Genomic DNA, 142015 nt, shown 5'->3' on the forward strand with positions numbered 1-142015 from the left:
ATTGTGCAGGGCGCAAAGTTTGCCGCTTCAAAGTTGTTCATAAGTATTTTGCCAAGGGTAAAATAACTTTGATATCAACTTGGCAAGCAAAGTCTCTCAACAACTGCCACCGCCCCCTTTGCAATGCTAATCAACTGTGGGCTTGGGTTGCCATGCCAGGCAGATTTGCATAAAGTTTAAAAATTCTAAGAGTGGCCGAAGTACAGAACAGTGTTTGATTGCGTCAATGCAATTATTGACCAATCGACTGACAACTGCCGCAGAGATAGAGCAAAAATATTTCAATAACAATTCAATGTGCTGAAAATATACACAGAACTTTTTAATTGCATGTGATAAATGCCTAACATTACATTTCATTGTTATTTCTATTTTTCGTCCTCTGCATTGATTGGTTGTATATTTGTTTGGTAGTAGCTCCTGACACTCTCTAAATTACCTCAGCTGAAAAAGTTTTTGCGGAAAAACTTTTTATCATCAATTTATTTTATTTAGAAATCACTATTACTTTTTTGCCAGCAAGTTGATAAACATAGTTTAACTGAGTCTATTCCATTCCTTATGTCAAAATTTGCATCCGTATGAGAAATAAACAATACGGAAATGTTTATATTATATAAATTAATCTTAAAATGTAATTATTTATATTTATACTTTAAGGTCTTATTAAGTAACACACTTGGCAATTCTTCATAAGGACCATTGCTATGGATATCTAAGGTCTGTCAAAACAAAATCTAAGCAAGAGAATGGAATATTTCTGAGTATTTTGTCCCAAGTCCTACATGTCAACTCAGATTTTGAAGAGCTCCCATTATAGCCTTATGAAATTTAACGGCATTTGGCATTCGCTGGGCGCCCTCAGCTGTGGATCCTTGGCGACCTATGTTAGCCTGAAGCTGCTCGATCGGCGACAGACACATGAGGTATATAGGGAGGAGGAGACATCGTGCAAAAGCAGCTGGCACCACGACTGGGACCGCCGGAAGCCGCTGACCAGCACTCTCAAAGGCCAGGCGAACATTATCCACGAGGAAGCTGTAGCCCTGCGACACATTGTGCTAGTGCGGCATGGCGAGTACACATCCTCGCCAGATGGCGGCCATCTCACGGAGCTGGGGCGGCTGCAGGCGCATCGCACGGGCCAGCGCCTGCACGAAATGGGCGTGGCCTGGGATCATGTGGTAGCCTCGACAATGACGCGCGCCCAGGAGACGGCCATGATCATACTAAAACAAATCAACTTTGATCCGCTCAAGATGAAACGCTGTGAGCTGCTGCCAGAGGGCACGCCCTGCCCAGCAGATCCGCCACAGAATCGCAGCGTTGCCAGTGTGGAGCAAGCCTTTCGCCGAGACGGACCGCGAATTGAGGCCGCCTTTCGACGCTACTTTTTTCGCGCGTCGCCCGAGCAGAAGCACGATTCGTACTTGCTGATCATTGGCCATGCGAATGTCATACGCTATTTGGTCTGTCGTGCCTTACAATTCTCGCCCGAGGCCTGGACGCGCTTCAGTCTGCATCATGGCTCCATTACCTGGCTGACCGTCTGGCCCACTGGCTACGTGACGCTCCGCTGCCTGGGTGATGTGGGCTTCATGTCCGTAGAGGAGCTGACACTTCGACGACCTAGGACCTTAAAGGAATAGGTCCATTAGGGCATATTTTACTGGTGTAATATATAAATTGTCTTAGCGATATTAAATTTGTATACTATTGGATGTTTCTTAATCAAAAAATTAAACAGTCTATAATTATATAGAGTGAGAAATTTACGTACATTGCAAAGTTAATTAGATAAAAATGTAAAATAAAAGCTCCAATTAACAAATCATTTTAATTAGTGGAATTTAAATAAACTTGCAACAGTATCAACTCTAAGGAGTAAGTAGTGTGTAATATTAATTTAACTTTCCTTTAAAGTACAACTTTTATATACTATATTTAAAAAGGTTGCAAATTTGAGATTTTATTTGCCTCAAATATCTATAATATACTTATTAAGAAAGTTGATCGTTAGAGTTTAACAAAAAAACAATATGCTGTTAATCAAAAGAATTGAAGGGTTATTAAAACAAGCATATATATCTTTTCAAGCTGCTGTGAAAGTTTGTAAAGAATTTTATACAACGAGAGGAGTTATCGTTAATTAAAAATAAAAGCGTTATATTCGAAATTAAAGATGAAAAGTTGAGCACATTCAGCTCTCATTGGCTCTGAAATCCGAGCGTTCATTAAGACATATGGCGTTCAAATATTTTTATTTTTGGGCACATATTTAATGGGATAGTATTTTATTTTATTCAGCATCCAACCGCACTTGAGGACTTAATTTACACACAAATTTTCGGCACGCACTTATGGTCGACTGTATGAGTAAATGTATGTGTGCGTGTGGGTGTATGTGTGCTGGCTTCATTTGTCGCCAGACTTTTTGGCATTATAATTTCCAATGGCTTTGCATACTTACCAACCGGAACGTGACTTTTATGTCCATTTTGTGCCATGTGAATGCCGTTGCAGCTGGCAATGGCAACGGAAAAATCTCTATAACTTTCGGCAAAATCACTTTGGGCGACGCCTGTGGCTGCCACGCCCACAAAGTGTCAGCCCAGCGTAGTTACCACATTTGTGCACTCTTTCGGCATTGTCCCTGCTCATTAGTGCGGCTTTAATTTCGCTTCCCTGATGTTCAGGTTTGGTTTCGGGAATGGTTTTGCTTTTGGTCTCGGTTTTGGTTTCGGTTTTGGATTTGTTTCTGTTTTCATTGCTGGCTGTCGTCATTTCATTAAATTTTCATCCTAACAATTTGAATTTAATTTTCGCGGCCACAAAATTGCATTACTTTTGTCTGTCGAGCAACTTCAACGCCTGTCAACTATTAGGTATGTGCACATTGTTGCTGGAATTTTAAAATTAAAAAAAAAATAGAAATGTTTTCCCTTCATGCTGATGTGCGTCGTCTCTGCTCAGCCTGTCCAAGTCCTCGACGTCTGTTTAACCCACAAAGGTTATTTCTTCTTGCTGTCCCATTGTCCACCCGCAGTCTGACTAGTCTGACTATATCGATTTTCTAAATATAAGATATATTTAAGATATTTACTCTGAACCGCACGTATGGCCAGCTGAGGGACAATAGAATTCCTTTACAATATGTTTATGTGGGTTATAGATATATAAGTTTTAGTGTAGTTTAGGACCAAAGGACGCTTTTTTTAGATTACCGTGGTAGTTTTCTTCTTATAGTATTCAAAGCATAATAAATTTGCTATTCTCAATCGTCTTAAGATTGTTTTATTTTATTACTTTAATATATTTAAGAATGTAATGATTTGAAAGTAACTTGTTCAAGTTTCAATTAAATATCCTCAACCGCATTTACAAACTTAAAATAAAATGTATACAACTATATTATTATCGACTGACTGAATGACTGATTGACTCACTGACGCACAGCCCAAGCCGTAAGAGAAAGGAAACTGAAATTTTCACTGTAGTTACCTTATGTGCTAAAGGACGTTAATAAGGGTGTTCGAAAAATGCCATCCGCATGTGTGGAAAATTCGCGAAAAACCTTTGTATGAATTTTTTTTGTTTACCATCCTATCGATCTCAAACTTATTTTCAAATATCTGTGCTCAAATTTAATTTGAGAGGTGTTTCGCACTTTTTGGAAAATTCATCCCTCCTTGGTGAAAAAGATTCACCGCAAGTCTAACATGGGCAGAGACCGTTGATTCCTATATTTGAAGCATATTTTTAAGTAAAAGAGGATATCAAGATGGGTAAATTTAGGTTTTGTGGAAATTTAATATCTTAAATTTGTAGCATAAAACGTTCAATGGGCAAGGCCGGGAAATGCCCGCTAGTATATAATAAAGTACAGTAAATAAAAAAGTTTCTCTTTCAAAAAACTTAAATTTTTGATAGTTTGAAAGGGCAAGCGAGATGTGGAATACCAAAGCCTCCAATTATGTACATACAATATATAGTTGAGAATATATGTGAAAATGTAAGCAAACACGATCAGAGCCTCACGGCTCAAGTTGCACTTGATCCTGTTCCTTTTGATCCTGCGAAAATATGTGACGCATGGCCTTGCGCTTACGCCTCTGACTGCAACTGCCGCAAATGCGCATCGAGAAGAAATAGACAAGCTCTATAAAGCTTAAGCTGGAGATGCCCATGAACAGGCCAAAGATGCCACCACAATTGGATATTAAAGTGGATACGCCAAATAGAATCGTACGCTTAATGGCCGTAAACTGGTGCTCCTTAAAGTACACGGTCAGACGAGAGCCAATGGCGCTGCAAATGTGTGCATATAGAAGCCGCAGATCAGATACATACATGTATACGTACTCTGTGTGCTCGTACACCTCGCGAAAGGCGCGAATTGTCTTCTCTACATTGTAGAAGGCACGAGAGATTTCAAAGTTGTACTCCAGCGAAGTGCAGGCGGGCATACAGTTACACATGACCTTGGCATTGGGGTCGAGGCTCTGCTGTATCGTCTGGTTCTGAAGCAAGCTGTAGAGCTCGTCCTGTGCAGCAGTGTAGCAGGCAATGCTCTCCAGACCGCAAACTGGTACATCCAAGGGCTCTGCAAATAAGTCACGGCTTGAATTATGCACCATAAGATAGTCATGAGTCGATAGTCACGCACTGGGCATCCAGAACTTGACGCAGCCACATTTAGACATTGTAAAGTTGGCCAGACACTCGGTCTGGCAATTGCTCTGCGAGTAGCTGCGGAAGAACCTAAGAGCGCGTTCATCATCGAAGTAGCACTGACGTCTGTTAAATAAAACGAATGATATGAATACCAATTGCAATGAAACAAATGTTATGCGTGTTATAAATATTATGAATGCTATGAATGTTTTGAGTGCTATAAATGTTTAGCTGAGAAAATTATGAATATGCAAATAAAATGGATAAACATGTTATATTATGTAAAATTATGTAAGATACTTATTAACTGATAAAAATATGGAAATGTGTTGAATGTTTTGCTTGTTGTGAATTTTTTGAAAGCTATGAATGTTATTACTGCTATAAGTATTATGAATGACTATGAATATGAATGCTATGAATATTTTGTATAAAATTAATGTTATGATAAGCATTTTGTAATCACAAATTTTGTCTTATTAATATTGCAAATGTATTGGGTTGAACGTTAACATTCTGTACGTATTAAGTGTTTTATAATATTCGTATACTTACTTTTCAAGGTAATTTTATGCTTGATATGAATATTTTGAATGCTATGCATGCTATGAATGTTATGAGTGCTATAAGTATATTGAATGAGGCGATAAATATTGTACGAAATTAATTTTGTGAATATGGATGCCATGAATCTTATGAATGTTTCAAAATATTGCCTTTGACGTTATTAATTAACGTTTACTATAAACACCTAAAGGTCTTTTAAATGCATTGAGTGTTATATTAATATTATTTTCATCATGTGCTGTAGGTGTCTCTGATGTGCTCACTTTTCAGGGCTAATTTCATGCAAATTATCCGTGGACACGACATAGTTGGGCAGCACGCTAACCATGACTTCATGGCCATGGGGCACTAGTATGTAATTGCCAGAGGTGAGCGGCACGCTCTCCGGAGAGTTAAGAAATACCTGCAATGAAAAATTGATGAGCACACCCAGAACCGCATATGACGTATATATACACCATATATTACGCACCTTATAGCCTTGCTTAAAGCTGCGACAATCGTAGTCGTAATTGTGCTCCAGGCCCTGCAGAAAGGCAAAGAAGCCGTTGCGAACCGAAGACGCCACCGTGCGCTGTGGATACGAGTTCTGGCCTTGATTTACGAAGCCCGTATCCAGCGACCAGTTGCCCTTTATTTCATTAAGTCTGGGCAAGTCCTGGTCAAAGTAGTTCTGAAAATCAACCTCATCCGGATCCACGTAGCTGACGTAACGCTCATCGCGATATATATCCCTGGGCCTCAGTCCATTGAACTGATAGCAAATGCCCTCGTCCGTGGCTACAAAGTCAAACAGCTTGTCGCAAAAGTAGAAGCGACCATTCCAGCGGCAAAATGGGCCCGTTTCATTCTTCGATATGCTTAAACCCACCAGCGTCTCGGTCACATCCTGCGGTTCCTTGTTGCGCAGGTTCGACAACAGCGGCGCGAATTTGGCAGCCACATCCGAGTCACATATGTGCATTGTCGCGGCCAGGCGCTCCAGACTGTAAATAAATATATTAAAATGGGTGTTTTACTCTAAACTTCTATTTAACTATTTCCACCCATTTCCCGCTAGCGAAAGTTTTCATTCTTGAATTGGTGAATAAGGTAAGCAGAAAAAAAAGGTTTTCAAACTGTTGTGCTTTCTATCCCTACATACCTTAAACGTATTTATTTTGTAGGATAATACTCAACTCTTGCTCATCCACGGCGGAGAATTGATTGTTTTCCTTAAAGTTCTGCCAGATCTGTTGTGAGATGTTCGCATAGTCGAAGACATTGCGCTCCATTTTGATTTCCGGGCATATGGTTATGGTGGGGAATGGTATTTTATGCACGGGTACCAGCGTCTCGTCGAAGCCCAATATGACCGGCGAGTCCTGCCACTTCAGGTAAGTAGCCCAAATGAGCGAAACCGCAAAGTAAACCGATGTGCAAGTCAGAACCAGCCAGTATAATCTGTGAACACACACAGACACACATTTAGCCGAGTACTGGACAGCTTTAAGGACACGCACGCACTTCTCATAGATGGGGCGATGCACCTCAAATATGTAGCGTATGCCGTGTATGGTGGTGCTCTTCGAGTACTCCAGCAAAAGACCCTTGCAGGCGGACAGACGACTGCCGTATCTGATCCGAGATTTGATAATCACATCGCTCGGCACATCGCTAAGCGCCGCTGAAGTGATGCTGGCGCGTTGATAGTCGAATCCCGGCAAGGCCAACAGCTCCGGACCCGGAAGCAAGCAGCTGGGCTTATCCTCTTGCACCACTGTTGCGGCCATGTTCCAAACGCCTCCACGCACGTCGATGCCTCAACTAAGCTGGCCCGTTATGCGACCTGCGGTTTTATAGCCAGCACACAAATGGGTGTGTACACAGCTCATTCCTGTGGGATGTCGCACTTAGTGCATGGGGACTCGGGAAGCCCGCGTTGTCCATGTACTTAGTCTAATTGCTTGCTTATATGTGGGAGAAAATTAAGTATAGTTCAGGCACTTTTATGTAATACAAAGCTTGCAAATTTTAAAGAGCACTTTAATGCTATAAGGTATTTAAATTGACGAGCACATGTGTTTCTAAAGCTCTTCATATGACTTTTCTCACTTAAGTTTGTGTGAATGTAGTATTTAAGAGTGCTATTTTAAAGGGATAGAAAGAAAACTTATTTCCAATACTTAGTCATTTTTACTTAACTTTTGAGAAAGAAATGGAAATATTTGAAAAGATATTGCTTTACAGGGTAATATAAAAATCTGTTCAACTTGTATATCAGTGTGTTAAATATTTTAATGTCTGGAGGAACAGAAATTCCTCCGAATGGATAATCAGATAAGCTTTAGTATAAAAAATAAATATTTAAGAAATGTGCTTATAGAGCAAAGTGGTTGTGTCAATTCTGGAATGCTTTTAGGGAAGTTTACGTGAGTAGCAGCCGCAACTGTAAATGTAACTTGAATTGGAACTGCAATTGCAGATGTTGTCAAGTTTCGTTTGATGCAATTTCAGAGTTTAAGTTTTAAATTTGGAAGTATTGCAAGTTTGCGGCATGCTTGCGGCTGCCGTGCAAATCCGCAACACAAAATGCATAAATCAAAGGAAAATTGAATTTTAGCCATGAAAAGCATTGCATACGCTGAGGCGCAACGACATTGTCGTCGTTGCCGTTGTCGACACACGCTGTGAGCCTGTGACAATATGTGTGAAACGGCATTGGGTGGCAGCCAGCCCAGCTGTCATCCGCCCATACTTTTGAACCCCAGCCACCCAGTCAGCTCAGCCCCCCACAGGCACTGTCAACGCTTGGGCACGCAGCGTAGCAAAAACTTTGTCCGGCTTGGCGTTGATGCGACTTCAAAAACAAAATCTTCGAGTGCTTTATGCAAAGACCAAGGCACAAGCAGTTCATAAATGCTAAAAAATAAAAAAAAAACAGAAAACCCTGTTTTTTTAATACTTATTGGATCATTTTAAAGCTCCCAGTAGAAGTATGAAACTATTCAACTAATATGCAGCAAACTAACTTTAGGCAAATTTATTTAACTGACAGAAGCTGTAGTTAGAACTCTGAAATGCTATTAGTTTTAATATTATAATGCTAAATAAACCACTCCAAGTCTAAGTTAATTCTTGCTGTAACATACATAGCCATCCTATTATACGATTAATTTAAATTGAAACAAATTTGGCAATGAAAGTATTTTAAAAACACATACATGCATCTAATTATGTATTTTTACTATAAATTATTTATAAAATATTCATTTAAACTAAAACTTAAGACGTATTTCCTATTTACATACAACATACATACCTAACATTTATTCATACATATTCATAAATAATTGTCAAAATAAATATGTGCCATGAGAAATTGCTTCTTTAACACTTCAATCTATATCAAGCAAAAAAACTGTAAACTAATTTCATATATAGAGATAAATTTAAAATTTGTATGTATATGTATCGTAAGCATATAGAGAACACAGATAGGCAATACTTCCCGCCAATAGCTCAGATTAGCACGTGCTGGTTGGGTGAGTGAAATGAAGGAATGGAATTCACCACTGTTTATGGACAATTGTACCATACGCTTTTGCCGGTTTTTACATGCCTGTTGCCACAAAATAAAATAAAGAGAATTTCTAAGTTTTCTTTGGCGATTATTTGGGCTTCGAGCCATTTGTAGTTCAGTCTTGAGAGGGCGCTTGACTTTGCAAAACGTGTCCAGCTTTGTGCCTGTTGAAATTAAAAAATTCCTATACCATCTATGTAAGCCCTGATCCCAGGACACTGCGTCCAGATCCCGGGTGCTGCGCATGAATTTTTGTGATTGCAGATTTCAAAAAAATTACAGTAAAATGCATCAACTCTCGTGGAAAATGTAGGCATCTAAAACAAATTACAAATAAATCAATAAAAATGACTGGGCAGGTGGAAAATGCAATTTGGTGAAAAATTCCGCATATGCAAGCAAATATGTGCAGACTGTAATCGATGCAGTTATTTAATTTACAATATGTGCAAATAAATTCATAAACTAAAAGTGTGGCTAAATAAATCGGCATAAAATTGTTGGAATTTGCATTTTAATGAGTTTCAATAAAAAAAAATACCCGATGGAATTCCAGACAATGTGCAACAGCCAGCCTAATTAAAAAAACAAATAGTAAAAGAGACACAAATATAAAGTAAAAGCGAGAGAGAGCGAGAAAAAGAGCGGGAGAGGGAGAAAGAGAGGCGCTAGTAAATCAAACAATTTAAACAGCAAACGAGGTAAGTTTATTTGGTATGTAATTTATTAATTAGTAGCTTTTTGCGCATTGGCAAGAAGTGGAGCGTTAAGCATTAATACCACGACTCATTCACGTCAAAATCATTGACTCCAATTTACATTCACATTCACATTCACACTGACATTCACTCGTTTATATGCCGAGTTTAACGACCACTGAATGCTTTCAATAGCAATTAAATTTCAAGCAGATGCAAACTTCAATTGAATCGCATAAATTAAATAATTGACAGAAAAAAAGGGAAAACTATTTTTTACTCTGCTTCTAGAGGTGTCAACACTCGCTTTAACAAATAACTTAAAAGCTTAAAGAGCGTTTTTTTATAGAAATTAAATTATATAAACAGTTTAATAAAAAATCTCTTAAAGACTTAAGGCGAGAACATATGAAATTTTATACAATTAATGTTAGATTGGAAAAAATAAGATTTTAAAGTTTGAAGCATGTAAACATTTAATTCATTATTATTATAATAAATGAACAATCTGAAAATATCTTTAAATTGTGGAAAACTATCCCTTAAGTATTAAGATTGCGCCACAGTCAAGTAATATTTCTTAAAGCTCTTCATAGAACATTCAAAATGTAACCGGTTCGTATATATCAAAGCCTTCATTCAATTTCTAAACCGAACCTTTAATACTCAAACCTTAAACTTTACTAAACCATATTATAATGATTATATTCAAGAAATTACTAACCTATAATTATTGGTTTTGTTTAAAGCTAAAAGTAGAACATTCATATTTATTATAATAAGAGCGAATCAATTGATGAGCAAGACAGATCCATGTTGCATGGATATATACTATTTATATGAGATCACAAAATTCCAAAAAGATATGTCAAAATCATAGTTAGCTCCTGCTTAATTTGAGTTCAAGCGTATTTTAAAATTGTCAATGCTGTTTCAATAATAAACCTTTGTTATATTTGTAAATTTTAATATTATATTAAAGATACGTACTAAGTAGCTTAACTTGCTAGTTGCTTGCATTTATTTGACCAACCCTTTTGGTTGTGCACACAATATTTATTATCGATTCATACTAAATACCCAATATATTACTTAGTAAAACAAAGACACTTTTGAAATTTTACTACCTTATCTAACCCCGTGCATGAACTTTTGCACCTCATGCCATAAAGCCAAGTACTTATCATAAAACGGCTTAAACTAATGTGCTCCGAACAAACACAATAACAACAATGAACAACTGCAGCAGTAGCAATAATAACAGCAAAAACATGTCCGTAGCACCTTTCAGTGCGATGCGTATCGAGTTGCCTTCAGAAGAGCTTGGCAAGCAACTCGAGCGCCTTGACTTGTGTCCATTGAGCTCACATAATCGCACAGACACAGACATAGACAGAAACTAAGAGAGAGAGTGAGAGAGAGAGAGAGAGAGAGAGAAAGAGAGAGAGAGAGAGAGAGAGAGAGAAAGAGAAAGAGGGGTCTGAGTAAGAGACCCTGTGAGTAGAACCGAACACCGCCGTACCCATGCCCTGACTTGCGGTATCGCATTTTAATGACCCACTTTTGTGCTCAAGACTATTTAAGTTTCTCTCGTATTGGTTTGTTCTAATTCTGAACAGTGCAAATCCCAGAGCAAAGCAATTAGTGTGGCCATTGGCCAGTACTGCGGCGTATTGTCAAGGAAATTGTGGAAGAGTTGCCGAGTGCTTGCGGGGCTTCGCCAGCGACCGGGGTTGCCGCACTCACAACAGCGCGCAGAGAGTCGAAAGTAGAGACAAGAAATACGTGAATCAAATACATGAATTTATATGTGCAACAAAAATGTTGCAGACAATGAAAGTCATTACCCACGAGGTGTAAAACAATTCTCTACTGTTGACGGCAGTTGAAAGGCCAAAGACAGCGAACGAAAACTCAAAAAGACACAAAATAAATGAAAAATGAAATTAATAGAATTAACGAGTGGAAAATTCAATTCAAGGCGTCACAAATTCAGGGACAATACTTGGCGTCGTGCCGTGAATACGATTGAAACAAATGTGCCTCCAATTTGGGACAGCACCTTGGAACAGTGCGAATGGCGTACAATGGAAAAGTTTAAAAGTTGAATAAAACACGAACTTGGTCAAGGCAGAAATTGTACTTGTGTACATCTATGTAAGGAAAAATACAAGAGATGTGAGCCACTTGAGGTTTAGGAAAGGTGTGGTTAATTCGATATAAATATAATTATTTTAATTAAATAATATTCTTTTGTTCTATTAATATAAATGTGTAAATATTCTTGCTCGATTAAAAATTCGGAGTATTATTGTCACATTTAATAAAATGCCTTGAATCATTTCCTCCTCAACTCAATAATGTTTAGTTTGTTATAATTTAATTTTAAATTTTAATTTTATTTTAAAACTCTAGAAGCTTGGTTACTTGCATTAATAAAACACTTATTATAATTTTGCATAGTATGTTATGAAATTCAATCCTTTGCAACTCAAACTAACTTCGCACATTATCAATAATTTTCATTCATTAAAAAATAAGTAGGAGATATTTTAATTACCAACGCCTTACCCCTTCACTTTTTTGGGATCCACTTTATTTTTTATGAAATTATATTGCGTTTATCACACAAATATTTCTATCATAAAATATATGTTTGGTACAAGAATTTCTCTTTTTTGATTTCTTTTAATAAACATATTAAATAACATGAAGAACTTTAGCCGCAAATTAATTTCTAGGAAAAAATATGTGAAAATTTCTCACAAGCGCAATAATTATTAATTTATATTCGTGTGTGTCATATAATCCATGTGAGTTACTTGCGGCTGGTTCGGGCATATATATGAATGCATAATTGGAGCACAAAATTCCGAAAATATTTTACAACATCCTGCACCCAACACACAACCCATGACTGTGTGTAGGTGTGTGGCTGTGTGCCGTCCATTCTTGTCGGGTTTCCAGGCATTCATTGTGCTCTTATCCCATTTATTCATTTCAGCTACACACATACACACACAGACACACACTTAGGCAAACACACTCATAGGGAGTTGTGGTCACACACGGATAAGCAACCGGCCGAAGATGGACCTACGTATACGTAATCTAACACTGCCAACGCCAGCCGCAACAACAATTATGTTCTCGTCAACAGCAACAACAGCGACGGCCGCAGCAATGTCTAGTGGCACGGCAGCAACAATCGCCCCAACAACAATAGAATCAACAGCAACAACAGCAACAACAACGCCATCCACATTTTTTACATACAGCATACCAGGCATGGACATTGCGCCGGGACCATTTATATTCACCTACGTTAGTGAATTTTTATCGCTTATCACGCCCGAAGAATTGCCGCTTGGTAAGTTTCTGGAAGGGGTTTTGTCTTTCCCATATGTATATATCTATGTTTTGTGGAAGTGTGTGTGTGTTTGTGTGTGTGTGTGTGTGTGTGTGTGTGTGTGTGTGTGTGTGGGTGTGTGTGAGTATGTGCGAGTGTGTGTGGCTTGGTAACTAGTTTTGACTGCCTGCCAACAGCTAAGGAATTAAATAGGACAATGCACAATTTTATATCATTTACAATGGTAAAGAACAATAAAGTTATTCAATAAAATATATAAAATGTATAATCCTGGACAATATTCTGCAATACATGAACTAAGGTTTAAAGCCTTATATAGCTTCAAAGATTTCACCTATTTTTAAGTAATACTCAGTGTATTATTTGAAGATAGATAAGTCTCTAAGCCCAACTGCTTTTATGCAATTTTCGATTTATATATGCATGTTTATATATAAAAGTTTGAGCATTAAAAATACACTTCTCAAACAAATCTTATATAAAATAAACTTGTACTTATAGTAGAAATTCTATATACATATATATTTGAGTTCTAATAACTTAAATATTAAGATTTTCAATAGCCACAAAAACTTTCATTAAGCTGCATGCATTTCAATTAAATTGATATATGTTTGCTCAATTAATAAGTAGGGCGATGAAGCCCTACTATATTTAAGCTGTGAACAAGTTCTTAATCATTTAATTTAATATTGCATAAAACCAATATATTTTAAGCATTCGATCAATCCCAGACATCTTTCATTTCCCATTTAAATGAAAGCATATCTCGAAAATTTCCATATAAGACCCATTAAATCGGGATAGAAACACAGGTAGATTTAAAAGTTTTACAATTGGAAGCCCACTGTTCGCTCTCAGAGTGTGAATGATTCCCATGGTCACAGCTCGGCCATGCGTGGGGCATTGTGAATGCTGCACGCTGTTAGAGATTGGATTAAATCATGACACTAAATTCAGTTGGCGTATAGTTTATGGCTCTTAGTCGTACATACATTATGCCATGTACTACACGGTTTTCGTCAGTGCCGAGTCCTTATCAAATATGCAAGTCATCGCGCTGGCCATCAAAACAGGTTTCAGGCGTTGAAGATTTAAAGCAAAGTCAGCTTAGACTAAGCTGATTAGAGAACAGTATGAATTTATGAAAATTTATTTATCAAAATTGGTCAACAAGTTGGAGGAGGAGCCACAGGCTAGCCGCAGATGTCCGATGAGCAAAAGCTAGCCAGCTTTATGAAGAAACATGGCGAACAGGAGGAGGTAGCGCGTCATTACCTGACGACCAACAACTGGGCCCTGGAGCAGGCTAGCCTTAAATACGAAGACGACAAGGCTAAAGGGCGGAACAGCAATGCGACTGAGGCACAGGGGCTGCAATCCCTACAGAGCCTGCTTAGTCGTCAAACGACCAACCGTGAGGATGAGCCCGAGGCTTACTTCGGCGGCACCTCCGACAGCTCCATGCCGCAACCACCCAGAGACGGCATCCAGACGTCTAAACGTGTGCAGATTGAGGATTCGACGCCTGCGCTGACCACGGCGGACAGCGATCGCAGTTTGCGCGCTTGGGGCCGTGGCGAGCGTCTGGGCAGCGCTCATCCCATAAATCCGCCGCCAGCACGCGATGATGATGAGCTGGACTCGGATTCCGAGCTGGAAGAGAACGAGCACAGTCTGGTTGTGCTGCATCTCTGGTCCGAGGGCTTCTCACTGGACGACGGCTCCCTGCGGCTCTATGAGGTGCCCGAGAATGAGCGCTTCCTGAGTGCCATTATGCGCGGCGACTTCCCTGATGAGATGCAGGAGTTTGGCCAACGCATTGAGCTGAGCGTGCGCGATCACACAAACGAGTCCTATCGCGAACTATCGCGCAAGCAGTTCATGGGCTTCGGACGTCCCTTGTGCAGTCCCACGCCACGCATCGAACTTGCCGCACAGGCGACTGAGCAGCAGACGCCGCTGGAGCTGCAGCACCGCCACGAGGAGAACGCACAGAACACGCTGCAGCTGAACGGACAGACGGAAACGACCACCATTCAGTTTCGTCTCGCCAATGGCAGCCGTATCGCCGCGCGCTTCAATACCACCCACAATGTGGGGGATCTTTACAGATATGTGCGCATGGCAAGGCCTCAATATAGCAGCCAAAACTTTCTGCTTATGACTGCGTTTCCACGTTACGATCTTCACGAGAGAGATCCCCGCACCTTGGCCGAGGCTAATCTGCTCAATGTGGTGGTCATCCAGCATATCAGTGAGGATTCCGACCAAGCTGACCAGTCGACTGACTAAAAGTTATATTAGCGGACAACACGAAATTTGTTTGATGAATAGTGTACGATAGATATGTAATATCCATATTGTATAATAAATCATATACTTTTAATTCGATTTTTATACACAAATTTATATAAATTTATATTTACTTTTATTATTATTATTACATTATTTGGCAGATTCCATACGAGATGTACTACACAAAAACGTCAGCCTTATTGACTTCGCCGCCAACGTGAGTAATAATATTTCTCCAAGATAAAACATTCCGTTGAATCTCTGTAAATATTCTTAATTATATTTTGTAGGCTATTAAGATCGAATCCGGTTTCATAGCGCTGATGAGTATTTTTGCCATACTGGCGCTGGTGCCGCTGATTGCCACCTGTGCGTGGTGCTGTGGCCGTCGCGCCACCCATGATGAAGTGGAGCTCATACGGAAGGCGCAGGTTCACATACGCGACGAGTCGCTGGAGGAGAATCTGCGCTGTCGCAAAAGCGCCGGGCTGGTCACTCTCTGGATTGTCTTTATCCTGCTCACGTATGTGGCCAATTGGAAAGTTTTACTTTGGAGTTGACTCAATTTAATGGCACTTTGCAGGCTGAGCGACTTTAGCATATTTTATGCGAACAGTCGTCTCTCGGCGGGCATTGAGATGACGCCAGAGATGGTCAAGTCCGCAGTGCACGATGTGGAGGTCTTTCTTAAGGACACGCATCTACAAATCAAACACAAACTGGATAATGGCTTTCATGTTTCCGTTGAGAGAGTCGTCAAAGACTTGGAAGGTCAGTGGGTGGGCACCTAAAATAAAAACTTTTCCTTTTGCCAACTTTATGACCAGCCGCGTCGCTTACATTTATAGTTTTCGATTCATGTATTATGCTAAAACTTTATGCATTGCATTGTGAGTTATTGCAGTGACTGTCCCACTTCCCCTACCCGTGACTGCAGTAAATGCCCCTGTGCGCACTCTATGTGAACTCAATAAACTGTCTGTCTCTTTTCTATTCCCGTAGACGTGGATGTTCTCCTTGGCGAGCCAATTCAAGCGGAAATATCCGCACACACTGGCCTCGAGCTGGCATATGATTCATTGACGACACTTAGCCTGGGTGAGTCTTTTGGTTAAGTGCTCCACTGCGATTGTCTGCCTGAATGCGTGCAACTCGGACTTGACCCAGATCAGAATTGTACTTCTTGTTTACGGTACGACAAATCCATTTAGGTCTTGACTTACAGAAGTGTGACATTTTTCACAATCAAACAAACGGAGCATCATCATATAAAAGAAAACAATAAGAATGTAGTTATTATTGAGTAATAGAATTAAATAATATGACCCAAGATAAAATAATTATGTTTCCATAAATCCTTTATTGTAGTAAGCTCAAGTTTGGCTATAATTTTACAGGCCGATTTAAAATTCATTCTTATTTCAACGTAGAGAATAGTCACATTCTGGGATTCCATGAGAGACCTGACTGTTAGTATAAACATTATTATAATTATACATCACGAGCTCTCTAGAAGCATCAGAACTTATTTTCTTTAATATTTTGACTTTTGGCAAAACAAAACAATTGCTCCCAAATCTTGTCATATTTCACAATAAATATTGAAGTTCGCCGAGACAAGCGATTGTTTGCGCCCAATTTCATTATGGGGAGGCCAATCGCAAATATAAAACTCGAGAGGATGTCGCGTGCTACGATATCAGAGGCTCAGTCAGGCTGGCAGGCGGCATCCACATCCGGTGGCAAGTTGACACAAGCAGAGCACAAATGTCAAGAGGGAAGCTGCATTAGATTCGCACACAATGTGTAATTTAGAGCAGGACTCATAACCTTAGCCTGCCCCTGCACAGGCCACACTCCCTGGTTAGCCCAAATAAATATGCTACAATTATGTTTTCGTGGATTTTGTCGCAGCGAATGCGGAGCTCATCTATCGCGTGCTCATGCTCCAGGAGACCGTCGGACGCGCCTTGAAGCTGTCACAGGAGGCCGCCGCTCGCATGGAGGAGCTGCAAATACAGTTGTCCGTGCTACAGCGCCAGTGCACGTACCGGGATCGTCCGCTCTGCGACACATTGCGTATACGCAGCTTCGAGGAGAATGGCGTAGTCGACGCACTCAAGACGGTGAGTTAGTTGGTCAACTTGATTTTCGCCTTATCCGTTTAATTTTCGCCCCTTTCATTTCCAACTGTTTTCCAATTCGTAACGCAACTGCGGCCATATCCCATTTCGTTGCGATTTGTCAGCTGCAAGAGGACCAGAGCATCTTTCGCATGCGCTATTTGGGCGAAATTGAATTTGGTGCCACTGTCAAAAATCTAACATCGGAAGTTGGCGTCTCACGTTCCATTTTCAGCAATTTCCCGCAGCAAGTCAAACACGACACGGCATATGAACGCAACTGTAAGTCCAATCATAGCTCACACAATAATATTGTACGGGGGAGTGAAAATACTGTGAGCTCTTAAGAAAACGAAAGGAACTTATAAAACCGTCAAAATCTAATCCAAATATCAAACAAGAACTTATTAAATTTTAAACAGTTTTCACCAACTGTTATGCAGCATATTTTCTATTCTATAGCAAGTTTTATTAAAAGAATTGTTACATTTTTTTTAAACTAAATAATAAAAAATAAAATAGAATAGCTGATGGCAAAGATAAAATGTAACCGGTTTACTTGCGAAACAATTTTTTATAACAATTTTTCAGCAAAGCTAAAATAATATAAAAAATTCTTTTCCTTTATGATAAAATTCTGACGAAAAACTGTGCAAATTTATTCTTGATCATCAAATATTTGTCCAGACACAAAAAATTATGCATATTGTGAAAATGCGAAAATCGGAGAAGAATTTTCTTAAATTTCTTAACATTTTCTTAAATTTTATATAATTGAAAGGCCAAACACACGCGCACACACTTTGTCAACAATTATTTAATATGTTTATTTCTAAAACATCCAAAAACTTTCTCAAACATAAACAAAACTCGATAATGGCCTCAATTTAAATGTACAATTCAATCAATAGCACGTGTCAGGGCCAATGGCAACCAGTGTCAAGAAGTGTGGGGCTTGAAATTTGCCGTAACAAACAGAGACCACAATGGGGCGGCTGTTGGGTTTGGTTCAAGTTTAACACAATATTAATTACTGTCACCTGGGCCGCAAAATACACTAATTGAATTTCCAAACTTGTCCACAGATACGCTGGAGCAGCTGGCCAGCATCAGGCACCGGACAACGGCCAATGCCCAGATGTTAACGTCGACAATTAATGCCCTACTGCAGCGGCTGCAGCGCATGTGGCCAGCCCTGGAGCCCGGCTACAATGAGCTGAAGGAGTGGGCGAACACATACTGGAGCATTGGCTGGATAGCGGCCATGGTGATCGTTTGGGTGATGCTCTTCATGTTGATGTCCTACTGCTGTTTCCTGTGCGAATCGAATGTGAAGTCGGGCGTGGTATTTTTCGTCGCCGTATTGATAATATGCGTGGGCAGCATTTGCCTCACCTTCTATGGCGTCTTCTCGCTGGCCATTGGTGGCAACACGGAGGTCTTTCTCTGTCGCTCTCTCAACGACAATAACTACGAGATGCTGGGTAAGCTATTCGATAAGCCCGGCTATGTTTATGCCGACGAGCCCCAAACGGGCATCATCGGTGAGCTATTGCGCCCCGCTGGTGTCAATCGGTCTGTGGTCAATGTCAATCTGGGCACTGCGCTCCGGTGAGTTGAACTTTGCACCTTGAACTTTATTACCTCTGCCCACTAATATGCGTGTACTTAGACTCCCCAGATAACCCAATATGTACATATAACCAACTCAAGTCCAACAAGTAACGAATTTTGTTATCCAATTACTTTGATACTGTACGTGCCTGTAATTTTGATAGCCCACAAACTCATGCGCAACACATATTTCCTACTCACAGACGACTTTCTGGGGAGCTGTCAATATTTTACTCTCTCAAGCCCTCAGTTCGCTTTGAAGACGAGCAATTTAGGTAAATACTTATACATTGAGTATTGTTGGGCATAATAATGTATACATTTGTCATAAGCTGCCCTTAGATAAAAGTTTAAACTTATATTAAAGTTCCTTAAACTATTGCATCGCCAAATAAAAAAACAATTTTCCAGATTTTTATTTATTAAAAAAAAAAGTTAGAATGAAAACTAACTTCGATAATATTGATTGAGAACTAAGATATTTAGCACAAAAAAAAAATTAATAAAACTGTCACAGCGCAAAAGAAAAACCTATCCAAAAACCAAGAAATATAGTTTATATTTAAACATTTTCAATAAGAATTTAAAATGCTTTTAAATTTCAAGAAGTCAACTGCAACCGCTTTGAATGGTTAAACGACAGCTTGACCCTGAGTTTGTTCCATTTATATATTTATTTCAATGCTTATTCTTATGAAATAAAATCTGTAAGTCCAAATAATATTTTTAGTTTTGCCCAAAATATGCACAGTGCATTTATTTTTCTTACATTTTTGACAGATTGGTTTGTCAATAAAAGTCCATTTTAATCTGGGCTCTTTTCATGGAGGGGATAGTTGATAGTTAGGCCAATAGGATCACAGTTGAAAGGTCAACGCACCCGATAAACTTGCCAAAGCATGAATTGAACCCTGTTAACCCGCCCGAAACGTGTCTATTGATTGTTGCCAACCCGCTTGAAAGCCACACTAGATTACCCAGAGTCCCTTGAAAGCACTATCACAAGTTTGCACTTGGCGAACGTTGCCCCAAGTAGAGATGACCAGCAATCAAATATTTTCGTCACCGTTCAGCACTTATTATTCAGGCCGCAGAGCACAGTCCATGGACAACATAGAATTTAGATACCCGTATAGCCAACCAAGCCGCAAAGTTTTCAAAGCCCAATGAAATTTGTTAGCCACCGCACGGCACTTAATTTTACGCAGAATGCGAGTGCAGCAAAACACACACGCACACACCCCACACACACACACACACCACGCCTAACCCAAGCAGCAGCACCCACAACTCATGTAGCCGCAAATTTTAAGCCCAATTCCAATTATCTGCACAGCTACAAATGCGCATGCATGCGATCCCATGCAACATAAGCATGACCGCATGCTCGAACCCACAGTCCTGCCCTCAAATACCGCTCCAACTCAGGCCAGCTAACTATATGCAGTATGTGTGTGTGAGCGTGTGTGTGTGTGTGCGCGTGTGTGTGTGTGTGTGGTTGTGGCAAAATCCACGCATATTGAAGCTGACATGTTCGCATGAATTCAACTAAACTTTATTTGACATTTCTTTGGTACGAACCACTCATAACTCTGCCCGACACACACACGCACACACACGCACACACACACTCACATACACACACACAATTGAACAATGTCACACCATGGCGAATACGCAATCAGGGGCTGCGAACAAAATCAAGCATCGTACAATGTCTTTCAATTGGATGCGTTCGTAAATACCACAAAAATAGCCGATTTAAAACAATTCCCAAAAGTCTCAACGGCCATCGATGCCATTTCCGTATCGGAACGCACACTGCTGTCGCTCACCCAGTCCATACAAAACATATTGGAGAATATGCTGCAAACATCTGCATTCAATTTGACCACCTACCGCAACAGTGTCGGTGCGCCCACGCCCGAGAAGGACTTGGCCACATTCATCGATCAAATGCAGCGCGTTGCATTACAGGTGAGCTAACTTCACATCCATAAATCGATTTATGTGCCTATCGATTTTATATTACTGCACTTCGGGTATTATTGATACACATCATTTCGAATACAGAGCGCAAAACTGAAAATATACATTGAAGCTTTTATTTTTTGATTTTTTTTAATCCGAGCATTATTTTTGCTAACTGCAAGACATTTTTTTCGCATTGTAAAAGCTGATACAATTTTGTTACCTCTATCCACTTAGTTCCGTTTATTTTTATTTCAGTGTACAAACTAAGAATATCTACTTTGAACTAACTTATTTGAAGTGCTATATGCAATTTAAGACAAACGTTTATTTGATTTATCCTAGCTATGTGAATCATCTAATCCAATCCTTTGCCATCTACTGATGCCTTTCAGATTCAGGACGTAGCCACATCGTCTCGCATGACCACGCTGGGCAGCCGGTCGAAACGATTGCAGGCAGCCATACTGCAACCGCTGGAGAACCTACAGAATGAGATACTTTACCATCTGACAGCACTAGAGCTGCAGAGGGATCCCTGGGCAAAGCAGGTCAATCAGACGCTCAATCATTTGAAAAGCATACAGGGCTATTTGGAGAACAAGGCCGGCGAGATCTGTCACAATCTGACGCGCGTCTACACGGAGCGGTAAGTGGAGTGGGCCACAGCAAGAATGGACGCATGCAACATGCATAGAGGCATGCAAGAAATTGTCGGGTTAATTGCATTGAAATCTGAGTGATTTTCTATGGGGCACTCGTTTCATCTAGCCTGTGGCTGACCAAGTCCTTCTGGTCTGTCCTTGTGTGTGTGTGTGCTTGTGTGGTTGTTTTATTGTTGTGTTGCTCTTTTCTCTAGAGGCAAACCAACAAACAGGCAAACAACCTCAACTCTAGGGCACTGCACATAGCTTTTACTGTTTTATCAGATAATTGAAAGTCGTAATCGTTTGATTAAGTTTGCCAAGTGTCATGATTGCATTTCTGCTTTTTGTTGGTTTCTTGTCTGAAGTGTGTGAAGGACAACTTGAAATGAGAATGCAAAACAATTCAAAGCTGCAATTGTTGAAAGATGGTCTTAACCCTCTGTTATGGTAAACACTTCTGAGTAAGCATAAAAGTCACTTTCTAATTATAAATAGGCAGAAACAAGTCACAATAAAACAATACTAAAGTGTTCGGCTGGAAGATTCCCTGTGCACAGATCAGAAGTTCTTTATTCAAATTAAAATTTTTGAAACCAAATCAGTCTTACATAGGTAAAACTCATTTTGTTCAACATCGGATTACACATTCGTAGACCTGTGCCGGCAGAATCGGAGGAATAATTAGCTTTGAATGAACCACTTTTCTGTGGCACTTTAATATTCTCCCAACTTATTTGCTTATACTTAAACGGTAAGAAAATAAGTATGTAAGTTAAATAAAAAAAAAAATAAAAATAAGTACTTAATTCCAAAACCAGCTCTCAATATATATTCCTTTGACAGCCTCAAGACCTATCTGACCAGCAGCCGAGCCACTATGGAGTCACAGCTGGGTGATACGACAACCAAGTGCCGCCCGTTCTACGATACGTTTGATGCTAGTCGCATATTTCTGTGCCGCAATCTGGTGGACTTCATCAATGGGCTGTGGTTCTTCATATTCCTAACACTGCTGCTCTGGGCGATCGGTACGCCAGTGGGTCTCAATCTGATCACCATAGAGACGCGCCTGAATGCGATGCAGAGGGCGCAGGCTCGCAGCAAGGGCAAGCATCGACAGCGCAGCGACAGAAGCGACAGGAGCGACAGAAGCGACGAGCGGTCACGTCGCGGCGACAGTCGTGGACGCCAGAAGCAGCGCACGAGCAGCTCTGCGAAGCGTGATCAGCAGAGGGAACGCAGCACCAGCAGCACGGCAAGAGCCAGACCGCCACTGTGAGTAGCCAGAGTGAGGTGTGGGCGAGCGGGAAATAACAGAACTCTTGCTCATAGACGACGCACTGCCACCGAGGAAACACTGGACATAGGCGATGAGGATTCAACGCCATCGAGACAACCGCAGCATCAGCAGCAGCAACAGCAGCAGCATCAGCGTCGCCAGGAGTCGGAGCAACGGGAGCTAGAGCGGGAGCGCGCGCGTGATCGTGACCGGGAGCGTGATCAGCGTAGCCGAGAGCGTGAGCTAAGCCGTGGACGCGAAATGGCGACCATCAATACACCAGTGCGCAGTCGCCAGCAGCTGTGAGTAGAGACGCCCACAAAAATTGGCCAAGCCGCACATCTTCACCAGCTTCCACTCATCGCATTTCATGTTGAAACCCAAACAGGCGTCGCGGTGGCACTATGACCGAGGATGATAATTGGGGTTCATCCAGTGCGCCCAGTAGAGCCAACTCCAATGAGCGCGAAAGCAGTCAGTCTAGAAAGATCGTCAACATTTGGCAGTCCAGAAATAAGATCAAGACGCCGCTGTAAGTTTAGCTAAGGTCCCCCACCACCCGTGCCACACTTTTAAGTACCCTGACTCTGACACTCTGTTGTTGTTGTTGCTGCCAGTCACCGTCAAAGCACTGAGGAGCTTGACTTTGGGGATGAGCCGCAGGACAGCGGCTGGCGCGCCAAGAACAGCGTCAGCCCCGAGCTTCGGCAGCAGCCAGACATGCGCCGCCAGCAGCCAGATAGCCGCACCCAGCTGCGTACTAAGCCAAAGTTGTGAGTCTTGCTTCAGTGAAAAGCTACGCCCCTAGCCCGCTTGCAATTGACCCTCTAGTGACTCATTTCTCCATTCAAGACGTGGTACCAATGTGGACAGATCTGGCAGCGAAGCGGTACGTCGTCCGGTTACGCCCGTTCTGAGCGTCAATCCGGATATACCGGCTGCCGTGCCCATGCCCCGAACGCCGATGCGTTTGAGGAACAAAGTCTCGCTGACTGCCCGAGCCGTGCAGGACATTATTAACAAGCGGAGTCAGCTTCTGTGAGTTGTCCCTGTTGTCTCTATATCGGCTCACAATTCTGTGTTCCTTTGCCTAAAACCATAAAATTTCTAAATTTAGTTTTATTTTCAATAATATTGATGGGTTGAAAATAAATTTGCATGTTAAATTTTCCTATTTCCAATAGAAATTTAACAGCGACAATGTTATCTTAAAATTGTTAACTACAAACTTTAACTATTGCTACCCTCTTTACCATAGATGTGCCTAAAACTTCGTATATTCACCTAAACCATTTCAAGCGTTATCATACGAAACTATCCTTTAAAGCTTCCACTGCTTAAGGTTTTGTTAAACTTGAAATGAATAAATTGTGTTTGCAAAATGTTACCAGAAATGTCAAGAAACTTCTGTTATTATGTTATGTTAATTAACAGTCATGTAAAGATAACGTGCAGTAAGAGTAATTTTTAAAAATATCAAAAATGTAAAATACATTTTTTTTTAACACTTATCTTAAAAAAAAATTTGTTTGTTTAAATTATTATAAAATCCATATATAAAATGAACAATGGAATATTCATTGATCACGATATTTACGGTGAAAAATTTAAATTCCATCTGTTACTGTCGCATTTATTATGAACAATATTTTCTGTACAGCGCTCGTTAAGATAACATAATGTTAGTAACAGAGCGCTATTTGCAAACAGTCTCAGACAACATACAAAATGTTAATAGAATAATAAACTGTAATAATTGTTAATTAAAACGCATTGGACGCTTTACACCCGACCGAATTGTAGCTGCTCATGTTAAATTAAGAGTTAAATGTTAAAAAAAGGAAAATGAAATATTCTACCTCTCTTTCTTCCAACAGCCAACGCACTGGTACCGATGACTTTGACATGGACGAGAGCGATATGTACGGTACTGGTGCACATATGGACGCTGACGTTGTTGCGGCGTAAGACTAGCATACTCCCTTGATGGGTAACATTTTGACACACTTTATGATTCTCATTTGCAGAGCACGTCGCACTCCTCCACGCAGCGCGCCGCCGCCTCCGCCTCCACCAGCGGCCGGCTTGAACAGGTTCTACCAACGTTATTAAACAATTATCGAATGAGTTTGCTTTTTGGTTTCTTTTGATTTTTGTTTTGTAATCGAATACTGTGAACTTGACAGAGATTAACAAACAAAACACACAACCAATTCTTATGTGTTCACAGCGACAAAGTCTATATATTCTGAACTTACTTTTTTTCTCGTACTGCCAACCGATAACTACCCCCAAAATGGCACGATCGTGTATACCCTGCAAAATGCAATAGAAATAGCAGTGGGGCACGCAGCGTGCGTTGGAACGAAGAGGAGGACTTTGTCTTCGAAGATGCTGACACACCGAATCCGAATCCCATGTACTTGAGCCGTAATATCCACTAAAGTTGCCCACATGCAATTATGTGGCCTACGCTTAGTTAACCTTGTTTTGTATTTGGCTTACGATATTTCTTTTTAAGCTAAATGTAGTCTAGTCACAAGATTGTAGCATCAACGATTTAATATTTATTAAGCATTTACGGTTGCAAGCAATCACAAATAAAGAATAGAGCAACATATACAATCCATATAGATATATTTTAATATGGGTGGACTTAGAAAATCATGTAATAAGTACTTTAAAGGGGTACTTAAAAGGGATCTATTATTTCAAGCAACCACAGAGCCTAGCCCTTCGCCTAGTAAATCAAGAGATCAGGAGCTCAAATCCCGCAGAAAACATTGCAACATCCAATTAATGTAGATCGCTTTCTGGAATAAGTCTGAGATCTAAGACTCGGCATCTGTGTCAAATATTTATGCTGAAATCGGAGACTTAATATATATAGGTAGAAATTTCTGACGATGCTGGAATCTAAAGCTAAATTATTCTACCACTATCAAAACTAATGATTTGATTATATAACTAACCCCCCTAAAGGAACAGATCTTTAAGGAATACAACCAATTTTATCTCAGCTTTGAAATCCTTTTTAATATAAATTATACATTTCCTTCGGTATTTTTCAGAGTTTATTCAGTGTTCAATTAATGAAAAGGGTGCAGTTTTAGGAATATGCTTTTGTCAAACAGTCTACTTCTTCTTCAGGAAGGAGCTGATGACAGCTGGAGCAGCATAGGTGGCAACTGGGGAAGCATAGGCGGGTGCAGCATAGGTGGCCACGGGCGCTGTGTACGCCGGCGCGCTGTACACGGAGGCTGCGTATGCGGGCGCGGCAGAGTGGTAAGTGGAGTAGGCGGCGGGCAGGCCGGCGGCCGAGTAGGTGGTCACAGGAGCTGCATAGGTAGCTGCATAGGTGGGTGCGGCGGCATACGTGGCTGCATAGGCAGGTGCCGCGGCATAAGTGGCCACTGGTGAGGCCAGGAAGCCAGCCTGGGCGACGGCGAAGCAGAGAGCCAAGCAGATGAGGAACTGAAAAGTCAAGAGATCAAAGGATTAGAGATCGAAGTGCGGCACTGATCCTGCTACTTACTTTCATGTTGTTGATTTGGGATGAATGGTCAGCGACTGATGCTGTTGGCCAATTAGCTGGACTCTTTTATAGCCAAACGCGGCTCGAAGCTTGCGACGCCCCCAAACAAGTTTACGGCTTAAGACCCAGACCCAGACCCAGACCCAAATAAAAAGCTGAATTAGAACACAATGTGGACGCAGTAAGAAATTTTGTTGTACTCTATTTAACTTTTTGCTGTTGTTTATTTATTTATTTTTTTTTTTTGCTTGGTTACGTTCAATGAACGCGGATGCCGCGCCTTGTAGAGAACCTCAGTGCCATATGTTTGTCGCTCGATTTTGCGGCGTGTCAAATGGATTATATTTCCCATTTCATGTTTCCAGCTTTTGGCGACAACTGAGATTTGTAATTAAATATTATCAGCGATTATTTGACAAGCCTACGAGCAATCGCCACAGTCAAATAAAGTTGATAAACAGCTTGCAAAAGTTACCTGGTTACCAAAATGAGATTTGATTCTCAAGCAAACTTTTACAATATCTTCAAAAGTTGTTTAATAATAAAAAGAATGATTAGTTTTTCGAAAAAACAAGTTGAACTATTTTCTAATTTCTTATGTTCAATCAATCAAATAATTGAAGTATATATTTATATCAGCAGCAAATCAAGATTTTCTACCACATTTCTTCCATAGAAACAATTAGTCAAAATATTTGTCGAATAAAATAAACTAAACAAATAATAAATATTAAATTTTATTTACTAGTAAATAAAGGGAAATTAGTACATTATGTATATTTTCCTCAATAATATCCAAGTTAATTATGCAGCTTTGAAGAGCCAAACGTTAATTTTCTTAAATATATTTCTATATTTGGATAGTGAGATCTATTAGATCAAATGTGGAATGCAGCAAACTTTATTTTTGATGATCAATAAGAAAAATATTTGATAATTATAATCAATATATAACCTTAATACGTTAATAAGTATAGGAAATTTGTCGATAATTTGTTTCTTTTTTTTATAAGCAGGAATGTGTTTAATTTATATATAATGTTTTGCATTAAATAGTTTGATTGATAAAACAGAATATTTATGATGCGTTATATGACTAGAGCTGCAAATATTTCATGCCAACAACAGATTAATTAAATGTTTAGCTTAATCTTTGGTATAAGACACACTTTGGACAGCAGCAACAGAACCACGCCCGCCGCCTTCTACTATTACGACGAGGATTCGGGCAGCGGTGTTGCTGGCGCTGTGTCCAGGTCCAGCGTGTGCTTAGCTGCACGCGGCTGCTTGCGCCGCACATCGATCTCGTAGAGCGCCAGCCCAAACTGATGCACAAAGGAGCTGAACTGACGGCTCAGGTAGGCAAAGCTCAACGTGGGCGGCTGCTCCACGGCGCAAGTGCCGCGCAGATCGTCGTGCGTCCAATGGGGCGCATCTACATCGCAGGGATGGCGACCCTGCAGGCGTGGAAAAGCCTCTGTGGACAGATGCGGATAAAAGACAGAAACCAGCTCAAAGTGCAAATAGCTGCTGGCATTGGAACGCTGCAGTGCCTCGTGCAGCTCGCCGCTCAGTGCAGCGGGTATGGCCAGGTACATCTTGTAGCGTAGCCGAGTTGCGCCATTGCGCTTCAGCTCACAATTGCCCGAGATGAGCTTCACCTTGTGCATAACCGTGTCCAGCGCCAGGCCGCCGTACTCGTACAAAAAGAAGTCGCGCTGGCGTCGATAGCGTTGATGCGTCTGCGGATTAAAGTGCAGCACACGCGAGCTGGGCACATTAACCAGATGGAGCGGCAAGCTGTAGGTGTGCGAGGTGAGCAGATGGACATGGGTGGCCGCCGGCTTGGTGGCCACCACATGCGACATGTGCTGTGCTAGCGGAAAGATGCCAGCCTGATGAATGAAGCCAAAGAAGAGCGTGAGCAGCACATTGCACACGTACCAAACACGCAGCAGATGCGGTGCTGAGGCTCTGTTGCACAGCAGGCGATCGTAAAGCCAACGCAGCAGCGGATGCTGCGTCTGGAATGGATATGTGGCGCTAAATCCAGTGATGAGCTTGGGCGCATGCAGCAACAGCAATGGAAATGTGAGTGGCAGCAGAAAGCGCGGCTCCTGGTGATTGATCAACGAGAGAAAGAAGAGCGGCACAAAGATGGCACCTGACATCAAGGACACAATGCTCTGAAAGCGCGGCAGCAGCTGATATTCGGCGCAGAAGAACCGCAACAGCAGCTGGGCAAACGCTACCAGGGCGGCGAGGCCGAGCACATTGAAGAGCAGCGGCATGTTGACCAGCAGATGCACATAGCAGGGATGGACGCCATGCGTGGCCGTTTGGGCAGAGTCCAGGTTGTATTTGATAAAATTCCAGGGCGTAAACACAAAGTTATCAATGCCCAGCTGCAGCATGTGCAGCTCGCCCACGGTCAGATGCTGATAGTACAGCGAGTCGCAGAATATAAACAGCAGCAGCGCAGGCAGCGCACACAGGCAGAAGAGTCCGATGCGCAGATTGAAATCACGAAAGCTGACGCTGCGTGTGCCCATGCCGCGCAGCAGCCAGAAGAAGACCATGGGCGCGCCGAAAAGCAGGAACGTGGGCCGATTAAAGACGCCGGCCACACAAATACTGGACATAGCGAACAGATGCTGCAAATTGTGCGCGGGCAGCGCATTCTTCAGCTTCCAAATCTTGACACGTTCACTTATCGAAGCCGCCTTATCATATTTCTCCTCCAGGAATTCCTTTTTGTACACCACCGTATTTGTGCGCAGCATGCACTCGGCCACCAGGCAAAGCAGCCAGGAGCACATGGCCAGCTCGAGCGTGTTGGAAAAGGTGCGCGTGCCGAAGACCAGCAGCACCCAGCTGCTGCCCAGCGCCAGCAGGCGGATCTCATGGCGTAGCCCGTAAAGCCGGCAAATCCGATACATGCACCAGTCGTTGCTGTACGAGATTAGCGTGTAGATGAGCCGCGGAAACACCAGATAAGCATAGCTATTGATTAGCTCCACCTGCCACCAGCCACGCACATATAGCGCCGCAAACTCATAGAAGCTCCAGGGCACGCGAAGTAGCGCCCAGGGCAGCGTTATGCTCCGCACCGGCATCGTATTATTGAACTCCCAAGTTCGCGTGTGCTCCAAACGAAAGTGATCGCCTAATATGGTATTAAATAATTAAATGAAATACTGTGACCTGGCCGGCATTTTCACTTACCCGTCATTACCTCGACACTCTGGAAAAACTCATCTGGATGCACGTAGCCCAATTGGGGCACAAAAACGAGAATTAAGCGGAGCAACGCAAAGAAGAAATAGGTACTCAGGTGAACGGCCGTGGGGTTGCGTTTTTCCCATAGCTGCGCCAAGTGTCGGGTAATACGCATTATTCGGATAAATGAAATAAAATTTAAAAGTCAACTAACTAGCTTTAATTTTGGATTTGTTTACAAAATACAAGTACATAACTGAAACAATCTGGCAACACCGTGTGAGAAAGACAGCGATGGTAACTATTCGATATATCGTATGTTATACTCAAAATGGCAATGTGCGTTACAGTTTGAGTGCCACTGCATGACAACACGGCGCCAAAGTGGACAAGATGTTTAAATTATATGATAAGGAAAGATATTGCGAATCAACATAAATATGTTTAACATTTATTTGTGCTTTTATCAGAAATGTGCTCGAACTCATTTATTTACGCGACAATTAGCAAGCAGCATGTAAATTTCATTTGCATCTAATTTCAACAACTAGGCAGACGCGACTGTTGCTGCAGTTTCTGCTGCTACTGTGTCTCTTGGTGAGCCACCTTCACGCCGATGACGTATGCAAGCAGCTTGTGGTCGTAGGCGCTGGCTAGGAAATTCGATATCCGATTACAATTATATAAGTTTCGGGGCGTGTAATAGCTCATAAATGCATAGAGACGATGACGCGACACAAATTGTCATTTGTACAATAATCGCCAATGAGAAATGACTTGTGCTCAGGCTTAAAGCGGATCCAAATGCCCATTGACAGACGCGACGTCTGATCACAGCCCACGCCAAGAAATGGCAACAATAACAGCAAAGTCCTCAATGTTCTACTCATGTCATGTCTAAATGATCAAAAGGTTGCGCCACAATGCCTGCGAACAAAACCTTATAGCGCGCGTGACGTCACAGCTGTAAGCTTCATGATATAAGCCACGCTTACAAAAGCTCGCAGCTGTGAGGTAAGCATCAGCGAGTATGAGCGCAAATATTGGGCACTTGCTGGCGTTACCTGTCGATCGCCCATTTGCGAATCTCACCTACCTCAACCGTATAAAACGTGCGCCGCGCAAGGCGCGCACAATCAGTATTCATTAGTAAGCCCAGAAGTAAACGTCGCATCGCCCGCGCCAAGCTCAATTGTAATTAAACTGATTTGTTTGACTTGAATAATTGGAACGAGCAGCTGCATGTGCTCGCAATATTTGCAATGAATTATTTCTGTAGCAAAAATTAGCATCGGCATAAAGTTCAGCCACATTAAAGCCGTGTACGAAATGTGCTATTTATAGTTTTTCAATAAATAAATAAATTAACAAATTTTATATTTTTTATGGTGAAATGTGAAGTGCTTTGATTAGAACTGTTTTCCTAGAAGTCTTGCGAGGGTTATGAATAAATTCTTATCATACATAAATTAAAACATAACGATAGTATAAACAAAGTCTGGGTATAGTACTGTACTTATCTATAGAGTCTAGTTTTCATATTTAAATCGGTACGAAACTCAATAAACCTTGTTGTAAATGTAAAGCACAGAAAAGAAGATTTTTTTCAATTGCAATTTGGGATCTGAAAGAAGAGCTTGGACACTGTAGGGTATCGCCTAGTCGAACACTCTCAACTGGAGCTCTGATAAGTTTTTATGTGTGTACTTATGCATTTATATATGTGTGTGTGTGTCCGAATGTTGTCATATAATAATTGCAGACCAAAATTTACTTAACTTTTCTGAAAACATACTCCGCCTTACTATGCAATTCTCATGAATTATTCCTGGTCACTCTAACTTAAGATTTTGCATTTCTTTCTCTCCCCCATTTTATTCCTGTTTCTGGTTTAGTTAAAGTAATAATAATATGCCAGCACAGCTTTTAATCAATTCGAAACCCGTTTTTCAATCAGAAACTGTTTTTGTTCCTTGGGATTTGCGCCATGTTTCAAGATTACAGTAACACAAGAGGTTCAAACCAAGAAATTATAATAAAGAGTTATTGTTATAACAACATCTAAGCTACCACTACTTGAAATGCTCCGTTTGTCTTCCCATGTATTTAACAGCGACTAACTTTTTCAAAAAACAGCCCACCTCCTGGCCAGTCCCGTGCCATTCAATCAACTTTGGCAAAGCAACAGTTTGCCGCAATTTAAGTTACAGTTGCCACCTGTCCGGCTCAGACTGCCACAGCAGCCCTGCAGACCCCGCCGCAAGCTCAGCGAAGCCCGCATATATTTAAGAAAAGAACACATACACACACACACACACGCCCGAGGACCACGAAGGACAACAGTTCGACTCGGCTGTTGTCCTGGCCGCGAGTCGTCTTCTCGGCCTGCGCATCGCGTGTATAAAAGGAGGCGCCACGCTCGCAGCGCCAGCAGTTGCCACAGCGAAGCGGCGCGCGCCACTCAAAGTTTTGACTAGCTCAGCTTCAGTAGGAAAAGTGAAAGTTTTCAATATAAGTATAATAAAAGGGAACCTAGACAGAATAAAGTGTTGCTTTCTCAAGTGGTTTTCAATATGCATGACTTGAAATATCTGTGGATATTACGAATGGTCTTGTAAAATATTTAAATATATATAAAAAAAAAAATACCTTATTAAAAGTAAGTAAGCTGTTTGCTGAAATATTTGTAAGCTTATAAAATAATAATATTAAATTTATATTATTTATTACATTTTTCCATCTACTTTTTCTGGAAGCTCTTGATTCCCCAATATATTTTTATTTAATATTATTTTTCAAAATAAAATTTGGCCTTAAAAGTGAGCAATAAGTTATCATAAATTATTTTATTTTACTTTCTTATTTATTTATATGCTCAACATATATTAAAATTTAAAATTTCTTCCATTAATCAGAAATTAAAATATAATAGGGAACGAGGAAAAATCACAACCATATAAAAAATGTTACCAAGAATGCAAATTTTTTGCAAATAACAATTTCCTCTGTAGCGGAAGCTACACCTAATATGATAAATTATAATACTATATTTTTGTAAAATTAATTTGAAAGAATAATTTACGCATAGTTTATATATGTATGAATGATATGAATATAAAATATAAAATATAATATTTATAAAAATATAATATAAAATTCTTAAAATTAAGTACACGAGTATATTATGTTTATTGGCTTATAATAATTTTAATATCCGATTCTTGATTAAGAAGATCCGATTTGGATTTCAATTTTCTTAGATAAAACCCCGTGATGCTCCGTTTACTTTTGTTTTTATACTGTAAACAATTAATTTATATTTTGTTTTTATCTCAAATTAACATAGGCAATTAATTTGCGATTCGCACATGTCGTTCGTTTTGTCCCTATCTCTAAGTGACTTTTAATTATTTCGAATTCGCGCTGTGCTGTTTGTGTTATCAGAATTTGTTATGAGGCAGCTTCACCTACATATAGACAAGGTATTTTGAAAGATATGTGCTGTGAATGCGACAGGTGCAAGGCGTTGGCTAACATTAAATGATAATTAAAAGGCAATGCAAATGTCTTCATCTAACGATTCAAGAGTGCAATAAATTAGAGCTATACGAGACAAGAAAGATAAAACATGACTGACCCCACAAATAGGAATACAAATCCTATGCAAACAATCCAACAGGTTCAGTTCAAGTATTTTCAATCGCTGCAATCCAAACAAATATTTTAAATGACAACATTTGCGAGGACAATAGTTTTAAGCCCCGCCGTTGGCTATGCTCGCATCGCAACGGTAACTGATAAGGACCAGAATAAGGCCAAACAATGTCCATACAGGCCAATATGTAGCCTATTTAAGTCCCATATGTATTTACAGCATTGACATTGAACATCGCCAATTTGGCCAACGATGCGCACCAACTGGCCGCCGTCGGCCCCAGCGCGGCCCGGCCCAATCGCTGAGCCATAGATTACCAGACAAAGGACACCTCAGGGAATCCAATCTGACCGAGTGAATACAAACACATTTGCTGAGAAGTGCGTATGTGTGCGTCTGGTCAGGGGCAGCCATTAACAAAAAATAACAGAAAGTATCTCAAAACATATAACAACATATAATTAGTAGTTTTTTAAAGCGCGACTTTAACTAGTTTAAGTGAAGCTTCATACTATTTAAAAGTAACAGAAGTTAAATAATTAATTTTTTTTATTATTCTTATTTTCAGTATTATGTTAAATATAAACAAAATACCGAATATAATAATAATAAAAGTAAATAAATACTATTTTATATATTATTAACAATACTTTTAATTAATTTTTTATTTATTAATATTAAGTTAACCATTCTTATTTTTATCATAAAATGAAATATTATTATAAATATTAATAATATTTTTATTATTTTTGACATTTTTATCGTTATTTTTTTGCATATTATATGCTCCCATTTTCAATCGTCTTGAAGCACCCTAGTATTAGCTCATAGCTTTGAATATATAAGTTTTCAAGCACCTGTAATCCACCTTATACAACTGTTGCAATGCCACTGCCGATAGGTATTTCTGGGCGTGTATGCGTGTGTGTGTGTGTGTGTGTGAACAGCGATGGGGAGGAGTCTCATTAGTTGTGCATCCATTGAAGTTACGAGTAATCCTTTAACCGCTTTCAGTTAATGGCAATCGCAATTGCAGTTTCAAGGTCAGCCACCGCAGCCATTGCCACACCCACCGCCAAAGGATGCGCCGGCCAGCATGTAAACACTGAGGGCAAAGTGCAAATTTGGATGCACAGCGAACGCTAAAGAGGCCTAACAGCAGCACACAGTAAGCGATTGAGCGAGAGGAAGGGAGAGAGATAGAGAGAGAGAGAGAGAGAGAGAGAGAAAGAGGTATATTGGGTGCACGAGCCTTGGCTCTGGCTCTGGCTTTCGGCTGTGGCACAGCCGCAAACGCAACCCGTGGCGCAGGGCAGTGTCCGGCTGGCCTCGCTAGTGCCGCGATCGCCGTACTCGGCAACGTCGCCCGGACAGGCACAACCAGAGATTCGAACGGTTGGCAGCAACATGGATCGCAGCATGAGCAGCAGCAAGAACAATAGCACCGAGTTTGGGCACAATGCGGCGGCAACATCGGCGTCAACGGCAACGGCCACACCGTGGAGCAACAACAAGGAGTCGCCCAACAATGAGGATGACTCCAACGAGGATGATGGCGATACTGCGACACCTGCCAAAGTCACCGATCCGCTGGCGCCACGTTTGGCCAACAATGAGGCAAGTGGAATTCATTTTAATTTCCGTCGCAGCTGCAACTGCAACTGCAACCAGGCATCGCAACCCAACCCCACTTGGCGCTAACTTTGAGTTTTTCTCCTTCTTCTTGCAGCGCGTTTTGGTCGTTTCCGTGACGGAGCGACAACGCGAGACTTGGGGCCAAAAGGCCGAGTTCCTGTTGGCCGTCATCGGCTTTGCCGTCGATCTGGGCAATGTCTGGCGCTTTCCCTACATCTGCTACCAGAATGGCGGTGGTGCCTTCCTGGTGCCCTACTGCGTCTTTCTCATCTTTGGCGGCCTGCCGCTGTTCTATATGGAACTGGCCCTGGGTCAGTTCCATCGTTGCGGCTGCCTTAGCATCTGGAAACGCATTTGTCCGGCCTTGAAGGGTGAGTCAAGCGAGCTTTCTTTAAACTGCCTTTTTATGGCCTTGTACTTTTGTCACCATTAAGTATATACATTCTAGATCAGCATCAAAAGCCTAGTAAGTGCGAGCTTGTCTTTTTTTGGCAGGCAGTACATATGTACTATATCATATAGCTGCCATAGTAACGATGGTAGGTTCTTTTATGAACAACTTTTTTGCTTATCAAGATATCTTGACTAAAGTCGGCAACTATTAATTTTACTATGCTCGTATAAGTGCATAATCTTAGCAACATCTGACTACTTTATCGTATGCAGCTATGGGAAAGATTGGTCGAAAAGTAGGCACTTCAATTGATGTTAAGCTTAATTGAAAGAATCGTTGGAAATTTGCACAGTTTTTATTATTGCAAATGGAAAAGTTAATAAGCCTTGTATTGCTTTCGTTAAAATGTAATTTACATGTTCTTTTTAGTAGTTTTTATTTTGATGCCCTTCACCCATTCCATGGGGAAACATGGAAATCATAAGGATGAGCACATATATTTTATCAGATCTTATCTAAATATGTATTCACCAAATATATACAAAAAGTATTTTGTTTTTATTTTCATTTAATGCTTTAATTTGATAGACACATCTTATACTAAAAACCACCATCAATGCCTTATGCCATTTTTAATCGTATCTAGTCTACATTTTCCATCCGCAATTCCCACATAATACCCTTAGGTGAACGTGTTTTTGTTACCTGTAATTTATGTTTATGCCTGCTTCACATAAATGAATCACAAATATTGAATAAAAGCCGCGAGTAAAATTGCATATTGGCATCTATTAGGCCGCCCAAATAATCGCTCAATATTTACACAGTTGAATGCCTGCAGCTAAATGTCATAAATTGTATATAAATTCAATATTAATTTTAAGAGCTTTAATAACACATATTATTTAAACGCACATGTGATGAAGGCCCTGTCTGTAAGTCTGTCAGAAATTTTGTGATGGTCGAGTTTCATGCTGCTGATGCTTGGGCTGCGATAAGAGCGGACCGAACCGGCCCAGTTACAGAAAATTCGGGTGGGATTTTTGGAGCCGAGTGGCCGAGCCCGCAGCTTGGGGGCAACACATGTCTCCAAGGACGTGTTTGCCTTCATTGTTTTGTCCAACTCGTGCTGCTGACGACATTATCAGAGTCGGCCTGGAAAGGACACGCACTCGGCTGAACTGAGTTTTTGTGCTGAGAGCCAAGTTAGCTGATAAGCCAGAGTGAAATTTGTTGCAACAATTAATGCCGCATTCAAGTGAAATTTATATTTGAATAGCGCACAAATCAGGCGCAATATGAGCTGTAATTAAATTGTGCACCAGGGCGGCGCCTCCTAAAATTGACTTATCTCCGATACGAAGACACTCGAAAGTTTTTGCGTATCAAGTTGATAATTTCATTAAATGGCAAACAAAATGCTGCCAAATGGATTTTGCTTCCCATACAAGTGGATTTATTCTGCGGCTGCCAGCGCTTTAAACTTGCACCAACTTTTTGCTGACTCACTGCCCTGCACTTGGGCACCGCTCCACTTCGCCTAGCTTCCGGAGCCCCGACCCCTGAGCTGAACGGCAAACATTACTTTGTGGCAGTCATCATTTGCTCAACAAGTGTTTGCTCTACGAAACCTTTGCGCCAACTTTCTGCCAGGCGATTAAAATTGAATAGAAATGGCAAAAGAGAAAACACAAGTTTGTAAGAGTGTGTCAGTGGAGAGTTTTCGACTAGCGTCTATCCTTTACTTAACTAACACATCTTTGGTGTGCTCCTTACTATAAATAATAAACATTTATCTCCCGAAAGATAGCATGAAGATACTTTAAGAGACAGTATAAAGCTCTTAAACTCATTAGCATAGTCTTTCTAACTTCTAAGCATACCTACGCAAAAATCGCATTTTCAACTTAAAAAGTTAATCAAAAAATAAATAGAAGTTTTCTCAGTTACCAACCCTATATACATAACATCCAGGATATTTAAATAATAAAACGTTTCAAAGAAAATACTTTATCTTTTTTATTTGTGCCTAAAATGTTTGTTAAAGCAAAGAGAAAACTTAAAAAATGTACCAAATCTAATAGGGGTATTTTAGTAAAATGAACGTAATCGAAGATAATGGCTTCTGCGCCCTATTTCCCAGTAGTTCAATATACCCCGCTCTGCTACCCACTTTCGTTTCATACAGGGTATTAAAAGTGTATAATAAAAAATGCTTGTGGCAAAGTCTGAGTAGAGCAAAGCAAAGCGAAGCTGCAAACCAACTCAAAATCACGTGACGTGTCTTATTGGCATCATCAAATAAATCGTGTCGTGGAACGGCTGGAGAGGGGAGGGTTTTGGGCGCCAGGCAGGTAAGTGTATTTAGATGCCCTGCATTGGAATCCGTGAAGACATCTCAGTTAACTGTTCGTTCGCCCCGTGTCCAATAAGCAGGAATGTGTAAAATGTCACGTGGGAATATTTCAACTTGATGATTTCTCTCATCGTTATCAATCAGAGATTGGCATTCCCATGTTGCACGAACACACGCAAATACACACACAGACGCAGGCATACAATGGCTACCTGTTGATACAAAAGATTTCAGATTTAAACTGTGCCATAGAACTGGTTTAGTAGGTTGCACTTGAAGTAGGATTAAATAAACTCGACAACTTCTTGGGTAAAATACTTGAATTTGGGTATAAATTTATAAATTTTGAAAAACAATCCTTTAATTTTTAACAAGTAAATGTACTAGAGGTCGGGATTGCCCGACTAAGGGAAAGATACTTGATCTGTATATTGATCTGTAATTCTATTTTCCAGCTCTTAGAAGAGATTTTAATAATACATTTTAGGGATATAAGATATACTAAATATAAGAGAAACAATATTATTACAATATAATGTTACAAAATTGACGACCCCTTAAATAGGTGTTGGCTATGCGATTTGTCTGATCGACATCTATATGGGCATGTACTACAACACAATTATTGGCTGGGCGGTATATTATTTATTCGCCTCATTTACCTCAAAATTACCGTGGACATCGTGCGATAATCCGTGGAACACACTAAACTGTATGCCCGTGACCAGCGAGAATTTCACGGAGCTGGCCACTTCGCCAGCCAAGGAGTTTTTCGAGTAAGTGCCAGAATTGGAGGCAAACAAGAAAATAAGCAACTATTTGAGAAACTCTTTATAACTCAGGCGTCGAGTTTTGGAGAGTTACAAGAGCAACGGCTTGGATTTCATGGGTCCTGTCAAGCCCACACTGGCGCTCTGTGTCTTTGGCGTATTCGTGCTCGTTTATTTCTCGCTGTGGAAGGGTGTGCGTAGCGCCGGCAAGGTCGTCTGGGTTACCGCCCTGGCACCATATGTGGTGCTCATCATTTTGCTGGTGCGCGGCGTCTCGTTGCCCGGCGCCGATGAGGGCATCAAGTATTATCTGACGCCCGAATGGCATAAGCTGAAGAACTCCAAGGTGTGGATCGATGCTGCCTCACAGATCTTTTTCTCACTGGGTCCCGGCTTTGGCACGCTGCTCGCCCTGTCTAGCTATAATAAATTTAATAACAATTGCTACAGGGATGCGCTCATAACCAGCAGCATTAATTGCCTGACTAGTTTTCTAGCTGGATTCGTTATCTTTTCGGTATTGGGGTGAGTAGCTTATCTAACCATAAGGTTTTCCATATAAGACTCTGTTTGGGCATTTGTCAATTTCACGTACTCCGGTGGAAAAGGAGTGGAAAACTGTTAACCTACTTCGATCTATGTATATCTGCTAACCTATTTTATCATTTTACTAGCTACATGGCCTATGTGCAGAAGACATCGATCGATAAGGTGGGCCTGGAGGGGCCGGGGCTTGTCTTCATTGTCTATCCCGAGGCCATAGCCACGATGAGCGGTTCGGTCTTTTGGAGCATCATATTCTTTCTAATGCTCATTACGCTGGGACTGGATAGCACCTTTGGCGGGCTGGAGGCGATGATAACAGCACTGTGCGATGAGTATCCACGTGTGATTGGTCGACGACGTGAGCTTTTCGTGCTGCTGCTGCTCATGTTCATCTTTCTGTGCGCTCTCCCCACAATGACCTATGTAAGTAGCTGCTGTCGCTTATCTATCAGGCGAAGTGATTCGTTTAATTAACTGTTAAGTGCGTGAGGACGCCTTGGCTGCTCCATATGCATGAAGCTGCTGAAGGGCAGCCAACACACATGGCTCATTAAACGCAGCCACTGCCATGACTGGCGATTGTCTTGCGGCTGGACGGACGTAGGGTGGGACGGACGAATGGACAACTGTTTAAATATGCCAGTTTAGCTGAGGCAAAAAACGATGGATTGCCATGTTAAGTGCTTTTTATCGTTCCTTCAGTTAATCTCACATACTCAGCTTCAGTCAAGTGCCTGCCCAGCGTCCAACCATCTTTCCGCATTTGCTCCTGCATTTTTATCACCTGTCAGGCTGGTGGGTCGAACGCTTGTTTGCTTTTGGCCTGGCTGACCACACACCACTGCCAACCCGTCAAGGTGGTTGTTGTTGTTCTTGTTGTTGCTGCCTTTGCTCTTGGCCAAACACTTGACGCCTTGGTTTGTCCATTGCCACTTTGCCTGATTACATTTGAAATTGTAATTTAGTATCCTCTATATACACATATATATTTAAGTTGGCCACTAGACTTGTGTATCGGTCAACGGATCAAGCTATTCCATTTCTATGCATATCTTAACCGGAACACCGCCTGCATCCATTAATCAACCGCAACTCGCAAAATTGCATCCATTTTTTTGGGTCATTCTAATTGTTTTGGTTTGGGTATGATGCTATCAAAGGAGCTTGAGCTTATAGAGAAACATAAAAATATATTTCTGATAATAAATTAAAGCCATGTGAGATACTTTTCAACAAGTACATTTTGAATAAAGGGTCTTTTCGGGGCATCGCCCCGTTGGCGGAATGGATCAAGGAATGAATGCAAACGGAGCGAAACGGTCACCTCCTGAAGGACTGTCCTCAGTATTAAGCGTTTCCCGGTTCCGGTTTCTTATACTTAATCTTATAAAATTAACTTTGTTTCTGATATAATTATCTTTCTATACTTCAGGGCGGTGTTGTTTTGGTCAACTTTTTGAATGTCTACGGACCCGGTCTGGCCATACTCTTTGTGGTATTTGTCGAAGCTGCGGGCGTATTTTGGTTTTATGGCGTTGATCGCTTCAGCTCGGATGTGGAGCAAATGTTGGGCTCTAAGCCGGGCATCTTCTGGCGCATCTGTTGGACCTACATAAGTCCAGTATTCTTGCTGGTAAGTGGCAGTCTAACGAGACAAGATATTGGCTATAATTTTTGCTCTATTGCAGACAATATTTATATTCTCGATACTGGGCTATAAGGAAATGCTTGGCGAGGAGTTCTACTATCCGCCGTGGAGCATTCAGGTGGGCTGGGCCGTTACTTGTTCGTCGGTGATGTGTATACCCATATACATGATATACAAATTCTTCATTGCGTCGAGGGGCAACTGCAAGCAGCGAATGCAGCAGTCGTTCAAGCCGGACGTGAGCTGTGGTTCGGTTGTGCCGGGTCAACAGGGCACTTCGGTGTGACATGACAATGCTGTGCATTTGAATATACACACCAGCAGAAACTATAATTTAAATTGTAAAAGCTTTTCACCAACAACAACAACAGCAACGGCCAATAAAACAACATCAGATGTTGGCAGTAGCAGTAATAAACTGCTAGATTTCAACAGTTACTACGCTTACCACACAAATAATCTTAGCTACATGGAGGCAGATGCAGGAGACGCATTCGATGTGGATGTGGAGGAGGACCGGATGGCATACACAAACTTACGGAATAGCAATGATATTATTACATATAGTGCTAGTGCTAGTCTTAGCCATAGTTTAAGTCTCGGCTCGGTCAACGAGAAGCGCTATCCAACAACTGCTGCCGAGGACAATAACTACGCCCTGAGGATCACCAGCTGCAAGCCGCTCAAATTTCCCCTGGCCAGTGAGTGGTTGGTTTAAACAAGATGATGATGAAGAAGACACAGTTGTTAAAATAAAAATAAATCTCTGCAAACAGCCATTTGCAGAGCTTTTCTTTTTGGCCAGCTGCTCACGTTATATTTTTTACTGCAAGTATTTAACGTATAAAGTTATAATAATTGTAATTGTATACCGTATACCGATTGTTAGTGCACAACTCATTGTTTAAACTAGCCTAAAATACTCGCCCAATCTACAAGCTATCTAAAACTTACAACTTACTATATATACATATAACATACAATATCAAAAATATTAACTAAGTATTATAGTAGTTCAGTAAAGAAAAGTAATTCAAGCTGTTCCATTTGCTATTAGAATATAGTTAAATAATAATTGTATAATGTGAAAGTAAATTGGTAACAAATGCTTTTTAATAGCATTATCGCAAGATAAATAACACTTTAGCTACACTCGTTAAGAACACCCTGTACAATGCATATGCCTAAGTCTATACTCTCAGAGACAACCTTCTTCTTCTTGGTCCACTGCAAAAAACAATTGTACAACAGCCATTTACAATTGTTTTTTGATATTAAATATAATTTTGGTAGTAAAAAAAAAAAAAGAAAACTGAGAAAATTGTTTATTTTTAGGATTTATACTGCAAAGATATGTACATGTAAAAGCCAAAGACAATCGGAACTTCCTAGTATTGATTTAGCAAAAATATTCTCTCATTCTCAAAAACGCTACATTTGACGGAAAACGAGTGGAAAGAGTATCTGCTGGCGCGACATGTCAATACACCTACAAAAACAAAGCAGAATGATTTCTATGGAAGCTCGTGATTAACCATAAAATAGATGTTCATTGCAGATCTAGCACAATAAACCATCTTGATTGTCGTACCGCCCATCCCTTTGTAAAACCCCATTACTTTGAAATCCGAGCATTGTTCCTGAAATTTAACGCAATATTCATATGCACAAGTAAATAGTTGTTCCAGGTTCGTTCTACAGTTGTCGACATCATTCCAATAACTGTTCATTAAATGATATATTCGCATTTAATTTTAAATTAATTAAGTTTTAATTACATCAACTTGCTGGTTACTGTTTAGCGTACTTAGCTACACAAAATAGTTAAAGAGGATTTCGCTGCGTGTATTTATATATAACTAGGTACGATATTTATGTGTTATGAAGAGGAATATGTATGCTATTATTTTCGACGTTTGTTGACATGTGTAACAGTCTCCGCTAAGCTGGCCAAAATATGTTCCTATTGTTGTTGTTGTCGCTGCTGTTGTTGTTGCTGTGGTTGTTGTTGTTTGTATTGTTTACGGCTCTGGCGGCTGCTTCTTGCGTTTGCGACGTGATTTCCGTTTTTTCTTTCGCTCCTATTTTTTAGAACTCTTGCCGCCCTCGTCCTTGCTCTTGTCTGATTTCTCATCAGTCTTCTTGTCCTTGCCATCCTTATCTTTAGTATCCTTGTTCTCCTTGTCTTTGCTATCCTTATTCTTATCCTTGCCATCCTTGTCACCCTCGACTATCTTCTTGCCCTCCTCAGCATCCCGATTCGCCAGCTTGTTGTTTATCAAATTATGCAGCGCAATTATGGAGCGAACCATCGACGCCAAATAGACGACCAGCATCTGATCATTGGTCTTTACGTACATGGTGCCCGTGAATTGATCGTTGGTTATGTCCGGCAGCAGGTTGAATATGTCCTGCAGCTGGTAGACAATCTGATAGTTGATGGGCATCTTGCCATCGCCTACGCGCTGCAGATACTGTTTGATGTCGCGCAATTGCGCGTTTAGACCCTTCAGGCCCATTAGCTGGTTGGTGATCTTCTGCGACAGGCTGCCAACGGTGGTGTCCTTGATGTCGCGCAGAAGATGCTCAACGCCCACTTCCTCCGCCTCCTCGGCACCAATTTCGCTGGGCACATGCTCAAAGGTTTTGCTCGTGGGTGAGCCATCGTCGTGCACCTCCTCGACGGCTATGTAGGCCTCAGTGGGCAGGCCCAGATCCTTGGGCTTGGCATCGATGATGACCAGCACCGAGTTTGGACAGTAGCGACGAATAAGCTCATTTATGGCTATATCGTTCTGATGTAGCTTCGGTCCGGTATGATACCAGCCGACAACGCGCTCGCGTGCATTCACCTTCTTGAACATGCTGTACATATTCTCCAGATAATCGTGATCCAAGAACCACACCGACTTGTCCTTGTCATCCTCATCAAATGGCACTGCAGGGCATTTATATATGTATTGCACCTTAATTGGGTTTTTAATATATTTCTACTTACCCGCAAAGCTATTGGAGACATCCAGCACGCCCTTGGAACGCCAGCAGCCAAGAAGCACGCCAACGACGCGCTTCTGGTTGCCTATTTTGCCCATGCGATTGAAGTGATCCACAACCGATAACAGAACCAGCGGGTGGACAATTACTTTGTTTACGCTTACCTCCAGCGACGGCATTTTGAATTTGTGGCGTTTGGTTTGTAAAGTGTTGGGGATTTGCTAAGCACAGCGTACTATGCTTGTGTTTTCTTTAAAGCGTACTTGCGACAATTGCAACAAATGTTTTTTGTTGCGGATAACAATTGAGCGAAACACCGAAATGACAAGCAGATTCTTCTTCTTTGACGTGGGTCTAGAGATGGATGCTTTATCGATATATATATATTGGTCTGTAAATGTGATAGTTGTAAATGAACTTCGATGCACAAGCAAGACAATTTCTGTAAGTACAGCTATCGATAAGTTTTACACAACACAGCAAATCCATATATTGTTGTGATTCGGATATTCTTAAATACTAAAAAACAAAGTAATAAAATACCAAGCGTTGGCCGATACTACAAATTATCAAATTTTGACATATACATCGATGTATCGATATATTTGTGTGAGCCGTACATTTCGATCAGGTGTTACAATTTTTAACCATCATTAGTACGCACACATAGAGCAAAGTAATTAGTAATAGTTTATAACATTCGATTCCGTTATCGCATTAACTTTGGGTGCGTGCATGTGTAGTTGTAAAGTGCTGTTTCTGTTTGCCCTTGACGGCACTGCATACGCATATCGGTGGTGCTCTTCTGACACACACGATACGCCATTTTGGTCAGCAGAATATGCAATGCGCGTTGCCATATCGTCACAGTGGAATTTAAGAACTGGTCACACTGGCTGGCGTTGCGCGAGAGAAATTGACAAAATATCCAAAGCAATTAGCAATTTGAGTGCAAAACGTTTTTTATCTACGCGGAAAGTTTAGTAATGCCATAAAATTCGCTGGGCACGCTTGTCGTTCGTATTGTGTAGCCGACTGATATGATACAATGATTGTGATGCGACGATGAGGTAATTGTTTTTGCTGCTGTCGCTTGCTGCGTTCGTCTACAGTTTCACACACACACATACGCATACGTCCAGTTCGATGGGCGGCCGCGGCGTAATCATCAATGAGCAACTGTAAAACGAGGCTGAGGCTTTGAGTGCGCGTGTTGTTTACAAATTGTGCATTGCATTGTTTAAATTTGGGTGCTTATCACATATACGTAAAGCCGCTGGCTTTGCCAAAAAACTGTCGAAAGGAAAAAAAAACGCGACCAGAGCCAAGAAAAAGAAGAGCCAAGTCTCAGCTTCAGCTCGTAGACATACGCATACACATGCAAATGCACACACGCAGAAATACATGCACACGGACAGACAGTCGTTTTACGCTCTTTTTGTCTACGTCTTTTACTTTTCTCGTTTGTAATCATTTTCCAGCCATTCGTATGTGTTTCTTTCTATGTGGTGTACAAATATTAGAGCTCGAGAGCTGCTAATTAAATTATAAACATACAGAAGCGTTAAGCAGTCGTCAACCGAGCCAGAGCCAGAGCCAAACCCACGACCCCAAACTAGCTGCGCTGCTTTGGCCCATTTTCATTTGAACTAAGACGAACAAGAAGCAACAGCAGAAGGAGACGAAGCAGGTGAGCGACAAGAGAGTTTAAATAAAAAGCAAGAAAGAAAAAAAAAAACGGCAGCTACCAAAGCTCAATCAATCAATGAAGCTCAAGCTCAATCAATGATGCATGTTGTTGTTTTTGTCGTTGTTTTTACGCAGCTTTCACCAAATTCGAATCTAGTTTAACCTGGCGGTAGCCGCTGCTCCTTGCAGCATGTAGAACAAGGCACAATAAAAACAATATTTACACACGCGTATTACTGCAAGACGAAGGAAGAGCAGCAGCTGTAGAAAGTTGAAGAAGCCCCAAAATGTCCTTCATAACGAACCTGAAGAAGGTCTTCCACCTTGGCGGCGGTGGTGAGGCCAAAAAGAAACGCCTGTACAATAACATCAAAATGGACACCGATCCAAAGGAATTATGGGAAATGGTCGGTGAACTGGGCGATGGTGCCTTCGGCAAGGTCTATAAAGCCCAGCACAAGGAACACAAACGCTTTGCGGCCGCAAAGATGTGCACGCTTGAGGATGAGGAAAATCTGAGCGATCACATGGTCGAAATCGATATACTCTCGGAGATCAAGCATCCAAATATTGTCGAACTCTACGAGGCATTCTCTATAGATGACAAACTGTGGGTGAGTCATATCAAATTCTCATAATTATGTGTACATAGTAGAAGTTTGTGCGAGTCATAAAGTACGTACATTCCCTTTACTTTGTAAATGATTTGTCAATGAAATAGTTAAAGATCTAAATATTTGATAAATGGCAGTAAAATATTTGAATATAAAAGAAGTGTAATAATATGAAAACTTTATCTCAAATTTGTTTATTGAATTAAATATGAATTAAATAACTGGGGTAGAATGTGAATTTAGGGAGTATATGCAAGTTTAAATTATTTAAATAAAAATGATTTAATCCCAACTAAACAAGATTCATTTCACATATAATTATTTAGAATTAAGTGGATATTGAGATTCTCTTAAAGGAATTTAAAAGGGTTATATATCTTGAAAATACGTTATTATTTTATTAAATAAACCACGTTTAATGTTTGTAATGTTATATTTACTAAATTACATTTATTTCTCAGATGCTTATTGAATATTGTGACGGCGGCGCCTTGGACAGCATTATGGTGGAGCTGGAAAAGCCACTGACAGAGCCACAAATCGCCTATGTTTGCAAACACATGACCGAGGGCCTCACATTTCTGCACAAGAACAAGGTCATACATCGAGATTTGAAGGCCGGCAATGTGCTGCTCACCATGGAAGGTGGCGTCAAGCTGGGTAGGCAGCCTAAATGAATTAAGTATGATCCCAATTAAATGCCCTCTGCTATTTTGCAGCTGATTTTGGTGTGTCGGCCAAGAATAAACACACAATGCAAAAGCATGATACGTTTATTGGCACGCCCTATTGGATGGCACCGGAGCTGGTGCTCTGCGAAACGTTTCGCGACAATCCATACGATCACAAGGTGGACATTTGGTCACTGGGCATAACACTCATTGAACTGGCGCAAATGGAGCCACCCAATAGCGAAATGTCGCCCATGCGTGTGCTGCTCAAGATACAAAAGAGCGAACCGCCCAAACTGGAGCAGCCAAGCAGATGGAGCAAGGAATTTAATGATTTTCTTAAAAAGTCTTTAGTCAAGGTGAGAGTTGGTGGTTTCTGTCAATTATACCCTGTAAAATGTAACTATTTTTGTATACTTTTGCAGGATCCACAGCAGCGTCCCTCCACGGAAGTGTTGCTGCAGCATGGTTTCATCAACGGCAATTTGGATGCAAAGCCAATTAAGGATCTGCTGCTCGAGTACAAGGCCGAGGTTGTCGAGGAGGTCGTCGATGATGAGGCTGAGGTTAGCTATATTTTTAATTACACATTCTGCTTCTCGTTGTTGCCAGCACAATATGCACCTGTATTACAGCCAGAGCTAGAGATGACACTAACTCTCTCAATCTTTTGTATATCTCTCTTTTACACGCTGCCTCCTCGCCCTGTCTACTATGCCCAACAAAACCAAACCGAAAAAATAATTGCACTTTGCGATAAATCTTTTCATTTGTTTGTTTTACTCTCCGTCAATTTGTCGGCCATAAATACGTTCTTATCATTTTCTGTGTTATTATTATTATTATATTTTTTGTTTGTTTGTGTGTTTGCCTGCCATTGATTTAGAAGCTTAAACGCCAAGTGAAGCGGCGCTCGCTCTATCAGAGGGTTGGTAAGTCGTTCTACAGCAACACCCCGTCAGCCGTCCCTCCGTCCAACACACGCTCCATTTATTCAAGTTATTTTACTTATTTTTATCAGCATTGTCAAAAGTTTATCTTGCTTTATGTACTCGCCTTCGAGTGGCTACTTTTTAGTTGTGTTGCCTTTTCAGTAGCCACAAACACATTGTAGCGTATCAAAGCATTTTTAATATTATATACATATATATTTATCAATATGTGTGTAACGTACGCATATTTGCTTAATATTACGTATCATAAAAAACTGTCCAAATATTTGTTTTATCGAACTTCACAGTTCTTATATTTATTGCATAATCTAGTTATATTAAATTAGTTAAAAATATATCATTTTCTGTAATTATCATATATTTGATAATTTTCCCCCTATCATTTAGCGGTAGTAAAAAAATTATTTGATCTGCCTTTTCTAAGAATTTGACGGGTTATAGAGATATTTTGAACATATTAGAAAATTGCGCATCTAATTAGAACGATTTTTTAATGGGATGTCAGTTTTCCTAGTAACATATAATCTTTTTTGTCTTAAATTAATGAATCCTTAAAAAAAAGGGTTAACATTTCTCCTAGGTATAACAGACATAAAATAACATTTGTCTAACATAACATACAAGTGTTTTTTTTAGTCATTTTGTTTACTATTTTTAACAGAATGCTTGTTACAGGCAAGCTAACATTACAGTAAAATGTTAGTTACAGCTTACTCTATGCTGTCTTACATTACAATATCAAAAATAATATAATGTAATGTTGCCTTTGAATCGCGGGTTGCTGTAGACATATAAATGAAAGTCAAAATATATCTATAAAAAAAGTAATTGATATTGATTTAATATAATGTAATAAAACGCAATTAGCTCTACAGCTAGAATAATAAATTATTTTGAGGTATTTTACTAACATTGCAATTTTGTTTTTTTCTTGGCCAGGAACCCCGCAACTCGGCGCTCCAGCTCGACCTGGACGATGACTCTGCTTCGCTGCAGAGCCAAGACATTGATAAACGTAAGTGCTAGCTTACCTTATGACATTTCAATTGTTTAACTTTTGTTATATATAGTTCCAGGTACACCTACATCCATATCGCGGGATTCCAAAGAGCAATCCCAACCAAGTAGCAGTCTATCAACAGCAGCAGCTGCAGCAGCAACTGCAACTGCAACTGCAACAACAGCAACAAATAAAGCAACAACATCAGAAAAACCAAACCAGATCAAGGAGGAGCATGCGCCGGGAGTGGCCGAAACAGCAGCGCCGCATACCAAAGTGCCCGCACCAGCGCCGCCAACGCCACCAGCGCCACAAAAACAACAGCAACAACAACCACAAGCAGCTGCTGTGCTGCACAAATCAAGTGAAGACGTTGCAGAAACAAATGAAAAGTCTGACGCAGACAAAAAAGTGAGTTTGGCAAATATAAAACTATTAAATCTGATTTGATTCCTAAACATCTTTTTGCAGCAGCACTTTGTCAAAAAGGAGAAGGGCAAAGCGCCTCCACCGCCATCAGCAGTCGCTGCAGCTGCTGTCATAGCTGCCAGACCACAGAGCTCCCCTACATCGGATGCGGAGGCAACATCATCGCCCAAGAAGCTGCAGGAACCCACAGCCGCCATTGAAGTGAGCATTGGTCAGGATGCTGTGGAGTCTAAACCGCAGCCGCCCTCACCGACCGCTTCTTCCATCATATCCGTGCAGTCGGTGGCCTCCACGGGCAGCAGCTCGGGCAGCGCTACGGGCGCTGTGCTCAGCTCTAGCACCTCGCTGATAACCATCAACAGCAGCGATGCTTCGCCGGCGCCGCGTCAGCAGCAGTCGGTGCCGCCGCCACCACCGCCAACGCAGCATTTGGTGCTGCCGAACAGCCTGGATTCGGTTAGTCAAATCACAGTAGTGACGAGCACCCATCCGCCGGTGATTATTGACAATTCACAACAGCAGTCGGCGCTGCCGCTGGCGCAGAATGAGGTCATCATTGTGTCGAATGATTTGAATAAGAGCACGCATTTGCATGAGTCATCCACTGACGAGGATTTTCCATCGCTGGATGACAGTCTCGGGGATCAGGTTAAGCAATCATCCATGATACTAACAGTAAATGAGCATCAAGATGGCAGTGCAGGTGGGGCATCTTCTGCAGCAGCTGTTCATGCTCGCAAGCTGGACGAGAGCGAGGTGCTGATTGTGAGTCCGTCATATGCGGACGACGATTCGGCATATAACACGGCATCGGGTAGTCACGATCACAGCGATCAGCTGCTGCTCATGGACACCAGTCACGTGTCTGTTGTCACAGTTGGCGATGAGGTCATTAAGGTCAAGGACAGTAGCCATCAGCAGCCCAGCGATGGCGGCAGCGGCAAGCAACAGCAGGCCAATGGCGTTGTGCCCGAGGATGTGAGCATCATTGTGAATCGCTTTAAGCCTGGCCAGGAACAGGAGAAACGCATCTCGCCCGACAGTAGCCTAGGCTCCGGGTCGAGCGAGAACGGCTCCGTGCGCGGCAGACGCGGCGTTGAAGTGCAGATAACCAGCGGGGGCGGCGGCGGCGGTGGCGATGCGGACAGCATTGGCACCAACACTAGTCAGGACAGTCGCAACGAGGTGGATAACAAGCAGTCGCATGGATCGATGTTGCCACCACCACCTCCGTCGGTGACCAATAATAGCAACTTACATCATCAGCGGCTGGCGCTGGCCATTGACGAGGAGGAGGAGGCGGACGTGGTGGTCATACGGCAAAAGCCGCGCGTACCCGCAGCCAAATCCTCCGGCGTTGGTGGACTCACTAAGGAAGAGATCGAACTGCGCAATTTACGCAAAAAGACGCGCAAACGTACGCGTAAATTCGAAATTGATGGCGTGCAGATGACCACAACGACCAGTCGGGTCATCTATGGCGATGAGGAGAACGGACGTATCTATGATGATCACGATTTCCGCAAGCAGGAGCTGCGCGAACTGAAAATGCTGCAGAAGCAGGAGAAGAAACAGCAAACCGAGCTGCATGTCAAGGAACAGATGGCCAAGGAGCAGCAGGATCGTCGATTTGAGCAGGAGCGCATCTCGCTGGAAAAGACATACGAAGCGGACATGGATACGCTGGCGCGTCAGCACAAGCAGCTGGTCGAGAAAACTGAACAGACGCAGGAGAATGAGCTGCGCAGCTCCTCAAAACGCATACGCTCCGAGCAGGAGCAGGAGCTAAAGATTTTCCGCGAAAATCTTAAGCAGGAGATACGCCTGCTCAAGCAGGAAGTCGATCTGTTTCCCAAAGATAAGCGCAAGGATGAGTTCAAGCAGCGCCGCACAGCCATGGAGCTGGACCACGAGGAGAAGGAGCGCGCTTTCCTCGACTCACTTAAGGAGCGTCACGAGCTGCTGCTGCGACGGCTCAGCGAGAAGCATCGCGATCATTTGGCCACCATAAATCGTACTTTCCTGCAGCAGAAACAGAATGCGATGCGTACGCGCGAGGCGCTGCTCTGGGAGCTAGAGGAGAAGCAGCTTCACGAACGCCACCAACTGTCGAAGCGACATGTCAAAGAGCTGTGCTTCATGCAGCGACATCAAATGATCATACGCCACGAAAAGGAGCTGGACCAGGTTAAGCGCATGCTGCAGCGCAAGGAGGAAGATCTCCTCAAAAAACAAACGCTCGAGAAGCGCGCTCTGCCCAAGCGCATTCGAGCCGAGCGTAAGGCGCGTGATCTCATGTTCCGCGAATCCTTGCGCATATCCACAAATCTCGATCCGGAGATCGAGCGTGATCGCTTGAAGAAGGTAAGGTTGTGGTTAAGATGGGTTGAGAAAAGATTTTCACTCGTTTTATTTTCCAAAACAGTTCCAGGAGCAGGAGAAGAAACGTTACATGCAGGAGGAGCGTCGCTTTGAGGTCAAGCATCAGAAGCAATTGGAGGAGTTGCGTGCCACGCGTGAAAGCGCCATTAGGTGAGTTGAGTTAGGGTTAGAGATTATCCATACATTTAACACCTTCCCTTCCCATCCCTCCACAGAGAACTGGAGCAGCTGCAGAACGAGAAGCGCAAGGCTCTCGTTGAGCATGAACATGCCAAGCTCTCCGAGATCGATGAGCGCCTGAAGGCCGAGCTGCGCGATTGGCGCGAACAGCTAGTGCCACGCAAACAGGTGTGTACACCCAGTAACCAGTTACCATTTTCCCGCTATCTCTCTCTCTCTTATCCCTCCGCCCCACCAAAACCCAATTGTCCCCAACAGCCCCTACAAGCCAAGGCTAGTTTTGTCAAAAGCTATTCGCCTCATTTTGTTGGTGTTTTGTGTTTTTGTACAGTTGTGCGTAGTTTATTTGGATTGATCTTAAGTTAGTATTAAATACTGTTGTAAATATTATGCATTTCTTGGTTTACGGTGGTGATTTGTGGTGTCTTGTGCTACCCCATTTGACTCAGCCCCCGCCCCCGCCCTCGCCCAGTCCAAACCCTGTCCCGCCCCTCCCGTTCTGTCAAACGCCACAACGTTTTGCATTTGAGTGTTGAGCAATAATTTTACGGCTTATGATTATGTGCTATATCTTACAACTGCACTAAAGATAACGTAGGCAATAGCTCTGCCATGACTAACTAAACATTATCTATGACTTAACTTCTGTACAAGTGCATATGTGGAGCGAAGATATGCATGTTAATATGATATGATACTGATAACTTGTGAGTCAAAAAACAATTTGCGATAACTTCTCAAATTGATAAGCTAGGCGGTTACCAAAGTATTTATTTATTAGTAGGTAGAACTTCTTGGAATAAATCAATATGTGAGGTGCTTATATGTAGGTGGAAACGTTATGAGTCGAAAAACCTATAGGGACTCTTATTTGAATTTTGGCTATAAAGATATGGCCATTGAAACTGACAATTTAGTGATTATTGAGTCAGCGATTTCAATAATTAGATAAGTTTTAGATCATGATGAGGTGCGGCTGTAGGCGAGATTTTTATAAGTAGGCCCGAGAACTTGGCAGTTCCATCATCAACAGACTTTTCTATTGATCCTAGAATTGTTGATCTGATAAAACGTGCATCTCTCTCACTAAAAGCAGTTGTTTGCGTCAGTGTAAAGCCCATATTAAACTTGAATTTGCGTTTGTTCGCCTTCGTTGATTGACACAATTTCAATCAAGTTAAAGCCTCGATAAGGGTATAAGACGTTTGGCCTCAGAGTCTGTTTATCGAAAGCAGAGAGGATAAAGCTATATGTAGACAACATGCTCATTATATAAAAAATAACAATTTCGGTTTTTTTCTTGACAATTTTCACGCTCGCATAAAAAAGATTGTTTCAAAAATCAAATATCAACATATTTGAACAAGGCAAATGACACTCTATATATTTCATTTTCAAACTCATTAATTTTTGTGTATTGGCAACTAATTAAAGAATATAAGCCCTCGATTATTGCTCACGTGTAAAACGTCTGTAGTTTGCTGAACCCAACAACGCCAACAACGCGCTCAACAAAATCAAACTATATATATTTTGATCAACTTTTTCTCTCTCTTTACACCCCACGCAAATGCATACACTTTGGTGGCCTACTACTGTACCTACTCAATACTACCTACAAAACTAAAAACAAAAAAAAACATATTTTTATAATAATGATATATTGAAAATGTTAAAAACAAAATGCTTACCGCTGTGCTTTCCAACTACTAACAAAATATCAAACAACCAATTGACCAATTGGCTGGTCTCGGGCCTTGCATGTGCTAACCAACTCAACTCAACTCAACTGAACTGAACTGACCTCAACTCTAATCAGCGACTGAATGTCCTGATAAGCGCTGCCATTGATGAGCACGAGCGGCGTCATGGCCTGGTGGCCAATCGGGGCGAGTTCGAGAATCTTGAGGTGGAGCTGCCGTTGCGGCTGCGCGGCATATTTAATGAAAGATCTGCGCGTTTGTTGCCACGCAACACGTTCATCGATGTGCAGCAGCTGCCGCGTTCGCGTTCGTCCCTACTAATGCTGGGCGGTGGCAGTGGGCGTGGCAATTTTAGGGGCTCAGCGCCCGATCTGAGCCGCAGCGTGCCAAGCACGCCCATAATGCATAAGCAGCAGCGTGCCCAGATGCGCAGCGAACTGGTGCTGCCGGAAGAGGATGACGGCGAGGAGCAAATGAAGCGTGCCAGCGTGGCTACCATGCCGGGCCCAAGTCAGTTGCGTTTAATTACGCAAATGCCAAGCGCGGCGCCCAATGAGCTGGTCAAGGTGGTAACCAGCACGCCGCAGCTAAACAGCGCCGAGGAGGGCAATGCCAAGCCAGCGATGAGTACATTCAAGCAGACAACTCCGCCGCCACCAAAGACGCCCGAAGAGCTAGGCCTGGTGGCGAATCGCTTCGGTCGACCTGATGTCAACGATGCGCCCGTGGAGCTGCGCATACACGAGGGTCCCGTGCTGAGGGCCCATACGCAGCGCCTGCTGCACTCGACCTCGTTTGCCATCAAGCGTCCGTCGCTGGCCAGCCGCAGCAGCGGACGTTCCTCGCTGAGCAGCGCCCAGTCCATGTATAACATGCATGAGCTGAGCACCTCGACGCGTTACTGCAGCGATGCCGAATTGATATTCGATGCGGGCCGCAAGGCGGCCGCCTTGCTGGATGAGGTGCAGCCGCAGCTCCGCTCCACGCTGAAGCCCACACACAATGGCAGCGTCACGGATGATTTCTATCACGATTTGTATGCGGCCAAGTACAGGCTGCCGCGCATTAACCAACGTCAGCTTAGCCTGGACGAGGACACCTCGGCCGCCTAGGCGCCCCACCAGCTGCGCCTAATGCATACTTAAAAACAACAAAATACCAAAACTCTAAACTCTACGCACTCGCCTCATTTAAGCAGCGTCTCTTAACACACTTTACTAACTAAACTGCGCTACATTTTCCCTTCCCTCTACCCTGTATGCTTTTGGTGCTTACTACACACACACACATACACATACACACATATCATATTAACTAGACTATAAATAATTTCGGACTATTCTTGAAATCCTTTCCTTTTTCCCCCTTTTCGAAACGCTGTCAATTGCCATAACAAATTTTTTGCCAAAGTTTTTTTTGTTAATTAAAAAATTGTTTGCTTATTTATTATGCCAAATATTAAATTGTTTAGTTAAGCCAAAGCCCGCGTCCTACCCCCGCAACCGTTGCATTCCGTATAGCAGTATTATATAATGCAGACCGTACTTAGACCAAAATAAAAGAATAAAAATTTCATAAATTAAAATAAATTAAACGCTGTAAAATAATACTTATGAAACATGCCAAGCATATACACTTAATTACTTTAATCATATATGTATATGTATGCATTGATATTCACTTTCATGATGCTTCACTGTACACACACATACATCACAACAACAACAACAACAACCACAACAACTACGCGCTGCTTTTCATATATAAAACAAACACAAAAAACAAAACTAAAAAAAAAAAATCGAAATTATGTTCAAAACAAAAACCTTTTCTTGCCGGCTCTTCTTCTATTCGTAAAGCAACTACAACAGCGGCTGCAACAAGAGGTTAGTCTATGAGTCTTAACTCTATACTATCTTTATCTATAACTATCTCTACTGACAACACAGCTATAAGCTATATACTATATTTATTATTAATATGCATGCTTAATATCAAATATATATACTTATATAGATAACTAGTCTAGTTGCTATGTAGTAGACACATTGGATGTTGATGCTTCAAAATGTTATTGCGTATGATTTGCAAGAAAAGAAAAGAAAAGAAAACAATATGTTAATAATTTTACAAAACAAACTTGTGTTAATCAAATCTTATTTAATTGAATTTATTCTGTGTTCAGCGTCTGGAGGAAACATTCGCACAGCAGCTGGATGAAATGGAAACCTTGTATGGCGGCGCCCTGATTGTTTCTATGCCCGCGGATACATTGCAGCGCGATCATTTCACGGGCTCCACGCGCAGCAGCCTCAGCTCCTATTCCGAGGGATGAGCCCTGGCAGCAGCAGCCGCGGCAGGAGCAGCAGCTATGCAACAATTGTCAGCCATCCATGTAGGCTAATGCTAAAAGGCGTATCCCTATCCCACTCCACGTATCTATTAAATACATAATATATATGCTTAGATATATAAATATATATGTGTAAACATATATATGGTAAATGCTAAGCAGCGCGTCGTTCGGGTCAAGCAAAAATTTGTGTCGTTAAACTTAAGCATAAGACGTAATTTTACTTTTTTTTGCATTGTATTTTAGCCTACCCATTATTCAATTACTCATACTTACTATAATAACTATGTACATGTCCTATCTCTAACTCTCAAGCAACTGGCAACTATATATATCTATCATATATATATCGATCGTAATATGCGTGCAGCAAACCATCCAGAGCAGCAAACAAATATTCTACTTAATATACATAATATATATACATAATTATATATTAATTGTTATCCAAACACAAAAATAGACAAAAAACACAAAAACAGAATTAACAAAAAACAAAAACAACACACAGATCTTTTGTTGACCTTATCGCTTTTGTAAATATACTTACATAGTTATGTATTATTCATAATTAATGAGTAAACCATATACTTAAACCTTAATACAGGCATACAATACATAGGTATATGATATGAGTTGGTATATGGGAGTTTAGCAAAAGTTATTGTGGCACATCTTAAATATGTTAGACGGTGGGATTCCAATTGGAATGAAGCGTGTGAGAGATGAGAAATGATGAGATATGAGACAAGCGAGAGACAGAGACGCTGGAATATGATAAAGGATATTTATATTTGTAAACGTTTATGCTTATATATTTTATATATACATATATATATATATATATATATATATATATATATATATATATTTAAATTTAATACAAGAAAAATGCAAACAAACAAAAAAATAAATTAAAATATATTTAAAAAACGACCAAATTAAAAGATTTTTGAATTTTACCTTCTTTTTGCTGTTTTCAAGCAAATTTATTTTCCCCTGATTTTATATTATAGAGCATACTTTGAATATGTCTTATGTCTTATCTCAGGGAGTATCTTTTTATGTAAAGGATTTTCTTTTAAGGATTTATTTAACATATATAAAGTACCCATGCATACGTTGGTCATTTTGCTGGAAAAACATATGATTCTAATGGAAATGCTGTTTAGAGTCTAGGATAATTCTCATAGGCTAAGATTACAGAACATACTTTCCATAGATTTTCCATGTGGAAATGACTGAAATATAATGGCATACATTTTTTAAATTTACAAATTCGTTCTTAATGCTCTTCCTAGACTCCCGAATTCTAAAAAAAAACTTCATATTATTCATTTTGGAAATAACTTATATTTTGAATGAATTATATATAATTTATATAATTAAATATATTTTTAGTTGAAAGATGCTTTTCAGAATAAAAAAAAAAAAAAAGAAGATTGTTAGTCGATGGCCAAGTATGATAATGTGTAGAATTTTATGAAAATGTTGCCTACTTTTGAAAACTTTTTAGGATTTACTTAACATATGAACAGTACCCACGCTTACTTTGGCCATTTTGCTGAAAAATACATACAAAACTAATGGAAATGTTGTATAGAGTCTAGGATAGTGCCCATGGGCTTTTTATAACCATCAGCCACAAGTGAGCTGCCGGCACGCATTAGCTCTTGGCCATTGTCCGGTTTAAGCGCAACACGAGTTGCTATTAATAAAAGTAAAAGGCAGAGAAACAAGCGAAAGAGATAAAAAATTCAAAGACACTCGTGGTATTATTTAATTGAAATGTGAGAATGCGCTTTTCCAGCGCCTACTTCACAAACCCAGCGAATGCCCCAACACACCGAAACCGAGCCCCATCATCATCATCATTGTCGTCCTCACCATTCCATCATCCTGCGAGTCCTATTCAGAGACACAAGTTACCACTGCCGCTACCGCTGCCACTGCTGCTGTTCAGCCTGATGAAGAGCACAAACAGCAACTGTGCTACAGTTTCACAGAAGCATGCTTGAGCCAATGTCCCCTTGGGGCACAAGCTCATCCTCCTTCCGCCTGCCCAGCTGCCTGCTAGCTAGCAGTCCAGCAGTTGAGCATTTGGACTCTGCACTTGGCTGTTTGCGACTCTTTCATTCATATTCATCCATTTAGTTTTGTGTTGTGTTTTTATTCTGTTGTTGCTGTTGCAGCTTAACGCTACACTTCACGAAAGTTGTTGCGCTGTGCAACATTCAGAAGTTTTAAATTAAAACACGGCATTGTCAGTAAACATATGATTAACAGGGGTCTAGAGCTCACATCGTGTTAGATGTTGAATCAACATTTTGTATAAAGTTGTATTGCTTTAATTGGACTGTAATACATTGTTAAAAAAAGATATGATTGTGATAGCAATTAATTTTATACTAATTATAGTATATGCACGTGTTGATATTATCCGGCTTTGACCAGGCTTCGGGCTTTTCTTCAAATTTAATTTTCTACTTATTAGAAAATAAAAATATATTATTTTTAGTGCTCACTTTAGATTTGCTAAAATCGTTGAAACATTTATTTATACATTTTTCATTCAGAGCTTCAGAAAATAGGTTTGAATCACAAAATAAACAAATAAATAATTCAATAACAAGATTTCATACAACACTTTCCGGTAAAATTGTCTTTGTTGTTGCTTTTATTTACTTTTTGTTTTAATATATTGCATGGAAATCATTAAAAAGGACATTACCTTAAATACCGCTCAGTGTACGAACGCATACGACACTCACACACACACGCGCGCGCATTGTAACAGTTTTTCCGCTTTTGCTCACCCACACACACATTAGCCGGGCTGGGACCATTATTGAGGGTGTTGCTGAGGATGCTCGCCGTGTTGCCCAACAAACACAAATTCCAGCACAAAGCGAAAGATAACAGCTTTGACACACACACACACCCATACAGAGGCGGACTCAACCACGCGCTCACACCCACACATATAGTGACAGGCACACACAGCTTCCTGACTGGCCAGAGCCGAGAGTAAGACAGAAAGTGAGAGAAAGAGAGAGAGCGCACGCGTTCGTACTGCGTATTGCTCTCGCGGCAAAGGTACCGTTAAGGTATGTGCTTGAAGCTTTTCAGCTTCAGTCCCGGACGAGATTTAGCAACGTGCGCTTGGTTTCATCAGCAGCTCTCCAGCTGACGGCGAACTCGTGCAACGCGCAACGTGAAAAAAGCAACGTTTATTTATGCGCGGACAACGGATTATACTCGCAATAAAATAAAACAAGCACGCTAGAATAAATAATTTTTTAATAATACTATAACAATGTAGTGGAACTGTGCAGTGCTGTTGTGTAACCGCGTTTAAATTTGTATAAAACTAAATAGAAAATATAAAAGAAAATCGCAATATATATTTGTATCTATCTATAACGCAAAAGCATAAATTTGATTACAATGTTAAGCGCAGGCCGAATGTAAAAACTTGGGGGCCAGCGCTCACACGCGAAGCGCGTCAGAGCGTTGACGGCAGCGTCGACGTCAACGTCGGCGTTGACGCAGCGGCCCGCATTGTGTATAATAAAATTTGCGAAAAAAAACGGCGGAATGAATTGAGCCAGGCAGCGACGCTGACGCTGATGCCGAGGCTGATGCCAGTAAAGATGTGCGCGCACAATACAAAAATTACAAAGCATACTTTTGGGAGCGGCAAATGGTCAAAATCAACAGCAGCGGCAGCAGCAGCCAGCAGAAGCAGCAGCAGCAGTACCATCAGCCAGCAGCAGCAACAACAATGTCAACGCTACAACGGACGCTGAGCGTGCACAACTAAGCTACTTAGTGGTGGGAGTTAAGCATACAAACCGACACAGAGAGAGAGAGAGAGAGAGAGACAGAGAGAGCGAGTTTAGGAGAGCGAAAGCACGAGTGCCTGCCCCGCAACGGAAGACCCATGTAAGTGGTGAGAGCAAGAGCGCTGCTTGCGTGTGTGAGAGTTAGAGCGATGCTGTCGTGTAATAATGTGTGAGAGCTAGACCGATGCTTGCGTGTGCGTGTGTGTGTGCGTGGCAACGCCGTTTTGCTGTTGCTGTTTCCAGTGCTCTCGTTTTGATTAAACTTGCGAATAGTAGGTCGGAACGGGTCGGTGGGGCGCGGCAAACAGTTCGCAATATGCTTAGCATTGGGCCTGCCACGAGCATAAGGTGTAAGCAACCAGCAGCAGGCAGCAGCCAGCAGCACAGCGATTCAATTTCCGCCAGCAGGCAAAGGCCAGCGCCAGAGAGCCTGCAATTAAACTCGCGCAAAGAAATTAACATAAAAGCTAAGCAGCAGCAGCAGCAAACGCACAAAAGTCGGCAGCTAGTTTTTTTTTCTATTTTTTTGTTGTTGCTTAAAAGCTTAAGATCCCAGTGGGCGGTTATGTGTGCGTGTGTGTTCGTGCCAGTAGGAAGGCATCTATGTGTGTGTGTTGAGCTGACAGCGCCCGCATTAAATGTAAAATAAAATTCTACATAAAATTGTACATAAAATTGTAGATGAAATAAAGGCAGCTGCTGATGAGCTGATCAAACTTGAAAACGTGTGTGTGCGTGTGTGTGTGTGAATTGGTTTCTGTGTGTGTGCGCCTGTCATAAAAATAGCCTAATAAATTGGCAAAAGAAACGCCGCGCATAGCCGCAGGTTGCTCGCGCGTATGTGTCTGTGCGTGTGTGTGTGTGTGTGTTGGTATGTTCATAATAAATCCATAAATCCTTTTTTACGGGCGCGGCAGCCAATTCGATTATTTGCCAAGAATCGACGGCCAACAAATTTGAATGTTAAGCTAAGCCGACAGTTGGCCAAGATTGGCCTTGCCCAACATAAGCTGACGTGGCCAGAAGGTTGGGCAGGTTAGCCAGGCTAACACACAGACACAAGCACACATGCACACACGCACACACGCACACACAAAAACAGGAAGCGACAGCGGCGGCAAGAATTTGTTTTCATTTTGTTGTTCTTGTTATTTTGGCCAATTACTATTTTTGTTGTTGATGTTGTTGTTGGCATTTGTTGGGCTCCAATTTATGGCGCTCTTCATTTGGCTGTTTGTTTATTGGCACTCCCCGCACGCCTCGAGCGACCCCCCCGCTTTGATTTATGCGCATGTTTGTGCCAGACTACAATTGAGATAAATATTCGGATTTGTGATTGATTTATTAACTGGCTCGCGTCTAATTGGCCGACGATTTGTTGAGACTTGCTCAAAAAACCAATTTGTGGGCTATTTCGGTTGCAAGTTCAATTTCATTCACAAAACACTTTGACAGGCATGTGGAAAGCTACAAGTTAAGCACTTGTCATATTTAAAAGCAGCTTTTTACATTTCTTGGCTCGTTATTTAATTAAAATTTTTAATTTTAGCACAACTTTGTGCTCATTCAATTATGGCGCTCGTTACATGTTATTAAAATGGCTTTTCCCTTTTTGCATACTTTTTGAATACTTTTTCTGTCATTTCATTTTTCTGAGCGGCTCTGACATTAGCTTTGGCTAATGCAAAAGTTCAGCTCTTGTTGGAAAAAATGTTGTGGATAAAAGTTTACACAATGTTGGGCATACTTTTAGCTGCAAATTTAAACAGAATTCAGCTAATGAAATTGTTGAAAAGGATATCAAATACTTTTGCTTATTATTTAAATGAAGTTGGAATCAAACAAATTTAAACATCTGCACCATGTACAGAAAATCGGATTCTCTGTAGTTAAACTTCGACTAACTTTCTTTCCCAACACTTCAATTCGATAAATATGTGTTTTATTAGCAAATTTCAAGATTTATGTTTATATTATTTTTTTTAATTATTATTTTTCTTACACTGTGCTCTTCGCTGCCCCACAAATTGTATGGGAACGGAATAGTTAATATAATATCAATATATTATAGAAATTATAACAAGCAACCTACTTCGCTTCGATTGGTTTTACTGCAGTGTTTAACTAAATTGTGTTCTAATGTTCTTCAATTTCAAATATTATATTTTAATTATGTGCATATTGCAATATTGGCAAAGCTTTAGATATAACTGCCATTAGGTCCCCCATAAATATGCTATATGAAAATATAAAAATTTTATTTCAAACTGCATTTAAGTATGTTGAAGTCTTTTCTCAGTAAGTCTAGGAGCTTTTAGTACACGACTTAGTGTCCGAGGTTTTAAAAAGTTTAATTTTGCCCTTAACTTAATATTTAACTAGCTGGTTGGACAAAGTTCTAAGCCCGGTGGGCGCTGGCTTGCATTATTAACTGAATGGATAAGGCAGCTTACAAGTAAAAGTGCTCTAGCAAAAAGTGACTGAACACGAGATATTCTGTACGCATGCAAAACTCGTTCATCTTTATTTGCAACTGCTACACCTGCTACACATATACACAAACACACATTGGCATGTATTCTGTTTTATGCAGTCTCACAATATGAAAAGTTAATTCTTGAATAATATCAGCCTCAACTGTCCGTTCTTTTAAAAACCTTGGGGGCAAGCAGATAAACAGGACTATCTACTTGCTTAAGGGTAAAACGTGTAGAGTAGAATCAGTAGGAGAAGACCCCAAACTGAATACTGTAATGCTTATTGTAAACCGCATAGAGGACGCAGAAGGGGTTTATGTGAGGCATAGTTAGTATGACAACATTTCTGAGTTACTTTTTAGATTTTGTTTGTAATTTATTTATAAATAGATACAATTTCTAACAGAAATCAAAATCCTATTGTGTTAAAACGGAGCTCTCACTTACTTAAGTTTTTGCCGAAATTTGTAATTAAGTTAACAATTTGAATTTCTTGCTCAAACTGTTTTCGCTACTTTGAACCCGCTATCAATAGAATTCTGATTGAACAATAATTTAATTTTGAAGCCTTGCCAGCTTAGTTCTAATAAGGCGTAAAAAGCATTTAGATTTAATATCCATGTGCATTTTCAGTGGCTGGCTAAAAGCTTTCCATTATCAGTTAATTTAATTGTATTTATTGTGCGCACACACACATACACAGAAATCTATTTTGGTCTCGGCTTAAAATCCCATAATTCAATTATAAACTTATGTTATTTATTTTGTCGCATTATTTTCCCACTCATTTTTCATGCTCAGACGCTGAAAAGCCTTTTGACACATTTTGAATTTGATTTGTGCTGCGGAAAAACATAACGCACGGACAATGCTCCATCATTGAGACATTCAGACAATGCTTAAATGCTGTCAATGCGGCAGAGAATAATGGTCCACAGCTTGCAATGGACTCAATACGAATCAATCATGCCGCATATCATGTCAGATAAATCAGTGAGCGAGGCAACAGAAAAGTTCTCTTCGCACCATGCGGCGTATGCGTAACTTATTAAAAAACTTTCCAAATCAAAACACAATGTATAGACTGTATATCAGTGTGTGTCTGAGTGTGTGTGTGTGTGTGTGTGTGTGTGTGTGTGTGTATGGGTGTGTATGGGTGTATATATAGCCAATGACAACATCAATAGTTTTGAAAACTGTCAGAGGAAGCCGCCTTGAACATTTCCGTGCCAAAGTGCTTAGGGCGCGGGGGGTAGAAGGCGGTTGGGTTCGTATCGAGGAGCTGTTTCGAGTCGCCAGCCAAGTTTTTGCCTACACTGACTGTTGCATGTTGGCCCTTTGTTGGCTCAACACCAACACCAACAACAACAACAACAGCAGCAGCAACACCAACAACAGCAAGGCAAATAATGCTAAGCGTGGGCGTGGCATGTTTATCTGTGACTGTGCTGTGACTGCCAAGGAAACGCATTCAAGCAGTTTTTCATTTACATTTTCATTAAAACAAATCACACAGAAAATGTCATTTGCAAAAAGGACAAAGCAAAGCAGCCGCAGGCGTCTTCTCCTTCTTCTTCTCCCTTTGTGTGTTTGTGTGTGTGTGTCTTTCTTTGAGCGGGAGTGCGGTTGTGCGGCTGGTGTTGGGGCTTCTGCTCGTATCAAAGGCCTGCGACAGCTCATAATTCTCTTGTTTTTATTGTATTTTTTGTTGTCTTTGCAGGGCCAGTGCAAAAATGCGCACTAGGAAGGCGCCAGCGCCAGCGCGTGGGTGCAACAAGGATAAGCAGCAGCTACAGCAGCAGCAGCAGGACAAACGCCTGGCACAGACTGCCATTTAGGAATCACAGCCAAACGCGAACACAAGCAAATACTATATTGAATATATATGTGCTACGCAAATACTCAGCAGCAGTTGAAATCAAATCAAATCAAAGCAAATCAAATATCACGCATACGCCATGGAGCCAGTTATGAGTTTGGCCTTGGCCGCCCATGGGCCACCCAGCATACTGGAGCCGTTGTTTAAAACCGTAACTACGAGCACAACCACAACAACAACAACAACGGCTGCGACAACGAGCAGCAGCAGCAGCAGCCCCACAATCAGCCCCACAACCAGCACCACATTGTTAACGGCCCTGTTGGAGAATCTGACGTCAACGGCAGCCAGCGGCTTATACGATCCGTATGGGAATCAGACGAACGGCACATTGGGCTTTGAGACAAAGGGGCCGAGGTACTCGCTGGCCTCGATGGTGGTTATGGGCTTCGTAGCGGCGATTCTGAGCGCGGTAACAGTTGCTGGCAATGTCATGGTCATGATCTCGTTCAAGATCGATAAACAGTTGCAGACGATCAGCAATTATTTCCTCTTCTCGCTGGCAATTGCCGATTTTGCAATCGGCGCCATTTCGATGCCACTGTTTGCGGTCACCACCATATTGGGCTATTGGCCGCTGGGGCCGCATGTCTGCGACACCTGGCTGGCCCTCGACTATTTGGCCTCGAATGCCTCGGTGCTGAATCTGCTGATCATCAGCTTCGATCGTTATTTTAGTGTTACACGGCCGCTGACCTATCGCGCCAAGCGCACGACCAACAAGGCGGCCGTCATGATTGGCGCCGCCTGGGGCATCAGTTTGCTCCTCTGGCCGCCCTGGATCTACAGCTGGCCCTACATCGAGGGCAAGCGCACGGTGCCCAAGGACGAGTGCTATATACAGTTCATTGAGACGAATCAGTATATTACCTTTGGCACAGCGCTTGCGGCATTCTATTTTCCGGTGACCATCATGTGTTTTCTCTACTTTCGCATTTGGCGCGAGACGAAGAAGCGCCAAAAGGATTTGCCCAATTTGCAGGCGGGCAAAAAGGATTCCAGCAAGCGTTCCAATAGCAGGTGAGTCTATTGTCCGTACTCTCAAGATTCGTTGTTATCCACGCATTTGACGATATCAGATCAGGTGTTCAACTACTTCTTGTGTACTTATTGTTATACCCTAAAGACAATAATAATGTGTAAAACTATGTTTTTGTGGAAAAGTATATAGTACTATATACTTGATCAGGACAAAGATCTGGGTCGATCAATTCATGTCCGTCCATATACATATATATATTCTCCTAAACCAAACGAAGAATGGTTCGTTATTTTTGCCGATATCTTCGTCCATTAACATGCTATCGATAATTATCGAATTGCGGGTAATAAGTACTCGTTTACAAGATATAAGTTCTCGTGCAGTATACACAGTAGTATACACAGATCTATATAATTTCCTTTCCTCAGGCTAGGCGAGATTTATTTCTATCTTCAGATCGAGCAAGACTTATTTCTATCTCCCACTCGCCACATTTGCCTAACTTCTAAGTAAGACTCTTTCTTATATGTATGTCGCAAAACGTTTAACTTTGCTTCAATTTCTATTTATGATATGATGGTGAATTTTATAAACAATAGGTCTCAATATCCACGTTTTATTTCATTTGAAATTTTCTTTTTGAAAATTTCATTTTGTTGTTTTCATTTCGGTCCTGTAAAAATTCTTATCATGAGTAAAGGAATCAAACTAAATATTTATTAAGTGTTGTGACTTAATGAATAAATTAACTATATTAGTTGCATTAAATAATCAACATAATAATAAAGCAAACTAATTGTATTTATTGCAAATGTCGAAAATATTCAATAGCATAATTTTCAGCGCCTTTCGAAGTAAACAAACAAGTGCAATATTAAATCGAATTTCCACTCAATTTCAGCGATGAAAACACCGTGGTGAATCACACATCTGGCGGCTTGCTGGCCTTTGCCCAGTTGGGCGGCAATGATCACGACACCTGGCGGCGACCGCGCTCCGAGAGCTCGGCGGATGCGGAAAGCGTTTACATGACCAACATGGTCATCGATTCGGGCTATCATGGGATGCACTCGCGCAAGTCAAGCGTAAGTTAAACAAGCAGATGCATGCTTTTTCCGGCCGTTTTACATATGTACTCATTGGTTTTTCTTTCGTTTTGTGCACATGCAGATCAAGAGCACCAATACAATCAAAAAGCCATATTCATGCTTTGGCAGCATCAAGGAGTGGTGCATCGCGTGGTGGCATTCGGGCCGCGAGGACTCCGACGATTTTGCCTACGAGCAGGAGGAGCCATCTGATTTAGGGTATGCAACACCAGTAACAATTGAAACTCCTTTACAAAGCTCCGTCTCCAGGTAGTACAAAAAAAGCAGCTCTCTTTTTAATCGTCTTATTCGAGTAAGCAAACACTGCACCCAGCCACACACACACACATTTACATACACACACACACACCCACATATATATATATCTATATATATAGCATACTTACACACACTCGCCTGCTTGCTATGTGTTGTGTGTGTGTGTATGTGTGTCAGTTTGTGTGTGCGTGCGTGTGTCTTGCATGTGTGTGTCTCGCATCTCAAATGCACTCAAAGCACTTCATTCCAAACAAACAAAAAATCAACTCGATTCGTTTTTCAATGCCTGTCCCCAAGGAAAAAACAAAAAGAAAATAATTTCCATCACACAACGGTTTCATTCTGCACATGCACAGCCATCAATAGACGCACAGTGCACTCGAAAAGTACTCGCATCGTTCCACAGTTACACAGCTGAATGCACAGCCATGGGAAAACTCAATAGAGAATTGGAAACCTTTTCCGTTTCGTATGCTTAATTTGTGGCAGCTTTGCAAGCTTCTGATGTGAGACATTTTTTTTGGCATTCAGTTTTTGTGATTTTAATTGGAGTTTGATTTGTCTTTGATTTGTTTTCAATCTGTTAAGACCCTATTTGCCAATTGTTATAAATAAATTAGTTGCCACTCGATGGGGATTCTTAGCTGATTTACCTTTGTTTATAATTCTGATGTGGGCTATGATTTGATTTGCACAATGTTATTTATTTACTCTTCATATAATCTCTTATATAATGCTTGAATAAAAAAATATGTTTGCGTTTTTGTTAATTTAAATATGAGTTGCAAGGCATTTATTCACTTTTCTTCAAGGAGTCGAGTTTCTTTAAACTAAAGTTTCATAAACTTTTTAAATGATTTCATAGAATTAACTCATATAACTCAACCAAAGCATTTTACAGTTTAACAATTAGAGTTTTGATAGTTTCTATATATAAAACTGTTGGTTCCGACTGACTGACTGCTTGATTGATTGGTGGAAAATCATTTAAGACATGTTTCATACTTTCCGATTAGTTTCAGAATCATTTTCAAACATTTTTGAGAGAATTTACTTGCCACGGGCAAGGCCAGGATATCCCTGCTGGTAATATTATATATATATATCTTTTTTTTACACAACTGAACTTCAGTATTATTTTTCAGTATTTTTATTTTTTTCTATACAGATCAGTTTATCAGATACGATAACTTACTTAACTCAACTTAACTCACCTTCACCTTTGAAGTGTTCCTTAAAACTATGAGATTCTAAAATCAGCTAATAAGAGTTTTAGAGTCTGTGCCTGTGTCTGAGATATATTAACATCCAATTTTTGATTTCGATTCGATGCTAAAATTAATTGGAAATAAAAAATTGTGTTATTTTTATTTACAACTAGCTGTTTTTATTTCATTAAGAATTTCTAATTTATACTTATATATTAATTATATTTCTGCAGTTTACTAAAAAGCTATATTTTGGCTTTAGTTTCAATATTGCCTTTTGTGTAAGAAAATAACCTGAAAATTGATCACATTTCAGTTTCAAAGAGCTCCCAACGAGAAGCAATTTCAGTTTCCAAGTCTCTCGGTTGCTTTTCCATTTCTGTGCGTTAATCACCTGTGTGACGTGTTGTGTGTTCCTATGTGTGTATGTCTAGTTGTGGGTGTGCTTGGCCGATGGACGGGACAGTTTGCACCCGCGGCTCCATTTTGGTTGTTGTTTATGTTGTTGTCGTAGCTTGTCAGCTGTAAGGCCTGTCAATGTCGAGCACCAGATGCCTCCACCGTGTGGGGGAGCTTTACTAAAGAGCGACATACCTTTGTGTCCATTTTGTCGTTCGCAGATGCACCTCGATGAACGTCATGCGCGACAACTTTTCGATGGGCGGCAGCGTGAGCGGGGTGCGGCCACCGAGCATAATGCTGGCGGATGTGTCGCCGACGCCGTTGCGTCCGCCACTCAATTCCATTTCGCAGATGCAAATGCAGGAAATTAATGCGACCGGCAATGGCAACAACGGCAACGGTAACGTCAACATCAATATCAGCATAAACAGCGCCAACGGCAACGGAGGTGGCGGTGGCGTTGGCGTCGGCGTCGGTGTAGGCGGCGGTGTTGCCGCTGGTATTGCCAGCAACAATAACAACATGAACGGCGGAGCCAACAGCAACTCGAATGTGAACACGCTACGTGACTCACGCACTCTGCCCGTGAGCAATCGCATTGGGTCGCGCTCGGTCAGCCAGGACTCGGTCTATACAATACTCATACGGCTGCCGCCCGATGGCGCCAGCGGAGCGAATGGCAGCAGCGGCACTGCGGCCGGCGGCAGCACGGTGGGCAACTCGAGCGCGCATGGCGACTGTGCGCCCTCCATCAAGATGATACACGAGGATGTGTCGGCACCGAATGCGACTGTGGGCGTGGTTACGGTGCCGCCGCTCACGCGACGACCGCTGCCGTCGAGAGACTCGGAGTTCAGTTTGCCCCTGGGCAGGCGCATGTCGCATGCACCGCAGGATATGCGTCTGCTCAATGCGAAGGTCATACCCAAGCAGCTGGGCAAGGCGGGCGGCCCGAATGCGCTGCTCAATGCGCGCAATGCGGCCAAGAAGAAGAAAAAGTCACAGGAGAAGCGACAGGAATCTAAGGCGGCCAAAACCCTCTCGGCAATATTGCTGAGCTTCATCATCACGTGGACACCGTACAACATACTGGTGCTGATCAAGCCGCTGACCACCTGCTCGGACTGCATACCCACCGAGCTGTGGGACTTCTTCTATGCCCTGTGCTACATCAACTCCACAATAAATCCCATGTGCTACGCCCTGTGCAATGCCTCCTTCCGACGCACCTACATACGCATCCTCACCTGCAAGTGGCAATCGCGCAATCGCGAGGGCATGGTCAGGGGTGTTTACAACTAAAGATCCGGCAGCAGTTCCCAAAAACCAAACAAACACATTCAATTCATAATAGTTGCAATAAATGTTGTGCGCAAAATTAAAACCAAATATATATATATATATATATATATTAATAAATGAAAAATTGTTAGCAAAAGCAAAAAAACTAAAACTAGGCTTAGGTAACACTTTGACAAGCAGTACTGATTTTTGATGTCTAGCCCCCAATATATAAATATATAAATACATATATGTGTAATAACAGTATCTGTGGGCTGCCCAATAAGTTTCGCACATGCCAAAGATAATACTCGTAAATCAATTTCCATTTGGATCCCATATTAGGAATCCGAATTGACGTCAATCATTTTGAAAACGTCACCACTCGAAGAATTATATGCATAATTATATTATATTCTCATTAAAATATTTCCATAATAACCACAAGTAAATCTTGTGAAAATGGCGATTCAACCAGAGGCCTGTGCAAATTTTGTACCTTAAATTCTAAAGCTTATAGAGTTCAGCAAATATAATAAAATAATCTCATCGTGATTTGATTAATTAGAAACACTTTCAAACAGCTACAAAAGAAACACAAAAATATTTTCCAAAGCTCGCAAATTGTATCCTGCGAGCATTAAACTCATTAAACTCGTTAAGAATCAATCAAACACTTACCGAAAAATGAAATTAAATGAACTAAAGAATTCTCTTTAAGCATATTATTTATGATGAAGGTCTTCCATTTGTAATAATCTTCCGAACCGACAAAAACATACAGTGCCGATTCCCAATAACATATTTCACACAAAAAACCCTTTAAAAACAGAGTAAAATCAAAATAAAATTTGGGATTTGTGCCCTTGGGCTGCTGCTGCAAAAAAAATTAATAGAAAGTCAAGAATCTTAGCATGGAAACTATCAAAAATCTTGTCCCAACCTTCCCCAGCAAATGCCGCATTTGGGAAACTTATTGAGCAGCCCTCGTAGCTTCTAGTTAAAGCAACCACATCACAAAAGAACCCCATTTTGTTAGGCGTTTACTTTTAGGTAGGCAAATGCTCCATGCAACAAGAATTTAATACAAATATAAAGGATTACGATTTGGAATACATTATATGAATAAATATATATATATAATATTATGTTAAATATAAAGCGAATATACCTATGGTTTAGCTTAAGTTGTTGGCGTATCCAAAAACCGAATTGAAAAGCTTTAAAACAGTTCAAACAACCGCGAGCAACGAATCGCAGGTGTCACTTTTCCAGGTGGCGATGACATCCTGGATAATGCGGAAGTCTACATTTTGGTTAGCCTGGTATGTGATTATGCTGTTCGTTGTGTTATTTTTTAAGTTTTGATAGTTTAGATCATCTTTTGTAAACCAAAGTTATATTTATAAGTACCAGAGGAGCGAGAAGTAGTAAAGGGAGAAGCTAACAAACATCAACTATGCGTAAACCAAACAAGTTTGTAGTATTAAATTAAAAAACAAAAGCAAAAAAGTAACACAAGTATATGTATCTATTAAGAACGTAACCCACCATAGTTCAACTACTAAGAACAAAACTTTTGTAACTGTTGATTAAAACTTTGTAAAATACAAAAGACAAGTGAAACATATAAAACGTAAAGAACTTAAGATACAATTGCAAGTTTATCGAACAAATGACAAAAGCAATAGCGATTCAGGCACGCGTCACACCAAAGAGGGGGCAGTCGATGGCCACGAGAGAGAGGGAGAGAGAGAGAGAGAGAGAAACTATCGCAAATCTGAAAATTCTCTATAAACTTGAGTATTTGACTTTGACGAAAGTTTTGCTTGGCAGCCAATAAAGAACCAACAAAGAGACCTGCGAAATAGAGAACGTTACATAGATCATGTTAGAGCCATAGTTAGAAACATATAACAAAAAGGTTGTGCCGTTTAGGAAAGCATCAAAAGCATATATCGCAAAACGAGCTTGTCAATCAAATGGCTGAGGGGTTTATTTATGGGTTTCAGTGAGATTTAGCAGAGAGTACACCATCGACTGCCCAATTTGGGTTCCTCACGAAGAACTAAATTGAACAAGAACCTGTTCCGAATGCACCAACAATATAAGAAATTGCATACATATAAGCACACATATATATATATATATATATATATAAATATATATATATGTATTATTGAAGCATATGAGAAATAAAATACATACAATAGCTTAAGCGAAAGACAGACACAAAGTACATATATACGTTACATAATGTGTGAAGCGCAATGAACAAAAGCAAAACCAAATCCTTTTTATCAATTTGTAGTTAACTAAAACAAGATACAACAAATTGGATAACCCCAGCGATGAGGTATCCGCAGCTGAAATCAAAGCAACATTTGTAGTCTCAATGGCACCACTCAAGTATATACATACATGCATAAGATATATATATGTTAAAGTAAATAAACTTAAAGGCAAACCAACCAAATGAAATACCAAATAACAACAAAATCCAAAAGACATGATTTACAACCACGCACACATCCAAATGAAGCATGCAGAAACGATACATATATCTACCCAAGCAAGCCCCTAATAATTATATTGAATCACAAATTGTCGGAATCTGTGGAAAGGTTCCAAAAATAAAAAATAAAAGAAGAAGTATTATGCAACCAGCGTATTTATATGAAATGAGATTTAATTGCATACAATCTAATTGTTTGAAAACATACTACGATATATGAAATAACAAATAATTAAATTTAAAAAAAAAATACATATATGAATTAAAGCTAACAATAAAACAACGTGAACAAAAATAAAGTGGAAGCTGTATTTTTACATTTAATTTCCGTAAAAAAAGATTGTGAGTAAAGTCCTGGTCGTATAAATGGATTCTATCTCTTGGTGCTTGGCTGGCGTGAATTTTGCTAAAAGTAAGTACTGCAAATAGGGCTCAAAATATGTTTATATAATATATAGAAGACTTGTCACAGCGTGAGAGAATCACAGGTATGACCTTATATACCCTGAACTCATTGAAAACGGGTAAAGAGAGCATTGAGTATTTCTGCAAATGTATTTAACAGGCAGAAGGAAGTATCTCCGACGTCATAATGTATATATATATTCTTGATCAGCATCAATAGCCGAATCGATCTAGCCAAGTCCGTCTGCCCGTAGTTGGGAACTCCCGACTAGAGCCTCGAACTTGTTATGTAGTATTAAGACGCTTTATCCATAGCGTGAGGTAGTAAAAACTTATAACTGCAGCTCCTTGATATGTTTATATTATTTATTTTTATAGATTATATTTTCTTTTATATACAATAAATATGAGAAGAATAAAATGGAATACATGTTTTTTGCGTACTATTCCATAGATCAAACTTTAAGCTACATTTATGCATGTATTAAATTGCATATAAATTTATTTATTAAAATATTTATCTTAGTAACATACTAAGAACACAAGAATAATTAATCTAAATAGTCAAATAATAAAAAATAAGAATGTATAAATGAACAAAATATATTATTTTAATTAGATTAACTTATTAACTTAACTATAAAACAGCCTGCTTTGGTTTTGATAAAAAGAATACTTCAAAGCTTGAAGTTGAAACACAAAAATAAAATAGATAAGAACATTAATCCTTACAAGAAAAATTGGGTTTTTAAAAACATAAACACTGAGAAAAATGTGCGCTGAGTTTTAGATTAATTACGATTCTTAGAACGTATATTTATTGTATTTTAATCTGAAAAGATTTATATATATATATATAAGTTTTTAGTTAGCAGAAAACATTCAAATGCTGCCCAAAGACGTTCGGTTAATAACATTTGCTCTTTTACGAGCTCAAGTGAATGCATTCACGCATAAACTTTTAAAGGAGCCCCTGATTCTAGTGGCGCGTCTTGGTAAAGCTGATTAGTGTGAATGCTTACTTAATGCTAAAAATTAAGTGTAAATGGGGCTTAATGCTGTGTAGACTCTTGTTGTTGCTGCTCTGCGGCTTCCAACGCAACTTCCACCGCATCACCCGCCTGTTCGCTGTGGCCACGCATTAGCAGCTTCTCTGTGTTCTTCTGTATGCCCTCCAGTTTCTGCTGCATGAGCTCCTGACGTCGCTGTTCGGCGCGCTGCTGCTTCTCCTCCAGCTCCTCCAATGTGAGTGGCTCCGTTTCGGCGGCCTGCTGCATCAGCTGCTGCAGTCGCTTGGGCGGCTGACGCAGCGTATCATTCAATGGAACCGCTGTTGCACTATTCTCGTCATCGAGCGGTATGGTAAACGCCTCCGAGGCCGCTATTTTAATGGGTTTTATTGATTATGAAGGGACAGTTAATTGAGGGGCCGTGACTACTTACGATATTCCTGCTTGGGCGAGGCGTCCATTTTGTTAGACTTTGCTTTAGCTGGGTCGGTCGATGGGGCTGGCTTTGGTTTGGTCTCGTCTATGGCTGTCGTGGACTTGGAATTGGAGCAGCCCATGCTCGGGAGCTCATCAGGCGCAAGGCATTACGCTAAAACTTCCGTTACGGGCTGAGGGCTTTGGTTTCTCTGACTTTTAAGCGGAATCAGTTGAGCTCGTTGATGCTGATGCTAATGCTAATGCGATTTCCTGCTCTGCTGTGTGGCTACATCCGCTGTGATTCGTTCTACGCTGTGGCTATTCAATTTCCGCTTCGAGACAAGCTGCCAACTCAGTCATTAGAATGAGCCTGAGACAGCGTTTAATGGCTCATTAATATTGATTTTGTATGTGTGTGTGTCTGTGTGTTGCAGGACGACACACACCAAAAATGCGGCCGTTTGACAGCACGTCGCAATGAGAACTGAACCTGGAAGTGCAATGCAAATGTTCTGCGCTGGTCATTAATAATAATCGTTGGGGCGCAGCCAGGACAACTGTCCGCTCACACGATCAATACTCATATGCGAGCGGTATATTTATTTATGCCTATTTCGCACGATGCCTACACTACAAGAAAAATACATCTTATATTTCTTAGACAAACAACAACGAAAAATGGTAAAATTGGCGATTACTTTATTATAAAATTTTAACTCAGATGAAATGTAAGACTACATTACTTATTAAATTTGGATCTTTAATATATATGTATGAAAATTGTCTGGAATATTTTCATATTTATATGCAAGAATATAATGTAAATAATATAAAAATATGACTTCTATTCTGAATATTTTATTTCCAATCTAATTGAATGCAAATTATAAAAATTATATAATATGATTTGATCTATAAATATACTCATTTGTTACACATTTCTTTACTGAATATGTTTCATAATTTCTTTAATGAAGTATGTTGCAATACAAAATGTTATATTTTTGTAAATTTTAACATGTTTATTTCGCAATTTTCTAAAGTGACGATTACAATTTCTTAGCGTGTAGTTGCGTGGGTGTGGTTAATAAAGGCAGGCAAAACAAACACAGACAGACAGTGAGTGGCACACCCGCAGTGGCCTGCAAATGGACACTGGACACTGACCAATGTCAATCAACTCCAGCGCGTGGCAATAATCAACTCTAATTGCGGTTTCATTTGCGCACACATAAACACAATACACACACGCAAACACACTCTCGGGCACACATGCAACTCCGCTCGCAAAAGTTTAGTGACCCACTCAACTTTGACCATAGGCATAAAGGGGTTTACTTTTTGATTTTTACAGTTGCCCATTGTCAATGCTGTCGCATGGCCATAAAAGTCATAGCACACTAACGGCTTCCGGCTTGAAAGCTGGCCAAGAAGCCCGCCGAGCATCCGTTCGCCCCGCGGCTGCTACGGAAGGTACGGCGCGTGCCAAGCACCGCCCAGGGCGTTCACATGCTCACTTTGTATGTGCCACACGTTGCGCCTTTGTGGTCAAGTGGCCGCTCTTGGCATGCAAATGGCTTGGAACGGAAGCGACGCCGTCGCAGCCAATTGCCAACTGCTCCTCCAAGCCACTCAAATGTTAACGTTTAAAGGGAGGCCCCCAAGAACAACAACAGGTGCGCTGAAGAGGCCCGGCTCCCCACCCGAACCCCCCTTTAAGATAGCTACTAAGTAATGGCCGACGTTTAATTAGGTTAAGTGTCAATAAGATTATGTCGTCTATCAATCAATTGCACAAACACAAACACGCAGACACACACAGAGGCACACACATCAATCAAGCAGCTAAATACCAAAAGGCATTCTTATATATTTTTTTCTATTGAGCTCGCCAGTAATGTAATACACATGTGTATCTATGTCAAGCTATAGTCAATATATTTAGTTACTTGGGTGGGCGTCCACTTTGAGTGCGCATCTCAACAGAATTGTAGCTGCAAGCCAACTGACAACAGCTCATATACCCTGTAACTATGTGGTAAAGAAGCACGCTCTAGAAAGCATTAGCCTTACTATAAAGTAGCCAAAAAAAAATATATAACTTTGTATAGGTATTTACCGTCTTGCTTCGGAAGCCTCTTGTCTAATGAAAAGGAATTCCTTTTATTAATAATGGTAAAATAAATAATTCAATAATATGTGTAGGATAAAAGAAAAACTACTTGGGCTCTTGGTACAGACAACGTATTGATATACATTGGGAAGAGATACAAAGTTCAAATTTGGTAACTATGCAATAATGTAGTTAAATATTTATAATACTTACTCAATTTCTTTCCTTTAAGCAAAAAGCAAAAGTTTTTTGTTTGAATTACATATGCTTGCGGTTTATTTAAAAATACAATTTAGAAACATTTTCTCAGTTTGTTGTTTTTGCAAAAAAAGTGGTTTATATGTATAATATAATAAAAACAATATAAACTATTAACAAAGCAACTTTTCATCTGCGGCTTAGGAACATTATCATCATCATCGGCATAATCATTTCCTCTTCTCATTAACTTCATCTCAGCTATTCAATCTCATAGAACTTGTAAATTTTATAACTTATGCAATTATCTGCCTCCGACAGCTTGAGGCAGTTCCCAGGTAAGCTGCGAGCAGCCAGCCCAAGTTTTATATATATATAAAAATAGTCTATATAAATATGATATATACGTATATAGTTATATGACTGGGTGTGTATTTCTGATCAGTTTTTGACCAACAATTTTATAAGAGACGCGTGTATACTATGGTTAGACTTGTGTGCATATGTGAGTGTGTGAATGAGTGTGAAAATGATTGGGCTTGTGTATATGTGTGTGTATTTTGTCTTGGATTGCATGATTAGATATGGATTTATAAGATTTTCAATTTGTTGTCATAAAAGCAATCTCCATATATGCCGCTTCAGCGCATTGAAGAACGGTTAATCATATTCCTGTTTGATAGATAAAGTTTTCTCGGCACTTTTCTCAGACTTCGGATTGGAGCTGGTGACAGTTGCAGCCGCTGGCGTGGACTTGCCTTTAATATAGCTGGCCACTGTGGAGCTCAGCGGTATGGTAACATACTGATTGCCATCTGGAAATAGATTGATAATAATAATAATAATAATATTAGTAATAACAATAATAATAATATTACTAATATTTACATAATTTCTACTTAGAATTTATCCTAAATTACAAAGTGGTTATATAGCTAGAGCAACGAAGGCCTTCAGGCTGGGAAAGTGAATAATATAACGGATGTATTTCAGCAATAAAATAAATAAAAATGTTTAACTATTATAATATGAGAGCTTAGTGCACATATTCACTAAGCCTTAAGTTCTTATTTCCCAGCTTAAGATATATTTTACATCCATAATAGACTCTTTGTAAATGTATCATAATATACAAGAACTATAGGGTAAACTTATTTTTGACCCATAAAGTACAGCCCTTCTTTTGTTGTTGTTTCAATAGAGAAACTGCCTAAAAAAAAGGGTTGCTCGCAGCTTAAATAGTTTTCAGAAACATATTTTGTTTTACCATAATAAATAGCTACGTATATACTTTACTATAGCTAATATCTTCTACCCTCTTGAAAAATGTTGGCTATAAGTGAATATGTTCTGTCGTTTATCATATATGGTAAAATTGGTTATTTTGAATATAGTCGCATGCTTATCCTTATCCATACATATCCTACTCACCTTCTTCGGCATGCACCTGCAATTGACCCGATTGTATTAGCTGGCGTAACATGTCCGGCGGTATATTGGCAAACGAGGTGGCCGGATAAACATATTTGCTATCAGGTGCTGCTGCTGCTGCTGTTGTTGCTGCCGTGGACGTCGATGGCCCAGTCTCAGTCTGATAGCTCAATGCTGTTGGCATTGGTTTGCTGCAGGCGGCCGACCCTGCTGCTGTTGCTGTCTCTGCTTTGAGCTCCTGAGGCGCTGACTTGGCTGCGTCGGCATCCATCGGCATTGGCATTTCCACATCCGAAGAATCATCCGATTCGTTGCCCGACGATGTTGGCGAACGCTCATCCTGCAAGACAAGAAGAGACAAGAGATTAGAGAGATGCAGCCAAACAGTCTGGTCTGATCTTAAGCCAAAGATGAGCTGCCTGGCTGGCTGGCCTGGTCTGGCCCGGCCCGGCCTGGTCTTGCCGGGACTGTTCTATATGCCAGCCAAGTAAGAGACTGTGTGTGGTGTGTGTGTGCATGGCACAAAAAAGCAATATGCTTGCACCAAATATGGCGCGAAATTGCGTATAAGTGCTGGCCGCGTTGCACGCCGGCACGCATTTCAATGAGCCAAGAGCGCAGCTCGTTGCCTTAAATGTGCACACGCGTTAAAGAATTTAGAATATTGATTTCTGGCTCTGTAACCGAACGTGCAGGGGACAACTCATCATCTTCCACATTCGACATCGTTGCAGTATCGCATCATTTTAATTTTGATTAGTGTCTCAGGTAAAAATAATTGCGAACTGTAACAATGCGTTCGCCATTTTGTGGCATTGCGCATACGCAGCGTGCGCCGCCTGCAACTGCGACTGCAACGGCGACGGCGACTGCAACTGCGACTGCGTCATGCCATCAACTTCCAATGAAATTGTAGCAGCGACGCGTATGGTTAAATTGCATTGTTGCCACTGCACCACACTGACCAAAATGGGCGTCGTCGTCGTCTGCCTCGTCTGCTGCAGCTGTTGCTGTTGTTGTTGTTGCTGTTGCTGACGTCTGCCGGCCGGCCAGTGGTTCGAGCGACTGCCTTTTGAGTGACAGCATCGAGACATTTTAATTAGCAAGCAGCTCAGACAACAACAACAGCGCTGACAAAGTGTCTCTAAGTCGTGCAACTCGACTTTTGGCAGCAGCAACTGAGCAACTGTGCAACTGTTGCAACTGTTGTCACGCTCGCGGTTTTCAGTTGCAACCAAAAACAAAGGAAGATTCGCACTTGACTCGTTGCAGGTGCCACAAAGCCGAAGACCTCTGCATGCATTGCTGATCGTCTTAAGAGTTAAAAAGCGAATGAGCTTTGTGCAAATGTCTTGTAATTTTATACACTGGGCTTAAGGAAGTCTAAACTTAGATTAAAATATTATAACTAACCTATTATTTTAAGCTTGAAATATGATCATTGATTTTGATTTGTAATGCAGCAAACACTTTCTTTTTCTGCTCAAAGTAAAAAATGAAAATCATCCTGATTGAAATTTTATGCATAATTTTACTTAATAATTAAATACTTAGTATATCGATTGATAATAGAGATGGCAGCTTAAAAGCTCTTAATATTTATTATGACATTTTTATTTTTTGAATCATCAAAGCATTCAAAACGGTAGCAATATTGTATCGCAATAAATTCGTTATTGTGTAATAAAAATTCAGTTCATACGAATAACAATAAATAAAATAATTAAAAAAAATTAAACAATAAATATTCTGGATGTTATCTAGCACTTTCAAATTGCGCCGAAATATTTATAAGCATATAAAAAAATTAATAAACAAAAAAAATTGATTCGCCCCCGGGTGGACTCGAACCACCAACCTTTCGGTTAACAGCCGAACGCGCTAACCGATTGCGCCACGGAGGCGGTTGGAAATTTAGCGGCAAATTACACAGCTTATGCTTCGAGCACAATGCTATGAGAGAAGTACAACTTTTATATATGGAATTATTTATAAACGCAAGATAAGTGAATGATTAGCTAAAAAATATAAAAAAAAATATAATATTTATTGCGAAATTCATTTGTTATCATGTCATGTCAGACAACTTCGGGCTGGAAGATCGTAAATTTGAGTAAATATCCACTTGATTTTAATTTATTGCAGACTATTAAGAACTATGAAATGTTAGCGAATTATATTTTGATTAAAAATATTAACTAGATTTGAATTTATTGTTGGTTATTAAGAACTATAAAATGTTAAGTTATTTTATATTATTTAGCTAAACAATATTAACTATATTTGAATTTTTTGCAGACTATTAAGAAGTATTAGAAATTGTATTTTGTTGAAAATATATTGAATACAGGAATATGTTTAAATAATTGGTTGAATTCAAAATTAATAATAATTATACTGTGAAACCATTGAAAATGGGTAAATTTAATATAACGTTTTCATTAAAATTATAAAACAGGATTTCTTTAGTATACACAGAAAAATCGCATTCCATAAAAATGGATCCTTGCGCTTTCACTCCTTACTATATCACTCTTACTTGTTGCTACTTCAACTGTGTATAAGGCAGCGACTGTTGTCATTTCTTAATTCAACTTGTCTTATTAACATTAATCACTGATCGGCAATACATAAAAACGAAGAGTTTTTCGGAACAGCAGCTAAATTGGCGAACGAAATAATAGTGAATTATTTAATAGAAAATCACTGCAAGGACTTTGTGTCCTTCTTTGTATTCATTCGAATATAATGCGACAGCTAATATTTCTGAGAGACTTATTTTCCAATGTGACATACCAAGTACCAAGTGCAACCCTTTGACGAACAAATCAATTTACAAAACTCAGTCCAAATACAGATGCATGCCAGGAGGAGAAGGACACGCTTCTGTCCAGTGCCAAGTGCAAGACCAGACCAGATCCAAATCGAATAGTTATCGATACGAGCGGAGCTCGCCAAATTGATAGTCGTGTGTCGTGCGCAAATGCCGAGCGTGTCTCATTAAATGACAATTAGAGTTGAGCTTGGAACTTGAAGCCGGACAGCGCACCGAGCCCAGCCCAGCCCCAGTCCCGGCCAGGCCCAGAGAGGCGAGTGGCAAGTAGCTGGCAGCAGCAGCGTGGAATGCGCGGCCAGTGGCATGCAATTTATATAAAAATAATGCAGCATTGTATTGTGTTTTGTTTGCTTTTGATTTTATTTTTATTTTATTGTATTTTTATATAGTTTTTCTTTTTGTTGTTGTTGGTGTTGTTTTGGATTTCTCGGGCCGCTGGCCTCGACTGGAGCCTGCAACAAACGCAATTATATAGAAATTTGTCTTGCTGTGATATGTGCGGCATGTTGCAGTTGCAGCAGTTGTGTGGCCATCGGCAGCGCCAAAAATAGTCAATTTGGGAAAGGCTAATAATAAATGCGATCCGTCGTCTGTCAGTCACAGAGGCGAGTCAGTTCGTCAATCCAGCAAATGAGTACTCGCCGGTATGAGTACTCGGATCGAGTGTTTATATACATATACATATATATATATATATATATACTATATATATGAATGAATGAATGCTGCAACCAAATTGGCCAACTGACATTCACAGCCAAGGTGGCATTTTGTTGTTTTTGGAGCCAAAGTGAATGCGATTCAATTCAATTCGCTGGTGTCGTGTGACCTACACCAAGCCAATGATTGACGGATGGCACATTTGCGGATTGATTAGTTGTTTTTACCAAAATGGCCACTTCGATATGCCACACGATGGCGACGGCGACGGTGATGGCGATGGCGACAACAGTTGCAGCCTGCCGCATGTGTTGTTCCATGTTTGCCAGCTGCCTGTTGACAGTCAGCACCCGCTTAACTTCAACTTCAGCTCCAAACTTCAATTTCTGTTTGTTGTTGCTGCTGTTGCTGTTGTTGCTGTTGTTGCTGCTGCTGCCCCCTTCAGCATTTTGGGCAATAAACATTGCATTTGCATGTTGCTGTTGTTGTCGTTGTTATTGTTGCTGCCGCTACCGTTGATGGCGTGTGCATCTACCGACACTGATAGGAGCCGCCGCAAAACAAAGGAATAGCCAAATGTGTGTGCGCCCAGTTGCGGGCTCCATTGATGCTGGCGCTTTCAATGAAAACATAAAAATAAAAATGCAAATTAAGCCCCACAACGAAAGCACTTAAATCTAACGCACAATTCCACGAGTGCAAAACCACGGCAGCCTACCACCACAGTGAAGCAAAAACTATCGAATCCTTGCAAAAACTATATATCCTTGATTCATTCAAGGATTGAAAATTCGACTTTGGGCGTTAAAAGAGGGGAATCACGCAGGACTGGACATTTTTCATAATTTATTATGAAGCGATCTTTGGTCTTATAATTATAAAATAATACCAAAATCAAAGATTCTGAAGAGATCCCGAGCAAAATCTTGGCTTTTACTTTATTTACGACAAAAATTTGATTTATAAAACCAAAACGAAAGGTTGCGAAATGGTCCTAAATTTTAGTATCTTAGTTGTTCATCCGATTGGTTTTAATATCCCTTTCAAAGACCGCACATATTTAACAAAATTCCTTTCAGTTTTGTTTATCGATCTTAAGAACTGCCAGTTCTACGATATTTATCGATAATATTTCGAAAAATTTATCGGAGATTTCCCTAAATAAATTACTATGGTGCGAAAGATACTGCTAATAATTTCAATGTACAAAACATTCCTTACAAACATATAAACGTTGATTATAAAATAAATACAAACCCTCAACATAAGTTTTAAGAAGGGATTTTTAATTTGTTGAACAACTGACAGCTTTTCACATTTGATATTTGAGAATTTGAAGGACCACTGTATGTGGGTAGGCGGAATCACAACCCAAACCAATCCAAAACCAACCGAAAAGAGCCAAGTGAAGCCGCGCGAAGAGTTCAACAGGAAACGTTAAGCAAATGTTATGGCCAGACCAGGCCAAGCGGCCGGGGCTGACTCGGGCTGGTCAAAATGGGGCGGCTGGCAAACAAAGCCAAAGCCAAAGCCAGTTGACACGAAACAGCAGCAACAGCAACAACAACAACAACAACAACAAGAACAACAATCAGTAGACAGAGACAACACTGCGTACAGAGACATTGTCAGAGTCGGAGTTTGGTTGGTTTGGTTGTGGGTTTCGTTCGGTCGCATCCGGGCCAACAACATGCACTTTAAAGCGTTTATATCCGCAAGCCTCGGCGGCTTTCTGTTTTTGGTCAAATCACAGTTTGCGGTTACACGGATTCACGCGCAAAGAAAGCGGGCAGCAGGAAGTGCTCCAATAGCTCCAAAGATGCCAACAAGAAAGTGCACATCGTGAGCGGCACAAAACCGACAAAACATTTATTAGGCCAACTTGAAGAGCTGGACTTAAGTCTTAAGTCTTGTTGCAGTTATGATGAGAATTAGCATCTATTTAAATGTCTGGCGCGCATTAAGATGCCACGATTGGGCCGCTGCCGCGAAGAGCAACGAGCTCTGGCTCTGGCTCTGGCTTATTGTTCTCAGCCAGCAATTATTTGGCCAAATTGTATGGGGCTCGATAGGCAACCTGCAGAGACGCTGCGACTAGGAGAACCAGGCCTAATTATGCGTGCGCCAAGACAACAGAACAAGCCAGCGACAACGACAACGACAACAACAACGACAACGACAACGACAACTTATCGGCTAGAAAGGCTAGAAGAGGGGCGACACATCACAGAGGCGCAGGGAAGAGGGCTAAGCGCAGTCAGATGAAACGCCACCGATTAGCCCTGGCGTTTGGCCAGGCGCCCGCTTTCCGCAAATTTATGATGGGCACTAACAACGGGCCCAGAAGCCAAATCCAGCTGAAACGAAACGAAATGAAATGAACTTGGCCGCAAACAAACAGTTGAATGGGCATTGCAATTATACCAGGCATCGAGTATCGAGTATCTGTTTTGCATTTAAACGAGTTGCTAACCACAAAACTGGCAGCTCATGTGGGTGCATTTTGTTGGTTAACCGCCAAAGCGGCGTAACTGGCCATTACAATCTGTACACTGTACAGTGTGTACTCTGACAGCGATTAGAACCGGCGACTGTTCAGTTTTGCGAATCAGTTGAATCTACATAAAGAGTTTGTGACAGGGATTGTGTGCTTTGAGGTCGTATCAGGTTCCAATTGTTAAGGATAAAACAGGCTAAAATGGGGTTATGCATAGATGATAATTAAGAAGAGGCAGTCGATTAATATGTAAACTAAGAGTTATCAATCAATGATTAAACAAATGAATGCTTATAATTATTACACAGAAATTACTGCGAGCTGCACATCAGTTGGTGAAAATACCTCAATCAGACAAAGATGAAATTAATCGAAATCCATTACAGTTTGTATGATACTCAATATAAATAAGATAGAATTGATATATTTATATCTACAAGCATTTAAGTGTCAGTTTGCATGCTGTGACATATTTAAGTCTGAAGTAGTGAGAAATATAAATTAATCAGAGTCAGAGTCTAGGTATTGTTTTACAGAAACCCTTTACCCCGTAAAGATGACTAACTCAATGAAAACCCCACTTAAAACGAAAATAATTTAAATTCTTGATGAGCTAACTGCTTTAAAATCAACTAACATATTTGAAAAGAAGTTAACTAAAGCGCTGCCATTTTCGCAATTATTTAAATTGGCTTAATTTAATATATGGGTCAAAATATTTATGTAAAGCTATCTTTATTTAATTATAATTAATTATTCATTTCGCAAAAGGGCCAAGCTCTCAATTTAACTAAAGCTAATTTCAAATTCCTTTTTAATAATGTCAGCTTAGATTCATGTCAGATGTGACAAATAAATATTTAATTTAATTACTTATTTATTACGCGTAGCTTCCAATTTAATACAATTCAATATTAAATTTATTTTAAAATGATTTATGTGCTAAATGAACTGTAAATTGGGGCTTTCTTAATATATATAAATGCAATTCAAGAATCAGCTCGATTAAACCGTTGCTCTATTATAATTTTTGTGATGCATTTTTGTTGAATGAATATATTTTAGCTTAAGCTAAAAAGACTTTTCTAAAACAAAGCTTGTAAATGTTAATTAGTTAAAACGCCTTCAGAAATGTGTGTTGACATTTTAACAAGAACGAAATACTAAGAAACACATTTAAAAAAATTCAATTTGATATAAAAAAAGCAAGCCAAGCAAACTTGATCTAATCTTGTGCTTTAACATGAGCATATTTCATAAAATCGTGATTATTTTCGAGCTACTGAACATGCTGTAAATGTAGTTTGAAAACAGCTTCATTAAAAACTTTAGAGAGGCCAACTTATGATTTTGAAGCAAACAAAACAATATCAAAATCAATTTCTAAGCTTGACTTCTCTGCTCATTAGGCAAGTCCAGCAGCGCTTTTTAACAGATTTCATCAAATTGTGTCATTCGACAAAAATGAGCAAAAAAAATAAAATAAATAAAGACTGAAAATCGCGTCTCGTGCTCACGCCCACAAAATCAAAGCTGATTTCATATTTTGTGCACGGCAAATTTCACAAAAAATAAAGAAAAACTGGTTACACCCAGCTGAAATCAAAATCTGTATATATTTACAGACGTGATCTTATAACAAATTCGTGTAAATTAAATGCTCATATGCAACAACAAAGACAACAAGCTCGCAAAAAACTCATAAATTGGCGCTCATTTGTTTGCTCATTTGTCGCGTCAGCCCCCAAACGGCCAATGTACATAAGGCCCGGCCCAAAATGGACATGTAAGCAAGTCAAAAGCGAGTCTATAAAATCTAATACGCACACACCAGAGCGGCCACAAGTCACGCCCACAGCTGTGGCTATATACTATATAAGCACTGAAGTGCCTAATAAAAACTCAACTTAAGAGCGCAAGCAAAGAGCGTGGCTTGAAACATGCTAGAGAGAGAGAGAGAGAGAGAGAAAGAGAGAGAGAGATAGAGCGCACCACATGCGCCATTGCACTCCCACACAGGCAGGCAAATTGACGATCGTGCTCTTAAAAATTGTGCAGAACCCATTTGAAACAAGTTTTTCTCAGAGAGATCGAAACGCGGACGGACTCAAGAGTCGCATCGGCTCGGATTGCGTTTTCAGTCTGTGAGCAGCTGCGTGAGCCGCACGACGATCAACGAATCAGCGAACGATCGTGCTGATCGTGCCTGAAGTTAAGTGCACGCCATAGGGAAAGACGTTAAAAGTGGCCGATCAAAATCTACGGCAAGTGTGTGACAGACCCAATGATAAAGTTGCTGTGTAAAAAAAACAAAATCTCTAAGACTTAAGTCTAAAAGATGACCAAAGATCAGTGTTAACTACAGGTGAGTTCTATTATAAAAACTTACTATATAGGCTATACTTATGAGCTAATTAAATATTAACTATATTTAAAAGCAAATTTATAATTTATAATATTGTGATCAGTCCTAATTCAAATGCGCTTTATTTCGATTAGGCAATTGATGAAGCGGTGGTTAAGTAGAAACCTTCTAAGAATGTCTTTCTTTAACGCAAGTATCAATAGCATAAACAGTACGATCAGTTTTACCTTCTGATTGATTATGTGTGTTACAAGAAAACTTCTAGTGATATTTTTATATAAAACAACCAGAACGGCTTAACCACATGGTTAAGGTTGATTCCTATTAAAGCCTGAGGATCAATTGGTTTTATTAAGTATATGTGATCGATAATAATCCATAATTGATCAACCAATTTTAAGTGCCGACTGCTTATAAGAAGCATTTCCTAAAGATTGATTCGTTTTAAAGCTTGCAGATCAAGAATTACAAACTTCTTATTATAAAGAGTTTATTTATAAAGTAAAAGTTGCAAGAAAACTCCTTTGATTTAAAGTATTGAATTCCGTTAGCAAATTATTTTTCAGTTATGAAAAAAGACTGGTCTTTCTATTTCTAATTCTAATTCTTAACCGAAATTTATTTTTGTATTTTAGAGACCAAGTATAAGGCTTAGATTAAATAGAACTTATATTTTATATATAATAGATACATATATATATATATATTACTTTCATGTGCAAGGTCTCAAGAAGATTTCAACTATTCATATATTTGGCACATATAAGTAAAGTTTTGCCATATCATAGCAATTTATATATAAAATAGTATTATTTTATATAATCTGTTGCGTTTTAGTACAACAACAGGCTGCTAACTAGCTCAGGGTCCCTGTAAACAGTAGCCCAGCACGCGGACAACTCAATCAAAGAGTTGCAATCACACACAATCACCACAGCAGCAGCAGCAGCAGTAAGCAGTAAGCAGCAGTTAGCAGCAGCAGTCAGCAGTTGGTCTCAGATCGGGCTAGCTGGAGTGCAGTGGGGGATTTGGCCTTTGGTTGGCCGCCAAGTCGGCGTCCACATTTCATAAATCAGCATGTGCAGTGTGAGGGAGAGGGAGACCTGTGCGTTTGCCGTTTCGCTATGAAACCGCCTGCTGCGAATCCTGGCTATTTATTGTATTTTAACAACATTATAAACGAGCGTTTAAGTGGCGAGTGGCGAGTGTCGAGTGGGGCCGCATTTGATTTGTGTTAGAATGCAAAATACACCGAGACTCCAAACAGGCCAAAGACAATGCCAGGCTGGCTGCCAGAGGGGGGGCAGACAGACAGTCCGACAAAGCAGCCAATACAAGCAAACAGACAGAGAGACAAACAAACAGAAAGCCGTTTCATAATCAGCCTAAAAGACGTGGCAACATGTGGCCAAACGTTGTCGTTTGGGCCGGGTCAAATGTCAAGCACATTATTTTTGTGTTTACGTATAATAAATATAAATGCATGATGCATTTTTGATAGATTTTCATGCCAATAAACAAGCTGGCTTAAACCGCTAGAATGGTGTTTTGGCCAACACTTGGCCAGATCAGACCTGGCCTGGCCAGACCAGACCAGACCCGACCAGACCCGAGTCAGCCTCTCAGCCATTGTGTGGGTACATAAATTCAGAAAAGACATAGCACGGCAACGGGACACCAGGAAGCCTGCGTTTTTTCATCATTTTGGCTTTTTTTTATCGATCCGGCTCTTATAGTCGTAATTTTGTGTCTATGCAAATGTACGCGTTGTGTTCGCTTTGCATTTTTCGGGCTGATGTTGAAAAATCGACGATCAACTCTGTCAGTCCTCCAGTCCTTCAGTCAGTCAGACAGTCAGTCAGTCAGTCTGCCCGTCTCTCCTGTCAGCCTACTGAGCTGGCGGACCAACCACGTTGATGTGGCCAAACAATGCCTTGTTGACACTGATGGAAAATCTGCGTGTCTCAAATATCAAAATTCAATCGTTAAACTATGAGAGCCTATGATCGATCCCTCTGATCCGGCAACTCCAGCTGCTGCCCAGACCAGCCCAGCCAAGACTTTGACATTCGAATTGTCTCGCAGTCAGTTTCCCGGCGCAGCTCAGAGTTATAGATCTGAACAGCGATATGCTAATCCCGACGACAGCAAATGCTGATGCTCAGTACGCAGTTGATCTGCAACTGATCTTGGGAGAAAGAGGAAAGTTGCGTCTGCAACGACAAGCATTGAAAGGCAGAGCATAGTTGCTGATGATAATTAGCCTTTAATCAGTAAGAAAGTGCAAAATCAGTGTAGTTAAAATATTCACTTTCTGCCATCGATCAGCACGCGAATTTCCAATCTTCAGCCACTTTTGATTTGAACTGAACAAAAAATAAAAATGTCTTTCTCTCTTCCTGATCTTCAGTTATTGGCGATTCCTTATTGCCAGTAAATTTTGAATAAGCTACAAAATATAAGTTTCTCTCTTAATAATCTCTTAGTTATCGCCAAGAAATACTTTTCTTTCCATATAAGTAAAGGCAAGATCAGTCCGTAAATTTCTGATCCTCAAATTTAACAATCATAAGAAACAGCAAAAAATACTTTTTTCTTTATATAAAGACTTCTGCAATTACTTAAATAAACAGGAATTAAATATTCTGAAAAGTTTATAATATAAAAATTTTAAATAGATCAGTTTTTATTTTATGATCAAGTCTCTTCTTATTCTGACTACTTAACTAGCATAGTTGGCATTGACGGACTTAAATAAATCGAATAGGACAAAGAATAATTTTTAAATATATCACATTTCGGATTTTTTTTTTTTTTGCTCTTTAGTTGCTAAAGAAACTTTCATAAATAATTATTTTTCCAATATTTTAGATAGACATTAAATTTTTACAAAACGAAAGCAAATCAGGAGATTATCATTATTCTTGCTAAATTGCAACATAATCATAAGCCAAGAAACATGAGAACAACTAAAGACAAAATAAAATATTTTATGTTATATTCGCGTAATTATAGCACTAGTAAATTAAATAAAGCAAACAAAATTCAAACAAATGAAACACATTCGAATGCAACTTAAAGTTTATGAACTTACTTAACGTCATGACTTTAAATGGCATGAAAAATGATACTAAGATCGTTTGTTATAATGTTGAGACTTGCTGAGAAGTCAGTGAACGCAGAGCAAAACGAAATTGAATAAATTAACAGCGAATTTAATGCATGATGAAAATAGACTATAAAATGATTGATTAATTGAAAAATGCCTTAAAAGGCGAGGAGAATTATTTCTAGAGTTGGAAAACTAATACGAATAATATTGCAACAGATTTCCTTGAAGACAGTCAATAAAGAAGCATAAGAATGGACACTCAGATGCTGGGGATAAATGGAATCCTAAGCCCAAAAACTGTCATCAAATTAGAAAACACCTTTGCCTAATTGAAAACCAATTTAATGCATATAAACAATAACAAATGCAAGGCAAACAAGCGCGTACCTGCAAAACAACATAAAAGAAAAAAAAAAACAGAAAATAATATAATACATATCATATAGAAAAAGGCCGAGAGTGAGCGAAAAAAAAAAAAACCAAGAAGCCAACTAAATTACTTAACAAGCCGTTGAGGCTGCGGCTGGAAGACGATGACGACGACGACGACGACGTCGTCTGGGATGATTTACTTGTGCGTAATAATGCAACGCCCGCAACGCTGGAACGGCGAAGACAAGCAGAGGAATGGCCACAGTCCAGAGCAGAGATGAGACCTGGCCAGGCCGGGGAGTCCACAGAGCCTGGTCTGAAGGATGGGCCTACGCAGCGCGCACGGTAAATGCATGTGAGAAGAAGTCTAACTGGGAATGCGCCTCAATTTAAAATGCGAATTACATTATCTGATCAAATGCATTCTTTGGTGCGCTCCAGGAGGACGACTCTGCCTCGGCACACTCATTGAGTGTGTATTTCTGTGTTCTCTCTGTGCGTGTGTGTGTGTGTGTGTGTGTGTGGATGCTGCACAAATAAATAAATTTTAAAATACAAACAAGTAGCGCGCGCAAAAAGCGCCGAGTGGAAAATTCGTGACAGCAATTGTTGATGAGCAGCGTGTGAACAGAGCAGACCGAACGGCCCCGGTACGTATCGATATTGTAGCATAGGCCCCGGGACCAGAAGGCCCCATACAATACAGCAAGAACTCAAGATCACAGCAACAGCAACAACAACAACAACAACAATATGAATGTTTGTACAGCAGCAAAACGCGTAATATTGAGCGACTAATAGCTGAAACTTGACTTGAAAGCGAACGAAATGGCCAGCGAATCGACGGAGACACATTCGGAGACCCCGGACCCAAGAGACTGGGGCCGTACACCTCCGCAGTCTAATTAACTCCTACACACACACACACACTCGAGTTTTAATTAAGGCGCACATGCTTATGTTTCAATACCTATATATACATACTATATATATATACTCTATATTATATACAAGAATCAGATGTGTATTAAGCCACAATAACAACAGCAAAACAATCAAGTTGGCGAACTGAGAGTGGGCAGATTCCAGCGCGAAATGCGCAGCGTGCTGCTAAACTCAACAGCGACTAACAACTTTTAAAAAGTTCAATCCGATCTTGACTACTCTACATACTACTACTATTTAACTGCTTTACTCTACTAGAATACTACGAGCCAGTCAGTAATTGATGCTCTTAGACTTTGGATACATTATCTAAGCAGAAATATTAAATGCCAGATTTATCGTTTGATAAAACTATAGAATAACATAGTTTATAAATATCATATCAAAGCATAGACAAAGGTAAAATTAACTCGAATTGAAGTTTTTGGTTTGATTTAATTAACATCCGTTACAATAAGGATAAAGAGTTATGTAATTGCTTTTATAAGGAATTGCATTTTGATTTATTCTATTTTCAAGAGCCAGTTGTTTAATCTTTCCTGAGACCTGGGACATATGGTAAATGTTAGTTTATATAAGATGTCGCCGGTCGGTTTTAGCAGCTCCTATTTGGTGATTTCTTTTTTGTCAAGATGCCTGATAAATAAATGTCTTTCGTACACACTCAAAGTTTTGGACAGATAGTCTCCAAGACAACTTATATGATATTGACTTCTGAACCTATCGACAAATGTTCTGCCTGCATCAGTTTTATATACCGAATTAAAAATGTGAGGCACAAGCCAGACAAAATGAAAGAAAGCTATATTAAATTATTAAAAAATGAGTTGTCGAGCAGCAAAAATCAAAGCACAAACAAGTTTAGTTTAATTTGTAACTTTTGATTAATAATTGTAGGATCAATATTTCATTTATTATTGAACATTTTTAATTCGAGTTTTATTTATAAGTTTAAAAGTTAATTATGACAAACTCTGTGAATACGTTTTAGTTGCAAGCTGAAAGTTTCGTGCAAAAAAAAAAAAGGAGATGCCAAAGTGCGCAAACTGTGCCAAGCAGCTCGAATCTTTCAGTCCCTGATGTTGGCTGCTGACTTCGCAGACATCAATCTAGAACGGCAGGCAGAAGCTGAAAGATAGTCAGACAGTCAGACAGACAGACAACAGGGAGAGACAATTGGACAGACGATTGGCAACTGGTTGAGAGTTGACAATAATGACGATGACGATGAGGCTTGCCGGGTTGGACGATGCAATGCATCGATAGAAAGTAAAAGAACAGCATGAGCTGGAGCTGGAGCTGGAGTTGGTGATGGAGCTGTGGCTAAGGCCTCGGTTTCGTCCCGGCATGACTCTGAGCCTTCTTTAGCAGAATTTTAACTGCAATTTTAATGAGACGTGGGAAAATACTCGAATGTACTTAAATGTCGCATGACGCAAGTAATTTGTAAAACTCGCACGTTGCATGCAGATTTTTATTGATCAACTGCAAGTGCTAAACATTAATGGCTATATTTTTGAGAGACGGACAGCGAGTGGGGTAAGAGAGAGAGGAAGGGAGGGAGGGAGAGAGTGAGAGAGGGAGCTCGGCTACTGGCCACAAATTAGCGTTGACAGCGCGCTCGCTGACAAAGGACCACCGGCCAGCGGTCAAATGGTGGCCATTGTCCACTCCCCACTTGGAGCTGTGGCTGCGGTTGAAGCTGAAGCTGAAGCTTGGGCAGCCAATTGGACGCCTAGCGTGCGCTTGCTAGGTGGCATGCCGCATCTGTGGCACGGCTAACTGGCTAACTTGGACAGCTGCTGGGCAGCTGAGCTTGTTAAATGTTTTGCCGCCAAAGCGACAACTGGGCAATTGGCAACCGGGCAACCGGGCAACTGGGCAACTGGCTCGACTCGACAAACATTGGGCCGCCATCGTGAGCGTCATTTGAATGGTGTGATAATTTTTGCGCCTTTTGGCTGCCGGCTGCTTGGCAGCTTTGGCAGTGAATTAATTGCGTGCCACATTATAAATTTAACGCTGGGCAACAGCAGCAGCTTATTAAAGGTTCGATGCTGTCTCTAAACACGCGTTGCACACGCTGCATTTCAAAAGAAATTCTCACACGCCGCTCGGGAGCGAAAAAATTGAAAAACAAACGAAGAGAAAAAATAACAGCGGCGCAACATAAATTCCAAAAAGTTTCGTGGCATGTTGCAAAGTTGTTGGGGTGTTGTTGCTGCCGCTGCTGCTGCTGCTGATGCTGATGTTGTTGTTGTTGCTACGTGTGGGCATGTCAAGGCGTCGCGTAAGTGGCAGTCACTGACGTTGCCTTTGCCGCTGCTGCTGCTGGGCTGCTGTCTGCCAATGCTTGCAAATATTGCGCATACGCCGTGTGCTGCAGTTGTTCGCAGTCAATCAGCTGCAAATGGCCAAATGAAATGCGACAAATGAAGCGCCGAAAATGCTGAGAACGCGATCAAAGCGTTTATTTTCGCTGATCACTGCGATCGCTTTAAGTGGCCTGGATGGGGCCTTTTTTTGTGTCACAGGCCCACTCGCAGCTGCTCAAATAGGAAATTGTGAGCAAAATATTTGAGCCAAATGCAGGCTGTACCATCCATCGGCACATTCAGACAGTTAATCAAAATGAATTATATGTGCTATTTGAGAAATTGAGATACATATTATAATGCTTGTTATAACACATATTTATATTTTAATAAACACAGAAATGATTTTGTTATGAGTATGTAAAAGTATCCAAAAATTAAGAGATCCTAGACCTGTGTAGATAATATACAACCTATCATACCTCTTTCTGTCTGTGCTCATATAATCTTTGAGGAACGCTGCATAAAGATTATGTTTTTATAAATTGAGGCAACAAGAGGAGTTTTATATAATTTGTTTAGGTTCACATTTTAAATTTGTCTGTAACTTCTATAATCCCTGAGATCTACGAGTTGTATAGATACATATGGTTATCTCTAGAGTAAACCAGATACGTGGCCGGATCAGGAATATACACAATAGAATCGGAGATGCCTCCTGTTCTGCATTAAAAATGTTTTGAACAGATTTTGGGCGTTCAAGTTAATCAAGAAACCCGAGCAGAGGCAATAAATAAACGTTAAGGAATTAAGTGCAAAAGATATTGCACGCTGTTCAAACTCCATAAAGTTGAAAAGAAATTAGGCGTAATTGTGGGTTGACTGCAGAAAGTGCCGCCAAAACAAAGTGTTCTAACTTTTTACACCAAAAGGCAAGTCAGCTTAAAGAATTTGAATTTTTCTTGCGTGTCACCCACGCAGACACAAAGCGCAATAAACAGGATGCTTTAGGGACAATCTATGGACTTTTTACGACCACATTTTGACAATATTCAACAATATAAATGCAATTTTAAGCGCTGTTATACCAAAAAAAAAAAAAAAAAAGAAAAACTATAATTTTCATTCGCTGTTGCCGTTTGGCGATTTAACACAAACGATTGCGAACGATATTCACATTTGCATGTATCTGTATCTATAGCATTAACTGTAGCTGTGGCCTGCTGTATCTGTATCTGTATCTGTGCTTTCTGAAGCAAATGGCAAACAGAAATTTGCATATCAAACGCAGTCAACAACAGACGCCGCACAGTCGCCTTCGATACGTTACAACAACAGCAACAACAACAAGAGTAACAACAACAGCAACAGCAACAACACAAACAACAACAACAACTACGACATGTAGCTAATGCATAGACAATGTTGGCGAATTTGCGTACGCCGAACGATGCGAATTAACTAAATTACAATATGTGAAATTGTCGTTGGGATCCGCTTGTGTGTTCCCCCTTGCCCCAGCACCCACTCTCGATCTACCCCCTGGCCGCAGCAGTAACCCCCATTTTGCGGCGTTTTGTGCTATATTTGCGTGAAATTATTATGGCAATCGATTGTGCGTCTTAAAACATTATGAAAATTAAATGCGTCGACCACACAGGCTGACTAGAAAACGGGCGATAAAATTATTATTGATTACTCATACGCCGCGTATAACGGCTAAAGGAAGCAAAAGAAATAAAAAATCAACTAAAACCTACTTAAAATGCAGTCAGCAAAAGTGCCTGACTGCCAGATGCTCTGTGTAGGGGCTTTACATGAGTGGAGCTAACAAATATTGGTTTACTTTTTCAAGACATCAAACAAATAGAGATGGGATTACGTCAGGTAGATTATAGGATTTAATATTTCGCGATGAATTTCAACAATTGGGACTAATAATAATAATAATAATAATAATAATAATAATAATAATAATAATAATAATAATAATAAACTCAAGACCTGGTACGTAACTAATTAGGGATTTTTTAGGGATATTTCAAAATGGTTCAAAGATAAACTTTTCACATTATAAGAAGAGGGTTTTTTTAAAATGGCTTTAAAATATGCAGGATCAAAGTTTTCACAATACAAGATTTTTTTTTAACTAATTCACAATGAATTCAATTTTTTCTTTCTTTCTCTGGCAGATAAGGAGTATTTTTATTTGCGAAAACATATTTTTCAAAATTATCGTACTTATATTCTCTTTTATTTGGATTTCCTACATTAAATAATATTTATTAAATGTAGGTCAGTTAGATATTAGATATTCCATTGTACTAAAGATGAATTCAAGTTTGTTGCCTAAATCTTCTTTGAAAATTCTTGACGTAGGCTTGACCTGAGCAAGACTAACTGCTTTGAGTGTCAGATACGCTCTTTTGCCCATTATTTACCGGGTATATAGCAAGCAGGGACGACGACAACAGCTTCGATGAGCTTTCTACAAGCAACGCTGCTGACGATGTCGATGTCGATGACGATGACGCGATCACCAGTCGCGATAGCCGCAATTATTTTCGTCATAAGTCAGCCAATGTGGCGACCACGTTGCACTCGGCTCAGTTTCTGCCCCGCTGCCGCTGACTCCGCAGCCGATCAAGCTGCTGCTGCTGCTGCTGCATGTTGTTGTTGTGTGACTCGGCTTGGCTGCTGCCGCCGCCGACGCTGCTGTTGTTGTGGTTGTTGTTGTGCTGGTTTTGTTATTTTTTTTTTTTGTATTTCGTTTTGTTGTTTAATTTTTTTTTTTTGCGCACCACACAAGCTTCCAAATAAGGGACGGCACATGTGAACTGAGGAAGCTATAACTAGTGCTGTGAGCTACGCAAATCTGTGGGCTTTGCACTTTCGCATAGATTTCAATGGAAATCAACGCATGCTGACAAACTGCAGCCTCGCGGATTGATCCAAGCAGCGCAAAATGGGTTCAGTTGTGCCAGGTGGCGGCAATTGTGTCTCTCCAATGGCGACCAGGAGTCGAATTCGCTTCGAAGTTGACTTCGAGTCGCGGCGCGTCGCGTCGCGTCGCGTCGTGTCGTGCAACATATGGCAGCGATGACAACGCATGTTAACAGCTTTTTAAAGGCAATTGCACAACAACAACAGCAACAGCAACAGCAGCCACACACGCTTCTCGCTTTGCCACAATTCCCAGGCCCAAGTGGCAGATAAGCCATCGGAAGCACCAAAAAAATATATATAAGGCAGACGACTATAGTGTTTTGTGTTTTGTTATTTTTTGGCTACTTGCAACTTGAAACCTGTGACAGGAAATCTCACGCGTGCCACAATTGAGCAGCGGACGCGTTGTTGATTATCCAAAAATGCGGTTTGGCGTGCCTTTGAATTAAGGTATCGATTTAGCCGGGACTGCCAGCCAGGCAAAAGACCAAGCCAAAGTGCAACGCAATGCGGCGCGTCACTCATTTTCATTCATTGTGGCGCGCGCTCATTGTTGGTGTGAAATTTAGCACAGCAGCAGCAGCAGCAGCAACAACACCATTAACAACACAAACAACAGCAACAGCAACAGCAGTAGCTGCAGCATGTAGCAACTTGAACAAGTGGCTGCGGTTGCAATGAATCCGCATAACAGACATACAACCAAATGGACAAATGTGAAATTGGACAGACCTGGGGCAGAGCTCTTGCTGCTGCTGCAGCAAATATTTCTTGACTCGCCGTTGCAGCAGCAAGGCACGAAAAATACTTTTTAAATGCAGCGAAGCGTCAAACTCAACGCTTTCTACCTTCTGCCAGCAACCAAGGATCAAGTGTTATAAATGTTAATTCACAAATAATTGCAGGCAGTGCATCCACATCCACACGCGCAACATTATGCAAAGTTTTTGCCTGGATTGCTTAATCGGCGCCAATCACACGATGATGAGCTCGATGCCACAAAAAACTAAGGTTGGGTTCGCCGTCCCAGCCTCTGTCATCATCATCGTCTAGACCAAGCAGCAGATTTGCACGAGTCGTCGCCGCCTCGACGACGACGACGGCCAAGAAGTTTATCAAAATCTGTGCAGAAGCATAAAGTTTAATTGAAAATTTATGGCACTTTCATCAACTGGAAGAGCTTACGATTTATAGAGTATTATGACTAGCTGATGACGTTCGTTTTGCATAGAAGCACACAAGTCTTGTGTCTAATGGAATACACTGAATACTCCATGGCCACTAATTGACACTTTATTCAAAAAGAAACAATTGCTGAATTTAAAAAAAAAGAATTTTCGGTTTGCAGCTTTTCATTTAACTGATAGTTTTGAAGATTTGAGATTTATACAGATTATGGACTTATAATGGGGTGTGTTTGGGGGTACTTGCTAATTTATTTCAGGAAAACCTTTGTTTAGTACTAGAACAAATTTTCGTTAAATAAATCAAGCATAAGCTTTATTAAATATATTTTTAATCAATATACATTCAAACACATCTTTTAACATTTGGTTTCAAGATATCCATATAAAATTGCAAGCTATATTAAACTGATCGCAAGTCTTTCATATAGCAACAACAGACGACTGGCACCCTTAGAAAGCACAATCTGTTCTTCTCTATACCGCGAGCCCTTAGATAGTACAATGCTTTCTTTCTATAGCACACTTCGTTTTTTAAATCCCCACATTGAGTACATGTTGAGCTGAACAACAACTTGATTGCCATCATACTCTAACATATATCTTGTTCTTGTTGTCAAATGAAGAACTCCTCTCACCGTTTTGCACATGTTTACAAAACGAATTGAGACAAGTTAACGACTCGTTGGCCTATTGTACGGGTATTAGCGGCAGTGACAAAACATCTTCGGTAATAAATTCTAAGCGCACCAACGCCGCACACTTGTGCCATCCATTCCATTATATAATGAAGCATGCGGACATCCCACACAGAGCCAATCCGAGCTGCTGCTGCCCACAGTTTCCCAGTTGCCAGCCGCCAGTTGGCAGTACCCAGCACCCGAGTACCCGGTGCCCGGGCAACAGCAACAATAAAACATCACCAGTAAAAAGAGCTCAGTTTAGCTTGGCTCATTTCCTGCCCACAATCGAAATGAAATGTTGAAATCAACACAATTTTTATATATTTTGTAGCTGGAGCAGAGCGTTCAGAGAATGCTTTGAAGTTGTTAGAAAACATAATTCAATTAACTTAAGTGAATTGTATCAAAATAGATACCAAAACAAAATTTAAAACAACTGCAGAAATGTTCACACTTATCAAAACTTTTGCAGTCATTACATAGGGCATTTATAGTTTAAAACTTAAAACCTAAACCTAAAAAGCCTAAGTTCTGGTAGAGCACCTTTTTTTCATATTTAGAATGATCCGCATATATAGTATATGCAAAAGCTTTCCATCATCGGGCCACTTATGATAAAGCCATAGAAAAAACAGGTCGAAAGGTAGTTCTTTTGTAGTGCAATATTTTGCATTTACGAGCTTCACTGTTCTGACGTATCTGCAAAAGGGAAATGTCTACAAAGACATTTAATCTCTTGCGTGGCAAAGTAATCCTTACTTTCCCCTTTTTTTTCATCCTATCTTGAATAGCAGTGATCGCAGTACGCTTATATCTCATTTGATTAACTCAACATAAATCAATCATAGCTTTCAAATATACAACAGAGTTTGTCCTACCCGATTGACAATGGTAGGGAACAGAATCTGAAACTTGTACTGCAGCTTCTTTTTGTGGTAATAGAAAGTATGTGCTTTAAGTGACAAAAGTGTCTTCATGAGCCTTTCTAGGGTTCGAACTCACAAAAGAGAGGTGGCAGGTTCAACTCCATAAACAAGCGAGGGCAGCTTTGAATTCATCGATAACACAAACAAATGTGGTGCTATTTGCCTTTTCAACAAGTCCTAATTTAAACATAAAAAACATTTTCTGCAAGTTCAAAGGCAATATACATTTATTTTTCTTTGCATAACTTGAATTTGAACAATCTCCGAAACTACGATATTAAAAGCTGGAAATGATGCGAGATAATCAGACATTGAAGAGATTGCCGGCTTGCATCAACAGAAAATATCTTAATAAATCTAATCTATGAAAGAAGCCACTCCAAAAAAAAGAAACAAAAACTAATTCTCAGCCATAAAATGCGCAGTGAAGCGAAGCTAAAAGAAAAAAACCTACGTAAGCGGCTGTCTCTAAGTTGCCGCCGTTGTTGCCGTTGTCGCCGCCTCTGCCACGCTTCAGTGGCAGAGCTTTGGGCGTGGCGGGCAGCGCATGTTGCCACATGGCGCTAGCCAAAGGCAGACGGGCACGCCTGGGGGGTAAGGTCGTTGAGATTTCATAGTGGATAGCAAAGAATTTTGATTAACTTGGAAAATCATTGGAGTAAGTCAGACAAGGGAGCGGCGGGTGTTTGTACCGTGTGTGTTGTGTGTGTTGTGTATGTGTGTTGTGTTGTGCACAGTTGCACAATCGCTGCTTAGACAGTTGCATACAATGTACGCATTATTTGTTTGCATTGCCAACAATAATTGCTTAACTAAATGCGCCAAAGGAGTTCTGAAAGGCACAAGCGCCTCGTTAAGGCCGCCTGGTCGCTGGGCCAGGCTGGCGGGTTTTGGCCTTTAAATAATCACAATGAAAGCAAGAGGCACACAAAACGGACGGCAGACAAGTCAAGCAAAAAAAAAAAAACAATACACAAAAACAACAACAGCAGCAACAACAACAACAATAACAACAACAACATCAGCTAAAAGAAGCTCACAAATTGTCATTTCTTAAACTTTGTTTTTTTTTCCTTTCTGTTTTGCAGATTGCGAAGGCGGCAGGCGGCTGCCGGCTGGCGGCAAACGGCCACAAGAAGTTGCAAGCGAGTCGCAGTTCAGGTACCTTGCTGCCTACCAGCGGTGGCATCAACAGTTCAGGCTCAAGATGTTGCCGACGCGCACAATGTGCGGCTTTAAGAAATGCCGAATTCCAGAAGCTGCAGTACAATCAGTTGAATTAAAAAACAGCCCACAGACAGAGACAGACAGAGCGAGAGAGAGAGCCAGAGCGAGAACGAGAGCGGGTTGCAGGGTGGCAGCTAGAGGGAGATAGCTGCGAGGACAACGCGACGATATTATCGCACAGCTGCGGCCTAGGAAATTAAGAGGACATTGTGGCGGCATGTGGTCAGAACTCAACGCGCGGCGGCTTAAACACAAAATTCAGCTCCAGCTCCAGCTACAACCGCATCCGCAGCCGTCCAGCTCCATGCTGCAGACGCAGTCGCTGGTTCGGACCACGCAAGATTCTTTGCGTTGTTGCGTTGTTGGTGGCGGCTCGCGATGGCAACCGCCACTGGCCGGCCACTGACAGAGGTCGCCCTCGTACGTAATCGGCGAGCATTGCAAATGCTTTTGTGCCGTCTGTTTCGCCTGTCGCGCTGCCTTGTGCTGCGCACGTGGCCAACTTGGTGACGCTTGGCCCCAAAAACAACAGCAGCAACAGCAGCAGCAGCAACAGCAGCAGCCGCAACAGGGGCAGCAAATCATTGAAATGTCGTTAGAGGCTCGAGCGGCACGCGGCTGCGATAGTCAGCCGAACCGCAAAATGCTTTTAATTTCTCAAACTGATATGTTCTTAGTGTGCCCAGGTTCGATCCGTAGAGGGGGCCAAGAACATGTGTGTCCGTGTGTGTGCGTGTGTGTGTGTGTGTGTGTGTGTGTGAGTTTGTGGACAAGAGCCAAGCAGTTGGAGGAGTTGCTGCGCGAGGAGGTGGACTTTGGGTGTGCTACAACTTGAAATAGTTCAAGGAGTTCGCATTGTTCGAATTGGCTCCAATATACGCTAATTTTAGCTCGAAAGGAGTTCACATTTGATTACATGAGTTGCAGCATTACTTAAAAGTTGTCAAGAATATTCAAGTTAACAAAAATTAAATTCAATTTAAAAATTATTGAAATTTTACAACTTTCTTGATTTGTATAATTAGGAAGATTATTTCTGAATAATACTTTCCATGTGCCATTGATAAGCCCAAAGCTAGATTTACGAGATGTATTTATTTTTTATTAAATTGAATTATTCTTTTGAAGAAACCAAACTTTATAAATATTTATAAAAAATTAGAAGGGCAGATTAAACTTAAAAATAAAAAAACAAACAGTCACGAAAACTACGAGAAAACCTTTGGAAAAAAAAACAGAAATCTATCCAAACATATTTTATTTTGCTTTCACAAAATAATACAGAAAATATAAAATGTAATGTACAAATTCTTGAGCTTTGACAAAGTTACAAACAAAAAAATTCAAATGATGGTTAAGAAACTGTAAAACATATTAAATAACGTAAAAATCTACCCAACAGAATATGTTAAAATTATAGCCATAAAAAATGTTAGGCTCAAACATTTAACCTAAAGCACAAACTGTACCTCAGAAAAACAAAAATAAAATTGTAAAGGGTCACTGCACACGATCAGCAAACACTTTGAAAAGTATACTAATAAAAGCTAAAGCCAATAAACTTACAACATTTCGTATTTTGTGATTTGTATACGTACATTTCGGTGGGCGTGGGCGTTTAAGATGCGCAGGTGAGCGACCAAAGAAGGCAAACACCCGCGCAGCCAAAAGCTACGCATATTAGTTTGCTATACATAAGTATTGTATAAAGTGGCGCAAAGTTGCCCAACAACAGCAACAGCAGCAACAAAAACAAACTGAAAGAGCAACCCACTGCATGCGGACAATTAACCTTGGCTGGACTCGGAGTTGGCGGCAGTGTCAGAGAACGACCTACAGCAGCCCCGGGCAATAACAAGCTATGAAGTTTATCAGTCAGCTGGCTAGCCAAGCAGCAACAGCAGCAACAGCAGCAGCAGCAGTAATAATAACAAATAGTGATGACGTGCCTGCCAAATACCCTGTAAGACAACACATTTGAAATGGGTATGCAAAATACTAAACGAAGGTATCTTTCGAGCAAGCAGAACTCGAGGAATTTAAAAGCAGATAATGCTGGCGAGAATTTACTGAAATGCCCAATAACATTTAGGAAAACAGGATATATAGAGTCTACATATAGAGTGGGGTGAGAAAAATTGTGAATACAATTGCAGTTAAACTAAAATTTCAAATATACTTTCTATTGCCCAAGCAAACAAATAAAATTAAACATTAAAGAGGCAAATTACAGTAGAAACCTAGAGACTTTAAGTAGGATCAATTGGTCAGAAATTTGGACAGCTGCTCTAACAAACGAAAAGAAAAAATGTTTAAAATGTGGAACTTAGCTTAAGTGTGAAATTTATCATATTTCAAGCAAATTAATTAAAGTGCAATCAATCTCAGTCATTACTAGGCAAACTTCGAATATTAAAATGAGGATCAACTGGATTTGCAAACTCAACTGTCACTGTCACTAAGCAAAAATCATAGTATGCATTTACGAACGAGACTCAGGAATATGTTTTTACAGGGCATCATGTAGTCAAGCACAAGCTTGAGAAGCACACCTACTTCTTTGTTGTGTTTGTTGTGACCCGAAGCGGCGTTGGTGTCACACCCACAACATTTGCGTGGTGCCTGCTGCCGTTGTGCTTGGCGTTCATTCATCGTCTCCAAGTTGGAGCTGAATGAAGCGAATGAAGCGAATGAAACGAATGAAACGACAGCTGTTTGTTGTTGGGGCCACAGTCGAGCAGCCGAAAAGAGTGGCTCTCGGTGGCACACGTCATCGGGCCGCAAAGAGATGCGATGAAGCCTACGCGACTGGCAGCTGGCCCGGCCCGGCCTGGCCTGGCCTGGTCTGGCCTGGCATTGAAAATGCCGCGAGCCCGCGATTTGCATGCCAAGATCGGAGCGGGACAGCGGTGCTGGGTTAGCTAACTGCTGATGCATGACTTGACTCTTCGAGGAGCCAATTGTTGTTGATCGATTTATGAACTCTTCATGACGTCACAAGCGTCACACGCAAAACCCACATGCAGTTATCAGCGAGTCTATTGTTCATAAGCACCCCGCTCAGTGCCCCGCAAGCCCATCGAGTGGGCACTTCACCTAGTACAAGCGGAAGCTTTTACAACGCAATGATGAAACTCAGCAGATACAGATACAAACGTATATATGCAGATACAGATACAGCCAAAGCCAATGGCGATAGATACAAATTCATTCGGCTGCTGGGCCTGCCCACTCGCCAGCTGGATAATATTTTTCTTTTTTAAGTTTTTTTTTTCGCGTGTAGGTTAACAAGAAACTGGCAGCTCGTGTGGCTGGTTATGTAAAGCTCTTAACCTTGCTCTTGAAAATTGAAAATTGAAAACTGTGAAACTAGTTAAAGGCCCAATTTTTTGGGGGAAATTGCGTTCAGGATAATCAGGAGGAGGTTGCGTAATTCTATAATTTTCTTTACTCTCGTTTTTTATTAATTTATAATATTGCGCTAAATAAAATATATATATATATATATATATATATATATATATATATGCATTTATATAGTTACTATATTGGATTTGTAAACATATATGTCTTTCGCTTAGCCTAATAACTTGTGGTTATTTGTGTCGTGTGTCTTTTAAAGAGTATTTTGTTTTTCGTGTTTGTTTAGCTAATTGCACAAGCATTTAAAATTAATTTAACTACGAGTATTTATTAGAGAATTGCGTTTGTTTTTTGCGTTTTTTTTATTTTTTGTATTTCTGTTTGACAGAAATGCAAACTTTACTAAATTAGCATGAAATTATGATTTAAATACGCTTTAATTAATAAATTATTTTAAATTGCTTGCAAATACGTAATTGTTTTATTTTCTATAATCTATTGTCATGCCACATAAGAATCATATGCTTTGAGCTGCTTTGTAATTTGGTTTTTATATTAAAAAATATACAATAAATATTAGTAGAGAGCAGCAGGCAGCTCAAAGGGTAAGTAAAATTTAGGACTCGATTTGCTAATTGGGCGTTTTTTCAATTTTCTTTACACTTGGTAACTATTCAAGTTTATGCATAGCAGGAAATGATGAGCTTGAATTTTGTTTAGAGAAATTTGAATTAGTTTTTTCACATTTGTATATACATTTCAAAAATTCTTAATATATTTATCATAATTGAATTCATTTAAGTTGCCACGCATAAACTTAAGCTTAAGTTAAATTTGCCTAAAATAAGATTATGCAAATTGATATATTCAGTAGCTGTGCCACATTTGATGGCTAATGCCCAGCTAGCAAATCGAATCGAATGATATATAAGCCAATAAAAACAAAATAGCTAAAAGAAAAATTAAATAAACATAACTATAAATTATTAATAGCGCTAAGTTTAAGCTAAAACGACGATCATTTCTTCACACAAAACAAAAAATAATAATAGTTTGCAACTACTATATATAAATATGATTTTTTTTAGGTTCGGTTAGAGCACGCTCATCGCACTGGAGGAGGCCGCCGGACGCCGCCGGACGCCGCCTCGCTAAACATTTGCTAAACGAATTATTAAACAAACAAAAAAAAAAAACACAGTTAAGATCATAACTAACGAAATGTAGTTTAGTTTTTATGTAGACTCTGCGCAGCAAATCTTTATAGAGTGTTGTCTCTGTCTAGTTCTTTTAGTTCTTCTAGTTCATCTAGTTCTTTGCTAGTTCATTTTATTGCACTTATGCTTAAGGACTAACTAAAGCAGTCTCGGCTATGTGTTTTTCTATTTACTTTGCCTGTTCGGTGTGTCCCAAGTGGTGTCTGCACGGGGATTTGTCTGGTAGAAACGTTAGAGATTGATGGCACTGGGTTCGATACGGTACGATTTGATTAGGTAGCTGCAGCTGATGATTTATATATATATATATATGTATATATATGATAGTTATGGCTATTGGTATTGCTATGGGTATTTATATATGAGAGCTGTAGCTTTGCTATGGCACAGTCGCCTTTAAGTAAGAGTTTTGACTAGTATAAACAAAATATGTTTAAAATGAGCTGCCACGCCCACTACGCTAAACAACAAAACGAGCGGCGAGATCGTCAATTGGCCCAATCACCACAACCCATTACATTTGCAGTGACAATTCATGGCCAAATTCTGCACTTTGGATCTGCTAATGTTAAACTTGCAATGCTGCCTATACACACACACACACACACACACACACACACACACATACGCATACACGCACCCAACTATACCTAATTGTAGGCCCAAGTATAGCTATCTAGAGGAGCAGGGGCGTGGCCCTAGCGCTGGGCATGCGTATGGGACATGTGCGAGTGTGTGGAGTGCGGCGGCGGCACATGCGGCACATGCGCATGGTGCGCATGTCCGCCGTAAGCTTGGGCATGCGACAGGGGCGAGGCCTGGCCGCCGCTGTAGCCGGACTGCATGAGGCTCTGCTCCAGGCTGTAGTGCGAGGGCGGCGCCTGGGGGTGTGCGAGATGAGCGTGCCCGTGATGGCCGTAAATCAATTGTCTTACTTTGGAGTCCTCGTCGGCGATGTTGTAGCTCAGCTCCGTCTCCTCGAAGCCCGTCGCGGACATGCGCTGATCTCCGCCGCCAACGCTCGGCGGATCCGGCGAATTGAGGCACGTCTGTATCAGCTGTTTGCCCGCCTCCGACGTTATCATCGGCTGCAGCTTGCGCGTGGCAAATGTGTAGACGTGACCCGTCTCGCTGGCCACCAGCAGCATCACCTGAGTACCAGTCAGCGTCGACAGCTCGTAGGCCTGCACGGGCATGGAGAGAGAGAGGGAGAGAGAAGAGGAAGTGTGGTTAAAATTGTGTTTACTACACGTAGTCTGCCCCTTAGCTAAAAGCGGCACATAAATTTTCAGTTAAACTATGCGATTATGTTGCAGCGATAACAGATCAGGCCAAATGCTGCTGCAGCTACCAAATTCTTGGAGCTGGCCACGTGAGACCAAATACAATATTGCTGTATTCTGGCAAACATAATTACGACTATTAAATGGCAAATGTACTAAATTAATGGTTAACTAACTAATCTTACTTACTATAAAGATAGGCATAGATACTTGGCATACTTGGCAGTAACCAAAAAAGATTGATATTTTCATTCAAAAGATAATCATGGGTAGATGAGATAACGATATTCGACTTTATTATTTGAATAAGGTTTTGTTGCTTTAAATAATGATATATTTTAGATATCAATTTTCTCTTCTGTACTCAAAGGTGACAAAAATTTTATTAATGAAATGAAAATTTGTTTATTTTTAGTTTAATTCCATTTTAAAAATATTGTTTTTTTAAATTTGTAAACTCTTATAGAAAAGCCCAGACTGCCGAATGTAAATAAATTTTGGTGGTTCGGCTTGCAGTTCGAACCAACTTTTAGGAAGCAGATTAAACTAAATAGTAGGATACTTGCTAAGCATTTTGTCCAGCCTTTCCTTCTGCCAGCGCCAACATTTCGTGAGCTAAATCACGCGCTCATCTCTAATGCAGATATTGAAAGCGGCCTGCTCCAGGCCGCGAGACGGTAGCTTAAGCTGCCTATCAACAGCTCGTAATTACTCTAAGGCGATAAAGTTGCTGTCTACTACGATGCCTGGCAGAGAGCTGAGCAGAGAGCCGAGCAGAGCCAATGGCTTTGAGCGCATAAATAACTCGCTAGCGAGGGAATCGCGCAAGAAACGCGCGCAAAACGCGCGCGCTCATAGCATTTATTAATATTAATGAAATTGTTGTGCACATTGTTGTTGTCGCTGTTGACGTGGCAGTGAGACTGGTCTTGCTGCCTCTTGTTGCCAGTGGCTGCCAATTTTATGTGTAACATGTGTAAATGCAAACAATTGACACGGCCCGGGCCGCTGAGTAGGTGTCTGCAACCGGGACTGCGGACTGGGGTCTGGGACTAGGCCGGGCCGAGCAGCAGTCAGCGGGCCAACAATTCATGTCAATTTGAATTTCGAACACAAAGACAAAAGGACACGACGCAGCTAGGGCTGGGCGGGGGCAGGCTGTTGACAGGACAAGCCCCAGAGACCGCAGCGAGCGGCAGAGTCATTTGTTAGAAGGCGATTGTTGCTGCTGCTGCTGCCGCCGCTGTTGCATCGGCTGCTGCTTCTGTTGCTGCTGCTGTTGCTGTTGCTGCTGCATGTTGCATGTGGCCAAAAGGCGAGCCGACGCAGCCAAACTGTCGGCCCTGTGCCGGCTGTGCCCGGTTGGCTTATCTGTGCACAATCTGCCGCTGCTACGGGTATCAATACGCTTCCGTGCTTGGCCACAAGACGCAAACAATTCCCAAGCCAAAGCCAATGCTTGGCCCCCAGCTTGGCCTCAGGTCTGCGCGCCTCGTGATTTCAATTTAACACCTTTTGGCGGCATTTTGCGCCTGCCTCTGGCGGTGCCCCATTGTTGCAAGCGTTTTACATGGCAAACGACAGGGCAGGCAGTCAGGCTGGCAGACAGGCGGACAGGCAGACACACAGTGGGACAGACAGCCACACACGTGTGTGCTACACACACTCACATACACAGAAACACACAGACAGACAGCCCCTGCATTTTATGCAGACTTTTTGAAGAAGCAGCAACAACTCAGCCCACGCAATTAGGCCAGGCCTTCAAATGAGATCATTGCGTTGACATTAGCTCACTTTTCACTTTTGGCCTTTTTGGGCCAATCGCCCACGCGAAGATCAGATCTTTTTTTTTTTTGCTTTCTGTTAGTAGCTTTTGCTAAATGACCAAAATTGGTATTGGACACAGGTTGCTTTCGGCACTGTGGCGTCTGCCTGTGCCAACCCAGCTGAGCTGAGCTGATCAGGTTCAATAACCGCAATTTGTAGCCAGGACGTGTGCGTGTGTGCGTATGCCTGTGTATGTGTGTGTGTGTATGTGTGTAGCGCCAAGCGCATCCATTGTCTGCCTGTCAACTGTCCACGGCGTGGACATCGATGAGGGCCACATCAAAGTCACTAAAAATATATAACAAAAGTTTTGTCCCTGTCAAGAGGCGCGCGCCTGTCATAAGTAGGGCCCCCATAGCAAGCCAGGCCAGCAACAACAACAACAACAACAACAACAACAACAATAACAACAGAAGTCGCCAGCTAAAAACAGCAACAGAAACTTATGTCTCTGGGGTCAAATATTTTTGCAAGGCGCTCGAAACGAAATCAACGAAAAAACTTCAAAAAGTCGCAACATTTTTAAAGAAACTTTAACGACGATCCAAAGTTGTCAAATTTAGGGCATATTTGATAATAGGAATAACAATAATACTAATTATAATAGTAAAATTATAAGTAATTGGAATAATAATAATAGAAGTAATAGTTCATTTTAATTTTTAGAATTTCTAGAATTAAGTAAATTCGTTAATTTTGGCAATTTCCGAAGTTTAGAAAAAATATTTATAATATTTTATGAGCTTTATTAGCCATCTCTGTTTATTTCTTATTGGTTAGACATAATTATCCTTGCTTCCAAAAGGCATTGGGGGGCCAGTGGCCAGCATAACCCAGCCTGGGGCTCAAACTCAGAACTGAACTCATGTTAATGTCAAAAACTTAGTAAAATTATTTTTAAATTTCAGCAGATTAAAACTGTAAAAAACTATACAAAATTCTTCTATTTTTTTCTGTGACAAAGTCTTCAGGCACTTAAAGAGTTATTGCTTACGTTATTTGCCTTACTCTCATATTCCATAAAAAGAATAGAAGAATTTAAGTTAAAAGAGCTTAACAAATTTTGGGTGTGCCTCAATCTTAGGAAGCTTTTGAAAAAGCATGAAAAGGGTCGAAGCCAAAAACAATAAAATTAAACATAGAATCTTTACATTCAAGTTATCTGTCTATCTAAACAGATAGGAAGAAATCATATGTGTTTTGAATTTGAAGGTTATAAAAAAACGCGAAACAGTTGTTTTTTCAATTACAAATATTAAATATTATTTAAATCAAGCAAATCTGAAGTCTGACTAAAAATGTTCGACCTTAGAATATATTCTGTAGGTTATTGAATTTGATTTCCTCACATCACAATCCATTTAACTTTTTGTAATCGTAAAGACTAAACTACATTATAAAGAAATTCCAAGACATTTATTTGGAATCCTGCTTAGGTAATATTTGAATCAGCTGTGCTTAGCTTTCTGATGAGACACCCACACGCCCAGTTAGGCAAGGGTATAAACCGCTTCGAGGCCAACTTTAAAGTTTTTCCTTTTTACATTTTGTCTCGTTTGAAACCAAAATATTTCATAAGATTTTTGCTGTTGTTGTTGTAGTTAAGATCGTGCTGAGATCGTGATTTAGCGCTGGCGATTTTTCCATTTTTTTCCCCTCTTTTTTTTTGTATTTTGATCGTAGCGACTTTGAGGCCAAGAAGTCTATTTAAAAATGTTAAGCATTTCATATGCGAGCCAAGCGGCGCATTATGTAAGTTTGCGTGTGAAAATTGGTCATTTGAAAGAAGGTAAAAACTTGACCAAGAAGCGGACTAGGATGGAGGCCAGCAAGAAGAAGCAGAAGCAGGCACAGCCAGTGGCAGTGGCAGTTGCATCTTCGCATGACAATGAGGCCAGGCGGCACGCAACAGCAAATGCAGCACAGGACGGCAATTGCGATTGCTATAGCCACATATATACATATATATATTTATACATATACATATATATAAGTATTTGTAGGTATAGCCATAAGGTATTGGTATTGGGCTGCGCTTTGAATGCAATTGCGCGGCCGGCAAATTAACATTTTATGAAGCCGAAAACAAAGGGAAATTCGGAATCGGAATCGGAATCGTGGCTACCGCGCTTACACAGCGCCGCCGCCGCCAAAGCAAACAGGCAACAGTTGGCCAACAGACGGAGGGGACGGCGGCGTTGGGCGGATTAAGGAGCTCAGGTTGAGCACGATGGCAACACAACGATAAAGCACTGCGGACTGCAGACGCAGAACAATGCCAGAGGCGCAGCAACTTGACTTGACTCCAGAGTGAATTGAGGATTCGGTAGCATTTATTAATTGCACATGCGCTCAAAACGTGCTACACACTCGCAGGCTGCCTACACATATGCTAACTCCCCCTAACAAAACAAAAAAGGATTCTAAAACCTTAAGATTAACAAGAAAAAAGAAAAACAAAGACTCCTGCAAAAGAAAACAACAGTATGCGCCTATAATTCACAACAGGTTAAAGCGCGAGCATGGGGGAATATAAACAGAATTTCTCGACAAAAACTGTGTCCATAAAAATTAAACTTCTAAATTGACATAACTAATCTCCATATAGGGTTTGCTCAAATAATAATATAAAAAATTAATTTTCTGGAAGCCTTATCTTATCATACAAAAATTAGTAAATTTATTATTTTTTATTTTTTCTAATTTTAAAACAAAATATATTTTCTTGGATTTAATAATCTTTGGCTTCAAGCATCTCATGCATTTAAAAATCTATATCTATTGTCGAGTAAAAACTAGAGTAAAAACTAAATCCGAGCTAAGACATAATGAACAAAAAAAGAAATAATACATGTACCTATAAATAATGTTGTGTGCCTTTTTTTTAAAGATTAATCTAAGTAGATGTATTCTTGGAGCCACAGGACAGATAACTACTATCTTCGCTCTGTCTAAGCTTTTACATATTTAGTCACACAACAGATAAACTATCAAATATTTGTAGCTTACAAAGCGTGAGCAGAAACTAACAACAGGTAATTCTCGTATGTCTTGGGAGATTTGGGGTCGATTAGTAGATGATTGGGCTTGTGCCTATAGATGCCTACCTTCTTCATGATGCCCGTTTTGCGCTTGGAGAAGGTCGTGTAGCGGCGCAGCTTGTTGTCGATGTACTCCATTTTGATTTTGACGCGTCCCTTTGTCTTTTTGCCATTGGCGGGCGGTGATTTCTTATTGGGCAGCGCGTTGTAGCCATCGACGCCGTCGACGTCAACGCCGCCGCTGGCGACGCTGCCAGCGGCGCAGCTGTCCAGACCCTGCAGCGTCATGCCGCCGCTTGACCGATGATCCTCGTAGCAGTCGCTGCCGCTGCGCTTTAAGCCGCGCGCCTGTTGTTGCTGCTGTTGCTGCTGCTGCTGTTGTTGTTGTTGCTGCTGCTGCTGTTGCTGCTGCTGATGCTGCGGACTGTGCGTTTGGCTGTTGCCCAGCGTTTGGCACTGTTGCTGTTGCTGCTGCGCCGCCGCTGCTGCCACCGCCGCAGGATTGGGACGCTGCATGGCTAGGCCCGCGCCACCGCCGCCGCCGCCGCCCATGCTTTGAAGCAAACCGCCGCTGGGTGGACGACCGCCAAGCGCTGCCACCGCGGGATTGCCATACATGTCGGCCTGATCGGCCAGACTTAAGCCTATACTACTCATAGAGTAGTTTATGTTATAGCGCGCGTCACCGCGCGTGGGATCCATTCTCAGGTAAAAGTTATCCACCGTGGAGCCGTACAATAAATCCAAGGCACCACGCGCGTCTATTATTGCCGCTGCGGCACACTTTTTTTGTTTGATTCGATTTTAGGTTTTAGCTTTAGCTTTAGTTTTGCCTCACAAATCGGCTGCTAGCTTTTTAATTCCAAAAATAAACACTAAGAACGCACAAACACACGCACGCACACAAGCGCACACACACACACACGAGCGCGCTGTTGTTGTTGTGGCCGCCGCCAGTTGCTGGCGCTGCCGTCAGCTGTTTGCGCAGCTTGCCGTTGCTGGCGCTGCAGTTATTAACACGAACGCCGTTTGCTGCACGCGCTGCAGCTTGTTATAAATAACAATAATATATGAATAATATATTTGTATTATTATTAACAATTAATTCACGAAACTTTCGGGTTGCAGCACACGCACGCACACACACACGCGGCGCAAGCACACAAGAAAAACTGACAACTGCTGCTGCTAACTAACAGGCAGCTTAACAGGCGCTTAACAGTCGCAGTGTTGCACAAGATTTGTGTGTGTGCGCGCGCGCAAATTTGAATTCGCTATGCAAATGCGCCAAAATGTTGATAAATGCGTTTAAGTTGCGTTTGCAAATGCAATTCATGAATTGCACATTTGAAATTTGTAACTGTTTGCTGTTGTTTTTTGCTGCTGCTGTTGTTATTGTTGTTGCTGTTTTTATTTTTTTGGTTTTGTTTTGTATTGACTTATTTGTCGCTGCGCTGGAGAGATGCTTGGCACTTGTTTTAGTCTTTTTTGCTTTATTTGCTGATTTAATGTGGTACTGCCAAATTCGAAACGTAGCGAAAACTGCGCGTGAGTGTTGCTGTTGTTGTTGTTGTTGCTGCTGCCGCTGCTGCTGCTGCTGCTGCTGCTGCTTTTGTATTTCTGTTGTTTTGTATATTTGGTCTCGAGCTAACTTTGCGATCGATTGTTGCCTTCGTTGTGCTTCAGATGGCGTGCAAATACCTAATAACAAAGCACGCGTATGGCAAGCGACGGCGCAGCGGCGATCAATGTTTGCTCCAAACTTGGAGCATGCATGCCCACACAACCGGTTGCGCGACAAAGAGAGAGAGCGAGCTAAGCAGAGAGTGAGAGAGAACAACGCGCTTCTCTTTATTGCGCGCGTCAAAGAGAGCGCTTAGTATATAAGAGCTGCGTTTTTTTGTTGTTGTGCAGCTTTATGGCTTAATTAATTAAGCGCACTGATAGCTTATGTATATAGCAATATGCGAGTGTGTGCGTGTATATGTGTGTATGTGTGTGTGTGTGGGTCCCTCGTGCTCTCTCGCTAGACACCTTGTATGCATAAATTACAACACTCATTTGTGCATACATCTGCCATTTGCGTGCATTTGATTGGCTGCGCCGACGCATAGATCGCATTGGGGCTGCCAACTCCGCCCACTTGCGCGTATCGCGTATCGCGTCAACGTTAAAGTAAACGTTAACGTTATTGTTGTTGTTTCTTTTTTATTTTTGTTATTTATTTATTTTATTTGTTGCCGCTGCGTGATTGAGTTTTTAATTATCCATTGCACATCGCCGAACGGCCATTTTGTTGCTTATCAGCGCTGATTAAGTTAATTTGTTATTTTGAGCAAACATCGAAGTTGAATCTCAGTTGCCAGCGACCGAGTCCCCCTAGGCGCACAAAAAGCGATACACTTAAACTATGCCAGGAATTTCAGTTGGCGAGGGCCAATATGGTCAGCAAATGCTCTAGAGGATTTGCGTGGTGGTGGCGGCGGTGGCGTTGCTGCTGCTGCTGATGCCGCCGCCGCTTCAGCTCGTCCCGAGTCTTGAGTATTTGCGCAATGTCCTTAAATAGCCGTTCGCAAGAAAACGCTGCACCAGCGCACTGGCCACGTGCAGTGACTAACAGATACAGTCGAGCTGCCAAACAATCCATCCATCGATACAGTGGCCAGTGGCCAGTGGCCAGTTATTGCTCCCAGTTGATAATCGAGACGAAGCCACCGACAGCAACAGCAACAGCAACAGAAGCAACAGCAGCAACATCGACGCATTCCTGGCTCGTTCCCCGCTGCAAATGGCAAACATTGCCTTTTCCAGACTTCAGCAGCCTTGCTCCGTGTCTGGGCAGCCGTTGTCGCCAGCTTGTCTCTTCCGCGGAATAGGAATAGTCCACAAGTGATGCTACTGCGCCCGCCTGCATTTAATTAAAATCTGGATTCAAGACTCGCAACTCAAACTGGACAACGCACAACGCACAACGCTCTACCTGCCTAGGCTGCCTAATGATTTAAATTAATCATAATGACTGTCAAAATAGAACGCTCGCTGGCCGCCAGCCTGCTAGCCTGCTAGCCTGGCTGGCTGCCCGCTCTATATGGCTCGACCCCGCAGCGGGTGCACCAGCTCCGACTCTAGCTACAGCTACCAGCTACAGCTACATCTTCAGCTCCGTTGCCTCATCTGACATTTCATCATACTCACACGCTGGCCATAAGGTTCTCACAATTGTATAGATGTGCGCTGTGCAGCGCTTACTAATTGGTATTGACTGAAGATCAAGCCAGAAGCGTAGTTTAGGGGTCAACAAGAACTCCCAGCGTGCACCAGCGTCGACTAACAGACCCTTAACATGATTTAGCATACACTCATACATTACTTCTCTACCAAAAGCTTAGCTACAGCTTTACTTTTACGTTTAACAATTTTCAGGCTTCTAAGTGTAAACAGTCTAAAGTTAAAAGTGGGTAAAAGTTGGTTCTTGTCATGTAACATCAACATGAATGGAGTCTAGTCTTTAAATTGTTTAATGTTGTATGCTCTTAAGGGGAATGTGCTGCCAAATGTTAACAACAAGCTGTTAGGCAAGTTACATAATTAATTATTTACAGCCATTTAACATGTGGTCATACATAAGAATGACTGTTAGCAAGCCAATGATTTAAATTTTAATATTTAAATATGCTAACAGCGCTCCACTTTCTGCATTATAGCAAATACTGAACTCCTGAAAGAAAAAATAAATAAATTCCCACAACCGTCAAGCTGTTAGCATTAAAGCATTTTGCTCTGTAAGCAAGCAACTGCTACAGACTGTTAACAGGCAAAAGCTTTGCATATGTTAAGAGCATTACTTAACATAACAGATAATGTTTAACATGCAGAACTGTTATGCAATATTTATCTAACCCCTGTTTCTACGCCCATGTGGCCAGTTATCAGGAGCTTGCAGCTGGCTCCAGTCCGGCTGTATTTCTAGCTGCACGTCAGCTAGTCTGGCCCGAAGCCCAGCCAACCTGCCCTCCCTCCCCCCACACACTAGCTTTTCTCTTGTTCTTGCTGGTGTCTCAGCTGGGAACAACTTTTTGCAGTCTTCTGCTGCGTGTTGCATTTTCCTTGGAATTTCTCAGCATTTCCAATACTTAATTATTTGTGCGCGTTTCGCCAGCGTTTTACGTGCGTTTATGCCAGTGCAAAGGCTGGAACTGTATGCAGTTCTGCCCGCTGCTCCACTTATGCAATCGCAACCAAATCCACAAAGTTCACCTTCAAAACTTCAGCAACGGCAGCATCTGCTCATAGATATATACACTATATAAGCCATTTACTATATGCAACTGTATGGTATTGTATTTTTAGCCGGGTCTGCTTATAATGTTTGTTCCATTTACGTTTCGAACATTTTTGATTTGCTGTTTGGCAGCCACTTTGGCTGCACAGAATACAACGGGGAGTATTTATAGAGCTGCTGCTCGGCCAAAGCCTTAAAATTATATTGTCTAAATATGTAAATTGTGTTTAGTATTTTGGTCAAAGACGAAACGTGTTTCGGATTTCTTTAAACTCTTAAAAATGCTTTAAGTTATTTGGGCGCAAAAAATTCCGCTTAATTGCAATTGCGAATAGAAATTAAGGAATTGACAATGAGCACACGTGATGGTTTTATTTACTTGTTTATTTATTCAAGCTTTCTGGCTTTTGTTGCTGTCAAAGTTAACAGCCACTTTAACCGAAGAAGCTTCTCTTCCTTTTTCTGCTTATCCTACTGTTAATTGCCTGCCTTAAATGAGGCAAGCAGTTCAGCTGCATTTGGCAGTAGGTTTCAGTTACAGGGCTGCCAGACTGTTATGTATTGCATATCTGGCAGCATCAAACAATGTTTACGGACAGTTTCCCGTTGAATCGCTTAATAAACATTTGACAACGTTCAGTTGTAACCAGCTTGTTAGAATAAATTAATTTCATGCTAACTATTTACCATGAACTTACTTTAAAGTATGTGAAAACGCGCACGAAAGGGGGTTGAGTTGACCTAGACGATTTTGAAGGTTACAATATTTATTTAAGTATAATATTCTAAGTATATTTTACATATTTTTATTTAAAGCGCCTTAAATAAAGTCTATTTATAAGTCTATTTACAGAAATAGGAGTGTGCTTAAAAAACATAACGAAGTGACAAACAGATTCGCAAATGCGAACAAATTCCGTGGGTTATCATGTAACAAATTTGAATTGAGGTCTCATTTAAATGGAGTCAGTTGCATCGTTTTGAGTAAATCAACAGTTGTTGTGGCTGTTGCATGTTCATGCAACAGGCGGTGGCAAGGCATCTAATCGACTTACAAATGCGAGCAGGCGATAAGACGAGCACAGGCGACAACTGCAGCTCAGCTCAGGTGTCTAATTGGGCGCTGGGGGTGACAATGAAGCACTTAACCAGTGCCTGGCTGACCGGTTGCCCGGCTGCCCGGTTGCTCGGCAGTCGGAACGCCAACGCGTTGGCCAAAGTCAAAGTCAGAGTCGGAGTCGAAAACGTTGCACCAATTGCCAATTGGCAGAGGCAAAACTCGAAAATGTTTCGTATGCAGCTCATGAATAACGCATAAGCTGTTCAGGATTGGGATTGGGTTTGGGTTTGGGTTTGGAATCGACATCGACATTGGCATCGGCATCGGCATCGGAATCGCTTTGCCAGACGTCTGTCTTCAGCGGGTGCGTTACAATTTAAATAAAAATGAGCCAAACAAAAGGAAAAGGGTTTTGCCTGTGGCACGTTGGCAAGTTGCTGTTGTTGCAGTTGCAGCGAGTGTTGCACGAATTTACCGTTGCCGCTGCTTGGCCAAACAGGAAACAAAAGCACCGCTACAATCATAAAACGATTAACAGGTCGTGACCATTTCACCTGATTACCCAAAGGGCCACGCGCCCAGCTCATTTGCATGCAAACGTTGCCCGTTGGCCCACTGAGGAAGAAGTGTCCAGCTCGAGGGGGCAGGGGGCCAGGTTGGGGGCGGTGACGGTGCTGAGACAAGTGCAAGCAACAAGTGGCAGCAACGGAAGTTCAACTTCTGCGCCACACACCACACGCTCTTCCGACTGACCAGTTAGAACTTCCTTTTGCATTTTAAATAGTCAATTATGCGAATGTGTATGCGAGGGTGTGCGCGAGTGTGCGTGTGTGTGTGTGTGTGTGTATGTGGTGCGTGCTTTGCATGCCACTTGCCTAATGATAACGATAAGCCAGCTCTCTGCTCTTTGCCCTCCCCCCCGCGGGCCGACGCTTGCCACGTTTCTTTTGGCCAACTGACGTCAGTTGCAGTTTCGGCCGCTTGGCTACAAATTAGAACAGAATTATCCCACGCATCTCGGATAATGTACGCGAAATGCTTGATCGATTGCCAGTGATCGATAGTTGTTGTTGTTGTTGCTGTTACTGCTACTGTTGCTGAGCAAAAACTGACAACAACTGCAGACGACAGCGACAACGACGATCGTCAGGACAACGGACGGCGACAGGCGAGCACAAGGCACACAAACAAGCAGCCAGTGCTGCCCATTTTTTCTCTCTCAGCTACTTTCCGCCTGTTTTTATCACTTTAGCTATTTCTTTTCAGAAGTTGTCAAGCGACGGCAAGCGAAATTTCTGCTGTTCCTTATTCATTTAATATTGAAATTTATTTCATCTATTTATTTATTTGATTTGCATTAATTTTGAATCACATTGTAATTAATTAAAAAATAAATATTTGTACGCTTCTTTTTTAAAGTATTTTTTATTCAAAAATTTAAACTTATTTTATTATGAAAATAATCAACAATTTCGCGCATCCTAACATTTAAATAAGATCCAAAGAAATTAAAGTTAAAAAAATAATTGAATTAAACAATTAGCTAAATTTTTATAAAGTTTTCACTTAAATTTAGATACAAAAACGCTTTTTTGAACAATTTATAATCGAAATATCCTTTATTGTTTTTAAGTTTATGTTTATGTTTATGTTTACACATAAATACAGCTATAAATATTTATTATTTTTATATCTTTATAAAGTATCTAAAATTGTATAATTGAATATAATATATACAAGATTTACATAAGAATCTATTTTGGTATTTCAAAATGTTGTACATTATTTTAAGCATTCACTTGTAATCTTTTTTTCAAGCTTTGGCCGTTTCCAAATGTGGCACTTTAGCCTTTTTTAGCTGCTTTCAAAAAATGGGCAGCACTGCGATGCGCAGGCGCAGACGTTGGATCGTCGATCGCGCAACAAATTTCCGCGCGTAGAACGGTAACTTATTTTTTTCCACTTATTGTCAAGCCACGGCACAGAGGCTCAGGCTGAGGCCGAAGCTGGAGCTGAAGCTGCAGCTGAAGCGATGTCTCCAGCCTGGCTGTGATAAAATGTGCGTAAGTGATCAGTAGAAGACGTTTGCAGAAGACTGCGCGAGTTGGGGTTAAAATTCTTGGAGTTTTTTTTATTTTATTTATTTTATTTAAGTTTTTTTTTCTTTTCTTTTCTTTTCTTTTCTTTGATATGTATTGCAACTCGGCACTCGGCACTCGGCATCATTTTAAAATTACAAGTATGTAATTTTGCTGAAATCAAGCGCTCATATGAAAATTCCACAGCGAAGCTGTCGATCGTTCGTTCGGTCCGATCGATCGATCGCCGCAATTGCGCTCGACTTTTAATTTGTGCTGCTGCACTTTTGCCTGAAATCAGAGCAAAGCCTATGTGACTCTGAGACCTGGGAATGGGGCTGAGATGAGATGCGACGCTGATCGGTCGACCGGTCGGTCGATCGGTCGGTCGCTCGTTGGCAGCCACTGTTCACTGTTAGCGACCTTATCGCGCCCACTGTGCGCACACAAAATGTCATTCTGTGCACGTCGCTACACAAGGCATCCCAATCAGTCGTAGGCACTCTATGGCGTTTCAGGTAAGGCACAGAGCCAGCTCTCTGCATCCAGGCTGCTTCGCTGCCTCGCTGCCTCGCTGCCTGGCTGGCTGGCTGCTGGCTGGCTGGCAGCTCGTCATCATTATCTCTGCGCTGCCAACATCACAAATAATATGAAAAAAATACAAAACAAATGCGACAAAAAAAAAACTAAAACAAAAAAACAAAAAACAATTGCCTCCAGCTGAAAGAAGACGGACAGTTCCACGTCCAGCTCCAGATCGAAGCTGCAAATAAACTATTTCAATCAATGCGTTCGTCCAGGGATCAGTTCCTTGCCCTGTCGATGCCAAACCACCCTCCCTTCCTCCATCGATTTCATCGATCGCATGCCAAAGGTATTTCGTAGTTTGCGTTTTTCGGCTGCTTTCGCTCGCGCATGAATTGTGGCCCACACTTTATAAACATGCTTTATTTCTCTCTCATAAAGCGTCAACTGAAGCTGGGCAAGAGCTCAAACAGATGTTTGTATACACGAATAGTTTCTGTGTTTATTTATTTATTTTTTTGTTAAAGCTTAGTTGAAAGTAACTCTGGGTGGGCAAACTCGGTGTTCATTTGGAAAGCAATTTGATTTAAAAGGTAGTTTTTAATATTTTAACATATCTGAAAAATCATTTATTTGTTTTAAGAATTCCATTTATAAATAAGCTTTTAATTATACGTTCATCTCTGAAATATAATTTATAACTTGCATCTTAATGTTGAAATAACAGATGGCATAAAATATACTCCATTAATGCTTTCCGAAATTTAATCATTATATTATATTAATATATGTATATGTTATATATTAAATTTATTTTCTTTTATTTAAATAATTTAATTTTTAATTTATACTAATTGACTATTCCTCAGGAAACAAACAACTGCCAACGGAATCAGCATCAATCTTTTTACATACATTTTTCATAACAATTTTGATTTTTTTAAGCTAAGATTGTGTAAAATTTGTTTAAGTTGTGTACTCTGTTATGTATGGGAATATCAGTTTCAAGGCAGATAGATTAACACGACTATCGCAAAAATTCGAAAGTATTAAAGTATTAAAGCCAAACAATGACCTAGCAACAAAAACGTTCTTAACTTTAACTCTTAGATCGCAGCAGAAATACAGAACTGTCTTGAAGTCGTTCAGAATATTTTGTTCGCTAAGTTTATCCATAGCAAATTGAGTACTGTGTAGTTGGCTACTCTCAACTATTCATACAAGTCAGTGAATAAATGTTCAATATTTAAATTTCGCGCCTACAAAGTAGTAAACAGTAACCGCAAGCAGTCCTCCAACAACTGCTTGGAGTACTGCTTTTTCAAAACTACAAAATAAATATGAACACGAGGTGGCGGTAAAACATTTAAAGCAGTGTACGCACTGCTTGCGCAAATTAGTCTAACAAGCAGTGCGTATATTGTTTACATAAAGCAGTTAAGAAATTAGGTGGGCGGGATTTTAAATTATTTATAAGAACATTCTGTACCCTATTTTTTATAATACGAAAATGGATTTATAGATGAAGTTAAAAATGCATCTTTACTATTTGGGACATCAACTTTTTCTTTCTTTTCTTGATTTGACAAATATGGAAAAAGAAATAGAATTTATCTTGTGTCCAGGCACATGTCAAGAACAGTTCAAATTGTCATCAACAATTGATAAACTTTCTGAATTTCCACTTAATCGCAGTGTATTTAACACCATTTACTGTCAAAGTTCGTCGAACTCTTTATTCTTTTAACATTTGCAGTGCTTCCATAGAAGACAGCCCATTCCCGTGGCCCTCAACCTGATGACGAGGAATTTTTAATGCTGATTCTACTTGATTCCCCAATGAAAGTTCGCTTTGCCGGGCGCTCGTTTCGGCGAAAAGTTTTCGCTGCTGCCGAGCGAAAATCAAATCGAATACAATTTTCAATTGAAAGTCATCCAGTTGCAGTGCCGTGAGAATTTTGACAGCTCCAGATATGCGATATGGATACACTCGCACACACTCGTACAAATTGGCCCGCATCGGGTTCAATGCGCAACGACGAGTTCGAATTTAAGGAAGTAACCAGCGTCGCTTATCGGTGACTAACTGCAGAACCCAAAGAACCCAAACAAAAAAAAAAACAGCACAAAAACTGAAGAACCACACAAAAAGAACTTGCCTAGAACAGCTGAAAAGCAGCTACCTGGCGGGGCTGTATCAGTTAGAGAGATACTCTGTAAAATGGAAAGAACTTTGACGAATCGTTTCATCGATGACATACAAATATAGTCTACCTTTATCAATTGCGAAAAGTCCTCCAGGTTGGAAGAGATACGCAGAATTATATTTATTATATAATTCTAATAATATAATAATTATAATTCTATAATTCTGAATGAATGCCAACAACTAATGGAATCCAACTCTTAACTCTTAAAACAATTTTTTTGTTTTTTATTTTTAAGATATGAGTTTAAGAAAACCTTATATAAGCAATAGGCTTAAGAATGAGCCCTTCCTAAGATAAGTTCTCTTCAAAAGATAAGAAAATCTCAGCAGAGTAGAAATTCATGATCTTGTAAGAGAAAATCTTAGAGATGCACTTATTTAATATTCAAACTGTAAGTAATATTTATTTAATAGTTCAGTTAAATACACACAAACTATCTTATTTTCAAAGAAATTTGTAAATCTGATTCCGAAAAGTTTTTACATGCAAGATAAATGCAAGCTGAAGATTTTTTAAACTGTTTTTCTTCTTTATCTAAAATTATTCTCTGTTCTCTCGACTATTTAATAATTGTTATTTAATTTTTGGCTTTGGCTTCTAGAATTACACGTAATGCACTTTGCACACATGAATTGAATGTGTTTTGGCCATGTTTATGAATATACAAATCGGTTTTGGCCTGTGTCAGCCAAGTCAACGTTTTGTTTTGGCCGAGTGCAATGAACGCTCAATTTAAGTCATATTTATTATTTTTGTATTATTTTGTATTTGTTGTTCTTTTTGCTGCATTTTATTTTTGGGCTCTTATTTGTTTTTGTTTTAACGCGCACGCGTTGGCCTTTTTGTTGTTGTTGTTGTTGTTCTCTTCTTATCAGTCATTGGCAATAAAAAGTGAAACAATAATACAAATTGTTGCGAGTTGTTCTTGTTGGCAAACTAGTTGCAAGTGTGTGCGTGTGCGTGTGTGCGTGTGTGTGCGTGTGTGTGCGTGGGTTGCCTCAGCTGTGCTTATCAATTGCGGGGCTTATCAATTGCTGATGATTAGTAAATTGCCGTACATGTCCATGTTGCAACAACACACAAAGGCGGGGCTGCAACTGCAGCTTTGTGCAATTCGAGGCACAAGGAAGCAACCAGAACTTGCACAATTCGCGCAGTGTAGTCATCGATATCGATAGCTTCCGATATCAGTCTGTGATTATTTGACTGATAAGCTTGACTCGCCCGCCAGCCTGGCTGCAATGAACGCTTATCGTGCATGTGCAGGCGCTGCGTATGAGTAACTGTTTAAGTATAAGTATAAACAAACGGTAAACTCGCGCACACCTTTAAAGAGACACACAACTTGACCTAAATAAGGGCAGATTGAAAGCGGCTGCGAGAGCGAGAGCGAGCGGCCGACTTGCCGACTTTTACAAATCGTTGCATTTAAATCAACAAAACTACGAAGCGTGCTAATTTTTATGTATTTCATAACCGACTTTTAATTTAAATATAAGACGCAAAAGACAACAACAGCAACAACAACAACAACAACAACAACAACATGTTACGTGAAAGCTCAAGCGTAAGCTCCCCGCCTGCGCTCACGCCTAACGCTCTCGTTTGGGCTCAGTCACGCATGCGCAACAAAGCAGTGCAGCCAAAGCGCTTCAATTTATTTTCTTCTAAGCAGCAGGCAGCCTAAACACAATTCAAAGTGCGCAAGGCAGTTGTGCTTTTGGCTGGGTGGGTGGTTTGCTTGTGTGTATGTGTGCGTGCGTGCTTTGCCGGCTCTGTTGCGGGCGTGGTGCTGCCAGCTATTGTTGTTGCTGCAGTTGCTGTTCTTCTTGCTGTTGTTGTTGTTGTTTTTGGCTCCCCGACTCCTCTCCAAAAAGCAAACGAAAATGAAAGCGAGCGCACACAAATTTGAAGTCGTTTCGGCAGCAGCGACGTCGGCAGCGCTGTTGTTAAGCTTTCTATGTGTGTGTGTGAGTCGCTTTGGCAGACTGCGCTGTCATGACGTCACAAGCTTTAAGGAAAGGCAAACTGCTGTGTCACTCGTGCAGAAGCAATGGAGAGAAATGATCGGTTAGCGCCAGTAATAAACTAAGAAAGACCTAATACGTGAACTACGTACATATGCTTAAAATATGTCCCATGAATAAACCACAACTGTTATGATCCATCACATGCATTAAAATATACGTAAGTCATGTATTTTATAAATAGTACCAAGCAATAACTTATATGCTTACAATCACTGCATTAATATATTTTGAATATTACTTATATTTGTCTTCTTTTCGTGCTCTTTTCGACACAGCACTTTGACTTTATTCACACCACACAGTCGCAGCCAGCCAAAGCTAAAAGCAACACCAACAACTTGCACGCTAAGTAAACTGCCTTGCAGTTGTTGTTGTTGCTGTTGCTGTTGCTGTTGCTGTTGCTGTTGCTGTTGTTGTTGTTGTTGTTGCAGCGCTGCTGCTACTGTTGGTTTTGGCGTTCCGTTGAGAGTAAAAGTGATTGGGAAAAACTTTTGCTTTTGCCTGTCGATCGTTTGGTTGCTTGGCTCTTTTGCACTCTCAGTTTGTGTGTCTCTCTTTCTCTATGTTTGTCTGGGTACGTGTGTGTGTGTGTGTTGTGCTTTGGCCTGACCACCATCCACAGGTAGTTGCTGTAAAAGCAGCGCAGTCAACGTCTCAGACGACGAAGTCATTTTGGGGCTTTTATGGCGCTTTGCTCTCTTTGCCCGTGTGTGCGTGCGTGTGTGTGTGCCTGAGTTGCTTATTTTTCGGCCGCTGTTGGCGTCGCTGCTGCGTTTGCGTCTCATTTTCTTTGCGCTGCCGCTGCTGTTGCTGCTGCGCTAAAGACTTTTTGTCACAGTTACAATTTACCAATTGTAAGCAGCGGACGCGAGCGCGCAACCAGCATACAAAAAAAGCTCGCACAGCTAAAAGCGCATAACGGTTCTTCAGGAGCAGCCTTCTAATACAAAGCGTCCGCGTCGGCGTCAGCGTCAGCGTTAACGTCGACGTCAGCGTTGACGACTTGTAAATAAAGAAATACTCGCATATAAAATCTGTTGCATCATTGCTGAAACACTTCAGTCGCTGAATCGCGTGCGTGGAGGCAACACTTTACGCGACAACAACAACAACAACAACAACAAAGTGCAACAACAACAACAACACCAGAAGCAGTGCGCGCAGCTGCAGTGACAATTTCAAGCGGCATCTAAAAAAAACTAACAAAGTGTTTTTAAAATTAAATAAAAATGTGCTAAGTTAAAAAAAAGAAGCAAATAATAAGTGACTTAAGCAACAAAAACAAAAGTGCAGTTGTCAAAAAATGTAAATCAAAAAATAAATACAAAAATTAAAAGTTATCAAATTGTTTTAAAAATTTAAAATTTTGCTGCAAACATTTCCAAAGAACAGTTTACCTCAATTAACAACAACAAAGACTCCAAAAATGATTTAGCGGCTGCCAAAGGGATAGAAAGCAAAGTTTAATAAACCGCAATCGCCCACCGCTGCCCGCCGCTGCCCGCCCCCGCGCATTATTGCAAATTGGAATACAAAATAAAAGGCATCAAAATTTTACCCTCATTCGCAAACCTCAAAATGCTGAACATGGAATCGCCTCAGATGTACGCGGATGCGGTGCAGACGCTGGCGCAGCTCGACTTGAAGAAGCAGCCGCAGCCGTTGCCGCAGCAGGCAACAATCGGCCAAATTACACTGACGGCGATGTCCAGTGCACAGCAGCAGCAGCAACAGCAACAGCAGCAACAGCAGCAGCAGCAACAGCAGCAGCAACAGGTGACAACTGATGCGAACAACAATGCAACAGTTCAGGATGCGGCGCTGCTGGTCAAGCAGCATGCGATGCAGCAGATGCAGCTGAACAACAACAACAGCAACAACTTGCTGCAGAAACAAATGTTGCAACAGTACAGCACACAAACGGATTTGGACGAGCTGACCACACAGGAGATAACCTTGGACTTGCAACATTTGATAGACGATCAGTTTCGGGACACGGAAACCCTGGGCATATTCAGCGATATGGTGACCAGTCCGGGCGGACTCTCTGCCACACTGCCGCCCAGCGGCATGGTCAGCGCGGCGGCCAAGGTGCTGCAGCAGCAGCAACAAACGCTGGCCAATGCGCGCCAGCAACAGCACTCGTATGGCCGGGCCGCGCTCGCGTACATGCCGCAGGCGGTGCACTCGAATGCCACATACAACAATCACTCGAGCGACGAGAACAGCTCCGTGGGCAGCGACTCGAGCAGCACCATCAAGGAGGAGCCCATCGATCCGGAGTATCGCCGGCATCTGCAGGAGTCGGTCAGCAGCCAGGCGGCTGCGGCGTTTATCAACAACAGCAATGGGCTCTACAATGCGTATCAGAGCAACAACTTGAGCAACAACAACAGCAGCAGCAACAACAGCAGCAACAACAGCAGCAACAACAGCAGCAACAGCAACAACAACTCAACGAATGCAGCTCAGTTCACCAATCTGACAACGGCGAATGTCCTGGCACATCACAGTCTGCCGCATCTAACGGCAAACACGGCCCAGCAACTGTTGAAACATCACTCGAAGCTGCAGCAGACGCAGCAGCAGCACGCACAGCAGCAGCAGCAGCACGCACAGCAGCAGCATCGCAAGCACAGCAACAAGCATGTGGACAAGGGCACCGAGGAGTATCGCAGGCGGCGCGAGCGCAATAACATTGCGGTGCGCAAGAGTCGCGAGAAGGCAAAGGTGCGCTCAAAGGAGGTCGAGGAGCGCGTCAAATCGCTGCTCAAGGAGAAGGATGCGCTCCTGCGTCAGCTGAGCGAAATGACCAATGAGCTTTCGCTGCACAAACAGATTTATATGCAGCTGATGAATCACGCGAATCCCGAAGTGAGTCGCGTCTGTCGCAGCTTTCTCAATACCAACGAACATGCGCTGTAGCTGTGATGATTGACTGAACGCAAGAGAGAGAGAGGGAGAGAGCGCGAGGAGAGAGCCTGTAAATTAGTGTGATTGTGCGTGTGCGTGTGCGTGTGCGAGTGTGTGACTGACTCAATAAAAGCTGTGTGTGGGTAGCGTATAAGTCTAAGGATGTTAAAGCTGTAAACAAAACAAACAGAATAAAAAAAAAACTCGCAGCGCATGACTTGCATTATACCCAAAAACAAAAATCTGTATATAGGCCACAAATCGATGTGTAACTAGTTTGCAGCATGCAATGCGAGTTGTTTAAGTTTTGCTAAGATCTTTAACGCGACTAGTATAAGTCCCAATTACTCTTCTACTATTTCTACTACTACTACAACTACCGCTACTTGTACTTGTTCTTCTACTTCTATTCAAACTTCTACAACTTCTGCTGCCTTTGGCATTCATCTATTTGTACATTATTTTGGCTGGGCGTTTCTTATACTTTCTGTGTGTTTGTTATCATTGCTTCTATTTTGTACTTAATTTTAATGAAAATTGTAAAATACTTTTGCACATTTTGATACAAATTATATAACATAGTATGCATAAGTTAAGCCAAAGAAAAGAAAATGTTAAAATATTTATCTAATAACTATATACTATATCTGTATATGTATGTGTATAAATAAAGCAAGCAGGAAAGAAAACATAAAATACAAAACAAAAACACACACAAAAACCTATTTATGTAAATCTATTTAAATATGCTAAGAACAACAATAAAAACAAAAGAAAAACAACAACAACAACAACAACACTGGTGTGCAGCTCGCGCTATGCTTCTGATTGCCCCTGCCACGCCCCGCTTTAGTTGTCTACCAACAACAAAACAAAACAAAAAAAAAACAGCAACAACAACAACAAGAGCCTTTTATTAGCAAATCTTTAGCTTTAAGCTTAACAATATAAACAATTTCAACTGCTTTTGTTGCACAGGAAAAGAGAAAACCCAAAATAATTAATTAATTAATATATATATATATATATATATGTGTACAATTATTGTTACCTAGCAAATTTAATGAGAATGCATACAAATATACACTCTAATGAAAAGCAACAACAACTACCGAAATATTTGAAAAACTCAAAAAAAAACAAAAAAACGCAAGTAAAGGAAAATAAAATAAAACTGATAATTGCCTAGAAGCGTAGTTGATGAAAATGCTATTATTTTGTAAGGCCAACGCAATGTTCTCATTTTTAATTTATAAATTAAACGACAAAGAAACAAAACACACTGTAAAGCAACATATAAATAAATTTTAATAAAATTTGTATAGAAAAAGGAGCTTTCAATTATTTTCATTTTACAATTATTTTCAGGTGCTTTAACTTGTTATTCAATTATATTATTATCGGGCATTTTCTAGATTTTCTTTCAGGAATATTCCAGAAAATATCAGGCATACTTTTACGCCTTAGATAAAGAATCTTTTTTCTTTTATTGTCCAATTTACATTAAATATTATTTAAATTAAATATATTTCGCTAGCCAAGTAAAATTTTTAGTTTAAATATAAATTGTATCTCACACAAAATTATATATCATCATTAAATTTTGTTTTTGTAATATTCTCTGATTGTCCAACTCTTGTGAAGAAATAGTTTGTTGAAATTTGATTTGCACAAACATTAAATATTTAACAATTTAAAATTATTTCAATAAAGATCCAATAACAGCTAGAAGAACAGGAGAAAATTGATTAAAAATGTTAGTTTAAATATAAATTGAAATTCAAACATTTTATTTATTTTGTATTTTCAATTTTTATCAATATGATGAGAGGAATAACAAAATAAAATAGAAAGCAATATTTTAACAATTTTCCTTTGTTTATTTAGCTTCTGCCCCATTTGAAATAAATAGATTTTATTTACAAAAACAATATTTGTATTATATTATTTTTGAAAATTTAAGACGTAGAGAAAACTCTGTTTACAAGATATGTTTTAAAAGTCAAGATTTGCAGGCTAAGCTGCCTCCTGAGTATGTCAAGTTTATGTGTGGATGCAACAAACGGGCAGCAGCCAATTGCAATTGGCCAGCGCCACATAGGGCGGCGGCTGTGGCTAGATACAGCCAAAAGCTGTTGCCAAAAAATTGTTGAATTAAATGTCTGCCATATTTAGGCGGCAAATACACAAAAGATGCAACAACGAGCGGGCTGCTCGTTGTCTGCTGATCACATCGCGATAGCGACAGGGCAATGTATGGGCTGGCAGGCGCGACAAGTTGCCCCGTGGCAACACAGGGCGGCACGGGCACGGGCACGTGTGTGTGTGTGTGTGTGCGAGTGCGAGTGCGAGTGAGCACAAATGGACACCCAGACAATTGTAAAGGCGGCGGCTCGGTCCGTCGCGCGTTGACACAATTTGACAGTAAGACAAACCCGAAACGAAAAGCAAATTTATAAACGACAAGCAGCAAAATTAATGCAACTAAAAAGACAAATTAACGCGCAGAGAAAGCCAAACAGCAGCAGCACCAACAACAACAACAACAACACACGAGCCACTGCAGTGCACTGCGGCCCCGGGCCGGGCAGATAATCACTTAAAAACTTTGGGGCTAAGCCCTTTTTGGAGACCTGAGGCGGCCCAAAAAATATAAAAACAAAAAAAATGTTATAAAAAACTACAACTTTCATTTGAGCTGCGTGCGTTCAATTTGTCTAGGCGCCCCCGTCCCCCTTCCCACTCTAAGCAGCTGCTCTTGAAGGGCTGCATTGTTGGGCACTTTGATTGATGACAGCTAATTGCAGCCTCCAAAAACGAGAGAAAAAAAAGTGAAATTGTCGGCGTGGGTGTGCACCCAGCCCCCGCTTCCACTCGCTAGCTGCAACGGGAGCCGCATGCCACAATTGCAGCGCGACTTTGATAAGGGTTCTAAGCCGCTTACGTTTGAGAGAAAGCGGTCGTCGTGTCTAGAGAGCTAGAGAGCGTCCAACTCTTGCAGCTTGTGGCGAGCCGCCCATCTGTTTCATCCTGCCACTTGGCGTGCCAACAAATTGACGCACAATTACTGTTCAACTAGGCGCCAAGAGCTCGCACCACACGGCGCATGAGTTATGAGTGCCAAGTGATAAATGTGCAACCAGCGGCACATAAATTCATTTTTGCATTGTAAATATGCATATTTGTGTTTGGCTTTCCTGCATTTTTTCATTTTTAATTATGTCGCAGAACAAAGGCCAACTGCTTGAAGGAATTAGCTTAAAGCATATCGAAGAACTGCAAGTGAGTAGGGTTTGACGAACTTGTTAATTTTTAAAGGAATTTGTTAAACTAAAAGAAGTGTATAATTTTGAATTTGAGATTTCGGTGCCCAGAACACCTTGGCGATATAATCCAAATACAGCTCAGCAAAGACACATTCTAGAAACATGACGAGACGATGAGAAGATCGTTTGGAATCGTTCTGATCGGACTACTATATCATATAGCTGACATAGATAGGATCGAAGGAAAGTGAGCTTCTTGATAGCATAACTTTGCTGTTTTTAAAGAAAAAAAAATTACGAGCTGCCTTCTTTCTGCTCTATAGGGGTATTCAATATACGGCACGCAATTGCCATGCCTGATTGGGCTTGGCAACAAGAACAAATAAATGCATGCTATACAGAATGAAGAACGTCTTTCTTTTGAGCTTTTGTTTCTATATAAAATGTGCGTCAGGGAAGTAAGATAAGGCCTAGCATATTGTACCTGCTCTTATTCCTGTTGATCTAAACCTACGGATACTCGTGTCGAACAAACATGAAATGTAAGCTATTGAATCCGGCTAAAATAAGTATTTCAGTTTGTAAAATGAAGGATTTGGAACATAGAAACTCTAACTGGCCGATTAGCCATAGCATCTGGAAAACTCCAGGTTCAGGCAAATCTGCCCTATTCCAACTTGCCCCTACACCATGAGTACCTGAACTCAACGATTTCATCCGATTTGCAGCATATACTCATATATACAGTGTTTTGGTGCTGGAGGACAAAACGTTATCTGGTCTTGCCATAAAGTAAGGTAAGAGGTATGAATCGATTTAATGTATATAATAAATATTATATTATAAATCTCCAGCGTTATCAAATATAAATTTAAATTATATGCATACACAATCAATTCACACAATGCACATTTATTCATTCATAAATATTTAACAAATTTATATATTTTTTTTTTAGTGTGTTATTTTTGATTCTAACATTTATTTCAGAATACGAGTTGAACTCTTATTAGTTTTATTTTGAAATTTAATATGGGTTTCCCAACATTGGGCTGCGGTTGTACTTAAATCTTTCAACGGAGAAATAAGTCAGCTAGCTATTATGATCTTAAGTTGTGTGACAAATTCTTTCACTCAGATATCTCAGCAACTTATCAATGCTCCAGTTAGGGCGGCAGCTTCCACTGCATTTCATGCAGCCATTTCATCTATCTTTCACACTTCAGCCTCAGTTTCGGTTACACATTTTGATCATTGTTGCCTTCTTTTTATGCCCCAGTAGCGCGGCAACAACAATAAAAACTATAACGGAAAAAAGTGGGTTACTTCATTTTTATTTTCTTGCTTTTCAAGCCAGCAATACCAATACTAATACCAATACCAATACTAATACCAATAGCAAAAAAAAAAAAAAAAAAACACAGCAACAACTGCTCAGGCCAAGAGCCAGCTTTACATCTATGCATCTATCGGTCTATCTTTTTTTTTTTTAGCACAGATTGAGTAATAGTTTATTGTTGTTGGAGCTGGCGTTGCTGCTGTTTGGCTTATATTTAAAGCCAAGCCTCGCGCACGTCTCGGACCCCGCTCGACTCGGCAACGTCGGGCAGCAGCAGCAGCGTTGATCGTGTGGCCAACTGCTGCGGCAAGCGCGGTTTCACTTTCTATGCCGCTGACTTTTGCTATCTACCAACAGCAGCAGCAGCAGCAGCAGCAGCTAGCAACAGGCAACAACAACAGGCAACAATGGGGCCGACAGGCATCTAGCAGCAACAACTACAACAACTACAACTAGTAAGAGTGCTCTAGTCGAGAGTGCCTGGTCACAAGATACCACGTAAAAATGCTAGGGTATGCACAATTTAATATATCAATTTTCATTACAAAGATTTATGTTCAGATCAATAAAAATGGATTTTTTTCTTTATTATTAGTTTGATATAATAATAATATTAATAAAAATATTAATAATAATTATAATAACAATATTTATTAGCTAAATGATTATAATATAATATACACATAACAATAATAATAATAATAATAATAATGATAATAATATTAATTTTAATAATAATATAGTATTTAATGTTTTTATATTCTTTATAAAAGATATTTGTTATGAATGAATAATATTATAAACATATAGTAACAGAAAAATTAAAATGATGATGATAACGATAATAATCATAATAATATTTATCAGTTAAATAATTGTACAAATTAATATTTATTTTCTTATATGGTATGCCTGGAGCTGATGATATGATTTATTCATTAGCCTAATGATTATAATATACCATGATAATTTAATGATCACTTTAATAAGTTTTATAGCTTAAATATAATAATGTAATACCATAATAATAAAAAAATATAACAATATGATTTAATTACATTATAATATAAAAATACATCTTACATATTATGTTTACCAGTTTTTTGGAGCCCTAGCGCTCACAGTCGTCCAGATCCCAACGTTTATTGGGCATCTACTCGTAGCCTAGGTAGGTCATCATCTGTATACTATTATCGGGTATAGCCTCTTGATTAGATTGATTAGCACAGGGTGTAGAGACGTTAACGGCGTTGCTCGGTTCACCTCTTTTATTTTTTATCCAACAATGCTTTGACTATTTTCTTTTCGACGGCCCCTACGAGCTGCTGCGTCTCTGAGTGTGCATCTGAGTGTGGGCCTCTTATGTAATCGGCTAGCTGCTGCTGCTGTTGATGTTGTTATTGTTGTTGCTGCTGCTGTTGTTGTTGTAAAAGATGCCTTTTCTTTTGTTGTACGACTGATGACCAAGTTAAGATATTATGTTCGTTATGTTGCGCTTATTAACGTGGCCTACAAAATTGTTGTTTTGCGTTTTGATGTTGTTTAAACGATTTTTCCACCGTTATAAATCAAGCGTCAACGCAAAAATAAAGACATCTTTTCGCTGCCCCTTTCGTTTTTTTCTCTTCTGCCCCTTTGGGCCAAGTTACGCAATTTTGGCATCAAATGCAATCCCCTGGATTCAATTTACCCGAGGCGGCACTAGAGTTAATAACAACAACAACTTAAATGTAGTTTATAATAACAAAACAACAACACATCAGCTCAAATTAAAAACATATAAATCTACTTTTATGCTATACACACTTACATATATGCTAAAAACGAAAACAACAATTATTTTTATAGAAAGGGCAAAGTATTTACGAGATTCTTTTAGATACACCGACAAACTATCTATACAAATTTATGTTCTATATCTGAGGTGCAAAAATCGCGTGCATAGTTTTTGGACTAGTTCTCCAAAATTGTCTGAAAACTAAAAAAAAGCAACGAAGCTTTTAATACTCTTTGACTTTGGGAATTATGCATTGATCTGCGTTTTATACAATATTTTCTAGAAAATATGTATAATTAATAAAAATATATATAATATAATAAATATTTATTAATAAAACTATTATTGCAAATTTAAAATGAATTAAATTTCAATTATTTAAAAATCCAAAAAATGATTTCAAACAAATCGTCTGGAAAATATAAAAAACAGAAGAAATGGCAATTCTTATATTAACCTCATTTCTTTGTTTCATAACCCAGTAACTTGTAAATTTGTTAATTGAATTATTTAATAATTTCTTGCATATTTAGTTGCCTAAGATGCTTCCCGGATAAATAGTTGATTCATAACAAATTAGTTCATTTTGCATGTTACTTTTACGAATCTCTTGCATTTCGTTGGCCCAAACTTTAGTTCATAGCTCAAATACTCCCCAATTGGCAAGGGCATGTTCACGCACACACACACACACACACACACATGCATAGGGAAAAACTAAATCTAAACCACTCACCCAAAGACCCATTGGCCTACTTTTCTTACAGACCAACAACAACAAAAATATAGGAAATACAATAAAAAATATATGTATATGCTAGAAAATAATCTCAACGCCAACACACCATGTGTGTGTGTGTGTGTGTGTGTGTGTGCTGCTAATCAACAAGACATCTGTGTGTGTGTTTGTGTTTGTTTATGTTTGTGTTGGTGCGGCAAAATTTACAGCGCGCCCTTTTGAAAACTTCTTTCAAAAAGTGAGAAAAAAACGCGCACAAGTCGCGCGCGCTGCTATTTTCATTTTTCAGCTGCGCGTTGGCGTCGCGTCGCAGTCGCTGCTTTATCAATCTGGGGGGTGGGGGTGGATGGTGCATGGGCAACTTATCTTAGGGCAAGACCCGACGCGTCGGAAAGAGATGGGTGTAGGGCCCAGGCCCGGGCCCGCACCCGGGGACCCAGACCCCAGACACTTGTTGCAAGCAGGCAACAACGCACAAACAACAAAAAATTGACCCAATTTTCGAACAACAAAAAAAAAACATATTTTTTTTTTCGACTACACACACACACACACACAGGCGCGCGCGCATAAAACACAAACAAACCTAAATATGCCCTAGCTATAAAGAAAAAGCTCCCTTAAAGAACAGCAACAACAACAAGAAATTGAAATTGTTGTTAATTTTTGTTTGCTTTGCGGCATTGTTGAGTTGTTTGCAGTTGTTGTTGCAGCAGAGGCACGGGAAAGGGGCGACGTGTGGGACATTGGAGCTGGGGGATTGGTGCTGCAGCCGAACACCAGAATTCACTTTCAATTTGGGCGCATTTGAAAGAAATGTCTGCAGCCAGAACCAGAACAGCAACAGCAAGAACTACAATAACAATAACAATAAGAAGAAGCATTAGAACAAGCATAATATCATATATGTATGTAGTCCGCTTGACTTTGAGCTAAGTAGGTCAGCAGCTGTAAAATAGACGCATAGATGAAAAAGCAGCAGCCCAACAATCAGACCAAACATTTAGTTTTTTCCTAGCAGCTAGGGAATCGGAATTGGTTCGGAATTGGAATTGGTAGTTGGTAATTGGGAACGGGATCGGGATCGGGAATGGGCCATGGGGCATGGGGCATGTGTCTAAATGCGTTAACATGGTCTTTAGCATTCTTTGCTTGGGGCATTTATGCTGTCTCGCACTCTTCAAAGGGCCAGACACTGGCTGTTAAGTAGGTCAGGCAAGAGCTAACAGATTGGCGATCGGTGATCAAAAGTTCTCTTGATCCCATTAAGCAAACACAGACCGACTATAACAAAACCTTACTCACAGCCTGACAATCAGATGTTGTGTTTTTGGCATATTACAGTACAGTTGTGTTCTGTTTAAATAGTTGGTATCATAATAGAATAGTTTGTGCTGCATCAAATGTTATCAAATAATAAAGAAAATCTTTGAAGTTTGAGCATTTTATTCTATTGGGAATTTCATAAATGCAGTTGAAATTAATATTGTCAAACATAAATATACATTTTTGATGTTTTCTTTTTATGAGGGCATTAATAACGTCGTTCACACATTCACTATAATATAAATAAAGAATAACATTTTATTTTTATGGATTACACATTAACATATTAAAGTTCTGCAGCATGAATATTTGACTAGACCTAGGTCTTAGGCCATATATTATGTTCAGATATATTATAAGTAATAAATAGTGTATATGAATATATAAATAATAAATATATTTCATCTTAATATTATAACAAGTAAGGCTGCTCTAGTCTGACGTGCCCGACTAGTGAATCTGTATATCTGTACATACTGTTTATCTGTATATACTATTCTAGAAGGTACACGCCAAAATTGGCCACTCTAGCTCGTAAGACCTAAAAGATTTACTCAAAAAACAGTATTTCTATATAAAATCTTATTGAGTTTTTTTTAACGGGGCATGTTATCGATTTTCGACAGACATACATACATGGCAAGATCGACTCAGATATTGATGCTTATCTCTGCTTATGCTCTGCCTTTTACATACATTTGGACAAAGCCATTATACCCTTTCTAGGCATCTTCATTGGGTTTTGGGTATAAAAATCAATCTCAATTGCTTAGGGAGGTTTATTTTTAAGTTTCTTTATTAGTTTCCCAAAAAAAAAGAAGAAAAAGAGGCTGATTGAATATAACAAAATTAAATAAAAAACAAGAATAATATTTATAGTCATGCTTAAACATTTATAATTTTATATGTCTGTACTTAAGTTTTGTAGATATCTGTATTTAAAATGCTCATTTCGTGATTTTATCAACTGTATATTAATATAAATATATTTCTAGTTTATTTAAAATCATTTACATATGTGTAGCTTACTGATTCAATTGTGAATCATTCTCACAAACACTTGCTGTTTAAATATTTAAATTCTTATTCCTTCTATCAATAAATAATGTATTCGGTTTCTCAAATTGCTAATCTCTCGTTTGTGTCTCCATAAATCCATAGCTCATGTCTCCAGTCTTTGGCTGACCGTCACCAAAAAAAAAAAAAAATAATTTCAACTTAACACGTTTTACATAACTGACCTAAGTTATCGCGCTACGTAAGCAACCAGTTTAAGGTGCCTTACGTAACCCATTAAACTGATAGTCTAGTTCAGGCGCCGTACATTCCCTGAGCTGCATCCCATTCATGATTCTAATGTGTAGACGTATTATCAGTCTCTGTCTATCGATGCCCCCACTCATTGATCGAATACACAAGCACATGAATCCGATGCGCTGAGCGTAACAATCACATTTTCTATTTGTTTGCTTCTACTATTTATATGTATTTCACTCTATCGATAGGGTATGCGAGGCTATTATGATTTTGTAAAGCAGTTCAGGAAAGGAAATTTAATGGTTTATTTGGTATTCGTAATATTTCTACTTGTTTGTATTATTTTTTAATTTCAAGTCCTATGCTAATTATTTATTATTTATTGTTCTGAATTTAAATACGTTTTTCTTTATCATATTTTTATATTTTATTTACATCTTTTTTAATTTATGCACTCATTTTTTCTAGATTCCTTTCACAATTTGTCAGCTTCATATATTTACATTATTCTCAATTTTGTGTTTTATATGCTTTCAATAATAATTAAACAGTAAGTTACGAGGAAACTTATTGGTTTGCTTTATGCTGTAGCGTAGGGTATTTATGCATCGGCTTGCTCTTATAGCATATAAAGGCTTGTGGTCCGTCTTCCGCATTTTCGGGTCACATGCGTGCGTTTCGTCTTGTCCGCCTTTTGATTGGGTTAGGTGTGTTAGTTTCGGATTTGTGACTTTGTGTGTGTGTGTGTACGTATGTGCGTGTGTGTGTAACAGCCGTATGTGGATTACGCGGCCTTGAAAGTGAAAAGGTGTTGAGCGCGGAACTTTCGCTTTTCAGACCGTCTTAATGTTTCGTGTGTGTTTGTGTGTGTGTGTGTATCTGTGTGTGGGCTTGAAGAAAACTGTGTAGCCGAGCTGCTGACAGGCCTAAAGTGCAAATTTAAACAACAATTAAATGGCGCGCCAATTCTAGCACCGTCTGACAATCAAATGTCAGGGATCGCCCCCACGTGGCCGCAGACACCCACAAGTTGAAGGAGCCTCAATGTTTGGGGTTGTCTCAGTTGCAGACTGTGTGGCTCATTTCCATAAGATCTGTAAAGAGTCAAAGCTGCAAGTTAATTGTCGAAAAACAGCAAATGGCCAACTGGCAACTGGCAACTGGCAACCTCATTTCATAAGCTGTTGCAGTTAAACATTTTGTGGCAATTAAATAACTGGGCGGCCCATTATATAAGGCGGCACGTAAGCACACATTTAATTGTTTTAACTATCCAAGCTAAGTATTACATATGTTGTTGTTATTGTTGGTTTTGCCTCATTTTTAGTGCGGGTATTACAAAATATCTTAAAACCTTAACTAAGTCATTTCATTAAGCCCATTTTCCTTAACAAAACCCAAAATACCAAAAAGATGAATAAATAAAAAACACAGTTCCGTTAACGGTGCTTAATTATGCATAGGCAAAAGAGTTAAGAGTTACAGAAAAATGCACAAACACACACACACAAAATGTTATGCGTGCCAGCCAAAAACTAAATGCCCAGAAACAGTCCAAAACGAGGCGACAACAGCCACCGAGCCAAAACTAAAGATACGATACAGATACAAATACAGATACAGAGCGACAGATGCAGATACAGATACAATGCGTGTATCTGTAAATACGGATGCAAAGACTGAAAACTGAGACCCACGTCAAATCATTTTTCGCGTAACCATAAAACCGAGCAACTAAAACAAAAATAAAACCCGCTCTTGTGCCAGTTACATAGGTGGACTACATTTCTGGAGATGCGCCAACCAGTTATAAACCGGAACTGGCGCGCATAACGGTACAACTATGCCGCATACAGACAAGCGATCGAACTAACTCTCCAGATCTGCAGCTCTCACTCTCACTCTTACTCTCACTCGCGCACAGACACACAGTTATCGTCGATTGTGTTGGCCTGGCTTTTGCTTTTGCATTATTCATCCGCATCGAGGCATTTTCAAAGTCTTCCTCTTGACCTTGGACTCAACACGGTAACAACAGCAGCAGCAGCAGCAACGACAGCAACAACAGCAAACGACAAGTTGTCGCCGTCTTGGAAAGCAGCGCCAAAAGCGTGTGCCACAAAAGAAAGCCAAACCACTTTTACTTTCAAGCTCAGCCGGCGAAATGAGGCAATGTCGGCTTGGCCTGGCCTGGCCAACTGGCTCTGCTGCTCTTGGCCCGTTGCCTACAGTTGCTGCTGCTGACTTTGGCGCCAAAATGTGGTGGCACTCTTTAGCCAGAGCATGATGCGGCAAAAATGATTTGGCCAACAAACTTTCTGTCTAGGTCAGCCGAAGTTGCAAATGAGGATTCATGAGTAATGAACTATTTGAAATAAGTAATAAGCTTTTACATATCTATTTCAAGATGATTGTTAAGAAAATGAAGAGACATATGAGTATAGTTTCAAGGATCAGATGGCATTCTATGTACTCATGTGTTTTCTAGACACTTATCATCAAACTTTTGAATGCCAAAATTATGAAATTTAAATTTTGAAACAGTAGATGTAAGTTAAGATGAATTTCAACAACATGATATAGTCCATATGAGTATTGTCAAAAGATTCAGCGATTACTCTATGTATATGTATATGTAGTCTGGGAACATATCTTAATATGCATGAAATAAAATGCACAAGGATATTAAAATCATGAGTCTACAGATCCCATAAATTTACATTTTTCATGAAGCATAAGACTTGGATAGAATTAAAAGTTGAATACAATGCTGTAAAATAATATTGTCTAGTTGCTTACATCTCATTTAAGAGTAAAGGGTATTTATTAATTAAACAAAAAGTTTTATATTTCTTTTCTTTTTCCTATCTCTTATTAGTTATATGCTAAGCAAATGAGCTATTTTTTATCTGGTTTTTATACTTGTTGTTTTCTTCTTCTTTTAGTCATACTATGTACATATTAAAATCTATATCATAATAGATTCAATTGAACATTTATAATGGGAATGGGCTTTGAATTTAAAAGTATTTTTGAATATTTTCCATAGTTATCTTAAACATTCTCAAATTGTTGTTGATGCATAAATTTTCTTATATTGCGATATGCTAAGAGACGTTGCGCCTGCTGCTTTTGGGCGCCACAAAAAGGTGCAACTGCAACGCGAAACAGGCCGCCGAAATATGCGCCAACGGGAAAAGGAAAACTGTAGAAAGGAAATTGAAAAAAAAAAACCTGAAGTCAAGTGTTGAAGTGTCTTGAACAAACACAAAACAAAAACAACAAACAAACAACTGCGATGTCGATGCCGACAAACCAATAGGGGAGAACGACGAACAGGATGGGAAGAGGGGCAGGGGCAGGAGAAGTGGGGCTGCGGCTGGAACTGTGACTGGCTAACTGGAGACTGGCAGACGTTGGGTGTGTGTGTGTGCGTGTGCGTGTGTGTGTGAGTGTGTGTGTGTGTGTGTGGGGCACACACTTGTAACTGCATGCTAACATGTTTTAAGAAAATTTTTTTTTATTTATTTATTTATTAAACAAACCGAGAGCAACAACAAGCAAACTCGTTTGTGTTTGTTGTAGTTTTTGTTGCTGTTTGCATATATACAACACACACACAGAGGAATACACATAGCCCAAAACACACACATAGGCACAGCTAAAGCTGTATATGCATAAATATTACGAACCTACCTAAATTCACAGAAAGCGACAAAAACAACAACAAAAATATTTATACTTTTAGTTAACAGGCAGTTACATCATTTGTACCGTTATGCGTATGACATTAATTTGCATGCGACGTCGGCCACAAATTAATTTCATATTTTAATAATATTTTGCCTTGCAGCAGGCAGGCAGGCAGGCATCTGAAGACCCTGCTCGCCGCCCCCACCAGACCGTGCCACATACAATTTCTGCCTAGTCACGCTGCTGTGGTTCTTGCGGCTTGCAAAATCTTAACTAAGTATTTGCTCAATATTTTCCATTTCCTCACCAGGCACCGCTTTTCGTAGCCCCCAGGCAGCAGCAGCAGCGGCAGCGGCAGAGGCAGAGGCAGAGGCAGAGGCAGTTTTCCTTTCGCTTTCATTGACGCGTGAAGTGCCTCGGCGTAGGGCAGGAATCGTATGCAGCGCAAAACAACAAAAACAACAACAAGCTGCAACAAGCTTGGAAGGAAAGCATCTCGAAGCCGAGACTTAAATACCCTTACTTGATTTAATCTTAAGGGAGCTTATTGGTTGAGCTTAAAATGTTTTAGTATGCGATTATCTTGAGAAATTGGCATAAGATATATTTAAAATATTTGAGCTAATGATAATTGAGCTAGGTATATACTCATATATATTTTATATATATATAAATTGGTATCTAAGATATATTTATAGAGTTGTGTGAAAATATTTAGAGTTCTGCATTGGCTTCTAATTCAAAAAATACTTTAAAATTTTGGTGTGACAACCCATTTTATTAGATTTAATTAAGATTTCCCTTTTAAAAATTCATTATATTTTGTTAGTGTCTAAGTTGTTATACAGAAATTCCTGAAACGTAAACAGTAAATTACAAATTTGTTTATTAAAAACATTAACGTAATATAAACAATAAAATAAATAAGAAATGTATTTATATGGTAATCAAGTCATATTAGGCAGTCTACAAGCGTTACAAAGTTAATGACAATAAGCATATGCCCTTTATGGAGCGTATCAAAATGCTTAGTTAATGTGCATTACATTTTCGTGATTCTGATCGATATCGCCAGCCAGCGGCAGTGAGCGTCTCTATAGCCTCTATAGTCTCTATAGTTAATAGAGCTTTTGTTGCAGACATAATCAACGAAGCAGAAACACAAAATGCTCCTCTAACTGCCCCGACCCGCCTGTCGCCCCTCGCTTGTTATGTGCCTTTTTTTTGGCTTTTTGTGGGCCTCTTTAGTTTTTTTGGCTGGTCAATTAAGGCAAATGCAGAGTCCAAATGCACCATCCGAGCTCTAATGTTCAATAATAATTTGTCAGGCCGAGGCGCAGTGCCTGCATAATATCGAATGATCGGCGCACGATAATTGATAATGGAAATATGTGTGGCATGGGTATGTATGGGTATGAGTACGCGTATTCGTTCGATTATTTGGGTATACGATCGGTCGCATGCGAGTGTGCATAAGAAACCGAATCAGGCAGAGGCCGACCAGGCACGAAGCCCAGCAAGAAAATCAAGCAAACCAAAACGACAACAACAACCAGCAGCAGCAGCAGCAACAACAGCAACAACAGCAAACCATAATAATATTAATTCCAGTGTGTGCTTCCACGTTCGTTTGTAGTTGTATGAGAAACTGGGTCAGCGTGTCGTTTGTGCTCACACACAGATACAAATACACACACACACACACACAAGAGCACAACAAATATATGCACACATGTAAGTTGCTGCTGCTGTTGCTGCCGGCGCACGATAGAAAGTGAAAACGAAGCAACAGCAACAACAACAACAGCAGCAGCAACGACAGCGACTACGACAACAAAATGGCTATGAGACTATGACGAATGTACGGCAAGAAAAATCACATAATCGCCGTCGACAGCAACAGCAACAACAGCAGCAGCAGCAACGCTGTCGGCGACAGCAGCAACAGCAGGCAGCAACAGCGGCAACTGAATTATAATTTAGGGAAAATTATTCACGCAGCACTGTAAATATAAATAAATAAATAAATGATAATAAAAAATCGAGGCACAAATTAAGCACACGTCGTTATTTTGGACAACAAAACAATTTCTAAAAATTTACAACGATCGAGCCCTTCCAAAAACTGTGCGCCTATAATAAAAGATTGCCTACCAAGCATAAATGTTTAGCACTACGATATAAAATTACTTAATAATAAAGTAATGACAGAAAGGCAGCTGAAAATATAACAACTATTTAATATAATTCGAAAGTATTTTGTACTAGACAATGGTAAAAACTTAGATATCGCCTAGAGGATGGCTTGGCGATACGTTAGTGACGAGTTGGAGCATAGACAATTTTTTGTGAACTACTGACGATATTGCACACATTTGGTATTGCCAGGAAGAGTATATGGTGATACTTTAGGAAAACAGAGTTAAATAGTTTAGAAAAGAGTTGAAAGATAGTCTGGAAAAAGATATACTAAACTACAAGTAGTTTGTTAGTATACTATTGCGAGTAAAATGAAAGGATATCTGAATTATATTCAACAAAAAATTATAATAATATCGAATACCTAAAAGATCACTAAAACAATAGATACGTATATTTGTATATAGATCTATATGTTTAAGATAACACGGACTAGATCTAAGTAGAGCTGTTTCTATGCTCGAGACGCCTTTTTAGTGCCTATTGCTTTTTGGATAACTTTCTAAAAGGTTCGCCCACTATGCTTCAGATGAGCACTACTCTCACCATAGTTGAAGAAAGGTGCCAAGACCCTCCGGACAGAAAATAAAGTAAGTCGCAGTTAATAGAAAAAATGTTTAATTAATTTCTTCAAATAAGTTTAATCGGGTCATCATACTGTTTGTCAATCTATTAACTTTTATTCCGTACTATCTTTAATGTCTAGCTAATCTACATTTCTCTCTATTATTGCAGGTATTATATAACTTTAAACAGCTCTAATTGGATTACCATAAAGCGAAGATTAGCCCACATAAAATCAAAAGAAAAATTATCAAACGAAAGTGAGCTGAAAATGGGCAAGCTTCAAAGCAAACAACATTTCAGGTTCGCTCTTAGTTAATAATATTTTTTATCGCTTTCCACGGCAACATCTTCCTTAGAGATGCCACCGATATAGCTAATGCGCCGTGTAAGCCGCTTGCATAATAGTGCAGAAAACAATCAAATCGAATTCGTTGTGGAAATTGGCGCACGTTTATCGATTTGAGAGACAATTGTATCTGAAGTGCTCATAAATTGATGATGACCGAAAATATAAATAAATGTGTCAACAATTGAGAGTAGCAAAGACCCTAAGTCCCCCCCTAAGCAGATGCAACCATAGTTAAATAAATAAAGACAGCCGCCGGCTCTGAAACGTGATCAGGCAATTACGAGTTCGAGAAGCCAAAATAAAAGAAAATTTGTAAAAAGGTTCGAAAAGCGCTCTTCAAAAGTAAGTAGCTGCTGGTTCGGGGGTGGGCAGGGGCTGCAAGAGTGGACCGGTTCAGGAGTAGCCACACCCAAGACAAAAAAGCGCGTTGAGCAGATTTACAAGCGACGATTAGGTATGCAGCGAGTGTGAGTGTGTGTGTGAGTGTGTGTGGGCAGAACTGCTGCCAGAGAAGCAGCTCTAAGCCAATATAGCGCTGGACTAG

At 40.4% G+C, this 142015-nt stretch overlaps 13 protein-coding genes and 1 non-coding gene across 23 annotated transcripts; 7 read left to right on the forward strand and 7 right to left on the reverse strand.

Annotated features, from left to right (window-relative positions):
• Positions 1 to 714: 714 nt before the first annotated feature.
• Positions 715 to 1797, forward strand: LOC115758080 (serine/threonine-protein phosphatase Pgam5, mitochondrial). The gene has a single exon (XM_030698593.1). It carries the CDS (start codon positions 786 to 788, stop codon positions 1647 to 1649), a length of 864 nt encoding a protein of 287 aa, XP_030554453.1. The 5' UTR covers positions 715 to 785; the 3' UTR covers positions 1650 to 1797.
• A 2015-nt stretch (positions 1798 to 3812) lies between these two features.
• On the reverse strand, positions 3813 to 7013 carry LOC115758078 (pickpocket protein 28). Its single transcript, XM_030698592.1, has 7 exons — positions 6748 to 7013; positions 6421 to 6684; positions 5714 to 6227; positions 5505 to 5644; positions 4667 to 4797; positions 4363 to 4603; positions 3813 to 4308 (listed from the first exon to the last, which is right to left on the reverse strand). The coding sequence occupies exons 1-7, from the start codon at positions 7011 to 7013 to the stop codon at positions 4035 to 4037; spliced, it is 1830 nt and encodes a 609-aa protein (XP_030554452.1). The 3' UTR covers positions 3813 to 4034.
• Positions 7014 to 9466: 2453 nt separating this feature from the next.
• LOC115757900 (prominin-2) lies at positions 9467 to 25406 on the forward strand. Of its 3 annotated transcripts, none has more exons than XM_030698346.1 (16): positions 9467 to 9504; positions 12506 to 12871; positions 15331 to 15386; positions 15460 to 15692; positions 15753 to 15940; positions 16172 to 16267; positions 17084 to 17295; positions 17418 to 17574; positions 18378 to 18903; positions 20592 to 20883; positions 21273 to 21526; positions 22368 to 22799; positions 22857 to 23105; positions 24681 to 24767; positions 24831 to 24896; positions 25136 to 25406. In XM_030698346.1, exons 2-16 carry the CDS (start codon positions 12592 to 12594, stop codon positions 25245 to 25247), a joined length of 3240 nt encoding a protein of 1079 aa, XP_030554206.1. In that variant the 5' UTR covers positions 9467 to 9504; positions 12506 to 12591; the 3' UTR covers positions 25248 to 25406. The 3 variants fall into 3 exon arrangements, with proteins under 3 accessions (XP_030554206.1, XP_030554207.1, XP_030554208.1); XM_030698347.1 differs by having other exon boundaries at positions 25034 to 25204; XM_030698348.1 differs by lacking the exons at positions 24681 to 24767; positions 24831 to 24896; positions 25136 to 25406 and adding an exon at positions 23192 to 23556.
• LOC115757901 (UBX domain-containing protein 2B) lies at positions 13992 to 15226 on the forward strand. Its single transcript, XM_030698349.1, has one exon. The coding sequence runs from the start codon at positions 14078 to 14080 to the stop codon at positions 15164 to 15166; it is 1089 nt and encodes a 362-aa protein (XP_030554209.1). The 5' UTR covers positions 13992 to 14077; the 3' UTR covers positions 15167 to 15226.
• A 455-nt stretch (positions 25407 to 25861) lies between the features above and the next one.
• LOC115757951 (cuticle protein 16.5) lies at positions 25862 to 27003 on the reverse strand. 3 transcript variants are annotated; one of them, XM_030698426.1, is made up of 3 exons: positions 26814 to 27003; positions 26339 to 26716; positions 25862 to 26277 (listed from the first exon to the last, which is right to left on the reverse strand). In XM_030698426.1, exons 2-3 carry the CDS (start codon positions 26342 to 26344, stop codon positions 25939 to 25941), a joined length of 345 nt encoding a protein of 114 aa, XP_030554286.1. In that variant the 5' UTR covers positions 26345 to 26716; positions 26814 to 27003; the 3' UTR covers positions 25862 to 25938. The 3 variants fall into 3 exon arrangements, with proteins under 3 accessions (XP_030554286.1, XP_030554285.1, XP_030554284.1); XM_030698425.1 differs by having other exon boundaries at positions 26339 to 26759; XM_030698424.1 differs by having other exon boundaries at positions 26339 to 27003.
• A 336-nt stretch (positions 27004 to 27339) lies between these two features.
• LOC115757950 (GPI mannosyltransferase 4) lies at positions 27340 to 29802 on the reverse strand. The gene is made up of 2 exons (XM_030698423.1): positions 29564 to 29802; positions 27340 to 29504 (listed from the first exon to the last, which is right to left on the reverse strand). Exons 1-2 carry the CDS (start codon positions 29730 to 29732, stop codon positions 27550 to 27552), a joined length of 2124 nt encoding a protein of 707 aa, XP_030554283.1. The 5' UTR covers positions 29733 to 29802; the 3' UTR covers positions 27340 to 27549.
• A 1415-nt stretch (positions 29803 to 31217) lies between these two features.
• LOC115758022 (sodium-dependent serotonin transporter) lies at positions 31218 to 41800 on the forward strand. The gene is made up of 8 exons (XM_030698526.1): positions 31218 to 31256; positions 34227 to 34829; positions 34942 to 35218; positions 38163 to 38373; positions 38440 to 38892; positions 39042 to 39336; positions 40346 to 40546; positions 40602 to 41800. The coding sequence occupies exons 2-8, from the start codon at positions 34620 to 34622 to the stop codon at positions 40845 to 40847; spliced, it is 1893 nt and encodes a 630-aa protein (XP_030554386.1). The 5' UTR covers positions 31218 to 31256; positions 34227 to 34619; the 3' UTR covers positions 40848 to 41800.
• Positions 41801 to 42308: 508 nt separating this feature from the next.
• Positions 42309 to 43908, reverse strand: LOC115758020 (26S proteasome non-ATPase regulatory subunit 7). Its single transcript, XM_030698524.1, has 2 exons — positions 43560 to 43908; positions 42309 to 43499 (listed from the first exon to the last, which is right to left on the reverse strand). The coding sequence occupies exons 1-2, from the start codon at positions 43732 to 43734 to the stop codon at positions 42643 to 42645; spliced, it is 1032 nt and encodes a 343-aa protein (XP_030554384.1). The 5' UTR covers positions 43735 to 43908; the 3' UTR covers positions 42309 to 42642.
• Positions 43909 to 44145: 237 nt separating this feature from the next.
• LOC115758018 (serine/threonine-protein kinase 10) lies at positions 44146 to 56100 on the forward strand. 5 transcript variants are annotated; one of them, XM_030698517.1, is made up of 13 exons: positions 44146 to 44625; positions 45037 to 45245; positions 45380 to 45858; positions 46320 to 46518; positions 46578 to 46888; positions 46955 to 47095; positions 48422 to 48497; positions 48553 to 48893; positions 48954 to 51275; positions 51337 to 51443; positions 51509 to 51641; positions 55036 to 55062; positions 55362 to 56100. In XM_030698517.1, exons 3-13 carry the CDS (start codon positions 45532 to 45534, stop codon positions 55509 to 55511), a joined length of 4134 nt encoding a protein of 1377 aa, XP_030554377.1. In that variant the 5' UTR covers positions 44146 to 44625; positions 45037 to 45245; positions 45380 to 45531; the 3' UTR covers positions 55512 to 56100. The 5 variants fall into 5 exon arrangements, with proteins under 5 accessions (XP_030554377.1, XP_030554378.1, XP_030554379.1 ...); XM_030698518.1 differs by having other exon boundaries at positions 48957 to 51275; XM_030698519.1 differs by lacking the exon at positions 55036 to 55062.
• A 3233-nt stretch (positions 56101 to 59333) lies between these two features.
• LOC115758019 (muscarinic acetylcholine receptor DM1) lies at positions 59334 to 69361 on the forward strand. Of its 2 annotated transcripts, XM_030698522.1 has the most exons (5): positions 59334 to 59474; positions 63572 to 64750; positions 65614 to 65797; positions 65883 to 66019; positions 67908 to 68991. In XM_030698522.1, exons 2-5 carry the CDS (start codon positions 63810 to 63812, stop codon positions 68989 to 68991), a joined length of 2346 nt encoding a protein of 781 aa, XP_030554382.1. In that variant the 5' UTR covers positions 59334 to 59474; positions 63572 to 63809. The 2 variants fall into 2 exon arrangements, with proteins under 2 accessions (XP_030554382.1, XP_030554383.1); XM_030698523.1 differs by lacking the exon at positions 59334 to 59474 and having other exon boundaries at positions 63810 to 64750; positions 67908 to 69361.
• A 3331-nt stretch (positions 69362 to 72692) lies between these two features.
• Positions 72693 to 73773, reverse strand: LOC115757975. The gene is made up of 2 exons (XM_030698456.1): positions 73334 to 73773; positions 72693 to 73271 (listed from the first exon to the last, which is right to left on the reverse strand). The coding sequence occupies exons 1-2, from the start codon at positions 73455 to 73457 to the stop codon at positions 72943 to 72945; spliced, it is 453 nt and encodes a 150-aa protein (XP_030554316.1). The 5' UTR covers positions 73458 to 73773; the 3' UTR covers positions 72693 to 72942.
• Positions 73774 to 75740: 1967 nt separating this feature from the next.
• Positions 75741 to 110974, reverse strand: LOC115758016 (serum response factor homolog). Its single transcript, XM_030698515.1, has 4 exons — positions 109928 to 110974; positions 104643 to 104891; positions 77060 to 77399; positions 75741 to 76443 (listed from the first exon to the last, which is right to left on the reverse strand). The coding sequence occupies exons 1-4, from the start codon at positions 110561 to 110563 to the stop codon at positions 76289 to 76291; spliced, it is 1380 nt and encodes a 459-aa protein (XP_030554375.1). The 5' UTR covers positions 110564 to 110974; the 3' UTR covers positions 75741 to 76288.
• Trnan-guu lies at positions 78890 to 78963 on the reverse strand. Its single transcript has one exon. It is a non-coding gene; the product is annotated as a tRNA-Asn (tRNA).
• Positions 110975 to 123383: 12409 nt separating the features above from the next.
• LOC115758104 (CCAAT/enhancer-binding protein) lies at positions 123384 to 125448 on the forward strand. The gene has a single exon (XM_030698627.1). The coding sequence runs from the start codon at positions 123625 to 123627 to the stop codon at positions 124969 to 124971; it is 1347 nt and encodes a 448-aa protein (XP_030554487.1). The 5' UTR covers positions 123384 to 123624; the 3' UTR covers positions 124972 to 125448.
• The last annotated feature ends 16567 nt before the right edge of the window (positions 125449 to 142015 follow it).

This window comes from Drosophila novamexicana, unplaced genomic scaffold (assembly GCF_003285875.2).
Source record: "Drosophila novamexicana strain 15010-1031.04,08,12 unplaced genomic scaffold, DnovRS2.1 tig00000121-arrow-pilon, whole genome shotgun sequence".
Lineage (NCBI taxonomy): Eukaryota > Metazoa > Arthropoda > Insecta > Diptera > Drosophilidae > Drosophila > Drosophila novamexicana.

What these genes read in the sequence shown, in the direction of transcription:
- LOC115758080 (XM_030698593.1), top strand. Translation starts at nt 786, where the DNA reads ATGTCAACTCAGATTTTGAAGAGCTCCCATTATAGCCTTATGAAATTT.
- LOC115758078 (XM_030698592.1), bottom strand. Translation starts at nt 7,013, where the DNA reads ATGGCCGCAACAGTGGTGCAAGAGGATAAGCCCAGCTGCTTGCTTCCG. An exon ending in CATCGCCCCATCTATGAGAA is followed by an intron (nt 6,685 to 6,747) that starts GTGCGTGCGTGT and finishes GTGTGTTCACAG; the next exon opens with ATTATACTGGCTGGTTCTGA. An exon ending in CATGAAATTAGCCCTGAAAA is followed by an intron (nt 4,798 to 5,504) that starts GTGAGCACATCA and finishes TTTATTTAACAG; the next exon opens with ACGTCAGTGCTACTTCGATG.
- LOC115757900 (XM_030698346.1), top strand. Translation starts at nt 12,592, where the DNA reads ATGGACCTACGTATACGTAATCTAACACTGCCAACGCCAGCCGCAACA. An exon ending in TTATTGACTTCGCCGCCAAC is followed by an intron (nt 15,387 to 15,459) that starts GTGAGTAATAAT and finishes TATATTTTGTAG; the next exon opens with GCTATTAAGATCGAATCCGG. An exon ending in CCAGCGGCCGGCTTGAACAG is followed by an intron (nt 24,897 to 25,135) that starts GTTCTACCAACG and finishes AAAATGCAATAG; the next exon opens with AAATAGCAGTGGGGCACGCA.
- LOC115757901 (XM_030698349.1), top strand. Translation starts at nt 14,078, where the DNA reads ATGTCCGATGAGCAAAAGCTAGCCAGCTTTATGAAGAAACATGGCGAA.
- LOC115757950 (XM_030698423.1), bottom strand. Translation starts at nt 29,732, where the DNA reads ATGCGTATTACCCGACACTTGGCGCAGCTATGGGAAAAACGCAACCCC. An exon ending in GAGTGTCGAGGTAATGACGG is followed by an intron (nt 29,505 to 29,563) that starts GTAAGTGAAAAT and finishes ATACCATATTAG; the next exon opens with GCGATCACTTTCGTTTGGAG.
- LOC115758022 (XM_030698526.1), top strand. Translation starts at nt 34,620, where the DNA reads ATGGATCGCAGCATGAGCAGCAGCAAGAACAATAGCACCGAGTTTGGG. An exon ending in CTCTCCCCACAATGACCTAT is followed by an intron (nt 39,337 to 40,345) that starts GTAAGTAGCTGC and finishes TCTATACTTCAG; the next exon opens with GGCGGTGTTGTTTTGGTCAA. An exon ending in TAAGTCCAGTATTCTTGCTG is followed by an intron (nt 40,547 to 40,601) that starts GTAAGTGGCAGT and finishes GCTCTATTGCAG; the next exon opens with ACAATATTTATATTCTCGAT.
- LOC115758020 (XM_030698524.1), bottom strand. Translation starts at nt 43,734, where the DNA reads ATGCCGTCGCTGGAGGTAAGCGTAAACAAAGTAATTGTCCACCCGCTG. An exon ending in TGTCTCCAATAGCTTTGCGG is followed by an intron (nt 43,500 to 43,559) that starts GTAAGTAGAAAT and finishes AATGCCCTGCAG; the next exon opens with TGCCATTTGATGAGGATGAC.
- LOC115758018 (XM_030698516.1), top strand. Translation starts at nt 45,532, where the DNA reads ATGTCCTTCATAACGAACCTGAAGAAGGTCTTCCACCTTGGCGGCGGT. An exon ending in CTATAGATGACAAACTGTGG is followed by an intron (nt 45,859 to 46,319) that starts GTGAGTCATATC and finishes TTTATTTCTCAG; the next exon opens with ATGCTTATTGAATATTGTGA. An exon ending in AGCTAGTGCCACGCAAACAG is followed by an intron (nt 51,642 to 53,292) that starts GTGTGTACACCC and finishes AACTCTAATCAG; the next exon opens with CGACTGAATGTCCTGATAAG.
- LOC115758019 (XM_030698522.1), top strand. Translation starts at nt 63,810, where the DNA reads ATGGAGCCAGTTATGAGTTTGGCCTTGGCCGCCCATGGGCCACCCAGC. An exon ending in AGCAAGCGTTCCAATAGCAG is followed by an intron (nt 64,751 to 65,613) that starts GTGAGTCTATTG and finishes ACTCAATTTCAG; the next exon opens with CGATGAAAACACCGTGGTGA. An exon ending in GAGGAGCCATCTGATTTAGG is followed by an intron (nt 66,020 to 67,907) that starts GTATGCAACACC and finishes TGTCGTTCGCAG; the next exon opens with ATGCACCTCGATGAACGTCA.
- LOC115757975 (XM_030698456.1), bottom strand. Translation starts at nt 73,457, where the DNA reads ATGGGCTGCTCCAATTCCAAGTCCACGACAGCCATAGACGAGACCAAA. An exon ending in CTCGCCCAAGCAGGAATATC is followed by an intron (nt 73,272 to 73,333) that starts GTAAGTAGTCAC and finishes CCATTAAAATAG; the next exon opens with CGGCCTCGGAGGCGTTTACC.
- LOC115758016 (XM_030698515.1), bottom strand. Translation starts at nt 110,563, where the DNA reads ATGGATCCCACGCGCGGTGACGCGCGCTATAACATAAACTACTCTATG. An exon ending in TCGCCGACGAGGACTCCAAA is followed by an intron (nt 77,400 to 104,642) that starts GTAAGACAATTG and finishes CTTGTCTTGCAG; the next exon opens with GATGAGCGTTCGCCAACATC. An exon ending in GCAGGTGCATGCCGAAGAAG is followed by an intron (nt 76,444 to 77,059) that starts GTGAGTAGGATA and finishes ATCTATTTCCAG; the next exon opens with ATGGCAATCAGTATGTTACC.
- LOC115758104 (XM_030698627.1), top strand. Translation starts at nt 123,625, where the DNA reads ATGCTGAACATGGAATCGCCTCAGATGTACGCGGATGCGGTGCAGACG.